At 43.9% G+C, this 144,179-nt stretch overlaps 1 protein-coding gene across 18 annotated transcripts; it reads right to left on the bottom strand.

Annotated features, from left to right (window-relative positions):
* Positions 1-55,419: 55,419 nt before the first annotated feature.
* LOC115102835 (supervillin-like) lies at positions 55,420-132,043 on the bottom strand. 18 transcript variants are annotated; one of them, XM_065005623.1, is made up of 42 exons: positions 131,553-132,039; positions 131,335-131,418; positions 107,993-110,038; positions 107,738-107,795; positions 107,083-107,237; positions 105,813-106,677; positions 91,001-92,221; positions 90,335-90,514; positions 89,794-89,831; positions 89,355-89,419; positions 88,978-89,111; positions 88,567-88,662; positions 83,357-83,524; positions 82,823-82,976; positions 82,219-82,287; positions 79,148-79,353; positions 78,406-79,007; positions 76,722-77,322; positions 74,695-74,839; positions 73,246-73,302; positions 71,681-71,794; positions 70,257-70,410; positions 67,819-67,908; positions 67,457-67,543; positions 67,089-67,266; positions 66,450-66,622; positions 66,184-66,345; positions 64,990-65,126; positions 63,958-64,105; positions 63,573-63,718; positions 62,593-62,771; positions 62,282-62,429; positions 61,862-62,058; positions 61,406-61,640; positions 61,038-61,143; positions 60,457-60,664; positions 60,028-60,161; positions 59,758-59,913; positions 59,361-59,504; positions 58,897-59,018; positions 58,597-58,752; positions 55,420-56,785 (listed from the first exon to the last, which is right to left on the bottom strand). In XM_065005623.1, the coding sequence occupies exons 4-42, from the start codon at positions 107,743-107,745 to the stop codon at positions 56,699-56,701; spliced, it is 8,025 nt and encodes a 2,674-aa protein (XP_064861695.1). In that variant the 5' UTR covers positions 107,746-107,795; positions 107,993-110,038; positions 131,335-131,418; positions 131,553-132,039; the 3' UTR covers positions 55,420-56,698. The 18 variants fall into 18 exon arrangements, with proteins under 18 accessions (XP_064861695.1, XP_064861696.1, XP_064861694.1 ...); XM_065005624.1 differs by having other exon boundaries at positions 131,335-131,413; XM_065005622.1 differs by having other exon boundaries at positions 131,335-132,039.
* Between the last annotated feature and the right edge of the window lie 12,136 nt (positions 132,044-144,179).

The raw sequence follows: 144,179 nt of genomic DNA, 5'->3' as shown, positions 1-144,179 counted from the left end.
AAGCAAAGAACGTTACAGTCTCTGATGTCCCTCTGGAATGCTACCCTTGCTCGGATTTCATCAACCTTGTTGTCAAGAGACTGGTGCACGATGTGCCCGTCTCCGGAGTCTGAACAGAAGGGTGCGTTCATGGACATTTTTGGTAGAGGTTGATACATTTTTCATAAGGGGAAACCAAGTCTGAAATTTCAAAGTGGAAATTACAAACCTTAAAAGCCTTTCTATAAGTATTTTTTAAAGCCTTTTTTAAGCCTCTAAACGTTATAGATGTGTGTGTTGCAGGAAAGTTCTCATGCAACAAGGTGATCAAATTAGATTCAACATCTGTATTCCCTATTCCCCTAAGGTTTTAGTCAAAAGTAGTGCTCCATATAGGGAATATGGGAACATTTAGGAAGGTATGGATTCAGTCCTTGCTAGCATCCTGTGATGTAATTATGATGGAGCTTTCTCCAGGGATCATTGAGGTTGATATCTGAACTCTGAGTGAGGGAGGGCTAGGATCAGGGCTCCACTGTGGCCAGCCATCTGGATTACATCTGGACATGAAGGGTGGCTGGCCACATTGTCTCAAATGGCACCCTTTTCCCTATATAGTGCACTACTTTTGACCAGAGCTCTATGGGCCCTGGTCAAAAGTAGTGCGCTACAAACGGAATAAGGTGGTGGCTACTTTGAAGAATCTCAAATAGTATATCTATTTTGATTTGTTTTACACTTTTTTGGTTACTATATGATACATATGTCTTATTTCATAGTTTTGAAGTCTTCAATATTATTCTACAATGTATAAAATAGTAAAAATAAAGAAAAACCATTGAAAACCAATATGTGTGTCCAAACTTTTGACAGGTACTGTATATATACACTACCGGTTAAATTTTTTAGAACACCTACTCATTGAAGGGTTTTCCTTTATTTTTTACTATTTTCTACATTGTAGAATAATAGTAAAGACATCAGAACTATGAAATAACACATATGGTAGTAATCAAAAACGTGTTAATTAAACAAATATTTTTTATTTGAGATTTTTCAAATAGCCACCCTTTGCCTTGACGACAGCTTTGCACACTCTTGGCATTCTCTCAACCAGCTTCACCTGGAATGCTATTCCAACAGTCTTGAAGAAGTTTCCGCTTACGTTGAGCACTTGCGGGCTGCTTTTCCTTCACTCTGCAGTCCAACTCATCCCAAACAATCTCAATTGGGTTGAGGTTGGGTGATTGTGGAGGCCAGGTCATCTGATGCAGTACTCCATCACCCTCCTTCTTGGTAAAATAGTCCTTACACAGCCTGGAGGTGTGTTGGGTCATTGTCCTGTTGAAAAACAAATGATAGTCCCACTAAGCCCAAACCAGATGGGATGGCATATCGCTGCAGAATGCTGTGGTAGCCATGCTGGTTAAGTGTGCCTTGAATTCTAAATAAATCACAGACAGTGTCACTAGCAAAGCACCCCCCCACCATAACACCTCCTCCTCAATGCTTTACGTGGGAAACACACATGAGGAGATCATCCGTTCACCCTCACCGCATCTCACAAAGACACGACGGTTGGAACCAAAAATCTCCAATTTGGACTTTTCACCGGTCTAATGCTCATTGCTCGTGTTTCTTTGCACAAGCAAGTCTCTTATTATTATTATTTGTGTCTTTTAGTGGTGGTTTCTTTGCAGCAATTCAACCATGAAGGCCTGATTCACACAGTCTCCTCTGAACAGTTGATATTGAGATGTGTCTGTAACTTTCACCCTGTGAAGCATTTATTTGGGCTGCAATTTCTGAGACCTGTAACTCTTTTTTTTTTGTTTTTCCCTGTTTTTCTCCCAGATTTCATGTTATCCTTTTGGTAGTTAGTCTTGTCTCATTGCTGCAACTCCCGTACAGACTCGGGAGAGGCAAAGGTCGAGAGCTGTGCGTCCTCCAAAACATAACCCAACCAAGCCACATTGCTTCTTGACACAATGCCTACTTAACTGGGAAGCCAGCCACACCAATGTTTTGGAGGAAACACTGTGCATCTGGCAACCGTGTCAGCGTGCACTGCACCCGGCCCGCCACAGGAGTTGCTAGTGTGCAATGGGACAAGGACATATCTGCCGGCCAAATCTTCCCCTATCCCGGACGATGCTGGGCCAATTGTGCATCGCACATGGGTCTCCCGGGTCGCAGCCGGCTGCAACAGAGCCTGGACTCGAACCCAGAATCTCTAGTGGCACAGCTAGCACTGCGATGCAGTGCCTTAGACCACTGCGCCACTCAGGAGGCCTGAGGCTGGTAACTCTAATGAACTTATCCTCTGCAGCAGAGGTAACTCTGGGTCTTTCTTTCCTGTGGCGGTCCTCATGAGAGCCAGTTTCATCATAGCGCTTGATGGTTTTTGCGACTGCACTTGAAGAAACGTTCAAAGTTCTTGACATTTCCCGTATTGACTGACCGTCATGTCTTAAAGTAATGATGGACTGTCGTTTCTATTTGCCTATATGAGCTGTTGTTGCCATAATATGGACTTGGTATTTTACCAAATAGGGCTATCTTCTGTATACCACCCCTACCTTGTCACAACACAACTGAACAAACAAATTATAAGAAGGAAAGAAATTCCACAAATTAACTTTTAAGAAGTTAATTTAAATGCATTCCAGGTGCCTGGTTGAGAGAATGCCAAGAGTGTGAAAAGCTGTTATCAAGTCAAAGGGTGGCTATTTGAAGAATCACAAATATAAAATACATTTTGATAGGTTTAAAACTTTTTTGGTTACTACATGATTCCATATGTGTTATTTCATAGTTTTGATGTCTTCACTATTATTCTACAATGTAGAAAATACAAAAAATTAAGAAAAACCCTTGAATGAGTAGGCGTTCTAAAACTTTTAACCGGTAGTGTATATATAATGTATAAGTCCAAAAATGGATGTAGCAACTACAGATTGCCCCTTTTAAGTCTATCAAAAGTTTGCAGGTTTGAGCATGTGTCAATTTTTTTATCAGCATGAATTAGATTGAGCAATAAAAGCCCCACTTTTATTACATAGTCCTGGATCCACACTGTGCAGCTGTTGCAAGAGCACATTTTTCAAAAACAATGATTGATAGATTGATTGATAGGCAACCCAATAATGGTTGAATTCAACCATTATTGGGTTCAAATACACATTTAGATTTGTGAACAGCCATCCAAAACAACCACAATCTGTAAGGCGCAAATTGTTAAATGAGAGAGCAGCAGTGTGATTCACATCAATGCTCTATGTAGATATCAATAATAAGTGATATCCGTATTGCCGTAGACTACACCACTGCTGTCATCCTTACCTCCAAGCGTTTATTTAAATGGGATAATCTGTGGATGCCGACAACAGTCGCACCATTGAAAGCCATAGCTTGGACTGTAGCCTGCAAAGCCTATTCCTGCTCTTTTCCCGGATATATCAAACACATTTGGCGTGTCATCATAGTGGTCTCTGACTTGTGGTCAGACTCACTCAGGCTGATATTTTCAATGCTGATTTGAATGTCATTGAGAAAACAGAAAAGTGTCATTTTTTTTGCAAGCATCCTTTCTGAATTTAAAAGTAATCCTAGAAGTAATCATCTAACTTTTCAGAAGTATCTGTAATCTGATTACAATATTTATGCTGGTAACAGAACGGATTAAAGTTACCGGTTTTTGTAATCCCTTACATGTTACTCCCCAACCCTGCCTCCTGTGGCCCGTGACGCGTGCGTGTGTGTGAACCATTCATTATTTACCTGAACACTTCACTCCTGCTGAAGACACCCGTCCGGCAGAGATGCTGCCTCTCCTTGTGTCTCAAAGTGGGCATTCTGTTGAAATATCAGGATTGTTGTCTGTGCGAGAACAAGAACCAAAGACAGCATTGTGATTAGGAATAGAACACTCAATCTCAATGTTAATCTTTCTGTCTCTCTATGTCTTAAGGTTAGGGCTATGGTTTAGGTTAGGGTTAGGGGAAGGCTAGGGGTTAAATGTAGGGATTTCCCAAGGGTTCCGAATAGTGCTAACTGAGGGTCATTGGGGAGGTCCATGAGACGCTGCCTGAGCCCAGGAGGGTTTGGTCGGCAACTACAATTGACAGCAGAGACCGGGGACTGGCAGTACGGTCCGAAAGACTTACTGACTTTTACTGTAACACTCCGACCCTGGCGTTGTGTGATCTCAGTGTCAAAGTGAGGAACCTTAAAAACTGAAAGGCAGTGAGGAAGCATCAAAGGCAAAGGGTACCAGGAGCTCGACAGGGTACCAGGAGCTCGACAAGCTCCCAGGGCTGAAAAGGACAGGAGACCTCCAGTGAAGGGTGGTTCGTGTGGCCCTGGCCAGAAATAGCTGGTTGGCTCGGTTTGACCCGGGGGTCTGGGAGGGGTGTCCGTCTTGTGTATCAACTGAAACTGTTCTGCATGCTTTTTTCCTGTGTGTACGAGGGTGATGCCGGTATTGTCTCTGTTGGACTGCCTGTGTATAAGGTTGGGGGTGGTGTTTTCTGTGGGGATGTTTGTTTTGGCCCACAGTTATTTTAACAGTGAAAATAAATTATGTTTGGGCAGGCCAAGTTGGCCATATAGCTAACGAGAAGAAACCGGATCAGAGGTAGGGGGCAACTGACCCTGTGTTATTATTTAAAGGGATGGTCTCTGTGCGCCTTAGTGTTGAATAATGTGGAGATGTTTCAGGAGGTATGGGGGTTTAGGGGGGCTGTCTGTATTTCTGACATGTATTTTTGTAGTGTGGTGCTGAATTGGATTGTGCTGGGTTGTGTAATGTGATCTTGTTGAAGTAGTGGTGGTATGTATGTTTTTTTTTGGGGGGGGGGGGTAATGTGGTGTTTTTAGTATAATGAGGATGTCACAAAGTAAGACAAAAAAATCAATCTCTCTCTCTGTTTTTCTTACACAGCGCATTGGTGCATGACTTCTGAGGGTTGAATGTTCAAGTACTGGAGAGTCCAATACAAGGGATTTTACCATTCAAATGTTCTCTCTCTCTCCCTCTCCATCTGTGATGTTGTTATGATAACTCTGTGTGTAGTTGAGTATGGGGGGTCTGGTGTTCCTGTCTGCCATCTAGTGCTCCATAGAGACCTAACATCTCTGTGTCTCCCAGGCTAACAATTGACAGATACATTAGGGCTCAAAACAAAAACAAAACATTTTGCAATGGAAGATGAACATGGTAGACCCTCCCTGTTTTCTTTGGTTTGGTGCCTAGCGAATACGATCCTGCTATCACAGACACAGACAGCATGTGACAGGCAGGTATGTAAAAAATGTGCTCTGATAAGCAGCACAAAGAGGTGGAGCAAGCGTGGTAGCCAACTGACTGCAGCCAAGAGTCCAAGCATGACCTAAATGTGTGTGTGCCTAAATGATAACATCCAGCTTAGGAGAATGTATTGAACCAGATCTAAATTGCATCCCAAATGTCATTGTATTTCCTATATAGCACTATATGGGGGAATAGCGTGCCATTTGGGACCCTGATATAGTGATAAAGCATTTTCAGAATTCTGAGTCTACGAAAAACAATGCTTTTAGCCCCCTGTAGTGGTGCAGTTTAGAGAGTATGGGTGTATGGGTGTATGTGGGAGAATGAAGCATTGAACAAGCAGATGAAAAGGGTGGATGAGGAAGGAAGCCAAGCCATCCTTTCCCAACTCACAGCTTGGTCTATGGGGGTTTCCCAAATGGCACCCTGTTCCCTACATAAAGCACTACTTTTGAACAGGGCCCACAGGGCTCTGGTCAAAAGTAGTGCACTATAGGGAAATAGAGTGCTATTTGGGAAGCAGTCTGTAATTACCACGTTTTCTCTCTTCTGCTACCGCTCTCATAGAGTGTGTTACACCCCGTTCCCATTTCCGTCTCAGGCTTGATGGTTAAATGCAAATGAGGCTTGCAGCTGGAGGAATTACACTGTGGCCCTGTGTAAGTGAACGGCTGAACTGTAATTAAACGCCCTCTTCTTTCTCTCATGCTCCTTCTAGACACAGCAAATGGGCCAAAGGGACTACCTGAACGTGTCCTTTAAGAAATGCTTAAAGGGATCTTCGTGTGGAGGTTCACTAACATGAACACGCGTACAGACTGTCCATAAGGGCATCATTGATGCAGGCACCTGGATGCCTTTAGGCCTACCATACCTACGCTTTACCCTGACCAGGCATTCTGGACACACACTCAGCCAAGTAGGCCCTAAGCCAGCCAGCCACAACCACCGAGCAGAGTGAAATACAGTTGCTGCCAGTTAATGGAATTGATTCCCAATGTCTCTCTTTCCCCTTTTCCATTACAGGTTTAACCCTTCTCTTATGTTCGATTCGGCCTACATCATTTATATTCTCGGATCAATTTGAGCAATACAGTTAGTACAAAATATATTATAAATATATTTTCCAGCAGCTGAGATTGTATTCTTTTGTATATTTTTTCCCCTGAGTTGATAGACCAACTGCTAAAAATGTTGAGCCAAGTGTTTGATTACTGTACCAAAGTCTTTTGCCGAACTTAAGGTCATTGTTCCTCGGCCTCTGAACATCACAAGGAGAACATACTTCTTTCCTTTTAGACGGGGTGGCTTTAATCCTGGATGCTGATTGGTTAAAACCACATTTCAGGCGGTGTCTATTCCACAAATTACCACCGGCTAAGGCTATGACATTGAAATGCCTATTCACTGTTCAATTTCAGTGCGCAATCCAATGTCTCATCAGCCCAACTACGCAATTCATAAACTTCATCTCCACTGTAAAAAAAGCTATGGAAGCCCAGAGAGGATATATGCAGAAGCGGAGCCAGAGGGGTTTCCGGGGTGGGTGCCACCCCAAACTGCCATTCGCTACTGGTAGTTTGATGCTCATTTCACCTCTTATTGAAAGAAGCATTTATGTTGACGCTCGGTGGAGCATTTTTCAAATCGAGGATGAGGAGGAGAGAATATTAACGTTAGTTGCAAGATACAGAAGAATAAGAAGAATATAAAGAAGAAGAGAGAATATTTCCACAGCTCCACAAGCTCTTTTCACGATTGGGGAAAGCATTATATTTGAAGTAAGTTTTAACATTCAGCAATTTGAAATCCATTATTAACTCAGTTAGGTTTTCGAACTTAAACTCAAAACGAACAATTGTTATTATCAAAAGATTACCACAATTGGCTATCATAAAGGTGTAAAAAATTATAGCTAGCTAAGTTAGTTACTGCAGAGTAGGGCTAGTCATGATCTAACTCTCATTCCAGACTCATATTAAACCTAGAATCGGCTTCCTATTTCGCAACAAAGCCTCCTTCACTCATGCTGCCAAACATACACTCGTAAAACTGACGATCCTCGACTTCGGCGATGTCATTTACAAAATAGCCTCCAACACTCTACTCAGCAAATTGGATGAAGTCTATCACAGTGTGTAAAGAATTGCTATTTCTTATGCAGGTGACCAACCTACTGCTAAATACATGGCTACAACTCACAGTAAAGCCTGTGGGGTCCCCTACAGGATAGCTCCCGCATTACACACTTACTGCCAAACTAGCGCACACACATAATCTCCTCTCTAGCCGAACATTGTGGAGGATTCCACGATGACGGACAGACAACTGAGCCAATGGCGGAAGACTACAGACTACACCCAGCCTGAACCAATCCAAAGATCCGATCTTCTAGAATCAACCTACTTTCTGTGCCATATATTAGGGCTGTGCTGATTGTTAACGGCCTCTTTTCCTGCTGTTCTGTGCGAGCTAACGGGAGAGCCGTAATTACGCTGTACTAGATATCTTCACTCTGAATAAACTGTCGCTTGTCATACAATTTACCACTTTGTCTGAATCGATCCTTGACCGGCTCACCCATCTACATATCTAATTACTAACAAGTGCCATCCATTTTGTCACCAAAGCTCCATATACTACCCACCACTGCGACCTGTATGCTCTCGTTGCCAAACCCACTGGCTCCAGGTCATCTATAAGCCTTTGCTAGGTAAATCCCCGCCTTATCTCAGCTCACTGGTCACAATAGCAACACCCACCCGTAGCACGCACTCCAGCAGGTATATTTCACTGGCCACCCCCAAAGCCATCACCTCATTTGGCCGCCTTTCCTTACAGTTCTCTGCTGCCAATGACTGGAACGAATTGCAAAAATCACGGAAGCTAGAGATGAAAGGTACTGGGTGTCGTGAGTGGGAAGTCAGGCGCAGGAAAACAGAGAGTTCAATATAGTGCTCCTTTAATGCACACACGGTGAACCACGGCCACCCCACTAAACACTGGGTGCTCAAAACAAAATGCCCCAGACACGGGGAACGAAACAGTCCAGCACTATACACAAACATAAACCAACATGTTCGACAATAACAAACACCAGGGTTACAAAAGTCAATCCCGCACAAAGAAACGGGCGGGCCGGCTGACTAATAAAGCCCAACTAATTACAACAAACTAAAACAGGTGATACCAATAAACACATAAGGAGGGGGAGGAAAGAAAACAGTGGCAGCTAGTAGGCCGGTGACGACGAACGCCGAGCGCCACCCGAACAGGAAGGGGAGCCACCTTCGGTCGGACTCGTGACATAACCCCCCTCCCTGACGCGCGGCTCCAGAAGCGCGCCGACACCGGCCTCGAGGTTGACCCGGAGGACGAGGCGCAGGGCGATCCGGATGGAGGCGATGGAACATAAACCCTAACGTCCCTAGCCAAGGTGGGCCACCAATACCTCCCCCGAAGGCTCCCCACTGTCCTCGCCACCCAGGGTGACCCGAGGAGGGTAGGATGTGAGCCCACCGAATCAGTTGGTCCCGGACACCAAGCGGCACGTACTTCCGCCCCGCCGGACACTGAGGAGGCGCGGGTTCCGCCCGTAACACCCGCTCGATGTCCGAGGCCACCTCCCATACTACTGGTGCTATCAGCCTCGAGGAGGGAAGGATGGGAGTAGGTTCGGTGGACCGATCCACCGTGTCGTAAAGGCGGGATAGTGCGTCAGCCTTTACATTCTGGGAGCCCGGTCTATATGATAACATAAACCGGAATCGGGTGAAGAACATGGCCCACCTTGCCTGACGTGGGTTCAGTCTCCTAGCTGCCTGAATATACTCCAGATTCTGGTGGTCGGTCCAAATGAGAAAGGGGTGCTTAGCCCCCTCAAGCCAGTGCCTCCACACCTTCAGAGCCCTGACCACCGCTAACAACTCCCGGTCCCCCACATCATAGTTACGCTCCGCTGGGCTGAGCTTCCTTGAGAAGAAAGCGCAGGGGCGGAGTTGGTGGCGTACCCGAGCGCCGTGATAGCACGGCACCCACCCCAGCCTCGGATGCGTCCACCTCCACTATGAATGCTAGAGAGGGGTCCGGATGCGCCAACACGGGTGCATCCGTGAATAGCGCCTTCAAAATGTTGAAAGCTCCCTCCGCCTCTGCTGACGACTGTAACCGCACTGGGCCCCCCTTCAGCAGTGAGGTAATGGGAGCCGCTACCTGGCCAAAACCCCGGATAAACCTCCGGTAGTAGTTGGCAAAACCCCAAAACCGCTGCAACTCTTTTACTATGGTCTGAGTTGGCCAATTACGCACGGCCTTAATGCGGTCACCATCCATCACCACCCCCGAGGTGGAAATGCCATAACTCAGAAAGGAGACGGCTCATTTGGAGAACACACACTTCTCAGCCTTGACGTATAGGTCATGCTCCAGCAGTCTACCAAGCACCTTGCGTACCAGAGACACATGCGCGGCGTGAGTGGCTGAGTAGATCAGTATGTCATCGATATAAGCAACCACTCCCTGCCCGTGCAGGTCCCTGAGAATCTTGTCTACAAAGGATTGGAAAACGGCTAGAGCATTCTTTAACCCATATGGCATGACGCGGTACTCATAGTGGCCCGATGTGGTACTAAATGCGGTTTTCCGCTCGTCTCCCTTCCGAATATGCACCAGACTATACGTGCTCCTGAGATCCAGTTTTGTGAAGAACTGCGCTCCGTGAAATGATTCCACCGCCGTAGCGATGAGGGGTAGTGGGTAACTAAACCCCACTGTGATGGCGTTTAGACCTCTATAATCAATACACGGACACAAACCTCACTCCTTTTTCTTCACAAAAAAGAAACTCGAGGACACGGGTGATGCGGAGGGCCGAATGTACCTCTGTCCCAGAGTCTCCGTGACATATGTCTCTATAGCCAACGTCTCCTCTTGGGATAATGGGTACACGTGACTCTTGGGAAGCGCAGCGTTTACCTGGAGATCTATCGCACAATCCCTTCCCGGTCGATGAGGTGGTAATTTAGTCACTTTCCTTTTACTGAAAGTGATTGCCAAATCGGCATACTCGTGGCGAATGCACACCGTGGAACCCTGGTCTGGACTCTCCACCGACGTGGCACTGATGGAACCTTCCAGAACACTCCTCTGACCACCCCTGGAGAACCCCGTCTCCACGAAATTTTAGGATTGTGCCCGGCCAGCCAGGGAATCCCTAGCACCACTGGAAACGCAGGCGAATCAATAATATAAAGACTGATATGCTCCCTATGATTCCCCTGCGTCACCGTGGTCTCCCTGACCACCCCTGACCCTAATGGCCGGCTATCTAGGAAGTGCACGGGAAAGGGAGAATCTATCGGCACAAGAGGAACACCTAACTTAAGGGCGAGTCCGCGATCCATAAATTTCCCAGCTGCGCCTGAATCGACTATCGCCCTATGCTGGGAAGAGGAAAAAAATCAAGACAAACATGTGACCAACAGGGGGGTTCTGGGTGAGTTTGGTGCTGACTCACCTGGGGTGATCGAGAAGTGTTCCGCCTGCCATCTCGACTCCCAGATGGACCCCCCCAGCACCGATCGGCCGTGTGTTCTCTCCGACCACAGCTGGTGCAGGGGGGGCCTTCTCCTCCGGTACCCCTCGGCACGGCCCCTCCCAACTCCATCGGATTGGGAGCGGAGGTTCTGGGTGGTTGAAGGCACAGGACCCTCTCCGAACGCCCGCGGGCAGCCAGCAGATTGTCCAGTCGGATGGACATGTCAAACAGCTCATCCAGGGAAAGAGCGGTGTCCCGACACGCTAGCTCCCTACTGACGTCCTCCCGGAGACTACACCGGTAGTGGTCGATAAGGGCCCTGTCGTTCCACCCAGATCCTGCTGCCAAGGTCCGGATCTCCAGCGCGTAATCCTGGGCGCTCCTCTTCTCCTGCCTGAGATGGAATAGTCGTTGTCCCGCCGCTCGGCCCTCTGGAGGCTGGTCAAACATGGCACGAAAATGGCGGGTAAACTCTGGGTAGTGCTCCTTCGCTGAGTCTGGGCCATTCCAGACTGCGTTCGCCCACTCCAGAGCACGACCCGTGAGGCAGGAGATGAGGACACTCACCCTCTCCGCTCCCGAGGGAGTGGGTCTGACGGTGGCCAGGTACAGTTCCAGTTGGAGTAAGAACCCCTGGCACCCCGCCGCCACTCCATCATAATCCCTCGGGAGCGTAAGACGGAGAGCGCTGGAGCCGGGGGATGGAGAGTCCTGAGCTGGGGGATGGAGAGTCCTGAGCTGGGGGAGCCGAAGGTGGACCATCGGTCCATTCTCTCCATAGACGATTTTGATGATTTTGTAAGATTAAACCTTACTTTAAAATGTTGGCTGTTGATTCATGTGTACTTGTTTTGATGGCTGCAGCATTTTTATTGTGATTATGGTTCTTGTGTTATTTTAATGTAATAGATGTCTCAAGGGATGACACAGAGACCTCTGGCTCTGAGCAAGACAGTGAGTCAGAGCTGCCAGGAGATGTCGTGGAGCCCCTCCCAACTGTATCAAGGGATGACACAGAGACCTCTGGCTCTGAGCAAGACAGTGAGTCAGAGCTGCCAGGAGATGTCATGGAGCCCCTCCCAACTGTATCAAGGGATGACACAGAGACCTCTGGCTCTGAGCAGGACAGTGAGTCAGAGCTGCCAGAAGATGTCATGGAGCCCATCCCTACTGCATCAAGGGATGACACAGAGACCTCTGGCTCTGAGCAGGACAGTGAGTCAGAGCTGCCAGAAGATGTCATGGAGCCCCTCCCAACTGTATCAAGGGATGACACAGAGACCTCTGGCTCTGAGCAGGACAGTGAGTCAGAGCTGCCAGAAGATGTCATGGAGCCCCTCCCAACTGTATCAAGGGATGACACAGAGACCTATGGCTCTGAGCAGGACAGTGAGTCAGAGCTGTCAGAAGATGTCATGGAGCCCCTCCCAACTGTATCAAGGGATGACACAGAGACCTCTGGCTCTGAGCAGGACAGTGAGTCAGAGCTGCCAGAAGATGTCATGGAGCCCCTCCCAACTGTATCAAGGGATGACACAGAGACCTCTGGCTCTGAGCAGGACAGTGAGTCAGAGCTGCCAGGAGATGTCGTGGAGCCCCTCCCAACTGTATCAAGGGATGACACAGAGACCTCTGACTCTGAGCAGGACAGTGAGTCAGAGCTGCCAGAAGATGTCATGGAGCCCCTCCCAACTGTATCAAGGGATGACACAGAGACCTCTGGCTCTGAGCAGGACAGTGAGTCAGAGCTGCCAGAAGATGTCATGGAGCCCGTCCCTACTGCATCAAGCACCAGATATGCTGTTCCAAAAGGACCCAATGGTAGGCCAGGCCTATACTTTAAACTACACCCAATGGTAGGCGAGGCCTATACTTTAAACTACACCCAATGGTAGGCCAGGCCTATACTTTAAACTACACCCAATGGTAGGCCAGGCCTATACTTTAAACTACACATTTTAGTTAGCAGTTGTTAGTATCTAATCTTGTGGATCCCTTAATTATACATTTCCTTGGAGATATGACACATTATTTAACGTATATTTTAGACATTTCAAGATCCAGAGAAGAGGGTCCTGTACAGACGTGTTTGAAAACATTGCCCAGAACTCAGTATGGTACCAGGAAAGGGGCTTTCAACAGCTCCTGGTATAAGGACAATTCATGGCTTGAATATTATGTAAGTCAAAATTTGACTTATTGTTTCGCCTGTAGGCATTTTTCTCTGCCCAATACACCTGAATCTGCCTTCACATCACAGTAATTTTTCTCTGCCCAATACACCTGAATCTGCCTTCACATCACAGTCATGTTTCTCTGCCCAATACACCTGAATCTGCCTTTTACATCACAGTCATGTTTCTCTGCCCAATACACCTGAATCTGCCTTCACATCACAGTCATGTTTCTCTGCCCAATACACCTGAATCTGCCTTCACATCACAGTCATGTTTCTCTGCCCAATACACCTGAATCTGCCTTCACATCACAGTCATGTTTCTCTGCCCAATACACCTGAATCTGCCTTCACATCACAGTCATGTTTCTCTGCCCAATACACCTGAATCTGCCTTCACATCACAGTCAGGTTTTTGTAACTGGAAAAGGCGGCGTTAAAGATTCTGGGTTTAAGCTCCATTCGAAGGCAGAGCATCATATCAATGCTGAGGAATCAGCATAAAAGGGCTATTGACAGCAACTCATCACTTTTAGATGTCATAAATGAGGATCGGGAAAAAGAAAGTGAGGGAAAACTATACTTACATTAAAACAATTACAGATGTGCTCCTATTAACTGCCACTCAAAATACAGCGCAGAGAGGTCATCAAGAGTCTGACTCTCACAACAAGGGTAATCTTTTGACAATCTTAGAAGAAATAGCAAGCATGACCCTCTCAAAGAGAAAAGGATGAATGCATGTGACAATGCTAAGTACACAAGCCACCAAATCCAGAACAAAGTTCTTGAGGCCTTAGTACAACGTGAAATAATAAGAAATAATAAAAGAAATTGAAGTTTTTAGTGTAATTGCAGATGAAACCAAAGATTGAAAAAAACAAATGTCTTTAGTTGTGAGGTACTATAACAACGGGGCCATCCACGAAAGCTTTTTACACTTTCAGTCAGCTGAAAGCTTAGATGCAGCAGGCCTCAAAAATGATAATTGAATGCTACAGGATATCACACTTGAAAATAGTGGTGATAGATCAGTGGAGGTAAGGGGCCTTTTTACCTTTTATAAAGTGCTTGGCGATGCCAAATGTCTTTCTGACATGCTCCAATCAAGTTCTCTTGACCTAGCAAGGGCTGTGGATCTAGTAGGTGCCCTTACAGACATATTACAGGACTACAGAAGTGAGGGTTACTTTGGAGAACTATGGAAATAGGTTGAAGAGATTGCAGAGCACTGCAAAATAAGTGCACAAGCAGTGTATAAAAGACTGTGATTTCACGACTTATTGATGATGAGCACTGTAGGACAGAAAAATTGTTACCAAAGTGATGGTGAGAGCTTCCAAAGAACTATCTTTTATCAGGTGCTTGACAGTCTCACAGCTGAGCTGCAGAGGCGTTTCCAAAGAAGAATTGCAAGATAATGTGAGGGGTCCAGTCTCTCAACCCAAAGAGTACAACATTCTTGAATGAGGAGCCTCTGTTTTCCTTTGCTCAGACCTTTGAGTCAGATTTAGAGGACCTCAAACATGAGGTTCATCAAACCAAGCGGCTTCTTGATAGGAGAAAAGTGGAAGGGACAGACCGTCTACTCTCCTTGACTTTGTTGTGTTTCTAGAACCTTATAAAGAGGTCTCCCATGATCTATTTCAACTTTGTAAGATTTCTGTTGTTACACCAGTCAGCAGTGCTTCTTGCGAGAAAAGCTTCTCAGCTTAAAACCTGACCCACCTTAGGACAACATTGGTTGATGACAGGTTAAGTCAAGGAGGGCACGCTCCCTCAAAATGGATGAGTTTGTGAAACATTTAGCCAGTTCTCACCAGAACCACAGAATTATGCTGTTTTAAATCTACCTAGGATCATTTGTCACTTAGGTGGTCCCTCTGGTCATGGTGAAAACCTGCACTGTGTACTAGCTACTAGCTAGCTACACTGACATTCTAAAATGATAAATCCTGTCACAACGCCTGTAGTGGTGGGTGCGGAGTCAAGCGCAGAGAGCAGAGGATACTGGGGAAACCGGACTTGATTTCGGCCTCCAATATTAACGCCCAAAAAAACAGGCGAATAATCAAAATTGTCCAACCCAACACAGGGCACAAACAGACAGGAACACTACACACAACAACCTCGACTGACAGAAAACAAGCCCGCACAAAAACAGGCGGGCCTAACAGGCTTAAATAGTCCTGAATCAAAACAAAATAAGAGACAGGTGCAAACAGAAAAGACATAAGACATAACAAACAGAAAAGGAAAAGGGGATCGGTGGCGGCTAGTAGACCGGCGACGACGAGCGCCGTCGCCCGAACAGGCAGGGGAGCCACCTTCGGTGCGAGTCGTGACAAATCCAAAGGGTATCATGTCACACAGATTTTATTTGGTCTTGATAAGGCCAATTCCCAAACTTTTCTTTGCTATTAGTTAACATAATATAACATATGAGCGTAAATATGATACTGTAAGTTTTCAATATTGACGGGCACCATAATTATTTTTATTATTTTTATTTTCCAAGTCCATTTCTGCTTTATACCTGGTATGTCAAAATGCAGTGTCTTTTTTTGTAAATAAACTATGCAATTTATGTAACACACAAATGCCATCTTATCTCCTTCGTGCTTGAGCTTTATTATATTTTGGATGTTCAACACTTATCAACCCAGATTATATATTCATGAAAACAGAGTGACCCAAGTCTCTCCAGTATGTGAGTACATTACAGTGTGTGTGTGTGTGTGAGAGAGAGAAAGAAAGAAATTGAGCTGCAGTTCCGAGGTAGAGACACTGACTATTCATAGTATGTTAAAACATTCTAGTGAAGTAACCCTTTTGGACCACACTGTCACATTGAATTCTAGTGAAGTAACCCTTTTGGACCACACTGTCACATTGAATTCTAGTGAAGTAACCCTTTTGGACAACACTGTCACATTGAATTCTAGTGAAGTAACCCTTTTGGACCACACTGTCACATTGAATTCTAGTGTAGTAACCCTTTTGGACCACACTGTCACATTGAATTCTAGTGAAGTAACCCTTTTGGACCACACTGTCACATTGAATTCTAGTGAAGTAACCCTTTTGGACCACACTGTCACATTGAATTCTAGTGAAGTAACCCTTTTGGACCACACTGTCACATTGAATTCTAGTGAAGTAACCCTTTTGGACCACACTGTCACATTGAATTCTAGTGAAGTAACACTGTCCTTTTCTAGGACCACACTGTCACATTGAATTCTAGTGAAGTAACCCTTTGGACCACACTATCTGTCACATTGAATTCTAGTGTAGTAACCCTTTTGGACCACACTACATTGATTCTGTGAAGTAACACCACACTGTCACATTGAATTCTAGTGAAGTAACCCTTTTGGACCACACTCTGTCACATTGAATTCTAGTGAAGTAACCCTTTTGGACCACACTATCTGTCACATGTCACATTGAATTCTAGTGAAGTAACCCTTTTGGACCACACTATCACATTGAATTCTAGTGATAACCCTTTTGGACCACACTATCTGTCACATTGAATTCTAGTGAAGTAACCCTTTTGGACCACACTGTCACATTGAATTCTAGTGTAGTAACCCTTTGGACCACACTGTCACATTGAATTCTAGTGTAGTAACCCTTTTGGACCACACTGTCACATTGAATTCTAGTGAAGTAACCCTTTTGGACCACACTGTCACATTGAATTCTAATGTAACCCTTTTGGACCACACTAGTAACCCTTTTGGACCACACTGTCACATTGAATTCTAGTGAAGTAACCCTTTTGGACCTCACTATCTGTCACATTGAATTCTAGTGAAGTAACCCTTTGGACCTCACTATCTGTCACATTGAATTCTAGTGAAGTAACCCTTTGGACCACACTGTCACATTGAATTCTAGTGAAGTAACCCTTTTGGACCACACTGTCACATTGAATTCTAGTGAAGTAACCCTTTTGGATCACACTCTCACATTGAATTCTAGTGAAGTTACCCTTTTGGACCTCACTATCTGTCACATTGAATTCTAGTGAAGTAACCCTTTTGGACCACACTGTCACATTGAATTCTAGTGAAGTAACCCTTTTGGACCTCACTATCTGTCACATTGAATTCTAGTGAAGTAACCCTTTTGGACCACACTATCTGTCACATTGAATTCTAGTGAAGTAACCCTTTTGGACCACACTATCTGTCACATTGAATTCTAGTGAAGTAACCCTTTTGGACCACACTATCTGTCACATTGAATTCTAGTGAAGTAACCCTTTTGGACCACACTATTTGTCACATTGAATTCTAGTGAAGTAACCCTTTTGGACCACACTGTCACATTAGATTCTAGTGTAGTAACCCTTTTGGACCACACTGTCACATTGAATTCTAGTGTAGTAACCCTTTTGGACCACACTGTCACATTGAATTCTAGTGTAGTGACCACACTGTCACATTGAATTCTAGTGAAGTAACCCTTTTGGACCTCACTATCTGTCACATTGAATTCTAGTGAAGTAACCCTTTTGGACCTCACTATCTGTCACATTGAATTCTAGTGAAGTAACCCTTTTGGACCAGACTGTCACATTGAATTCTAGTGAAGTAACCCTTTTGGACCTCACTATCTGTCACATTGAATTCTAGTGAAGTAACCCTTTTGGACCACACTGTCACATTGAATTCTAGTGAAGTAACCCTTATGGACCACACTATCTGTCATATTGAATTCTAGTGAAGTAACCCTTTTGGACCTCACTATCTGTCACATTGAATTCTAGTGAAGTAACCCTTTTGGACCACACTGTCACATTGAATTCTAGTGAAGTAACCCTTTTGGACCAGACTGTCACATTGAATTCTAGTGAAGTAACCATTTTGGACCACACTGTCACATTGAATTCTAGTGAAGTAACCATTTTGGACCACACTGTCACATTGAATTCTAGTGAAGTAACCCTTTTGGACCACACTATTTGTCACATTGAATTCTAGTGAAGTAACCCTTTTGGACCACACTGTCACATTAGATTCTAGTGTAGTAACCCTTTTGGACCACACTGTCACATTGAATTCTAGTGTAGTAACCCTTTTGGACCACACTGTCACATTGAATTCTAGTGTAGTAACCCTTTTGGACCACACTGTCACATTGAATTCTAGTGAAGTAACCCTTTTGGACCACACTATCTGTCACATTGAATTCTAGTGAAGTAACCCTTTTGGACCACACTATCTGTCACATTGAATTCTAGTGAAGTAACCCTTTTGGACCTCACTATCTGTCACATTGAATTCTAGTGAAGTAACCCTTTTGGACCACACTGTCACATTGAATTCTAGTGAAGTAACCCTTTTGGACCACACTGTCACATTGAATTCTAGTGAAGTAACCCTTATGGACCTCACTATCTGTCACATTGAATTCTAGTGAAGTAACCCTTTTGGACCACACTGTCACATTGAATTCTAGTGAAGTAACCCTTTTGGACCACACTATCTGTCACATTGAATTCTAGTTAAGTAACCCTTTTGGACCACACTATCTGTCACATTGAATTCTAGTGAAGTAACCCTTTTGGACCACACTGTCACATTGAATTCTAGTGAAGTAACCCTTTTGGACCACACTGTCACATTGAATTCTAGTGAAGTAACCCTTTTGGACCACACTGTCACATTAGATTCTAGTGTAGTAACCCTTTTGGACCACACTGTCACATTGAATTCTAGTGTAGTAACCCTTTTGGACCACACTGTCACATTGAATTCTAATGTAGTAACCCTTTTGGACCACACTGTCACATTGAATTCTAGTGAAGTAACCCTTTTGGACCTCACTATCTGTCACATTGAATTCTAGTGAAGTAACCCTTTTGGACCTCACTATCCGTCACATTGAATTCTAGTGAAGTAACCCTTTTGGACCACACTGTCACATTGAATTCTAGTGAAGTAACCCTTTTGGACCACACTGTCACATTGAATTCTAGTGAAGTAACCCTTTTGGATCACACTCTCACATTGAATTCTAGTGAAGTTACCCTTTTGGACCTCACTATCTGTCACATTGAATTCTAGTGAAGTAACCCTTTTGGACCACACTGTCACATTGAATTCTAGTGAAGTAACCCTTTTGGACCTCACTATCTGTCACATTGAATTCTAGTGAAGTAACCCTTTTGGACCACACTATCTGTCACATTGAATTCTAGTGAAGTAACCCTTTTGGACCACACTATCTGTCACATTGAATTCTAGTGAAGTAACCCTTTTGGACCACACTATCTGTCACATTGAATTCTAGTGAAGTAACCCTTTTGGACCACACTATCTGTCACATTGAATTATAGTGAAGTAACCCTTTTGGACCACACTATTTGTCACATTGAATTCTAGTGAAGTAACCCTTTTGGACCACACTGTCACATTAGATTCTAGTGTAGTAACCCTTTTGGACCACACTGTCACATTGAATTCTAGTGTAGTAACCCTTTTGGACCACACTGTCACATTGAATTCTAGTGAAGTAACCCTTTTGGACCTCACTATCTGTCACATTGAATTCTAGTGAAGTAACCCTTTTGGACCTCACTATCTGTCACATTGAATTCTAGTGAAGTAACCCTTTTGGACCAGACTGTCACATTGAATTCTAGTGAAGTAACCCTTTTGGACCTCACTATCTGTCACATTGAATTCTAGTGAAGTAACCCTTTTGGACCACACTGTCACATTGAATTCTACTGAAGTAACCCTTATGGACCACACTATCTGTCATATTGAATTCTAGTGAAGTAACCCTTTTGGACCTCACTATCTGTCACATTGAATTCTAGTGAAGTAACCCTTTTGGACCACACTGTCACATTGAATTCTAGTGAAGTAACCCTTTTGGACCAGACTGTCACATTGAATTCTAGTGAAGTAACCATTTTGGACCACACTGTCACATTGAATTCTAGTGTAGTAACCCTTTTGGACCACACTGTCACATTGAATTCTAGTGTAGTAACCCTTTTGGACCTCACTATCTGTCACATTGAATTCTAGTGAAGTAACCCTTTTGGACCTCACTATCTGTCACATTGAATTCTAGTGAAGTAACCCTTTTGGACCTCACTATCTGTCACATTGAATTCTAGTGAAGTAACCCTTTTGGACCAGACTGTCACATTGAATTCTAGTGAAGTAACCCTTTTGGACCACACTGTCACATTGAATTCTAGTGAAGTAACCCTTTTGGACCACACTGTCACATTGAATTCTAGTGAAGTAACCCTTTTGGACCTCACTATCTGTCACATTGAATTCTAGTGAAGTAACCCTTTTGGACCACACTGTCACATTGAATTCTAGTGAAGTAACCCTTTTGGACCTCACTATCTGTCACATTGAATTCTAGTGAAGTAACCCTTTTGGACCACACTATCTGCCACATTGAATTCTAGTGAAGTAACCCTTTTGGACCAGACTGTCACATTGAATTCTAGTGAAGTAACCCTTTTGGACCACACTGTCACATTGAATTCTAGTGAAGTAACCCTTTTGGACCACACTGTCACATTGAATTCTAGTGAAGTAACCCCTTTGGACCTCACTATCTGTCACATTGAATTCTAGTGAAGTAACCCTTTTGGACCACACTGTCACATTGAATTCTAGTGAAGTAACCCTTATGGACCACACTATCTGTCATATTGAATTCTAGTGAAGTAACCCTTTTGGACCTCACTATCTGTCACATTGAATTCTAGTGAAGTAACCCTTTTGGACCACACTATCTGCCACATTGAATTCTAGTGAAGTAACCCTTTTGGACCACACTGTCACATTGAATTCTAGTGAAGTAACCCTTTTGGACCACACTATCTGCCACATTGAATTCTAGTGAAGTAACCCTTTTGGACCACACTGTCACATTGAATTCTAGTGTAGTAACCCTTTTGGACCACACTGTCACATTGAATTCTAGTGAAGTAACCCTTTTGGACCACACTGTCACATTGAATTCTAGTGTAGTAACCCTTTTGGACCACACTGTCACATTGAATTCTAGTGAAGTAACCCTTTTGGACCACACTGTCTGCCACATTGAAGAACTCCTGGATAAGTGAATTATCACTTCTACCTCTAATCAACAATCATAGGATTCATTCATGCTCCTTAGATGGTTAGGGTTACACACTAATTTTCTGTCATTGTAGTAACTACAATGTTTTCAGTTTTCTCCTAAGTAAACTCAGCACCTGCAAGTTCCCGGACATTTCTGGGGGGAATGGCCTTTAGCCCTCAACCTCCGATGCAACTGGTCCCAGACGTGCTCAATGGGATTGAGATCCGGGCTCTTCGCTGGCCATGGCAGAACACTGACATTCCTGTCTTGCAGGAAATCACACACAGAACGAGCAGTATGGCTGGTGGCATTGTCATGCTGGAGGGTGATGTCAGGATGAGCCTGCAGGAAGGGTACCACATGAGGGAGGAGGATGTCTTTCCTGTAACGCACAGCATTGAGATTGCCTGCAATGACAACAAGCTCAGTCCGATGACGCTCTGACACATCGCCCCAGACCATGACGGACCCTCTACCTCCAAATCGATCCCGCTCCAGAGTACAGGCCTCATCCCTTCAATGACAAACGCGAATCTGACTATCACCGATGGTGAGTCAAAACCACGACTCATCAGTGAAGAGCACTTTTTTCCAGTCCTGTTTGACACAGTAACAGTGGGTTTGTGCCCATAGGCGACATTGTTGCCGGTGATGTCTGGTGAGGACTTGCCTTACAACAGGCCTACAAGCGCTCTCTCTCAGCTTATTGCGGACAGTCAGCACTGTTGGAAGGATTGTGTGGTCCTGGTGTAACTCAGGCAGTTGTTGTTGCCATCCTGTACCTGTCTCCCTGTAGCGCTGTCTCACAGTACAGACAATTTATTGCCCTGGCCACATCTGCAGTCATGCCTCCTTGAAGCATGCCTAAGGCACGTTCACGCAGATGGGCAGGGACCCTGGGCATATTTATTTTGGTGTTTTTCAGAGTCAGTAGAAATGCCTCTTCAGTGTCCTAAGTTTTCAGAATTGTGACCTTAATTGCCTACCGTCTGTAAGCTGTTAGTGTCTTAACGACCATTCCACAGGTGCATGTTCATTAATTGTTTATGTTTCATTGAACAAGCACGGGAAACAGTGTTTAAACCCTTTACAATGAAGATCTGTGAAGTTATTTGGATTTTTACAAATTATCTTTGAAAGACCGTGTCCTGAAAAAGGGGTGTTTCTTTTTTTTGCTGAGTTTACTAACCTAATTGACAGAGTGAAAAGGAAATCTTTACAGAATACAAATATTCCAAAACATGTATCCTGTTTCCACCAAAAATGTCAAAGCAATTCCCTTTTTTGTCCTGAATACAAAGTGTTATGTTTGGGGCAAATCCAATACAACACATTATTCAGTACCACTCTCCATATTTTCAAGCATAGTGGTGGCTGCATCATGTTATGGGTATGCTTGTCATCGTTAAGGACTGGAGAGTGTTTCAGGATTTTAAAAAATGAGCATAATGGAACTAAGAAAAGGCAAAATCTTAGAGGAAAACTGGTTCAGTCTTCTTTCCACCAGACACTGGGAAATGAATTCACCTTTCAGCAGGACAATAACCTAAAACACAAGGCCAAATCTACACTGGAGTTGCTCACCAAGAAGACGATGAATGTTCCAGAGTGGCCGAGGTACAGTTTTGACTTAAATCTATTCGAAAATCTATGGCAAGACCTGAAAAGGGTTGACAACCAATTAGACAGAGCTTGAAGAATTTAAAAAAATAATAATGGGCAAATGTTGCACAATCCAGGTGTGGAAAGTTCTTAGAGACTTACCCAGAAAGACTCAGAGCTGCAATTGCTGCCATTGACTCAGGGGTGTGAGGATTTACACTACCGTTCTAAAGGTTGGTTCCATCCCCAGGCGTTATTGTTTCTGTTCCTGTGTCATGTCTGTGACTATTGTAGCTGAAAACGGCTGATTTTGAATGGAATATCTACATGGGCATGTTGTGTTAGTATTCAGACCCTTTACTCAGTACTTTGTTGAAGCATCTTTGGCAGGGATTACATCCTCAAGTCTTCTTGGATGTGAAGCTACACGCTTGGTACAGCTGTATTTGGGGAGTTTCTCCCATTCTTCCCTGCAGATCCACTCAAACTCTGTCAGATTGGATAGGGAGCGTCGCTGCACAGCTATTTTCAGGTCTCTCCAGGGATGTTAGATCGGGTTTAAGTCCTGGGTCTTGTTGGGCCACTCAAGGACATTCAGAGACTTTTCCCAAAGTGTTGTCTTGGCTGTGTGCTTAGGGTCATTGTGCTGTTGGAAGGTGAACCTTCGCCCCAGTCTGAGGTCCTGAGCGCTCTGGAGCAGGCTTTCATCAAGGATCTCTCTATACTTTGCTCCATTCATCTTTCCCTCGATCCTGACTAGTCTCCCAGTTCCTGCCGCTGAAAAACATTGCCACAGCATGATGCTACCATCACCATATGGATGGTGCCAGGTTTCCGTAGGGATGGTGCTATCTGTTTCAGGGTTAGGACTTGAAAATGAGCCAGAGCTGAGAGGATCACCAAAACTAAAGGTATTTTGGTTTCAGTGAATTCTCTTAAAAATAAATGCATACTGTGTCATAAAATTACTAATTGTGTACTAAAAATGTGAATGTATTTTTGCAGAGCATACAACCATGCCGACTACCATCCGTGGAGATCAGTGGTTAAAGTGGTAGACAACGGGCCGCACCCAAAAAACGCATGGTTCCCAAGAAAGCGGTTAATTGTGCTAGATTCTTAAAATGGGCATAAAATGAGTATAACATAACTCATATGGCAGGCGAACACCTGAGAAAAATCCAACGAGGAAGTGGGAATTCTGAGGTGTGTAGTTTAAGTGAATGCCTATCGAATATCTAGTGTCTGTGGGGTCAGATTGCACTTCCTAAGGCTTCCAGTAGATGTCAACAGTCTTTAGAAGTTGTTTCAGGCTTCTATTGTGAAACGGGAGCGAATAAGAGCACTCAGAGTAAGTGGCTCAACTGAAAGCCATGAGTTGTTTATCGCGCGTAGCCCTTTCTAATGAAAACAGTATTGAATGTTTATGACTTAAAAAAACACTCTAAGGATTGATTAGAAACATCGTTTGACATGTTTCTAGAAACATTTCGTCTGGACTTTGTGCCCACGCTTTGGCATTTTGGATTACTGAACTAAACGCGCAAACAAAAAGGAGGTATTTAACTTTATCGAACAAAACAAACATTTATTGTCTAACATGGAGACCTGGGAGTGACATCAGATGAAGATCATCAAAGGTAAGTGATTAATTTTAATGCTATTTCTGACTTTTGTGACACCTCTCCTTGGCTGGAAAATGGCTATATGTTTTTTTGTGGCTAGGCGCTGACCTAACATAATTGCATTGGTGTGCTTTCGCCGTAAAACCTTTTTGAAATCGGACACAGCGGCTGGATTAACAAGAAGTTTATCTTTAATCCTATGTATATCTCTTGTAACTTTCATCAATGTTTATGATGAGTATTTCTATAATTTGATGTGGCTCTCTGCAATTTCACTGGATGTTTGTTTGAGACAATACATTTCTGAACATAATGCGCCAATTTCAAATAAGGTTTTTGGAGATAAGGATTAACGTTATCGAATAAAACAAACATTTATTGTGTAGTATGGAGTCCTACCAGATGAAGATCATCAAAGGTTAGTGATTCATTTTAACGCTATTTCTGACTTTTGTGACACCTCTCCGTGGCTAGGCGCTGTCCTAACATAATCGCATGGTGTGATTTCGCCATAAAGCCTTTTTGAAATCGGACACTGTGGTTGGTTTAACAAGAAGTTTATGTTTAAAATGGTGTATAATACTTGTATGTTTGAGGAATATTCATTTTAATTATGAAAATTGTAGACCTCCACAAGTCTGGATCATCCTTGGGGCAATTTCCAAATGCCTGAAGGTACCACGTTCATCTGTACAACCAATAGCAAGTATAAACACCATGGGACCACGTAGCCGTCATACCGCTCAGGAAGCAGACACATACTGTATCCTAGAGATGAACGTACTTTGGTGCAAAAAGTGCAAATCAATCCCAGAACAACAGCAAATGACCTTGTGAAGATGTTGGAGGAAACAGGTACAAAAGTATCTATATCCACAGTAAAACGAGTCCTATATTGACATAACCTGAAAGGCCGCTCAGCAAGGAAGAAGCCACTGCTCAAAACCACCATAAAAAAGCCAGACTACGGTTTGCAACTGCACATGGGGACAAAGATCATAGTTTTTGGAGAAATGTTCTCTGGTCTGATGAAACAAAAATAGAACTGTTTTGCCATAATTACCTCTTTTTTTGAGGGTGGATCAGCTTAATATTGCGGAAAGAATGTTGCTTCCAATGTAATTGTCTGCATCATTTCCAATCCCCCATATTTTTTTGGTAAATATATATATCCATACACGCATGCATATATATATACATACATAGACATACATACTTTTTTAAAAGAATATACCTTTATTATTATTCCCCGCAAACCCTACCACCGATCCCCCAATTGGAGTTAACTAATAAACACTTCTGCTTCTACCTTCAATCCATACATCTTATACACACTCTACAGACACAGTCTACTTTACAATAGTTCTCTCTTGTTTCCTTCCTCTATTTCTGATGTCCATCCAGTTTGATTTCTATTTTTAACTATGCTATTTCACAAAAGCTCCGAACCTATATACATTCTACAGATCCGGTATGCTTTACATTGTTTATCTTGTTATTAGCCCCACCCTTCAGCTCCATTCAATCCTTCCCATCTGTCTCTCAACATCATCCATTTCGGATTTCTACTTGCCATATATTTTTCAACTGTGCTGTGATGCTTCACAATGGAATTGAACCTTCCTATTCTCATAGCTTCTATAGATTAAAAATAAACATTTTTTGCTAAAATAATTATTAAATTATTGATTGATTGACTATGGCTTTTCAAATCACCCAGTATTGCTATTTGCAGCGTTAGTTCTAGGCAAATGTTGCAATTCTTCAGCCATTCCTGGACCTGTGACCAGAAATGAGCTACATATGGACAATACCAAAATAATTGATCTAATGACTCTGCCTCCTCACAGCAGAATCTGTATATATCCCACATATATACTGTATAACATTCTATTAGTTGCAAGATTTTTGTATAGTAATTTATATTGAAAAATGTGAAGTGTTGAATCCGGCGTTGTTTTGCGTATCAATTCATAAACCATGTGACATGGAATGGGTACATCGAAAATCTCTTCCCAACTATTTTGCAATTTATATGGCACAGCTGTCAGTTTTTTGGTCCTTAAATTAAATTGGTATATGTTTTTATTTATCACACTTTTCTTTAACCATTTATGTTCTTTACTACAGGGCCGACATACAAGTTCCTTACTTTTTTCCCCTTCTACTTGCCTCTTCCATTTTTGTGGTAATGCTGCAATTAATTGGTTGTAATTTTGGGTAGAGCAGACATTTCCATATGTCTGTGTTAGCTGCATGTGTGACATAACTCCACCAGTCCTATTTATGATATCATTCACTAAAATTATACCTTTTTTAAACATTTCTTCAATAAATACAGTTTTTTTAATCAATTAGTATATTTGAATTGAACCACAATATTTGTTGTACTATTTGTTCTGTCCTTTCAGGTGGATTAAACTGAAATTGCAACCAACTTTCTAAGGCTTGTTTAAAAAATAAAGATATTTTGGAGATGATTTCCTTTTCAAACAACCGAAAGTGAGCAGGTGTAATCTGAATAAAGGGGAAAAGTCCCTTCCTGAATATAGGATGAGACATTCGTACCAATTGACTAGAGAACCAGTTTGGATTGAAGTATAACTTTTGTATGACTGATGCCTTTAGTGAGAGGTCTAATGCTTTAATATTTTATCATTTCTGCCCACCGAATTCATATTCGTTATATAAATAGGCCCTTTTAATTTGATCTGGTTTGCCGTTCCAAATCAAATTGAATATTTGTTGTTCATATCATTTAAAAAGCAGGTCACTAGGTGTAGGCAAAACCATAAGCAAATAGGTCACCTGTGATATAACTAAGGAGTTAATCAGGGTGATTTTTCCACAAATAGACAGGTATTTTCCTTTCCATGGTAGCAAGATCTTATCTATTTTTGCTAACTTTCTATAAAAATGTATTGTAGTGAGATCATTTCTTTCCTTTGGGATTTGTATACCGAGTATGTCTACATCTCCGTCAGACCATTTACTTGGTAAACTACATGGTAATGTAAAATGTGAATTTTTTTGTGATCCAATACGTAATAAGGTACATTTATCATCATTTTATTGCTATCTAACTGTACCGTTAGTCCTTCAATTTCCTTTGTTAATATGGACTCTTTTGATCTAAATTGCTTTTGTTTTATAGATGAGTACTGAATTGCATTGCCTCTAAAGGCACATTTAAAAGTGTCCCATACAATAAGGGGATTTGCTGTACCTATGTTATGTCTGAAAAAGTCAGTTATAAATTATTCTGTCCTAGTTCTAAACAATTTATCATCTAGTAGGTTTTGATTACATTTCCAATATCCTTGCCCACGTAGAAATTCTGTAAGAGTAATATATATGCCAATTATCTGATGATCCGACCACATTCTGTCCCCTATCAACACTTTTAAAACTTTTGGTGAGAATGGTATAAGAAAGTAGTCAAGGCGATTTGCTTGATTAAGCCTCCGCCATGTATATCTCACTAGATCAGGGTATTTAAGTCTCCATATATCCACTAATTCCAATATATCATGACATTCATGATTTCCTTAAATGCCTGAGGGTGATAGTTTGTAGTGTGATTTCCTTTCCGGTCCATAGAGGTATTTAAGACCGTATTGAAATCTCCCACCATAATAATAGAGTCTAGTGTTGCTTGTAGAGTTGATATATTCTTATATATATTTTCAAAGAAGCCTGGATCATCATTATTCGGACCGTATAGGTTAATAAGCCATATCTGTTTATTGTCCAATAACATATTTAAAATAATCCATCTACCTTGAGGATCTGTTTGGACAATTTGCACATTTGGATCAAAATGATTGTTAATTAAAACCATCACCCCTTTTGTATTTCTTTGCCCCCTGGGAGAAGTATATTTCGCCCCCCCGAGTTCATTTTCCACAAAACTTCATCTAAAACTGTTGAATGGGTTTCCTGTAAACAATATATATTATATTCCTTCTCTTTTAGCCAGGTAAATACTGATTATTTTCTTATTATCTGCTAGGCCATTAATTGTAACTGGCTATACTTATTTCACCACCTATCATAATGAGACACAACTTTCAATTATTTTTATCAAAATATATGTTTGTAAACGTACCATTAAAAAGTAACATGATGATTGAGTGTCCATATAGCTGTACCATGATCTTTACCTTTCTATTAAGTAAACCTCCAATTGGTCCCTACTATTCCACCCGCTAAAATCCCTCCTCATCCCGAAAATTAAGAGATTTTATTTACCATTGTCACATCCTAGATGATGGAGGTCAAATGTCCACCTCTACCCTGAAAGCCCCACATAATGACCATCTGTATGTTTGTTGGAAAAAGGGAGAGGCTTGCAAGCCGAAGGACACCATCCCAACCGTGAAGCACGGGGGTGGCAGCATCATGTTGTGGGGGTGCTTTGTTGCAGGAGGGACTGGTGCACTTCACAAAATAGATGGCATCATGAGGAAAGAAAATTATGTGGCTATATTGAAGCAACATCTAAAGACATCAGTCGGGAAGTTAAAGCTTGGTCGCAAATGGGTCTTCCAAATGGACAATGACCCCAAGCATACTTCCAGTTGTGGCAAAATGGCTTAAGGACAACAAAGTCAAGGCATTGGAGTGGCCATCACAAAGCCCTGACCTTAATCCTATAGAAAAGATGTGGGCAGAACTGAAAAAGCGCATCTGAGTAAGGAGGCCTACAAACCTGACTCAGTTACACCAGCTCTGTAAGGAGGGCCAAAATTCACCCAACGTATTGTGGAAAGGTTGTGGAAGGCTACCTGAAGCTACCTGTGATGAAAGAAACAAATCATTCTCTCTAATATTATTCTGACATTTCACATTCACCTCATAAGGATGTTGCGAATTTTCTTAGCTTTTTGTTAAAAATCGCGCAACATTTCAGCGCCCTGCTATTCATGCCAGGAATATAGTACATGCATATGGATAGTATCTGTGGATAGAAAACACTCAGAGGTTTCCAAAACTGGTTAAATCGTGTCTGTGGCTATAACACAACGTGTTTAGCAGTAAAAATCCCTCGAAAAACTGTTCTCCAAAAACACAAAAAATATATTACTACGCCAGTCAATGTATTGTTAAAGACGAACGGAAATATATCCAGCCGTAATGTAAACGCCTACAACTTTCACACGATGTCGCCAGTGCTGGCGTTTTGAGCAGACTTAATCCTTTGTTCTATTACGTTTTAGCCTTTCCGGTTTCAGTTTGTCAACAGGAAGTTATTAAAATGACGAAGATGGCCGTTCATTTCCAGACTAGCTCCTATCGAATACAAATCGCCCCGTGATGAATTGTATAGCTAATTAACGTTTATTAATACCTAAAGTTGGGTTAGAAAAGTAATTTGAAGTGTTTTGTAAAAGTATATAGGCACCTTTTGTCATTTTAAAAAGTGACGTTGCGTCTTGGAAAACAGAATATTCCTGCATCAGACCGGTCTTCAGAAAATGACATTTTGGCTATAAAACGGATTTAATCGGGAAAAAGACCCAACTGGGATGTTTATGGGATATATAGGAGTGCCAAGAAAGAAGCTCGTCAACGGTAATGAATGTTTTATATTTTATTCCAGCGTTTTGGGTAGCGACAGATAACGCAAAATCTGTCGTTTTAGGTGAAGTTGCTGTATTTGAGGGTGCATGGTATCAGATAAAAACCTCTCATGCTTTCCCCGACTTGGTTGATAGATTCACAACGAGTGTAGCTTTAATTCAGTACGTTGTATGTGTGTATTAATGAAAGTTTGAGTTTTATCAAAAACTATACGTGGCGCACTTGAAATTTCCGCTGATTTGATCCCCAAAAGCGGGACCACTTCTAATAAAGTGGTGATCCTAACTGACCTAAGACGGGGAATTTTTGCTAGGATTAAATGTCAGCAATTGTGAAACTGAGTTTAAATGTGTTTGGCCAAGGTGTATGTAAACTTCCGACTTCAACTGTATGTTGACTATGACGTTAGCTAATATGGTGACAACTATGTAGGCTGTGTGTAGTGGTTACGGTTCGGCTTGGAGAGGTTTTTTCGCCTGGTCACAGACATCAGTGCACAACACAACAGAAGTCCACAAGCCAAAAGAAAAAGGTGAGAGGGGGAGCGCGTAGATACGAGAAGGAATTATACAATTAAAGTGACAATGCTGTTTGTATGTGGCTGCAATGAACGTGAACTTTATATGCCGGTGGTCAGGGGTGTATTCATTCCACATATTCTGCTGAAAAACGCTTCTTAAATAGAAGCAAACGGAATGAAATGGGGATGGACCTACCTGAATTTGTCCAATGGAAACTTTTGTTATGTTGTGATCATGAGATAAATAAGCTGTGATCTTGACACAACAATGTTTAAAAAAAATGTTATCGTACATCCTCTCTGGACTTCCATAAATCATCTAGACATTTTCTCCTATTTATGTTAGAGCTGCAATTGTCTTTCAATAGCGGATATTTGTATAAACCTTGCTGTCTGTCTCTATGACATTTGCAACATTCTTTCAGTATTGAAATTCTATCTCCAGCTCTCACATAGTAATGAACTTATAAGAGTCGGGATGAGACAGACAGGAAGGCAGCTTTTCTCAGTCAGTCAGAATCATGAATCAGCATAATTTATATATACACAACAGATATATACAAAAAAATGTTAATAGAAAACATGTCAAATTAAAAAGTGCAGCTAGTTTGCAGGCTTTCCAGCTTCAGTTTGAAGCAATTGTGTCAGCTGTGTTGTTGGCTAGCTCCTCTGAACAACAGAACAGTGTCCTGATGAGAGAGCACATTTTCTATGCCAGGTTAAATCGCGCATCATTAGCTCATTATTATGGATATATCCAAATAAATGTCACTAGAAAACAGCTTAAACTGTTGGAAGGATGAAATGGCACGAATAAATCAACCAAAATAACGTTTTTAAGGAAAACATGTAAATCATTATTAGAATATGTCGGTAACCCATTGTTTAAAAGTGATAATGCCTTCGAAGCCAGTGTTTGGTGGATATATTGGCACGGTTTGCTTCGTCTCGGGCCTAACAACAACCGTGCCAATATATCCTCCGAACACCGGCTTCTCGGGCATTATCACTTAAATAATCTACTCCTATAACTCTTTTCACGTAGACAAATACTGTAGTTGGTCATTTTGGGACCATTTTACACTAGTGCTGACTAGCATTATGTTTCCAGGGGGGATGAGAGAGAGAAGAGGCCTGACAATTATAGTAGGCCTGACTCAAATACTGTAGTTGGTCATTTTGGGACCATTTTACACTAGTGCTGCCTAGCATTATGTTTCCAGGGGGGGATAAGGGTGTGAGAGAGAGAGAAGAGGCCTGACAATTATAGTAGGCCTGACTCAAATACTGTAGTTGGTCATTTTGGGACCATTTTACACTAGTGCTGCCTAGCATTATGTTTCCAGGGGGGATAAGGGTGTGAGAGAGAGAGAAGAGGCCTGACTCAACAAGGACCGAGTCTAAATGTGGGCTAATAACTCCAGCGTTATAGTTACAGTGCCATCCAGCATGGAGGCAGTAGGGAAGTCTTTTTCTCTCATGAATCATCTACAGTGTGGCCTTTCCGAAGGAAAGGATCTGTATTGCAGTGTATTTCACACGGAGGAGAAACATCAAGCATAGTACACTATTGTATATAGGGATTAGGGTGCCATTAGGGACACAGACCATGTGATCAAGAAGAAGGGAACTGTATCAGAGGACAATTAGAGATACAAGAAAGTAGCCAGACATGCAGCATGTTAGCATCGGCCAGCTATATTGATGATGTGTTTGGTTCTGTACAGAAGAGCATATGGCATGTGTCACAGGACTGATGATTATTGATGTCTTTGTCATGACTTGTTATGGAATGCAATTATGCTCATCAATCAACTCCCCCAGGTATCCAACATTAAAAACATGTTCAGAAACATAGGAGGAGTGCACAATTTAGTAATAGGAAAATGTAATTAAGAACCAGTATCTTGCAAATTTCCCCCAAATAAGTTGAACACATCCCACATCCCACCACACTGGTTGAATGAACATTGTTTCCATGTCATGTCAATGAAAGTATGTTGAACCAATGTGGAATAGATGTTGAATTGACGTCTGTGCCAGTGCGATCAAGCCTACCACTGTTGTGTCGTCCGCAAACTTGATGATTGAGTTGGAGGCGTGCGTGGCCCCTTCAGGGAGTACAGGAGAGGGCTCAGAACGCACCCTTGGGGGCCCCAGTCTTGAGGATCAGCGGGGTGGAGATGTTGTTGCCTACCTTCACCACCTGGGGCGGCCCGTCAGGAAGTCCAGTACCCAGTTGCACAGGGCGGGGTGAGACCCAGGGTCACGAGCTTGGAGGGTACTGTGGTGTTAAATGCCGAGCTGTAGTCGATGAACAGCACTCTCACATAGTTATTCCTCTTGTCCAGATGGGTTAGCGCAGTGTGCAGTGAGGTTGAGATTGCATCATCTGTGGACCTATTTGGGCGGTAAGCAAATTGGAGTGGGTCTAGGGTGTCAGGTAGGGTGGAGGTGATATGGTCCTTGACTAGTCTCTCAAAGCACTTCATGATGACGGAAGTGAGTGCTACGGGGCGGTAGTCGTTTAGCTCAGTTACCTTAGCCTTCTTGGGAACAGGAACAATGGTGGCCCTCTTGAAGTATGTGGGAACAGCAGACTGGGATAGGGATTGATTGAATATGTCCGTAAACACACCAGCCAGCTGGTCTGCGCATGCTCTGAGGGCGCAGCTGGGGATGCCGTCTGGGCCTGCAGCCTAAATGTTTTCCTCACGTCGGCTGGAGTGAAGGAGAGTCCGCATGTTTTGGTTGCGGGCCGTGTCAGTGGCACTGTATTGTCCTCAAAGCGGGCAAAAAAGTTATTTAGTCTGCCTGGGAGCAAGACATCCTGGTCCGTGACTGGGCTGGTTTTCTTTTTGTAATCCGTGATTGACTGTAGACCCTGCCACATACCTCTTGTGTCTGAGCCGTTGAATTGCGATTCTACTTTGTCTCTATACTGACGCTTAGCTTGTTTGATTGCCTTGCGGAGGGAATAGCTACACTGTTTGTTTTCGGTCATGTTTCCGGTCACCTCGCCCTGATTAAAAGCAGTGGTTCGCGCTTTCAGTTTCACGCGAATGCTGCCATCAATCCACGGTTTCTGGTTTGGGAATGTTTTAATCGTTGCTATGGGAACGACATCTTCAACGCACGTTCTAATGAACTCGCTCACCGAATCAGCGTGTTGTTGTTTGACGCAATACGAAACATATCCCAGTCCACGTGATGGAAGCAGTCTTGGAGTGTGGAATCAGATTGGTCAGACCAGCGTTGAACAGACCTCAGCACGGGAGCTTCTTGTTTTAGTTTCTGTCTGTACGCAGGGAGCAACAAAATGGAGTCGTGGTCAGCTTTTCCGAAAGGAGAGCGGGGGAGGGCCTTATATGCGTCGCAGAAGTTAGAATAGCAATGATCCACGGTTTTGCCAGCCCTGGTTGCGCAATCGATATGCTGATGCAATTTACGGAGTCTTGTTTTCAGATTAGCCTTGTTAAAATCCCCAGCTACAATGAATGCAGCCTCAGGATATATGGATTCCAGTTTGCAAAGAGTCAAATAAAGTTCGTTCAGAGCCATCGATGTGTCTGCTTGGGGGGGGAATATATACGGCTGTGATTATAATCGAGGAGAATTCCCTTGGTAGATAATGTGGTCGACATTTGATTGTGAGGAATTCTAAATCAGGTGAACAGAAGGACTTGAGTTCCTGTATGTTGTGACCACACCACGTCTCGTTAACCATGAAGCATACGCCCCCGCCCCTCTTCTTACCAGAAAGATGTTTGTTTCTGTCGGCGTGATGCGTGGAGAAACCAGCTGGCTGCACCGACTCCGATAGCGTCTCTCCAGTGAGCCATGTTTCCGTGAAGCAAAGAACGTTACAGTCTCTGATGTCCCTCTGGAATGCTACCCTTGCTCGGATTTCATCAACCTTGTTGTCAAGAGACTGGACATTGGCGAGAAGTATTCTAGGGAGTGGTGCACGATGTGCCCGTCTCCGGAGTCTGACCAGAAGACCGTTTCGTTTCCCTCTTTTACGAAGTCGTTTTTTTGGGTCGCCGGCTGGGATCCATTCCGTTGTCCTGGGTGAAAGGCAGAACACAGGATCCGCTTCGCGAAAGTCATATTCTTGGTCGTACTGATGGTGAGTTGAAGCAGCTCTTATATTCAGTAGTTCTTCTCGACTGTATGTAATGAAACCTAAGATGACCTGGGGTACCAATGTAAGAAATAACACGTAAAAAAAACAAAAAACCGCATAGTTTCCTAGGAATGCGAAGCGAGGCGGCCATCTCTGTCGGCGCCGGAAGGTAGCTGATGCTTAAAGTTAGTGAGGGAGATTTTAGTCTTCAACTTCAGCGATTTTTGCAATCCGTTCCAGTCATTGGCAGCAGAGAACTGGAAGGCGGCCAAAGTGTGTGTTGGCTTTGGGAATGACCAGTGAAATATACCTGCTGGAGTGCGTGCTACAGGTGGGTGTTGCTATCGTGACCAGTGAGCTGGGATAAGGCGGAGCTTTACCTAGCAAAGACATATAGATGACCTGGAGCCAGTGGGTCTGGCGACGAATATAATGCGAGGGCCAGCCGACGAGAGCATACAGGTTGCAGTGGTGGGTGGTATATCAAATGTATTTTTATCAATAAAGCCCTTCTTACATCAGCTGATCTCTTCTTACATCAGCTGATATCTTACACCCAGGCTAAAACCCCAAACAGCAAGCAATGCAGGTGTTGAAGCATGGGGCTTTGGTTACAAAATGGATGGCACTGTGATAGACTGCATCCAGTTTGCTGAGTAGAGTGTTGGAGGCTATTTTGTAAATGACATCGCAGAAGTCGAGAATCGGTAGGATAGTCAGTTTTACGAGGGTATGTTTGGCAGCATGAGTGAATGATTCTTTGTTGCAAAATAGGAAGCCGATTCTAGATTTAATTTTGGATTGGTTTGTGAGTCTGGAAGGAGAGTTTGCAGTCTAGCCAGACACCTAGGTATTTGTAGTTGTCCACATATCCTAAGTCAGAACCGTCCAGAGTAGTGATGCTAGTCGGGCGGGCAGGTGCGGGTAGCGATCGGTTGAAGAGCATGCATTTAGTTTTACTAGCGTTTAAGAGCAGTTGGAGACCACGGAAGGAGTGTTGTATGTCATTGAAGCTTGTTTGGAGGTTTGTTAACACAGTGTCCAAAGAGGGGCCAGATGTATACAGAATGGTGTCGTCTGCATAGAGGTGGATCAAGGAATCATCAGCAGCAAGAGCGACATCATTGATATATACAGACAAGAGAGTCGGCCCAAGAATTGAACCCTGTGGCACCCCCATAGAGACTGCCAGAGGTCCGGACAACAGGCCATCCGATTTGACACACTGAGAAGTAGTTGGAGAACCAGGCGAGGCAGTCATTTGAGAAACCAAGGCTATTGAGTCTAGTTTAATTTAGACCCCCCCAGCAGACAAGCCCCCCCCAGCAGCTATTTTTGAAATATTTATTTTCTTTGTGCTTCTTGAGCATGCACTTTGTAGCCTATAGGATATGAATAATTTGATTGAGACCACACAAAATAGCCTATAGGCGCACTTGATATTGCACGCCCAGCGGGAAATCAGAAATTCACAACATTGGGTCAGAAATGAGGGACGGCATCAGGCACACATCGATATATATATATATATATATGCCTAATAAGCAGCCAATTCTAAAACACTGAAAAATATTGACATTTCATCAATTACAAATTACATGACCCTCCCTTGGACTACATTTAAAAAAATACGAAACCCTCCGCTTGACTGAATTGAAAAAGCACGACCCTCCCCCATTTTCTTCCAGATACCCATTATGTACATTTCAATCAATCCCTTACTCCGTCCCAATGTTGTGAATCTTCCAACCAGGATTTCTGGAAAACCTGGGAAAGTTACCAGAATTTTGCAACCGTACTCAGGAGCAGGGTCAGAGTGGTGCACTGTGACCAACACCTCAACCGAGTCAATCCCCTTAGGCAATCCAATCCTCTCCACACAGCTATTTGTCGGTATGACATTTTATTCTCATACATAATTCACTTACACTCACTCTCACTCGGGCGTGGTGGGGTCTTTGAGAAAACGCTGGCTGCATTTCCTCATTTCTCTCCATCACTTTGCTTGCAAATGACTCCAGTGTGGCGGTAAGATCTTTGGCAGCTGTAATGGAATAGACTCCCGGTTGCGTCACAAATGGCACCCTATTCCCTACATAATGCACGACTTTTGACCAGAGCCCTATGGGCCCTTGTCAAAAGTAGGCAGCATCCCAGAGAGCATCCTTCTAGGCAGCATCCCAGAGAGCATCCCAGAGAGCATCCTTCTAGGCAGCATCCCAGAGAGGGTGGAAAGCTTCAAGTTCTCGGAGTACACATCACTAACAATCTGAAATGGTCCACCAACACAGACAATGTGGTGAAGAAGGCACAACAGCGCCTCTTCAACCCCAGGAGGCAGAAGAAGTTCAGCTTGGCCCCTAAGATCCTCACAAACCTTTACAGATGCACAATTGAGAGCATCCTGTCGGGCTGTATCACTGCCTGGTACGGCGACTGCACCACCCACAACCGCAGGGCTTTCCAGAGGGAGGTGCGGTCTGCTCAACGCATCACCGGGTGCACACTGCCTGCCCTCCAGGACACCTACGGCACCCGATGTCACAAGAAGGCCATAAAGATCATCATGGACATCAACCAGCCGAGCCACGGTCTGTTCACCCCGCTACCACCCATAAGGCAAGATCAGTACAGGTGCATCAAAAGCTTGGACGGAGAGACTGAAAAACAAGTCCATCAGACTGTTAAATAGCCATCACTAGCCGGCTACCGCCCGGTTACTCAACCCTGCACCTTAGAAGCTGCTGCCCTATATACATAGACATTGAATGATGGAATAATAATGGAACACTAGTCACTTTAATAATGTTTACATATTATTTTACTAATTTCATGTATATGCTGTATTCTATTCTACTGTATTTTAGTAAATGCCACTCCGACATTGCTCGTTCAAATATTTATATATTCCATTCTTTTACTTTTAGATGTGTGTATTGTTGTGAATTGTTAAATACTACTGCACTGTTGGAGATAGGAACACAAGCATTTCGCTACATCTGCAATAACATGTGACCAATACAATTTGATTTGATTTGACATTTGAAGATGATTCCTGGGCTTTGATGGACAGTAAAAGGGTTGCAGAGGAGGTGAAGCTTAATAAGCATGGTGCACAAAGATCACTATCTCACAGTCAATCCATAGCCAACCATAAAAAAATCACAGACAGCAAGTGTCACCATCCTAAAGTGACTCTTCCCGTATAACAAAATACTATGGCGTATACTATGGTAGGAAAACTATAATTTTCACTGTAGTGTTTTTGTCGACATTACAGTGAGTACTTTAGAATTGACTATATTATTTACAGTTTACTATAATATAAATACTGTAGCAAAAAAAGAGTAGTATAGTAATTACTGTAGTGTTTTTGAGGACTGTAGCATACTGTAGTATTTTCTGTAGTGTTTTGATATATGGGGGAGAGGAATGGGCAGGGTATATACAAATTAAGTACTGTAGTAAAAAAGGTTTTTGCAGACTGTAGTGTTTTTGCAGATATTTACTACAGTGGTTTTTGTGAGGATAATACTGTGGTATTTACTATAGTAGTACAACACATGATCGAGGGACACTACAGTGTGTAGTATAGTATACTACATTTTACTTCAGACTTCTACAATAAGTATCTAGATAAACAGAATTGATATAAATCAAATCAAATCCAATTCAAATTTTATTTGTCACATACACATGGTTAGCATATGTTAATGCAAGTGTAGCGAAATGCTTGTGCTTCTAGTTCCGACAATGCAGTAATAACCAACAAGTAATCTAACTAACAATTCCAAAACTACTGTCTTATACACAATGTAAGGGGATAAAGAATATGTACATAAGGATATATGAATGAGTGATGGTACAGAGCAGCATAGGCAAGATACAGTAGATGGTATCGAGTACAGTATATACATATGAGATGAGTATGTAAACAAAGTGGCATAGTTAAAGTGGCTAGTGATACATGTATTACATAAGGATGCAGTCGATGATATAGAGTACAGTATATACGTATGCATATGAGATGAAAAATGTAGGGTAAGTAACATTATATAAGGTAGCATTGTTTAAAGTGGCTAGTGATATATTTACATCATTTCCCATCAATTCCCATTATTAAAGTGGCTGGAGTTGAGTCAGTGTCAGTGTGTTGGCAGCAGCCACTCAATGTTAGTGGTGGCTGTTTAACAGTCTGATGGCCTTGAGATAGAAGCTGTTTTTCAGTCTCTCGGTCCCAGCTTTGATGCACCTGTACTGACCTCGCCTTCTGGATGATAGCGGGGTGAACAGGCAGTGGCTCGGGTGGTTGATGTCCTTGATGATCTTTATGGCCTTCCTGTAACATCGGGTGGTGTAGGTGTCCTGGAGGGCAGGTAGTTTGCCCCCCGGTGATGCGTTGTGCAGACCTCACTACCCTCTGGAAAGCCTTACGGTTGAGGGCGGAGCAGTTGCCGTACCAGGCGGTGATACAGCCCGCCAGGATGCTCTCGATTGTGCATCTGTAGAAGTTTGAGTGCTTTTGGTGACAAGCCGAATTTCTTCAGCCTCCTGAGGTTGAAGAGGCGCTGCTGCGCCTTCTTCACGATGCCGTCTGTGTGAGTGGACCAATTCAGTTTGTCTGTGATGTGTATGCCGAGGAACTTAAAACTTGCTACCCTCTCCACTACTGTTCCATTGATGTGGATAGGGGGGTGTTCCCTCTGCTGTTTCCTGAAGTCCACAATCATCTCCTTAGTTTTGTTGACGTTGAGTGTGAGGTTATTTTCCTAACACCACACTCAGAGGGCCCTCACCTCCTCCCTGTAGGCCGTCTCGTCGTTGTTGGTAATCAAGCCTACCACTGTTGTGTCGTCCGCAAACTTGATGATTGAGTTGGAGGCGTGCGTGGCCACGCAGTCGTGGGTGAACAGGGAGTACAGGAGAGGGCTCAGAACGCACCCTTGTGGGGCCCCAGTGTTGAGGATCAGCGGGGAGGAGATGTTGTTGCCTACCCTCACCACCTGGGGGTGGCCCGTCAGGAAGTCCAGTACCCAGTTGCACAGGGCGGGGTCGAGACCCAGGGTCTCGAGCTTGATGACGAGCTTGGAGGGTACTATGGTGTTGAATGCCGAGCTGTAGTCGATGAACAGCATTCTCACATGGGTATTCCTCTTGTCCAGATGGGTTAGGGCAGTGTGCAGTGTGGATGAGATTGCATCGTCTGTGGACCTATTTGGGCGGTAAGCAAATTGGAGTGGGTCTAGGGTGTCAGGTAGGGTGGAGGTGATATGGTCCTTGACTAGTCTCTCAAAGCACTTCATGATGACGGAAGTGAGTGCTACGGGGCGGTAGTTGTTTAGCTCAGTTACCTTAGCTTTCTTGGGAACAGGAACAATGGTGGCCCTCTTGAAGCATGTGGGAACAGCAGACTGGTATAGGGATTGATTGAATATGTCCGTAAACACACCGGCCAGCTGGGGATGCCGTCTGGGCCTGCAGCCTTGCGAGGGTTAACACGTTTAAATGTCTTACTCACCTCGGCTGCAGTGAAGGAGAGACCGCATGTTTCCGTTGCAGGCCGTGTCAGTGGCACTGTATTGTCCTCAAAGCGGGCAAAAAGTTATTTAGTCTGCCTGGGAGCAAGACATCCTGGTCCGTGACTGGGCTGGATTTCTTCCTGTAGTCCGTGATTGACTGTAGACCCTGCCACATGCCTCTTGTGTCTGAGCCGTTGAATTGAGATTCTACTTTGTCTCTGTACTGACGCTTAGCTTGTTTGATAGCCTTGCGGAGGGAGTAGCTGCACTGTTTGTATTCGGTCATGTTACCAGACACCTTGCCCTGATTAAAAGCAGTGGTTCGCTTTCAGTTTCACGCGAATGCTGCCATCAATCCACGGTTTCTGGTTAGGGAATGTTTTAATCGTTGCTATGGGAACGACATCTTCAACGCACGTTCTAATGAACTCGCACACCGAATCAGCATATTCGTCAATATTGTTATCTGACGCAATACGAAACATATCCCAGTCCACGTGATGGAAGCAGTCTTGGAGTGTGGAGTCAGCTTGGTCGGACCAGCGTTGGACAGACCTCAGCGTGGGAGCCTGTTGTTTTAGTTTCTGTCTGTAGGCAGGGATCAACAAAATGGAGTCGTGGTCAGCTTTTCCGAAAGGGGGACGTGGTTACAATGTTCTCAGGATATACAACATTCTAGACACGTTTTACGTTGCAAGAACATTTGTGTCTAGTTTTCTAAGAGTTAATCCATAAAAGTCTGTTGAATGGAAGTATGGAGGTAGTTTTGTGGCAACAAAAATAAGGGGTTAAATATTATATGTATCCAAAAAACTAAAATATTTCCTATATCTCCTAGATATCGGACAGCAACTTCAAAACGTTATTCCTTATAATTATTATTTTTTACTGTATTTCTCACCATTCATGAATGTGTTTCTATGGGATATAGTAATAAAGGCAAAATTGCATATTTGATCAAATCATTTTTGGGGGGGGGGGGTACCTAAAGGGTCCTAAAATTACAAATCAAATAGCTAAATGATCCATGGTCTGACCATCTTAAAACAATTCCATATGTTAAGGTCAGTAGAACCACTTCGACTTTTAGAGGTTTAACACATGTTCTCAACTTAGATAGTAGACACACTTGATTACATTTTGCATGTTAATTTATACAGTAATTATTAGTCAACATGTCCTTACCTGGGATATAATCTCACAACCTCTTGGTTCACAACATTCAGATCTTCCTGCTATGCCACCATGTCTGCATCAGTTATTTAATTTGATTAACTTATTTAAACAATTTAAGGGCTTTCTGTATAGTTATCTGTTGGTGGGGCATATTAACCTATATTAATCTGTTCAACCTATGGGGGCGCTATGTCATTATTGGATAAAAAGACGTGCCCGTTTTAAGCGCAATATTTTGTCACGAAAAGATGCTCGACTATGCATGGAATTGACAGCCTTGGAAAGACAAAACTCTGACGTCTCCAAAACTGCAAAGATATTATCTGTGAGTGCCCCAGAACTAACGCAACAGGCGAAACCAAGATGAAGTTTCATACAGGAAATGCCCCAGAATTCTGAAGGCGCTGTGTTCCAATGTCTCCTTATATGGCTGTGAATGCGCCAGGAATGAGCCTGCGGTTTCTGTCTATTCCCCGAGGTGTCTGCAGCATTGTGAGGTGTTTGTAGGCATAGCATTGGAAGATTGACCATAAGAGACTACATTTACCTGGTGTCCCGCCCGGTGTCCTGTGTGCGTAATCTGTAGGTCCATGCGCGTTCCATTTCTTCAGAAGAGAAAGTAAAATGCCACGATGGATTTTATCGTCGATAGATATGTGAAAAACACCTTGAGGATTGATTCTAAACATCGGTTTGCCATTTTTCTGTCGATATTATGGAGTTAATTTGGAAAAAAGTTTGCGTTTTAATGACTTAATATATATATTTTTTTTTTTCCCCTCCCCAAATGTGATGAACAAAACGGAGCGATTAGTCGACACAAATAATATTTTTTGTAAAAACGGAACATTTGCTATCTAATGATACTCTTGAATCACCATGATCAATAAAAACAATTATTGAGTGTACTTTTAATAGAGCTGAGCTTTACATCAAAATCCATTTACCCTGTTCTTACACTTTTCAGATCTACACAAGTAGGGAGGAGGTGTCACGTCCTGACCTTAGTTCCTTTTTTATGTCTCTATTTTAGTTTGGCCAGGGCGTGAGTTGGGGTGGGCATTCTATGAGTTGTTCTATGGTTTTGTATTTCTGTGTTTGGCCTGGTATGCTTCCCAATCAGAGGCAGCTGTTTATCGTTGTCTCTGATTGAGAACCATAGTTAGGCAGCTTGGTTTCCCACTATGATTTGTGGGTATTTGTTTTCTGTCTTTGTATTAGTTACCAGACGGAACTGTTTTGGTTGGTCTTGTTTGTTTACTTTGTATTGTAGTGTTAAATTTAATAAAATGACGAACACTTACCACGCTGCATATTGGTCCGATCCTTCCTACTCCTCCTCAGAAGAGGAGGAAAACCGTTACAGGAGGGGTTAGGGTTTCTTCTGGACAGGTCCGTACTATACTGGGCCAACAAGCAAACAGTATTCCCTAGAGATATCCCTTATTGGCACAGTGGTTAGGGTGTTTGACATTGGTGCTGGTAGCCTGGGTTAAAGACCCGCTAGCTAGTCTCACATTCTTAGGAAAAAATGTCAATGTCATTATTTGGTAACAGTTACAAGACACCAACAATATCTGATCTAATTCAAATGAGTTTCTCATTAAAAGATGGGAATCGATAGAATTCTAGATAGCTGAGCATCTGAAAGCGAATTCTCTATCCTTTAGTTTTTTTATTCACACTACATACCATGTAGAACAAACGTGTCTCTGATTAGGAATCCCGTCAGCTCTCGTTATTGTATTATCTAACATTTGTTGCCAAAACTTGGCCCAGGTGGTAGTGTTGCTTCTTGGATGCCATATTCTCATGTGTATATTTACAGTAGCATTTCTGTGCTTTCTCACATTTGCCATTTAAGCAAAGTTAATGCCAGTTACACCTACACAACACGGAATTCCATCTCCAAGTTTTAATGTGGAAAAAGACATTTGGGACAAATCCCAAATATGTTAAAGGGGCTAGGAGGGGTTCTGAAAGACACTCATTGGGGTTTCCACTGAAAGTTGATCAGCAACAAGAAACTGGGACCTAAAAGACACCCACCATGAACACCCACTACATTTGCCCAAGAGGCAAACAGAAAAACCCATATCAAACTTAAAGACAGGAAGCAAACCAAAAAGTGGAGCAAAACAAAAACAGGGAAGATCAGACAAAGGCTTGTTTTTCAGAAATCTAAAGGTGTTAACCCTCCACATCTCTCAAGCCAAATGGAACACTGGGCCAACCACTCTTAAATATCACCTGTGACAGCACAGGTGAAACACCTTCTGACTAACGAGATGACAAGCCAGCACAATATAAACATGGTGTCTACTGGCTGTCAACAATTAAATACTAGACAGAATGGCACATTTTTAAAATAATGTATATATTATGTATCCTTGTAAAAATAATAATTTTTACAATCTTTTTCTTGTTTTTCCCTTTTTTTGTACATAGTTTTCTTTCAATTGCTGCCTAAAACTGACGTTTTGAGAAACGGGTAAAATGAAGTATGTTTCTATAACTCTCATCCTCTTGGAACGAGCACAACCAAAACAAAACTCATCTCGAATAGAGCAAAACTTGCAGTCAAAACAAAATTTGTGCCAGGGCTACACACAGGCTTAACGCTACACACAGGCTTGACTGTCCACCTTTGAACGACAATCAGTAACCAAGTTGTCCTTACCACGGACATGTCTGATTTCAAGGGGAAACTCCTACAAAATGAGACTCCAGCAAAGGAGTCAGTGATTTGTGGAACGCGTCTTTTGCAGGACAACGAGGGGGTTATGATCAGTATAGACCACCAGAGGAGTAGAGTGCTGAAGAGCCAGCACCAAAGCAAGTCTCCTTCTCGATAATCGAGTAGGGTTTTTGAGGCCAATATCTGTGAAAAGTATCCCACAGAGTGCTCAACATGGTTATCGTCTTTCTGTAGGAGCACGGCCCCTGCTCCTACATCGCTGGCATCGGTGTACAAGCAAATGGATGACGGAAAGCCGGAGCAGCTAGCACCAGTGCAGAGACCAAAAGGGCCTGAGAATTTCGTAACCTGAACGGAAACAGATTATAGTCAGGAGTTACAAAAGCAGGCAACTCATTGGCGTGCTCAGTTAGAGGGATCTGCCAATATCCCTTCAGTAGATTGAACTTGCTAACTTTACATAGCGGCGCCAACGCGGTCCACACAATTGTCGACCCTTGGTAAAGGGTACGACTCCGACTTAGTAACGCCATTGAGTTTTTGAAAATCGGAAACAAACCGCAGAGACCCATCCGCCTTAGGTACTAATACACTGGGTGAACTCCACTGACATTTGCCATGTTGTGCAATGCTGTGCTCAAGCATGAACGCCACCTCACAACCGCGTTTCTTTGGGTTTTCAGGGTTCACTCAATAGGCATGTTTGAGTCCACAATGTCAATGTCATGCTCTAGTACATTTCTCTGAGTTGGCACATCTGAGAATAAACCCTGATATTCTAAAAGCAGAAATGTTTCCTTTTTCCTCTGGAGATAAGCGTGTCAAAAATACTTGAAGGTTTTCTAGAATCTTTGAGTTACTCAGCCGTCCCACAGGCACAGGGAGTATTGGGCTTCTTTGCTTTCTTGAGGAAGACCATAGACAATGGTGACAGCAGTGGATACAGGCAGAACGTCACCACAGGTTTCCACTGACTTCTTCTTCGCTAGCGGGTGAAGTGTGGTTTCAACATGTTGACATGACATAGCTGGGTTTCTTGCGCTCCGGTGTAATCTAGATGACACATTTTTTTTCCTTATGGGGTAAAGGCTTGAAAAGCGAGCTTGCAACGGTGACCCCAGAATGGGCAAAACAAAACAGGACGTGGTCACCCACATCAAAAGTGCGGCTTCGGGTTTATCGATTGTGCCACACATTTTTGTTTGCGCCTTCTCCAGATTCTTACTGGCAAACTCACAGGCTCGGTGCAATCTGTATCGAAAAGTGCTAACGTGCTCCAACAAATTTGTTTTGGTGTTGAACGTTGTGACGGCACAGAATTTTACTGAACCGTCTCAGTGCTTCTCCTTCCAATAGGGTGTTTTCCCTTTAATTCCCAATTAAATAGCCAGCATCAGCTGCGCAAAACTGGGGTTGTGATGGAGACGTGAATGAGGATGTGTTCAACCCTCAGTTCCCGACGCTTCTCTATTCCGTTGTTTTGTAGCCTAATAGAGTTTAAAACCTGTTAAGGATAGGGCTGACTACTGCCCCCTTTGGAGGAATTGCGTGCCCATAGTAAACAGAAAAGAAATCTGTCCAAAATTGCTAATATATGCATATAATAATTATTATTGAATAGAAAACACTCTAAAGCTTCTAAAACCGTTCAAATTATGTCTGTATGTAAAGCAGAACTCTCAGGGCAGCCATTCTCCCAAACTCTCTCTTGTCATCAGAAAAGTTGGCCCAACTTTGACGTCATCGCCCCCACCCTTCCCAAGCAGCTACAGACCTGGGAACAGTTTCTATGTCTTCAGCGCGATGTCTGCTTTCAATGGGGCTTACCATTGTGAGAATCACGCACCCACGAGACTTTTGGCTGGCTGAAACCTTCGGGTCACGTGAAAAAACAAGTACTTTCATGCGCGCGTTGGCTCCAGAGCTCTCTTTCTTCCAGGATTGACCAAATGATGTCGGTGTTTCTGTTCGTGCTAAGGATTGTTTTCCACGTTTATAACATGCTAAAGCTTAATTCTGCACTTAGTTTGACCAGTTTAGTCGACATATAATATGTAATTTTGAAGTTTTGGTGCGCATCCACTAGAATTTTGGCTGCATTTCGACCGGAATTTGTCGCGTTTGATAACCTAAAGACACAGACTTCAAAACCAAACGATGTTTTTGGTAAGTATAATTCCTTCCAGGTCTTCTGATGGAAGAACATCAAAGGTAAGGGAATATTTATGTGGTAAATTTGGGTTTCTGTGGACTCAAAGATAGAGGAGACATAATGCTAATTTCTGAGCGCCGTATGTAACACAGCGGTTGTATTAAGAAGAAGTGTATCTTTCTATCTATGTGTAGAACATGTATATTTAGTTAAAGTTTATGATGTGTATTGCTTGTTATCTGACTTTATCTGATGGAGTTATCATCATTTCTCCGGACATTTGAGTAGCATTTTTTGAACATGGCGTCATTGTAAAAGATTTATGGATATAAATTGCATATTATTGAAAAAAACATAAATGTACTGTGTAACATGTTATATTACTGTCATCTGATGAAGATTTTCAAAAGGTTAGTGAATTATTTTTCTTTTAATCCTGCGTTTGTTGATTGCATATTTTGTTCAACTTGGCTATTCAAATTAGCTGTGTCTTTGGTGGTGGTTTGACATAAATATGTGCTATGTTTTCGCCGTAAAACATTTTAGAAATCTGACTTGCTGGGTAGATGAACAAGGTGTTTATCTTTCATTTGAGCTATTGGACTTGTTAATGTGTGGAGGTTAAATATTTCTAAGAATATTTTTGCGTTCCATTGCGCCACGTTCCAGCTGAGGATCCACTCTTTGCCTCCGTGGACTACACCTCTCCGTTCTTCATGGCCTTTCTCTGCTGGAGATCTATTGGCGGATTGGATTGTCTGACTGACCGACTGACTACAACCTTTTTGTATACGGTATTTCATTTGTTTTGATGTCATGTATACGGTGATGATTTATGTAGTTAGTTGTAGTTGAGGACTTAGTAAGAGTTGATATGCTTTAAAGTTCTGTGGTAAAATTATTGTTATATTGATTGTATGTTTAATACTGGGTTTACGCTACACGGAATGAACGGACAACCGGGCTGGACTCTTGCTACACGGAATGAACGGACAACCGGGCTGGACTCTTTTTAGGCGCCCGAGGTACAGGACATTTCTGGAGGAACTAGAACTCATTGTGTTATATTATTATATGTGTGTGTAATCATTGATGTTGCTAATACAACCCACGCAAAATAATATAGTTGTTTTTGAAGTTCTTTCCAATGTTTTAAGGGTTTATGAAAAGTTTATTTCCATCCTGACTTTTACATAAGTCCTTTGTATTGGTGTAGACTTGACGGACCAGATGGGACTCATTCCCTCCCAAACCAAAAGGAGAAACCAATGTTTTCTCTGGTAGGCACGACCTACCTGGCACCCCTATAAATAATAACCTCAAGTCAAAACCGTTACAACATGTCGCCCTGCAACAACCTCCTTCTCAGCAAGCTCAAAGGACCTCTAACATGATGTCCAAACACAAGCTAATTCAGACAAAAACCCAAGAGATTCCTGAACAACCTCCTTCTCAGCAAGCTCAAAGGACCTCTAACATGATGTCCAAACACAAGCTAATTCAGACAAAAACCCAAGAGATTCCTGAACAACCTCCTTCTCAGCAAGCTCAAAGGACCTCTAACATGATGTTCAAACACAAGCTAATTCGGACAAAAACCAGAGAGATTCCTGAACAACCTCCTGCACTGCAAACATCAAAAGAGGAACCCCTTCATCTCAATCTTTATAAAACTCAAAGCAGTAAGCTCTCAACATAGACTCTGGGTGGTAGGCACTAGAGGCAATGGGTAACACCCAACTTTAGCAGCAATTACTGAAATTCAAAACTTGGTCTGATTGCACTACTCACAGATGCCCAAACATTAACAATAATTTCACAAGGGCCTTAACAATACTGGGAGCTGTGATTTTCCTCAGTGGAATGGCCTCAGGGAAACGAGTGGCAGAACACATGGTTGATGGTTAAGAGAAACTGGTTAACACTTTTATTTGGGCAAAGGAAAAACACAATCCACCAGAACCCTGCTGAAAGGTTAATCAAAAGCAGGAATAGACTTCAAAAGGTGCAACCAGTACAGCTTGGTTTGGTTTACCCGTCCTCTGTCACAACGCAACAGGATTTAAAGCCACAGCATCCTATTTCAGACCAGAAGTTACTCAACATACGGTCAGACATCTTGATGACTCCAAGATGGCTGGCCATACTACCATTGTGAGCCACCCTCAGTATCTCTTGTTGAAGTTTAACTGGGACAACAATTTGAGACACACTGGGCCAATCGTCTTGCCCAGAAGTGGTGCGAGAATGCCATTTCCTCATCAGGACACCATCTCTGTCAAAGTAACCCGTGCAAACTTCACCAAACTCCTCCTCTGGATGTATTACATCAAAAAGAGGGGAGAGGGAAAAATCTTTACTCTGTTCAGCAATCACCTGCTGCTTCCTAGACATCAAAGTGTCGACTATAGGAACCCTCTCTTTCTTCACTGGTCATATTTACTCACTCACCTTTTAGTTTTTTAAAGGAGAGGTCAACTCAGTAGGTTTACCAAAATCAGGATCATAAATGTCTCAGATAGATCGAATATGGTGGGATCGCTGACATCCTCAACACTAGACTTGCTCTCTGCGACTTTCTTAGACATAGCACGTGTTACGGTACAAGCTGTGAACACTCTAGGGTACTTTTCTGATAACCCACCAGGTTCCTCTTCTCTGGGTTCCCAAAATCGTTTCCCAAAATGAATGAGACCCCCTTCACCAGTAGGCTAGGCCTCACTCCAACGGAACCAGAAATAAGATCAGGCTGGAGTTCCACATTATACAAAGGAACTTCCATGCAAGACACAAACCCGTCTAATACAAAGGGTTGATACATATCTGATCCAAAATCAACCAGAAACATAATAGGCTGGAGTGGAAATGGCTTCTTCTACTCATTTTTTTCTGTTTTAATATAGGACACAGAGGCAATGTGTCCTTTCTCACGGTATTTTTCTGCAGATCCTTATCTGTTGGCACTGTAGAAAAAGACAAACCTCATAGTACAGGTGTAGGTAACTTCTCAGGATTGCTTTTCACATTAGTACTTTACCGAACAATTGTCTGTAGGCATCTGGGACCAAATCATAAACCCAAAGGATAGGAGCTCTAAGTGTCATAATCTGAAATCATAAAGCGGCTTATACTTTGAGCTTTTTCCACAAGAACACTTTGGAGGAGCAATAACCAAATATTTAGTGGCCATTTTAGGGATGTGGCAATCCGCTCAGAGTAAAATATACGGCCACCTCTTTTTCGTTGAAAGGTCAGTACAAGTTTGCTGTTCTGACCAAGATCAAACTATGTTGAGGGGTGCAGGATGGCCTGACTGGATTCAGTGTTTCCAGATCCAGCTCTCAATCAAACGGCATGCTTACATTCCTGTTCTTGTCTATCTGCATGTTCTCTTTCCCTTTCCTTGTGCTCAAGCTCTAATTTCTGTTCCCATTTCACCTTTAGTTTTACCTCTCACAGTTGTAAATCTATGGGGCGGGGCGTACTCTACACACTGTAGGGCACATTGTACCATACTCCTTCTCTGGGAGGATTTCTTCCTCCAACAAAGCAGTATAGACTGACTACTGCTTTCGAATAGTCATGTGCAAATTTGATGTCATTAAGCTTAGTAATGATGAACAGATTCACCTTCGTACATATATCTAGGGTTTTCCACAAATGCTTCCAACTTAAATGATTCCAACAATCTTATAACCCCTTCGGGTGGAAGTCAGTGACAAACTAACACAACTACGTATTTTGAAAACTCATAACTGGGCACAGCAGAGCTTCAGAGTAGGTGATTAGAGCGACTGCCATACTCATGGGAAACAATATCCCAGACGAGACCCCCTTTTGTTACAAAAACAGGGAAGAGGATTGTTTTCCCCCAGAAATCAAATAGGGAGTTAGCCCTCCACATCTCTCCAGCCAACTAGAGCACTGGGCCAGCCAGTGTTAAATATCACCTTTGACAGCACAGGTGAAACACCTTCTGACTAACGAGATGACAAGCCAGCACAGGTGTAACACATACTAACTAACGAGGTGACGCCAATCAGTGCGCCCAACGTGCTAACTTCAACCTCAAAATATATTTGAAAAAACAAAGCCTGTAACAATCTAAAACAACTTGATAGGTGTAAGCAAAAGGGTGAATGGACTTTAAAGTAAATCTCAGCTCTGTTAAAAGTACACTCAAGAAAATATTTGATTGATCATAGTATCATTAAAACCGGTTAATATGCTCCACCAACATTAGATAACCATACAGGAAGCTCTTAAATGGCTGAAATCCATACCTAAAATCAATGATGAGTGGATAGTCAGATTAACTGGTGGCATAGCAGGAAGATCAGGGTACTGTGAACCAAGAGGTTGTGACTTCGAATATTAACTGATGGCATAGCAGGAAGATCGGAGTACTGTGAACCAAGAGGTTGTGACTTCGAATATTAACTGATGGCATATTAACTTGATGGCATAGCAGGAAGATCGGAGTACTGTGAACCAAGAGGTTGTGACTTCGAATATTAACTGATGGCATAGCAGGAAGATCGGAGTACTGTGAACCAAGAGGTTGTGACTTCGAATATTAACTGATGGCATAGCAGGAAGATCGGAGTACTGTGAACCAAGAGGTTGTGACTTCGAATATTAACTGATGGCATAGCAGGAAGATCGGAGTACTGTGAACCAAGAGGTTGTGACTTCGAATATTAACTGATGGCATAGCAGGAAGATCGGAGTACTGTGAACCAAGAGGTTGTGACTTTGAATATTAACTGATGGCATAGCAGGAAGATCGGAGTACTGTGAACCAAGAGGTTGTGACTTCTGAATATTAACTGATGGCATAGCAGGAAGATCGGAGTACTGTGAACCAAGAGGTTGTGACTTGAATATTAACTGATGGCATAGCAGGAAGATCGGAGTACTGTGAACTGATGGCAAGAGGAAGATTGTGACTTGTGACTTCGAATATTAACTGATGGCATAGATGGCATAGCAGGAAGATCGGAGTACTGTGAACCAAGAGGTTGTGACTTCGAATATTAACTGATGGCATAGCAGGAAGATCGGAGTACTGTGAACCAAGAGGTTGTGACTTCGAATATTAACTGATGGCATAGCAGGAAGATCGGAGTACTGTGAACCAAGAGGTTGTGACTTCGAATATTAACTGATGGCATAGCAGGAAGATCGGAGTACTGTGAACCAAGAGGTTGTGACTTCGAATCCCAGGTGAGGAATGTGGAATAATAATTCCTGATTAATTGAACATTCACAATGTAATCATATGTCAAATATGTCAACACTGTGTTCCCATGTGTTTGATGCCATACCTCTTGCTTAGTACCGGCCGTTATTATGAGCTGTCCTCCCCCAGCAGCCTTCACTGGTGTAATAGTATTGGGACACACATTTTTCAAAGTTCCCATTAAACGTGTCTAGAGCATTAAAATTGTATGTTTTGAGAACATGGCAACCATGTAATGTGTATATTTGGTGGGATGTTGATGGAATATTTTCCTAAACCACATTCCTTGCACATAACAGGAACATTCCAATGAAAACGTTAGTTAAAGACCTAATGAGACTCTTAAGGGAACGATCACTAAAGTTGTGGGAACGTTAATTGTTAGCTGGGTCTACAGCCATGCACCAACTCAACTATTTCCTGCTCTCTCCCAACAATTAAGCAACATAAATACAGCATATTAGTTGCTAGGTAGATGATGAATGAACACTTGTACAATTCACAACAACTAGTTCTCCATACCACTACACAGCAGTCACTAAGAAAACAAATCTCTCGTACAATCTTAATATGCTTGGCAAATGTATACATGACACACAGAACTGGAAACGGTTCAGCACTTAAAAGGCCAGTGCAGTCACAACGTGATTTTCGTGTAAAAAAAATGTATATTTCCACACTACGAGGATGAAATAACACTCTGAAATTGTGAAAGTGATGATAATGGCCTTTTGGTGTAAGAGATGAAAAAAAAAAAAACCTTGGAAGTTCTGGTGTGTTGGAGTTTTTGGCCCATAGCATGACATCACAATCTGAATATTCTGGCCAGTCATCTTTTACTTGCACATGTATCCTCCTACTTTGAAGGGGTAAGCAGGGTAGGCTCTAGACTAGACGATCTTATTCGCCAATCAGGGCTGTGTAAGCAGAAATTTGCTTCCTGCAACACTAACTCTAAAAAGTTCTGGGACACTGTAAAGTCCATGGAGAATAAGAACACCTCCTCCCAGCTGCCCACTGCACTGAAGATAGGAAACACTGTCACCACTGATAAATCCACCATAATTGAGAATTTCAATAAGCATTTTTCTACGGCTGGCCATGCTTTCCACCTGGCAACTCCTACCCCGGTCAACAGCACTGCACCCCCAACAGCAACTCGCCCAAGCCTTCCCCATTTCTCCTTCTCCCAAATCCATTCAGCTGAAGTTCTGAAAGAGCTGAAAAATCTGGACCCCTACAAATCAGCCGGGCTAGACAATCTGGACCCTTTCTTTCTAAAATTATCTGCCGAAATTGTTGCCACCCCTATTACTAGCCTGTTCAACCTCTCTTTCGTGTCATCTGAGATTCCCAAAGATTGGAAAGCAGCTGCGGTCATCCCCCTCTTCAAAGGGGGGACACTCTTGACCCAAACTGCTACAGACCTATATCTATCCTACCATGCCTTTCTAAGGTCTTGAAAGCCAAGTCAACAAACAGATTACCGACCATTTCGAATCTCACCATACCTTCTCTGCTATGCAATCTGGTTTCAGAGCTGGTCATGGGTGCACCTCAGCCACGCTCAAGGTCCTAAACGATATCTTAACCGCCATCGATAAGAAACATTACTGTGCAGCCGTATTCATTGATCTGGCCAAGGCTTTCGACTCTGTCAACCACCACATCCTCATCGGCAGACTCGACAGCCTTGGTTTCTCAAATGATTGCCTCACCTGGTTCACCAACTACTTCTCTGATAGAGTTCAGTGTGTCAAATCGGAGGGTCTGCTGTCCGGACCTCTGGCAGTCTCTATGGGGTGCCACAGGGTTCAATTCTTGGACCGACTCTCTTCTCTGTATACATCAATGAGGTCGCTCTTGCTGCTGGTGAGTCTCTGATCCACCTCTACGCAGACGACACCATTCTGTATACTTCCGGCCCTTCTTTGGACACTGTGTTAACAACCCTCCAGGCAAGCTTCAATGCCATACAACTCTCCTTCCGTGGCCTCCAATTGCTCTTAAATACAAGTAAAACTAAATGCATGCTCTTCAACCGATCGCTACCTGCACCTGCCCGCCTGTCCAACATCACTACTCTGGACGGCTCTGACTTAGAATACGTGGACAACTACAAATACTTAGGTGTCTGGTTAGACTGTAAACTCTCCTTCCAGACCCATATCAAACATCTCCAATCCAAAGTTAAATCTAGAATTGGCTTCCTATTTCGCAACAAAGCATCCTTCACTCATGCTGCCAAACATACCCTTGTAAAATTGACCATCCTACCAATCCTCGACTTTGGCGATGTCATTTACAAAATAGCCTCCAATACCCTACTCAACAAATTGGATGCAGTCTATCACAGTGCTATCCGTTTTGTCACCAAAGCCCCATATACTACCCACCATTGCGACCTGTACGCTCTCGTTGGCTGGCCCTCGCTTCATACTCGTCGCCAAACCCACTGGCTCCATGTCATCTACAAGACCCTGCTAGGTAAAGTCCCCCTTATCTCAGCTCGCTGGTCACCATAGCATCTCCCACCTGTAGCACACGCTCCAGCAGGTATATCTCTCTAGTCACCCCCAAAACCAATTCTTTCTTTGGCCGCCTCTCCTTCCAGTTCTCTGCTGCCAATGACTGGAACGAACTACAAAAATCTCTTAAATTGGAAACACTTATCTCCCTCACTAGCTTTAAGCACCAACTGTCAGAGCATCTTACAGATTACTGCACCTGTACATAGCCCACCTATAATTTAGCCCAACAACTACCTCTTTCCAAACTGTATTTAATTTATTTATTTATTTTGCTCCTTTGCACCCCATTATTTTTATTTCTACTTTGCACATTTTTCCATTGCAAAACTACCATTCCAGTGTTTTACTTGCTATATTGTATTTACTTTGCCACCATGGCCTTTTTTGCCTTTACCTCCCTTCTCACCTAATTTGCTCACATTGTATATAGACTTGTTTTTTTTTTTTTTTTTTACTGTATTATTGACTGTATGTTTGTTTTACTCCATGTGTAACTCTGTGTCGTTGTATGTGTCGAACTGCTTTGCTTTATCTTGGCCAGGTCGCAATTGTAAATGAGAACTTGTTCTCAACTTGCTTACCTGGTTAAATAAAGGTGAAATAAATAAATAAAATAAATGTAAATATATTTCAATTTCTATCAACACGCCCACACGATCAGGCTGTGCATTTATTTCAATGGCAAAAGGAGGCTCAGGGAAATAAATTATAAAAAATATATTTGTAGTTATTTTCATAAAATAAACATACACAGGGATTTATTAGACATGCAGAGATCATTTAAAAATAAGACTGCATGGGACTTTAAGGGATGTTAGGACAAAGAGCACCATCTGCTGGGCATAAAACAAACCGCTACAAAGTCAAGCAAGTTTTAGAGTGAATCTCAATTGTATTTCCTAGGGAGAATCTGTTGGTTTTCCTCCAGAGGTGGCGAGGAGAGGGAACATGGAAACAGAAAAATGAGACTCTTGCATATCATCAGGCAAATTATGTTTACAAGGTTGGAATCCCAAAATAAAAGTGTAACGTGTTAGCTAGTTGTGCGAGACATTTTATATAAAAAAATGTTTTTAAATGTGTGCATGCTTTCCTCTTCTGAGAAAAAACAGCTGATTCAAAGGGGATGTGGTGGATTTTACTTCACTTCTGCGCTAGGTCCTGGTAGGATTATTCTGTGCATCCTCTGCTGAACTAGGTAATAGAGGAGGGAAGCATACTCTCCTGTTCACCTACTAATGAATTGACACTCTCCCCTACCACTCGACCACATCGGTTTCCGGGTCACAGAGGAGAGGACGACGGAAGAGTCGAGGAGAGGACCGACTGTTTCCCCAATTGAGAATCTCCCCTAGATTCCTTGCGTCCTCTCTTCGTCTCATCCTCCAATGTCTTTTCAGGAAAAGGTCAGAGCGGAGGAACCACAGATCTTCTACTCAAATGTGATTTTGAAAAAGTGGAGGGAGAATGTGTGTATTCAAGAAAATGCAATTGAGATTCACTCAAATGAATACAAACTAACAATCTATTTGGATTTGGGGATTTGTTGTTTATTTACTATTTATTTTATCACAAAGAAAGTCTTTGAAATGCAGACTAGAATTTCTGTATATAAACTGTACACAAAAGCAAGGCACTATACATTCAACATTCAAGTGTTTTTCACAAAGAATTCCATGCCTTTAAAAATACAACTGTTTGTCATTTCTCAGGTACCTGTAAAGGTTAGATGTCATTATGACAGCCCCAGGCAGGTACCATATTTGAGAACGCAAAACAAAAAAAGGTACATACTTGGCATGTTTACACCTTTTGACAAGAAACAAAACCCCACTCCTACTGACAGATATTACACAGTACTTTCAAGTTGAATACATTGTCCTTCTACCAGATTTTTTTTTGTTTTACATAAATACAAATTCTTCTAAATACTTCACAAACACACACACACAACAGTTAAAACATCACACCCAGAGACCACATCAGTGTGTATGTCCATGGTATGAAACTCTGCCCTCCATTGTTCTTTTATCTGTTAAACCCTGATGAAGGCTACCAACCAATTTAAACCTGTTGGTTTATTTCAACAATAAACCAGCCTTTTTATCAACTTCCACTGTCCTCGAAGAGTTGCTGAATTTCCTCGTCACTTCATATGGCATGAGCGGTGTCATAAGTGGAGACTTGTAGTACAGTTTAAAGCAGAGAGAGAAAGGGAGTGAGTGCAGGTCCTGCGTTGTACAGTACCTGATATAAAGCCACTCGCATACAATGTGCTTAGCAGAATTTTCATTTTCCTACATAGTTACATAACTGAAAGGTAAAAATAATATGCTACATGACGCTAGCACACCTCTGCAGATCCTCCACCCCAGCCCCCCCACCTCTCCTGTGACCCACTCAAAGAAGCTGTCCCTGAGAGTGTGTTCAGCAGAGGAAACGGGTGAGGGGTGGATATCTCATAATAATGACTGGAATTGTAACAAACACTTGGAAACCATGAGTTTGATACCTTTCCAATGATTCCATTCAATTGAAATTATGAGCCCATCCACTGATTTTAAAGTACCACCAGCCACTACTGGGGTTCAGTCACACCGCTGGGAAGGAAGTGCTGAGGGGGACAGCTTGGTGGCCTCCATGTCAACAGTCTCTGTGTCCTCTCTCTCTCCACAACCAACCTGATGAAGGCTAGGAGCCAAAAACACGTTGGTTATAACAAAGCAGCATTTTTATCAACTTCCACTGTCGTCCAAGACTTGCTGAATTTAATTTCTCTCCACACTCCTCATCAGCTTAGCTTTACACTAAAACAGTCCTTTGGCTTTCTTTAAGTTCACTTGCTTCCACCCTGGTAATCCTTCGTACTCCTCTCTCTTCATGTCCAATGCTTTCTGCATAGGGGAAAGAAACAGCTCCAATTATTACACTGAGTGAGAGAGGAAGAAACTCAATACGTCACCCGGGGTGATCAATATATAGTCACATTGGCTGAATTCAAAACAATGTAATGTCAAATAATGAACCATCATTGATTATCATGCTCTGGCCTCAGCAAAGTTCATAGTCAAATACGTTTTACAGAGAAGTACACACTTAGAAAAAAAAGGATCTATTAGAAGTTACTAAAAGGGTTCTTCGGCTGTCCCCAAAAGGAAAACCCTTTTTAGTTCCAGCTAGATCCCTTTTGGGTTCCATGCAAAACCCTTTCCACAGAGGGTTCTACATGGAATCGAAAAGAGTTCCATCTGGAACAAAAAAGGGTTCTCCTATGGGGACAATCGAAAAACCATTTTGGAACCCTTTTTTCCCAATACTGTAGTAAACCGCCTGAGCCCATGCTACAAAGACGTGAAGTGATTCACTGTTCTCCACCTTGCTGTGGAGAAAGAAAGAAAAGACAGGTGGAGTGGAGGGGTGCAGGTGGAGAAGGCAAGCAGGACAGCCCAGAGGAAGAGGGAAAAGAAGAGTGAACAAGCGTGGTCAGAGGTTATTACAGTGAGTGAAGATGCCGTGTGCTTGAAGACAAGTATAATCACCAGTGCTCATTCATCATAGTCTGCGACATAAATAACTCACCTTACCTGAATCCCCTAGAACCCAGCCTGAAAGGTGAAAGGAGAAGTTAGCCTGGACTAAGAGTTTATTACAGCGCTATTAGACATGAAAGTAATGACTGTAAGATATTCACAAATTACATCAGTAGGTATCAACCATCTCAGGGTAGGAGTGCTGATCTAGGATCTCTGTCCATGTAATCTCATTCATTGTGATCTAAAAGGCTAAACTGATCCTAGATCACCCCTCTGAAATGCTTGGTATCTGTGCCATTGGCATGCTACAGACCAAATACCAAGCATCTCTCCGGGCCCTCTGTCCTCATTGTAACCATGGTCACACTATTTGAGGAGGGGAGTTGACGCCCAAGGAGAGCGAGAACTCATTTCCTGAGTACACAGAGTGAGCTCCGACACTGCAACCACTCTGTCGTCCTCCGGTGTGTGTGTGTTGAATTCTGTAAATAGAGATAAACACAAACGGAGAGGGCCTCTCTCTTGTTGAATGGTGGGAGGGAAGAGGAGTGCACCCAGATTGAGGTAATGTGTGAAATGGAGGGTGACTGACTGGGCCAATGGCATCCTAGTCCCTCTATGGTTCACTACTTTAGGCCAGATACAGCTCTTATTCCAAGCCGCAGCTAGGAAGCAAGGTGCTGCTTCTCACATGTTCTGCTTTTGTGTTGAGCTTCTTATCTGTGGAAATCCCTTTGACCTTTTCATCCATCACACAGCGGGGATCACACACACCTCACACCAACGCACACACACACACACACTCTGGTTTATGTTTAACATGGACATAATGCATGCATCAGATATCAACATGACTACAATGCATTGATTTCAACAAAACAACATTTTAGAAATATTTCCCAGACAAAGATTTAGCCTAGTCCTGGACAAAAAGCTTTCCCAATTAAGATGAGTTTAGGCCTACACCTTTGTCTGGGAAACCAGCCCATTTAGTCTTAAATCAAGGTTTACTTTTCTCACAGGGTGTGTTGGTGCTGAATGGGGAGACGGGTGGTCTCACCACATTGTGTATTTAATACAAACTGCAGCTGGACTCCTTTAATCTGTTAATATCAACTATTTCAGAGAGAGTTTGCAGTTAGATAAATAAAAAACATTGAACTTAAACTCACTTCAAAGTCCTGGTCTGATAGGTAGATCTCCAGGCGGAGGGGGTCGACGCCCCCAGGTAGGGGACGTGCCAGCAGCTCAGCCAGGGGATAGGTGTTCTGGCACAGCCTGGCCAGCACATCTTCCACCAGGATGATCTGGTTACACACCTCCGCCTCCTGAGACACACACACACACACTGTTATGGTCCCAAGAAAAAGGACATAAGAGCACTGCACACGTGTGTGTGTGTGTATGGCCAGAGTATGTGTGTGTAATATACAAGGGGGCTGTCAGATCACTGTGTGTGGCGTATAACCCACCCTCTCAGTGATCTCTGCGATGTCCTCTCTGTGCTCCCAGCTGGGAAACATGTTGGTAAATGTGAGAGGCTCCAGACCAGCATGGATCAGGTACGACTTCTGAGGCTTCTTCTCATTCTTCTCTATAGGTGGAAGTCAACCCATTTAGGATGCGGCCCCAATGGCACCCTATTCCCTATATAGTGTACTACTTTTGACCATAGCCCCGAGGACATCAAAACTAGGGCACTATTTACGGAATGGGATGCAATTTGGGACACACTTCGGTAACAAATCGTAACTAGAGAGACATGTCCTTAGTGAAAAGCTTTGCACGTTAACAGTACAACGAATGGTCTTGAAAGATAAACACCATGTATGCCCTTCTTTAAATTTAACCAAGAGATACCAGAGGTCAGAGATGACATCGTATTTAAAGTGTAATATCACACTGATGTCAAACAGATGACGTCATCACATTCTACCTCTGCAGTACCGCAGCACCGTTTCCATGGCGCACTTCCTGTCCATGTCCCATCGTATCCTGGCGGAGCCGGGGCTCTCGCTGTCCTGGGGCCACCAGCCCTGCCACAGGTACACCTCATGGAAGTTATCCACCAGGAACAACGCTACAGGAAGAGGAAGTCATTTTAGATCAGCTATTTCCAATAGTAAGGCCACAGTGAGAGCAGAGGGACGGTTGATTTCTCAAGTTGAATGTGGACCTAACTTTACAGTACTACTGGTGGGAACAATCAAACAAACGGGCTCTGACATTTGATTGCAAGTAAATCAACCTTAAACAGACCTAATCCCCTTCCAAGGCTGATATACAGCATTTGTGTTGTGTTGTATGGTACTGTATTGTATTGTAGGACTCACCAGGCTGGGAGGCTTGGTACAGGTCCTCCTGAAGGAAGGGCAGAGAGCTGACCAAGTCTGGAACTCTGGAGGGGTGGTAGAACTCTGTGGCTACAAACTCCCCTGAAGAACTGCTCAGCTGGAACAGCCGAGGGGTGAAGTTAAATTTACCCGGATCTGAAACAAACAAATAATAAGAGTAAGTCAGAGGTATGATGAATAACTGGAGCGCTCTTGTGAATGAGGAATTTCACTGCAATTGTGTGTGTGTGTAACAGTACTATACTGTACCTTGCAACATACAGTCGTAGGCCTTCCTGTCTTTCCTACCGACCGCATCCCAGAATCCAGTGGGCTCTGATCCCTCGTCACACTCGGTGATGGTCACCTTACTGCTGCTATGGAGCCCCGCCTCCAACGGACATCTAACAGACAACACGCGGTTCATATCCTCCACATACAATATACAGGTTGTCCCCCAAATTGCACTCTATTCCCCATATAAGTGCCCTATGGGCCCTTGTCAAAAGTAGTACACTATATTGGGCGTAGGGTGCCATTTGGGACGCAAGCATCCCATCTTACACATTTCATGACTAGGGACAAGAGTTTTTCCTGGTCAACTACTTGGCATAGTAAATTATCAAGAAAAAGAATAGGACCTGGGCAGAAGTAGTGCACTATTTTGGCAATATGGTGCCATTTGAGGCGGAGACTCACTGTTCTTTGACCCTCTGTGCGGTGGTGAGGCCCACCAGGCGAGTGCGTTGCTGGGCCTTGCAGCCGTGCCACAGGTAAATGAGGGCCTTGTTGACATTCAGGAGGATCATGGAGCTCCTGGAGCGCAGGCTGCTGCAGTGACACACTACCTCCAGGAGGTGGCCCTCTACAGGGACATCCCCTCGCACGCAGTACAGACGCCACTCAGCTGGAATAAATTAGAATAACAGTCAGGAGACCTCCCCTCTCACACAGTACAGACGCCAATCAGCTGGTAACAGACGGACACACACGGTCAGTATGATACATACACCGGTACTACTGCTCCTGATCACAGACACACAGGTACACAGTCAGAAGCCCCTCTAACATGGCACACATCCACAAATATGGTTGCACAATTCCTGTAACTTTCCAACCAGGATTTCTTGGAAACCTGGGAATTTGGGGAAAGTTCCTGGAATTGTGTAACTCCATTCACACCACAGCGCTCCTACTAATACAGTAGAGCTGCATCTAACTGCTTAACCAACTCTTCTGAGGGCTATGACGTCATACTGCTAACCAGAAGAGATCCCTACTCTGTGTGTTCTCCTCTTCCTCCTCTCTCTTCCCACAGTGTATGATCATCCCCCCGTTGAAACACTGGAGGAAACAAGGGAGCTCCTTCCCCTGCTGTACCTGGACCTGTTGGGGGAGAGACAGAGGGACAACGCTCACCCAGGTCATATGCATCTAGGGCTGCTCTCAGATCAGTGAAAGTAGATACATGTATGCATGGATTTAGGCTCCATCCAAAATGACACCCTTTTCCCTATATAGTGCACTACAAAAGTGTATTTTCTACATAGTGCTCTCTGGTCTGGGGGCTTAGTTTAAAAGGAGTGCAGTATATAGGGAATAGGGTGCCATTTGAGATGCAGCCTGAGTATTTACAGGTTGACAGTACCTGTGCCCCTCTCTCCTCATCCAACTCCACTGTCATCAGTGCCGACGTTCCTTTCTCGCTCACGGTGGAGTTCCGTCCCTGCCAGAAGAAGTAGCAGCACTTTTCTTTGCCAGGGCCCGCGCTCCTCAGCTCCGGGTTCTGCCTCCTCCCAACTGCTGCGCTCACCATGTACTTCCACTTCACAACGTACGCGTCCCCCTCATGGAACTGGCCTATACTCTGCTTGGGTAGCCGGCTGAAATAAGAAGAATATCGATTTGATTTATGTAGCATTTTCCCACTGTGCATTGCACTTTAAATAGTAAGGACAACAATAGAAATTGTGGTAGACTTTATTGTGCTTTTAATCCTGGATCATTTTAATGTGCGTATTGTTGTACTCTAATGGCCGAGGTAGCTCTATACGTCATTTAAAATATGTCAAATCAAGTTCATTGATTTTTGGGGGAAACTGACCTGTAGTCAAACTCCAGGATGTGCCAGACATCCACCGACACCGTGCTGATCTCTAGAGTCCTCATCCTGTCCTCTCCTTCTATAGAGCCGTGGCCTCGGCCCACGTTCATCCCATCCAGCACAGTGCTGACTGCTGTCTGGAGTACAGGCAGCATCAATGCTGCATCATACGGCCTGCACTCCCGCCCCGGCGTCTCCTGAGAGAGAAGGAGATAGGAAGGGGTGTAGAGAGAGAGAGAGAGAGAGAGTGTGTCATTCAGAAAACTCTTGGCACATGGGGTCTGATGAAAACAGATAGCGAAAGAAGTATGAAAGGGATAGAGAGAGAAGGCAGAGAGAAAGAAGGGTAGACAGAGCGAAAGAGAGAGAGAGAGAAAGATCAGGAATGAGAGAGAGAAGGAGAGAGTCAGGAGGACATACCTTCTGCTCACTGACTTGCTCGTTGGTGTTCTTTGGTTGTGGTTTCTTAGTGTCTGCCCAGTCCAGGAACTTCTCTTTGAACAGGGTAGTCTCATTGTGCTCGGTCAGCCTGCCGAATATGGCCCAGTCAGGACGCCCCTGGCCCTTCCTGTAGACACACACACACGCACGCACAGAACAAGAGAGTGAGAGCACAGGCTTTAGCCTATACTAAAGAAAATCTAGGACAAACAGTCCCTGAGGTGATGATTTGTGTGTGTGAGAGTGTGTGTGTGTGAGAGAGCCTGCGCGTTTGTGTGTTGGTTGCCTGCCTGGGTATGAGTGTATTGCATCCTCCAGGGTCTAGAGGGTTGATGTCACAGCAGGTGTAGTCAAAGGTTCCATTCCACAGGTGTTTAGCCAGCTGGAAGGCTACTTTCCTCTGGGCCAGAGTCACCTCCTTACCGTGCCACACATACACCTCACTGCCAAAGTCAAACACCAACACCTGCTGGGGGCACAAAAACAACAGTGTGGCATCGGAATGGGCACAGAGCAACAGCTAGGGCACAATGATGGCCATTCCGGTAAACATTTGGTTGCAATAATATAAAGTTCATTGATAGCAGAGGAGGCTGGTGGGAGGAGCTATAGGAGGACGGGCTCATTGTAATGGCTGGAATGGAATTAATGGAACGGAGTCAAATTACGTCCAACACACGGAAACCAGAGCCATATATTTAGAGAGTTAGGACCATAGAATTGGGAATTAATTTAATAGGATCTCCATGGTTAGGACCATAGATTTAGGAATTAGAATACTAGCATGGACATTAACCTTCTTATGATGGGATAAAGGTCAGCCATTTTGGTCAGGGCGTTGGTCAACCATGGTTTGCCAGTGCTGTGATAAGATAATGTCTAAAATAATGAAGTTGAATCATTTATCTGCACTGTATGTTTGTTATCTAGCTAGCCAGCCAGTTTTAGAGGAAGGATTCCCTTAATTAAAACAATGCAGTCAATCCACAGCCATACACTGGCTGAAATCAGCTGATGACGGGACTTAGACAAGTTGTACATGCAACAAGTAGTGATGTTGTATCATACAAGAGCACTCACAGCTTTCCAAGGAAACTCAAACTAAAACATGTCAGTTTACATATATTTTAGAGGCTATTTATACAGAAAATGTGTATAAAACCCATATACACTATTTTCTAATTATCAGACAATATTTTCGGTTGACGATCATTCGATGACATCATTTCTGATATATCACATGCCTTACTTGACCAGTCCAATCACGTACCTCTTTGGACTCCAGCAGTGTGATGTGAGGAACCTTCCCCCACTGGTCGTCATCAGGAACCAGTTTGTCATCCAGCAGACGGAAGATGCAGTTTGTCTCCACTATGGCACTCTCAAACAGCTCATCCTCCTCCGGTGGCCCGGCAGCTGTAGGAGGACACACACACACACACATTACATATCAAGATAAAGGCATCTGATTACTTGTAGCTACATCTTTTCAATGAACTTAGGACCCAATTCTCCACCCTTTCCCAAAGTGTGCAACTTGCACACTTCCCATCATGGTAGAAACTCCATGTGCTTTTCAAATCAAAGTGTGCAAGTACACATTTTTGGAGGTGGAGAATTGTGACACGGCCATGGCCTCGGATGCTGTTGCTTACACTGGTAGGTTTGCTCTCCTCTCAGGATCTTCCAGAACTCTGTGGCCGCAGGGCTCTGGGGGTTGACCCCCTCGTCGATGGTCTGGATCTGGCTCGCTCTGCAGCCCAGATCCTTCTTAGTCTGGATGAACAATGCCAGCTCAGAAGCCTACGGTACGAGAGAGATACACACAACAACAGAGAAAATGTCACTAACGGAAATACATACACTGTACATGTCAATACTGTACACACAGTACAATACCAACCCTGTCAGCCCTGAAAGGGGCTTAGGTCAGCATTAGATTTACCTGCAAAGGCCAATGTCAGAGCCTGCTAGTTTTGTCCTACGAGTAGTATTTTATGTTATAATGATGAGGCATTGTTCGTCTTGAGAGATCAAGGGTCTCCATGCTCTAACTGTGGGCGCACTGTAGTTCGATGTCTGACTAATGATACCCAACTTCATATCAGTTCAAAATACTGTAGCTAGTATAATAAATATCAGGGTTGAAAAAAACTATGTAGCCTAGGGGAATCAAGCTAAAGTCACTGTGTGTTTGAAACGGTCTACTATACACAAACAGGACACTTTCCTTGGGGGATGGGAGCTGCTGTAGGAACAGATGGGGCAGCTCTCGCTTCTACAATGAGAGAACAGCACAAATGAACGGTGTGGCTGTGGCTGAATCCCAAAGGGGACCCTATTTCCATTGAACTGCACTACTTTTGACCAGGGCCAATAGGATATCACAGAACATATGTCTACTTCAACAGAAAAACACGACACATCACCAGCTGTTGCCTGTGTGGGAGACATGAAAGGCCATCCACATTGGCCTGCACCCTAAAATAACCCCCAAGCTTTTAAATCACAAATTATAGCTAACCAAACCCTAGAGGACCGGGATTAACACACACGACATTTCCCTAATCCTGGAAGTCGTTTTTCAACACTGACACAGTTGGAGAGACGAGGACTCACTTTGGCTTTCTCGCCCATCTCACACAGTCACACACAGACATACGCATAGTCAGGAAACAGGGACTCACTTTGGCTTTCTCGATGACATTAGCAAACTCTCCCATCCAAACAAAGCAGTGTTGAGGAGTAACCAGGAGGAAGCAGTCGCCACTGTTCAGGGTCGAGGCTCTGGGCTCCACTAGTCTGGTCTGGACGTGACGGCGGCCTGGGTAGATCAGAGAGAGGGTGAGATTGTGTCTGAAATGGCACCCTATTCCCAATATACAGTAGTGCACTACATGGCACCATATTCCCTGACAAAAGCTTCAAGGGAATTAAGGGCCCATAGGGCTCTGATCAAAAGTAGTGCACTACACTATATAGGGAATAGGGTAAAAAAAAATCAACCAACCTGAGGCTCAGAATACAATTCTTTCTCTGTCATGATCCGAGCAACTCTGCTATTCTGGGCTTGATTATTTTAGTCTAGAAAGTGGACACGGTCACATCTGCACAGGAAATCACATTCTTGATTTGGTGTGAGAGTGTGTGTGCAACCACATGTTTAACTATCCCAACATGACCCTCTCTTTCCAACTCTAATCCATTTCCTCCTTATCTTTCCCCTTTGCATGACTGGCCCTAATATTTGTGCTCTCTAGCAGGTTGAACACACACACACACACACACACACACACAGAGAGGTTAGCAGACAACACAGGACCCTGTCTGTGTCTCAAATGGCATCCTATTTCCTAAAAGTGCACTACTTTTGACCAGAGCCATATAGTCCGTGGTAAAAAGAACTGAACTATGAAGGGAATAGGGTGCCGTTTTGGTGCAACATGCTACTTCAATGACGCAGAGTTCTCCAGGAACAACTTAATTTGTTCTCTTTACCTGTCCTCACCTGTCTTCATTCAGAAACTACCTGGCTGTGGAATATTCTCTGTCCTGTTCATATTTTCCTATGACATTGGTCAATGTCAAAATAAATGCTGGTCTTGAATTGATACAGCTCACCTCAAAACCAAAGTTTGTCAGACGTTTTAAGACGTTATAATGTGGGATGCGATGAGAATATATCCCATGCTATCTGTACTGTGGATCAAGCTATATGCCTCAATCCCAAAATGAAAGGGAAAGATACTAAAGTCACATCTAGGTCATATTCATTAGGAATGAAACGAAAGAAAACTGACAGAAACAGGGAGTTACTGTATCTACATTTTGAAGCAATGTGCACTAATGAATAAAGCTCAGTAACGCAGTAGGCATCTCACCTTTGACCTGCATCAGCATGACGTTCTTGTACGGCACAGCGCTGTTGTTGGACATCTGCTCTGAGATGTTGACGCTCCTCAGACTCACATTGCTGAAGTTCTCCTTACTGGCCAGTCCAGCTAGGGCCGCGTCCGAGTACTCCGATGTCTTATTCACTACAACTCACAGGACAAGGAGCGTGTGAGGGCTAGACACTCTGTGTGAAACACACACACACACACACACACACACACACACACACACACACACACACTCACTCTCACACTCTTCTCATCCTTGATCCTCTTGCTCTCTATGAGGCCGATGTTGAGTCTCTGCTCAGTGTACTCGTGTCTGATGTCCTCCCTGGCCGCCAGCATCTTCAGAGGGTTCTTAGACGACTGGACGTTCCTAGACGGTCTCACTGCTCGTTTGTGCTGCGCTATGGCTGAGGTCAACCTGCATAGGGAGGGACAGAGGGCAGGAAGAGAGAGGGCGAGGGAGAAAGGGACAGGAAGAGAGAGGGCGAGGGAGAAAGGGACAGGAAGAGAGGGAGCGAGGGAGAAAGGGACAGGAAGAGAGGGGGCGAGGGAGAAAGGGACAGGAAGAGAGAGGGCGAGGGAGAAAGGGACAGGAAGAGAGAGGGCGAGGGAGAAAGGGACAGGAAGAGAGGGGCGAGGGAGAAAGGGACAGGAAGAGGGGCAGAGAGGACATGTAGATGTAGTGAAACTCCATGCAATGGAGCTACACCCAATGCCACATGTCTGCTCCAACCAAAGTAGGCTTGGAGAAATCCTGTAACTCCAGAATTCCTCCTGATTCCAGGAATATTCCAACCAGGATTTCTGGAAAATGTTTGGGAAAGTTAACAGAATGTTGCAACCCTAGAGCAAAGACATCATTATTTGGTAAATGATTTGCTTACTTGGGCGCCTGAGTGCCGAAGATGGCATCAAAGTCCTCGTCGATCTCGATCCTGCTGGGCATGCGTGGGAAATCAGCCACGTGACGGTAGAACTTGGAGAAGATCTCATCGTCCATCCTCATCACCTCCTTCACAGCCTTCTCTGTCACGGTCAGAGTGGTCTCCTGAAGACCTGCCACTAGGGGGAAACACAGTAAAAGTCCAATCACTACTGTAAATGACTACTGTAACAGACTTTACGATGCTTAATTAACAGAATAGCTTCCTTCTTCACAAGCCCACACCCTTGAAACATCTTTAGCCAGTTACGCCATTGAAAAGCATTTGATGGCATGGGTAGAGGCAACTGATAAACTATTAGCACCAACCTTTACTGTTCAGACGTCCCAAAAATGTCTCCAATTTATCCAGCTTTTTATCCGACTCCAAGTTCATCTCTGGTCTGGCTTCAATTTCTGGTGGATAAAACATCAGATCAGACAACAGAGTTACAAATATTCCATGACCGATATCGTATGGTCATGTTGTGATTGTATGTTTTCATAGGATTGTGATTAGGGTTAAACAATTCTGGTAACGTTCTCCAAATCTCGGTTGGAAGATTCCTTTAATCGGGAAGAAATAAGCAGGAAATCCATGTATCCTCCGACCAGAACTTCAGAACAATTTGGGGAAAGTAATTGGAATTCTGCAATCCTACATTGCATCTGTCATTAAGTGTATGACTGACCCTCCTGCGGTTTGATGACAGGCACGTTGCTCTTGAGTTTGGTGGAGACAGGAGACAGGATGGGGCTGATGGCTGAGGAGGCTGCCAGACCTGCAAACACAACCACACACACACTCTGAGAGGAAAGAAAATCATACTATCCTCTAGGGTCCAGAAACCTTTCTTGTGATTTCACTTGCTTTTATAATCTTACTCCAAACAGCGAATCACTTTCTCATCCTTGTTGTGCAATATGGGGGCCCTGAAAAAACACAAAAAAACACCCTATACATCTTTTTAGAAATAGCAAAGATCTCAGCATAGTGATGCAGGTCTTTAGATGTTGTACAAATGAAGTTGTGTCATTCTGAACTTTATCCGCAACGTTATATTCACTACTTTTGTGCGACTCGGGCAGTTACCCCTATCCAGCTGTGCCATTCTCCGTGTAGCCTGCTGCTACAGGTAACTGCCAAAATAAAGGAAACACCAACATAAAGTGTCTTAATAGGGCTTTGGGGCACCACGAGCCAGAACAGCTTCAATGCGCCTTGGCATATATTGTACAAATGTCTGAAACTTCCCGTGTGGAAGCACCTGCTTTCGATATTCTTTGAATCCCTAATTTTCTCAAGTTTTCCTTTATTTTGGCAGTTACCTGTAGAATGGACAGAGAGGTATCACTCGAGTTTCAACAAAATTGAATAGAACCTTGCGGATAAAGTTAGAAATGGCACAATTTCATGTGTACAACATTTAAAGATCTGCATCACTAATACTGAGAGATTTGCCATTTCTAAAAGTAATGTTTTTGGAGCCTTTGATCATGTTTTTTCAGTGGCCCAATACTGCACAACGAGGATGAGAAAAGTGGGAAAAAAAGGTGTCTGAACCCTTCTAGAACATGCCATTTACATCAAAAATAGAGATTTGGTTTTCTAAAAGAAAACGTCTTGTTTTAATATCTATTGGTGTGTAGTTGTTGTGATCATCTCGTACGTTGTTATGTATGGTGTTTATATATCTGCCATCCTGCCTATTAATTCCCCTTGTGAAATAAATCGTTTTGATATTGATATTATCATTTTAAAAAATGGATGTAGTTGGGTAGCCTCAGTGGACTTGCACATGCTTTGGTTTGGCTGGCTCCTAGCCGAACTCCACTAGGCAAAACAAACAGGTGTGCTCGTGTAACAGTATAACTTTAGTCCGTCCCCTCGCCCCTCGAATCAGGGACCCTCTGCACACATTAACAGTCACCCACGAAGCATCGTTACCCATCGCTCCACAAATGCCGCGGACCTTGAAGAGCAAGGGGAACCACTACTTCAAGGTCTCAAAGCGAGTGACGTCACCGCTTGAAACGCTATTAGCGCGCACCACCGCTAACTAGCTAGCCATGTCACATCGGTTACACTAGCATAAATTCGACCTTCACTTGAAAAACGAGAAAAAAGCTGCAATAGTACTGTTTGTCCACCTTGAGACACCATAGCCAGTATAAACTTCCTCAAAATACACAGCTTTAATCTAAGATAACTCCAGAAATCTGTCATTAATTTAGACGTTTTTGCCCAGGAGATCTTAGACGTGCAATTTTACATCTAACTAGGATGTTTGGTGCAGTATTTCTCAAGTGAAAAACATTACATGAAAACGAGTCGTCTATCGTTGACAATGACAACCTACACTTAATTGAATAATTCCTACTGTTGCCCAATCACCGACAAAGGTGTGTAGACTTTGGTTTACGAACTTCGGCTTGCCTCAAGAACATATTTTGTGTGCACGAACAGCTGACCATCAGTGGGCCGTGCTCTGACCTTTCTTGACCATGCGTGCAGCCACAGTGTACTAACCTTTCTTGACCATGCATGCAGCCACGGTGTACTAACCTTTCTTGACCATGCATGCAGCCACAGTGTACTAACCTTTCTTGACCATGCGTGCAGCCACGGTGTACTAACCTTTCTTGACCACAGTGTACTAACCTTTCTTGACCATGCGTGCAGCCACGGTGTACTAACCTTTCTTGACCATGCTTGCAGCCACAGTGTACTAACCTTTCTTGACCATGCATGCAGCCACAGTGTACTAACCTTTCTTGACCATGCATGCAGCCACAGTGTACTAACCTTTCTTGACCATGCATGCAGCCACAGTGTAATAACCTTTCTTGACCATGCGTGCAGCCACAGTGTACTAACCTTTCTTGACCATGCATGCAGCCACAGTGTACTAACCTTTCTTGACCATGCATGCAGCCACAGTGTACTAACCTTTCTTGACCATGCATGCAGCCACGGTGTACTAACCTTTCTTGACCATGCGTGCAGCCACAGTGTACTAACCTTTCTTGACCATGCGTGCAGCCACAGTGTACTAACCTTTCTTGACCATGCGTGCAGCCACGGTGTACTAACCTTTCTTGACCATGCGTGCAGCCACAGTGTACTAACCTTTCTTGACCATGCGTGCAGCCACGGTGTACTGGGTGGAGTCGTTGGCCACCCCCTTGCCTTTAGACACCCAGGACTCCTCTCGTGTTGAGATCATCTGCTTCCTCTCCTCTATGGACATCTGAGCCTGGTTCTCCATCTCCTCTCCCATCCTCTGAACACACACAGTTACACACTGTTACCTACTGGTTAGTACAGGGTTTCACATAGTGTTACATGCTGTACAGTAAGGTCACCAGTGATGTGTTAGTATAACGTTGATCACAGTTCGTTGTGACTAAAGTAATGCTCCCTATACTTTAAATGCATTTTTTCAGCAAAAGGTGGGTAAATGCTCACGCAAACTAAAAAAGGTGCGTAAACAGTGTTTACCCTCCACTACACCACTGAAGTTCACTGTACCACTCTGATAATATGAGAACCAAAACAAAAAAAGTAGAAATCAGTAGTGGCTGGTGAACGGAGGATGAGTCATAGCCATTAGGCTGGAATTGTATCAAACACGTAAAAACCATTCCGTTCCAGCCATTACAATGAGTCCATCCTCCGACTTAAAGTGACACCAGCCACAACTGCTCTGATTATATGAGGACAGAACCACAAAGCCTTGGAAATGATAGCAACAAAGTACAGTAGCTTTGTCTTTGCGTAATACTACTCATACACACCAAACAAAGAGACAGAGTACAGTAAGATAAGTAGCAATGGGGGGGAGGGGTTCAAATCATTAACGTAACCAAATGAGATTTTAGTGGACAGGGAAAAGACAGACCTTTCAATGACATGCATGCAGAGATAATGGGAGACCACCGGCTGAGTCTTAAATGACACCCTAATCCCTATATAATGCCCTACTTTCGAGCAGGCCCCATAGGATTCTGGTCAAAAGTAGTTCCCTAAATATGGGATAGGTGACCAGAGCCCTATTATGTGCCCTGGTCAAAAGTAGTGCACTACATAAGAATGGGGTGCAATTTGAGACACATCCCCAAGCTTCCAGTACAGGCAGAACAGTGAAACATGGCAGGTCCGGTGCGTGTTCTTACCTGACTATGAAGGTCAATAACTTGGCACTTATGGCCAAGGGAGATTGGAGGAAAATATGTGGAGGAAAAGACAGGCTCCTAAGGACAGAGGTGATTGGATACGTGGATAAGAGGAGAAGAGATGGAGAGGGATAGGGAAGAAAGTTACAATCAAGTAGACATATACAGAGGAATGCTAGAGAGTAGGGTTGGGCTACCAGGTATATGATCATACCGTATACCGGGGTATTTTTTGAAGGTATGTAAATCTGGATACCGCCCCAAAGCTACTGGAGAAAGGATGCAAAGGAGAGAGACCATACCATTCCAAACCAGAAATTATAATTGTGACAAAGAGACCCAGAGCGAGATACTGAGAGCCACTGTGGGACAACTCACAGAGATTATTTTGGATAAATCAAGTCTGAAGTCATGATGATGTTTCCATGGCTGAAGCAGGCTGAGCCGGCGTTCCCCAGTCAAACTTTTATCTGGTTCACAGTGTATTTTCCCCTTTAAAGAGAAACAACATCTCCAGAGCACCATCGCCTGAGCCCCTCACATCCATACACTTCACATGTAATGCAAAGACATGCAACAGAGGAGTCTGGTGAGGGGAGGACGGCTCATAGCAATGGCTGGAATGGAAAACATGGAACAGTATCCAACTCATGGCAACAATGTCTTTGATGTGTTTGATACCGTTCCATATCTTCCCTTCCATCCATTACTATGAGCCCGTCCTCTGATTCAAAGTCCCACCAGCCACCACTGGCGTGCAAGTGTTAAGTGTTTAATCATGAACATATACAGAGGTGCTTGAATACGAATTAATCGGTAACTGGCCATGCATATTGCAGCTGCTGTAGCTAATACCCATCACGCAGCTGATTCAAATAACCAACTCATCATGCTTTGATTATTTGAATCAGCTGTGGGGTGCTAGGGCAAAAAACGAAACGTAGACACAGGCGGGACCCCAGAACCGAATAAGGGAAACGCTGGTCTAGACAAGCCAGCGACAACTGTCTCAGTGACACAACCATGAAGAGAGGCCAATTGTTCTGTCACTACTGACTTACAGTGGTCCTTCCTTTACAAGTTGTGGCGTACTGCAGCACAGCCTGCGGGGTGCCGCAGAGTTCTATGGCACGTTATTGTTCTGTCACTCCTGACTTACAGTGGTCCTTCCTTTACAAGTTGTGGCGTACTGCAGCACAGCCTGCGGGGTGCCGCAGAGTTCTATGGCACGTTATTGAAGAGTCAGCCATAGTTGCCGGAATGTCTCAATTTACCACAAACGGTTGCGGCATAACCTCAAAACGTTGAAAGGAAGAACCACTGTATGTAATAAATATTCATTTATTTTTTTGATGAATGGCTCTCTCCATCACTACTATGCAGTGTGCAGTTCAAAAGGCAAACAACAACAAGCAGTGACTGGCAGCAACGTCGCAACAAACGCAGCGCGTCTCTGAACACTGTAGCGTGAGCTAGCTAGATTGACTTCAAACCAAGCAAAAGTGCAAGAAGTTCAATCGAAAGCTTAGAAAAAGAAGCAGAGTCAAGTCCATCACCAGCATCCCTTTACACAGCCACAAACCACCAGAGGTAGGATAGCATCCGACCACAGCAACTGAAGAGTAGTGAACAGCAACACTGACGAGCAGTGAACAACAACACTGAAGAGTAGTGAACAACTAGAGTAGCACATTTCTGGTAATTTGCCCAAAATGTCCAGGTTTTCCAAGGAGGGAATAAGTAGGAAAACCTGGGAATTCTTCAGTTGGGATTTCTGGAAAACCTGGGAATTTGGGGAACGTTCAGCCCTCATCAGACCACAGCAACACTGAACAGCAGTGAACAACAGAACAGAACAGACGGGTCAAAGAAGCAGCAGGTCACACACAGAGCTCAGTGGACCACCGTTGGCACTGGGGCACAGCACCGTCGTCAGGCCTTACCCACAGCTGGTCAGACACAGTGACAGCAGCGAACTCCTCAATAACCTTCCCTTCCTCCTGAAGACAGGGGAAACACAGAACACGTTCAAAGGGAGAAGGCTAGTTCTAGGCTATAGCCTAGTCGAAAATGTGCCAAACAAGACAGAACTGTTGTCTTATCAAATATTGCGTGACATGTATTTAGGGAATCTTGGCTGGTAGAATGTCACCTTGGCTAGTAGAAATTGTGGTCTGCTAGCCAAACTGGCCAGTGCCCAAAATCTTTCAATTACAACCCTAGCCTCAACCCATTACTGCTGCTACTGTAACATGAGGCTTAGAAGAAGTGTGATCAACGGGAGGATTTAACATGAAGTATTAAGTACACAAACAGACAGGATTTGACCCAGATTACAGCACAATGGGGGTGCATCATTAACAGAAAGGAGGGGCGATTCAATTATTACAAGAACTCTGTTTTCGATATAATCTGAACTGAATATGCTCAGTTAAGTGAAGTGAAGTGTATAAATATATATAATCACATGCCATTCTGTAACCATATTGTCAAATTACATATTGGTGGCATTAGCACTAGTTTAAGTGAAACTCAATCTTCAATCAGAGTGAGCAATTTTGACTTGCTCTTGTCCCCGTGTAAAGTAGAAAAGAGATTTCTCCAAGGCCCCAGATTGCTAATTCCACAGGGAGACTGGCCCATATGTTCCATGCAGGGCTGTGTTGGCCCCAGGCACTGGTCCCAAATAGCACCCTATTCCCTATATAGTGCACTTCTTTTGATCAAGGCCCATAGGGCTGTGGTCAAACTATGGTCAAAAGAAGGGCACAATAGGGAGCCAATTGGGATAAAGGGGGCACCAGCCCACTAAGCTGAGCTGATCTCTCACTGGAGCACAGATGGGGCTGATGAATGGCAAGGGGGAAATGAAAGGCACCCCATCACATAAAGACCACGAGAGGCCCCTTTAAAATGGCAACCAGGAAGAGTGCCCTAATGAGACTACTAAAAATTGTAAGCACAACAAATGTGTAGCATGTCACGAAACGGATGACGTTGTGCACAAAAAACAGGGACCACTTTTGGAAGGTGAGCATCACTTTCATGAACAAAAAGTTTGAGAGTGCATCTTTAACTTAACAAAAACAATGAGCACACGAACGGTTTACGTGAATGCATCTAAATCCACCTCATTTAGTACTGCATGGGTAACGGGTTGAGTAATGATGGTTCAGTATGACAACGTCTGGGTTGTTGAAACACATTTCATTCATTATCATATGATCTCAATAGACATTTTGTGAGGTGTGGGGATGCTGCTTGTTGTACTGTTGTAGTTATAGTGCAGTACAGTGAATCTCCACCGAGTGTTTTGTTTGTATCTCTTTGAGCCCAAAATGTGGCTTCTCTTTCAAGATTCAATTTGGAGGTCCAGCTGTGTGTAGTCTCACCTTCTTCTTGTAGGTCTGCTCTGCCTCCCATCCCTGTCCTTGTACTGTGGAGTGTCTCTCAGTCACAGCCACCTTTACCACTTCCTGCTTCTTATTGATCCTGTTCCTCCAGTCCTCTTCACCACTCTTCTTCAACAGGGCCAGCCTGGGAGAGAGAAGGAAAGGAAGGAAGAGAGAGAGAGAGGTTAACCTCTCCACCACTCTTCTTCAGCAGGGCCAGCCTGGGAGAGAGAAGGAAAGAAAGGAAGAGAGAGAGAGAGGTTAACCTCTTCACCACTCTTCTTCAACAGGGCCAGCCTGGGAGAGAGAAGGAAAGAAAGGAAGAGAGAGAGAGAGGTTAACCTCCTCACCACTCTTCTTCAGCAGGGCCAGCCTGGGAGAGAGAAGGAAAGAAAGGAAGAGAGAGAGAGAGGTTAACCTCTTCACCACTCTTCTTCAACAGGGCCAGCCTGGGAGAGAGCAGGAAAGAAAGGAAGAGAGAGAGAGAGGTTAACCTCTTCACCACTCTTCTTCAGCAGGGCCAGCCTGGGAGAGAGAAGGAAAAAGAAAGGAAGAGAGGGCCAGCCTGGGAGAGAGAAGGAAAGAAAGGTTAACCTCTTCACCACTCTTCTTCAACAGGGCCAGCCTGGGAGAGAGAAGGAAAGAAAGGAAGAGAGAGAGAGAGGTTAACCTCCTCACCACTCTTCTTCAGCAGGGCCAGCCTGGGAGAGAGAAGGAAAGAAAGGAAGTGAGAGAGAGAGGTTAACCTCTTCACCACTCTTCTTCAGCAGGGCCAGCCTGGGATAGAGAAGGAAAGAAAGGAAGAGAGAGAGAGAGGTTAACCTCTTCACCACTCTTCTTCAGCAGGGCCGGCAGAGACAGGACAGAGACAGGACACATAGGTACATGAAATGTTAAGCTAAAAAGTACATTTTGCATGAACTACATCATCATGCACTTCTATACACAACAAGTCTGTTTGGTGGAAACACACCACTGGTGGGAAAATGCAGATTTTCTTTTTGCGGTTTTTAGAATATTCACATGAAAATCTGTTGCCAATTGCATGGAAACCGAGCTACTGAACAGTAGCTAAATCTACTGAAACAGCTTTTAATCTCCAAGGATGCACCCCAAATGGCACCCTATTCCATTTATAGTTCACTACTTTTTTGGGGGGGTAGGGGGTTGGCAGAGTGGGATTTGGGATGCAGTCAGGTCATAAGTAGTGCAATATATAGGGAACAGGACACGGGTGCCATTTGGGACACTGGGACACAACCTAAGGATGTCTACAGACTGCAGCCTGATCTCCGTCTCCTACCTTACATTTACATTACATTTAAGTCATTTAGCAGACGCTCTTATCCAGAGCGACTTACAAATTGGTGCATTCACCTTATGACATCCAGTGGAACAGTAGTGCATCTAAATCTTTTAAGGGGGGGTGAGAGGGATTACTTTATCCTACCTCTCCTCTCTCCAGGAACAAAGAGGGAAAATGCACAGTGGCCAGAAATAAATCACTTTCACCTCAAAGAGAGTCAGAAACTTAGATCCCACAAGGACACAGGGGGACTCTGAGGGTGCCCCAAATGGCTGCCTATTCCCTATATGGTGCCCTGCTTTTCACCAGAGCCGTATGAAACTAGTGCACTATGTAGGGAATAGACTACCATTTGGGATGCAGGCAGGGGCTCATTCACCACCGCCTCATTCTGTCTCATATTCTTTACATCGTCACGTTTTTTACACAGACAACAAGGCGAATCAAGTTGAAATCTTTGGCAAGCCACTATGTCGCCTGAATAATACCTGCATCTTTCACAACAGAGAGCCCGTTCAGACAATTACAAAATTTCCCATAAGTATAGAAATGATGGTTGGAAGATTCCCGGCATCAGAAGGGAATAAGCAGGACATTTGGAATCCTCCAACCAGTATTTCTGGAAGTGTACGTACAGTACAACATCCTGCCATGTAACCACCCCCATTTGAACTACAGTTGGAATTGTTACCCAATCACAGAAACCCAGGCACAGACTAACCTTTCTTTGATGGACATCTGTTTGGAGGACATCTCTGAGAGTTCTGTTTCGCTGGGGGAGAGGAGGTCGGAGACACTGTGTCCTGTGATGTGGCCACTGTGGTCCAGAGGCAGGGACTGAGACTTGACCAGCGGCTGAGGGAAGGACGTGGGCTTGGGCAGAGTCTGGGGGGCGGTCTGGGGAGGAGGAGGCTGGGATAAGGACTGGGGTCTGGGTTGAGTGTGAGGGATTAGCTGAGAGTAAGGCTTGGGTAGTGGCTGGGTGAAGCTCCTCTCCCTTTCCTGGGGCTTGGGCTGGGATTGGGCTGGAGGTTCCTGGGTGAAGCTCCTCTCCCTTTCCTGGGGCTTGAGCTGGGATTGGGCTGGAAGTTCCTGGGTGAAGTGTTGGTGAGGTTTGGAGTATGGCTGGGGCTCAGTTTGTGGGGGAGACTGGGTGAAGTGCTGGTGAGGTTTGAAGTATGGCTGGGGCTCAGTTTGTAGGGGAGACTGGGTGAAAGACTGGATCTGCTGCTGTTTCCGCTGGTTACTGGAGGTTTGAGAGACACTCCTGGCCGCTGCCTCTGTTGTCACAGTTCTCAATGACACACTGGTGTGCTCGGTGTCTGTAGACATATAGACAGACACATACACGCACACACAAATTGCATTGTAATAAATCCACAGTGTAATCAATACTCACACAGGGGGAGAAGCAGACCCCAATGGCAGCCCCTCATAGCACACATGCACGCATACGCACGTGCGCACACCGCGTACAGACACACATTGGCGACTGCCAAGATCCTGCATACAATCGTCATGATCGGTGTTCAGTTCACACGGTCTCTGATGCTCAGCCTTCGTCTCAAATGTCCGTGCTCATTCATGCACGGACAATTGTTCTCCGTTCCTTTTAGGGTTCCTTTCCATTGTTCTCTACGAGTGTTCTCTCTCTCTCTCTCATGCTTGAAGAAAAGACGACCCCGCATCCTCTGGACACAATGTTTGCTGACGGTCATCCAGACACACAGACGGATGGGCCAGCCGTGTTACACTGTCTATCTGCACTGTCTATCTGCACTGTCTATCTGCACTGTCTATCTGCACTGTCTATCTGCCCTACCGACATGGCGGAGCACAATGCCACAATGCGTAAACCAAAGCCTGCAACACTGACATCCATCCATTGACATCCACAAAAACATATCCACACCTCAATCATACTTGATTTCCACTTGGAATCACAATCACAGACAACCTTGTCAGTCAGAGTGGTCCTACATTTGCAGACAAAGGGAGCCGCGGGGACAAATGTATGTGCAAATATGCTAATTAGATTCAGCTGAAGCCGTGTCTCTAGTCTTCCTGTCTGTCAGATAGTGTCTGTGATGTGATGAGCATTAGGCGTTAAGACAAATCAAACCGCAGACGGAGGCAGTGTGTAGCCAATGGAAAGAGTCGTGCAATTAACATGCTGCATAATCCAGGAGACAATAAGATATTTCCCTTGTCCTCATCCCAAATGGTGCCATATTCCCTCTTCTGAATTGAAAAAAACGTCTTCAGTGCATCAACCGTCCGTATAATGAATGCATATAAATATTCCTCTAATCTACATGCATGTTTGTTCAGCATTGGTCAAAGTAGTGTGCTACGTAGGGAATATGGTGCCTTTTGGGAGGTATACAATGGTCTGTGTTTCCTACCTGAGAGGAGTTCCCTGCTCCTGCTGCTCCGTGTGCTCTCTCTGTCTGCTGTGTGCTGCAGCTCTGTGTGTCTCTCTGAGCTGTGTGTCTCTCCCAGGTAGCTCCCGTGCTCTTCCCTCTCCAGGGTGATGCTGCTGCTACTGCCGTATTTATCTCTGTCTCTGTGCTGCCTGGGCTCCACCAGCAACTCACCCCTCCCGTGCCTCAAAGAGGGAAGCTCGATGGACTCCCGCTGGCTACTGTTGGTGTGCCGCGGCTGGGGCTCTGGGGCTGGGGGCTGATAGTGCTGCTGTCTGCTGTCCCTGTCGGGGGAGTGGAACCTTCCCTTACTGCTGCTGCCTCCAGCACCACTACTAGCACAGCTCTCCCTCTCCTCTCTGCTGGCCCCTCCTTCCCACACATCCTCCTCCTCCTCTCTCTCTCTGTGGCCAGTGGAGGAGCGACTGGCTCCAGGAGCTCCGCCACGGTCTCCTCCTCTCTCTCCGGCTCCTCTACTGTGAGCCTGCTGCTGCGGTTGCTGCTCTGAAAGGGGAGGGCCAGGGGAGAACAGATCTGGTTCAGGGAAACCGGAGGAGTCACCGCCCTTGGTCAGGCTGAAGTACCTGAGAGAGGGGGGGGGGGGGGGACACAGAGAGAGAGAGAGAGAAACACACAGACAGACACACACAGACAGACAGAGAGACAATTCATGGTTTCAATACCAGTGAAGGCTGAATTATTTGACACATGAGGAAACACACACCTCACCCCTCCCCTTTCCGGGGTGGTGGTGGCGGTGGTGGGGGGGTTGTAGGGAACGGCCGTAGATTTTCCAAGGTGGATGTTGCTGCTGCTGGAAGTCGCCGTGGTTACCGTGGCGACCGAGACCTGGGAGGTGACGGCTGCCACGGAGCGGACCAAAGAGGCAGACAGCGGCTCCAGCTTGACCCCTCCTCCTCCGTTCTGCAGCTGCAGGAAGCGAGAGGAGGGATGAATAAATGAATGAATGGACGGATGAATGGCGGGGGACATGGAGGGATAAAGGGATGGAGGGATGAAGGGATGAGGGGATAAAGGGATGGGGGATAAAGGGATGGGGGGGATAAAGGGATGGGGGGATAAAGGGACGAGGGATAAAGGGACGGAGGGATAAAGGGACGGAGGGATAAAGGGATAAAGGGATGGGGATAAAGGGACGGAGGGATAAAGGGATGGGGGATAAAGGGATGGGGGATAGAGGGATGGGGGGATAAAGGGATGGGGAATAAAGGGATGGGGGATAAAGGGATGGAGGGATAAAGGGATGGGGGATAAAGGGACGGAGGGATAAAGGGATGGGGGATAAAGGGATGGGGGATAGAGGGATGGAGGGATAAAAGGATAAAGGGATGGAGGGATAAAAGGATGGAGGGATAAAGGGATGGAGGGATAAAGGGATGGAGGGATAAAGGGATGGAGGGATAGAGGGATGGAGGGATAAAGGGATGGAGGGACGGGGGGATAAAGGGACGGAGGGATAAAGGGATAAAGGGATGGGGGATAGAGGGATGGAGGGATAAAGGGATGGAGGGATAAAGGGATGGAGGGATAAAGGGATGGAGGGATAAAGGGATGGAGGGATAAAGGGATGGAGGGATAAAGGGATAAAGGGACGGAGGGATAAAGGGACGGAGGGATAAAGGGATGAGGGATAAAGGGATGGAGGGATAAAGGGATGAGGGATAAAGGGATGGGGGATAAAGGGATGGAGGGATAAAGGGATGGGGGATAAAGGGATGAGGGATAAAGGGACGGAGGGATAAAGGGATGAGGGATAAAGGGATGGAGGGATAAAGGGATAAAGGGATGGAGGGATAAAGGGATGGAGGGATAAAGGGATAAAGGGATGGGGAAAGGACAACATGCAGTCAGAACAGATACCATAAGTGGTGAAACCGATCAAGTAGCTCTTCACATTTGGTCATACAAAAACACTATTGCCAAATCTAAACAAAACATGCCTTAGTCAAGGCAGGCCTGGGCAGTGGTGTAAAGTACTTAAGTAAAAATAATTTAAAGTACTACTTAAGTAGTTTTTGGGGGTATCTGGTTTGGGGTATCTGGTTTGCTTAATATAAGGAATTTGAAATAATGTATACTTTTACTTTTGATACTTAAGTATATTTTAAAACAAATACTTTTACTCAAGTAGAATTTTACTGAGTGATTTTTACTTTTACTTGAGTGATTTTCTATCAAGGTATCTTTACTTTTACTCAAGTATGACAACATATACCTGTCATACAAATAATACCACAATTCGCAAGTCATTGCCTCTGACCATATCCCATTTACCGCATTCATAATAAATTACAAATGGAAAGCATTCTTTAGTAGTGCATAATCATAGCATTAAAATGTCATGCATTATAATTCATCCTGCTTTTTAGGAGTGATTATCTTCTATGATGTTCACCTGAAAGTGAGCACTTACCCTTTCCCATTCTTAAAATGACCGTGTCCTTCAGTGCAACCTTAGAACCTGGCAGCGTGCATGAACACAACTTCCCTACGATCTTTGACGATGGGTCGAAATGTGACGCCCTCCATCGACCTAATCAACATTAATTCAACCGATAACATTCCAGCCAAATCTGTATGTATTCACCTTCACTGTACACTCGGTTTTCAAGACAAGGCAGCATTTGCACAAGAACCAACCTTGCATGCATCGGAGTCAAATACATTCCTAGAAATAGTATGGCTGAAGTGTTCATGCTTATTCAGCCACTGGAGTCAAATACATTCCTAGAAATAGTATGACTGAAGTGTTCATACTTATTCAGCCACTGGAGTCAAATACATTCCTAGAAATAGTATGACTGAAGTATTCATGCTTATTTAGCCACTGGAGTCAAATACATTCCTAGAAATAGTATGACTGAAGTGTTCATACTTATTCAGCCACTGGAGTCAAATACATTCCTAGAAATAGTATGACTGAAGTGTTCATGCTTATTCAGCCACTGGAGTCAAATACATTCCTAGAAATAGTATGACTGAAGTGTTCATACTTATTCAGCCACTGGAGTCAAATACATTCCTAGAAATAGTATGACTGAAGTGTTCATGCTTATTCAGCCACTGGAGTCAAATACATTCCTAGAAATAGTATGACTGAAGTGTTCATACTTATTCAGCCACTGGAGTCAAATACATTCCTAGAAATAGTATGACTGAAGTGTTCATACTTATTCAGCCACTGGAGTCAAATACATTCCTAGAAATAGTATGACTGAAGTGTTCATACTTATTCAGCCACTGGAGTCAAATACATTCCTAGAAATAGTATGACTGAAGTGTTCATACTTATTCAGCCACTGGAGTCAAATACATTCCTAGAAATAGTATGACTGAAGTGTTCATACTTATTCAGCCACTGGACAAGCATTTTAGAAGAGCAGAACTCTCTTGCTAACACGATACCAAAGCATCTTGTGGCAGAATATCGTTGTAGTCACTAAACACTACGGCGCTTCCATGCCAAAGTCTTCTGTAAGCCAGCACAACGTAGCAGCATGATGTCACGGCGTACTGTAGTCCCTAAATGACTATATGAATGACGCACTGTGTGGTTACGTCACATCTTCAAAGTGAATGCCTGAATGAAAACCGTGGACTCTGTGAGGGCTGAGCATTTCAACATCTTCATTAACCTAGCCGTAAACACCAAGCCATACTGTTAATGGGCATCAAGGCTGGCCAAACGAACGCACACAAGCTTTTAGGATACTATGAGCAAGGGCACTACCAGTCAGCAGCAATGTTTAGGCAGGTTGCTAGGCAGGCTCCTACTTGTTCTCTCTTAGTCAACGGAGGAGGAGGTGGAGGAGGAGGAAGAGAGGTAACCATAGGATCTATCTCCTGTACGGGCACAGCATTAGTTCACTTAGAGGGTCGTTTTATACTAGGTCACATGAATGTTTCAGTTCAATATTAGGCTGCTTTTCTTGAATATTTTCTTGAGACTCAGATCACTTACAAAGGGCGTGATTGTGTAAGTTCTTTAGTGTTTACACGGAGTGATCAACCTGTAGTTGTATCAGGGCAAAGAGAAACTAGTTTCCAAAAATAAGGAGAATCTCCATGGGTGGCGTTTTAGTCCAGGACGAGGCTTAATTTGGGTCAGGGAAACTGGACCTCGGTGTAAGGCTTGACACTTAGAGGCTACAGTTTTGAAAAGCAAGAGAAAGGAAGCCCAACATTTTGTGGTCCCGATTCTCCACCGTTATCCCGAGGTGTGCACTTGCACACTATCTCGCATGGATTTAACAACGGTGGAACCTCCCTACAGCCACTGCTTAAATCATCCCTATGCTTTCAAATCCAGTTGCACACTTCTGGACAAGGGTTGATAAGTGAAACATGTCCATTGTCTATCTGGGTTGAGACTCTATACCTGATCCACCTCTCCCTGGGTAATAGGCTGGGTCTGGAAGCGGCTGTTGGCTCTGCGCTGACGGGTGTCGCCCCTGGAGGCCCCGGCCCCCTCTGCAGCAGGCTTTGAGGGCTGCTTGGACAGCTGGTTGAACAGGGCCATCTTCTCTGCAAGGCTGTGAGGGGAAAGGTAACATACTGTATGTCAGTGTGTGGTCTGTCACTAGGGTCTATGTCCCCATCACTTCCATTGAATGTTAGCTAGCGGTAAGTCAAGTTAGCTGAAGTTTTTAGTGGCTATTTAAAGGAAAATGGATTACAGTTTCTCCTGACCCATAGACTTCTTTCAGGGTGTGGACCCATCTCAAATCAAGTTGTACAATTTAAGACATGTTGCCATGAGTTCAAAGAGAATTAAAATCAAGCTTCAATTGCAACTTATGAAGTGAATGCTGGCTTTTTGCTATTTTTTTCAATGTGATCTATTTTTGCTTCCAAACACCCTTTAATGTGTTTACATAAGAGGATAAGAGTTGAGCACATTCTCTCTTTTTACCTGAGAGTTGAAAGGTCGGGCTCATCTGGACCCAGGTCCTCCATTATCTCGTCAGGCCCAGGGCCTGTTCCATCTCCTTTGGGCTGGGCCTCCCTCTCCCTTTCTTTCTCCCCGTCCTGCTCTCCAATGCGCCGCACCATAGAGCCGTGCTGCGATGCCTCCTGCAGGCTGGGAGAAGGAAGCGCACACACACACACACACACACGTGACACTGTATTATAATGTACCATACTGTACAATTGACGGACAGTATCTAGCAAGAGCATGTCAACATGCTAGATAATCAATTAGGTAATCAAAACACATTCTGTGAAGTAGCAATACTACATTGTTAATAGTCAGACAAATCTGAAGTTTGCACTGAGCTCAACCACATGAACACAATAATGCTTAAGCCCTGGTGATACTTATGATCAAACTTACTACTCATCTGCATAAAGCATGTACAGTATCCTGTGAATAGCATCAAGTTCAGTCATTGGTATTCCTGATCAGAACATGATACCAAAACGTTGCAGTCCGATTCTCCACCCTTCTCTGAAAGAGTGCAATTGTACACTCCCTGTCGTGGATTTAAAAGCATAGGAGAGTGGAGCACTCAGGATGGTGGATAAGGGTAGTAAGCATTGGCAAGTGCATACTTTGGAGAAGGGTGGAGAATCAAGATGTAGCCATTGGGCGGCAACAGGAGTTATAAGTAGATGTGTGAGGCCTGCACTGAGATAATCATGGTGCGCATGCAGTCGGCCATCTGTACTAGAGGATATGGACGGTTGGTTCTCTCAGCATGTTAAGTTTAACCTCAGTCGGTAAACAAACGGTAAACAAACCGGGTGCTACACGCTCGCCCGACACGTGAACCTGACACACTGAGCTTTAACCGGCTTTACCTTTGACCTTTTCCCCCCTCAGTCATAGCTTTAGAAGACGTGTGACACATTTCCACATAGGAACTTAAAGGGATAGTTCTCACCCGCATGACAAAATGACATGGCTAGGTAAACAAAAGCCAAAATATAACCAAAACCAAAGACAGCATGGATTGCTGTTTTATCTTGTCCACGGACTGTTTACAAGGAATCCCATTATGCCATTTTGTAATTTAGGTGAACTATCCCTTAAAGAGTACAAACAACACTGAAAGCAGTAGGGGAGAGTGGGGTATGTTGAGCCACCCTTTCTTTCTAGGAAACCATACACAAAACGAATCATATTCAGGAAGAGGTCATCATTTCATTGTTTCCACTAGATAGCCCAAACACAAAGTCAAAATTGGCGATTGTAAAAAGTCATGAAAACAATAATGTGCTTTTTGGTCATAAATTAAAGCTAGCATTAAGCATAAGGTTAGCAGTGTGGTTAAGGTTATGGTTAAGGTGTGAGTTATGCTTAAAATTGGATTTTAAGAGGACAAATTGTAGAAGCAGGCAGGGTTTATGACTTTGTGACCGCGTTAATTAGTGACAACCTCATTTCATGGAGTCTGTGAAGGAAGAAACAACATGGGGAAAGTATTTATTTAGATGTATTTGTTTAATGTCATTTTTATTCCGTGTGTTATAGGTTTCATGATGCTTGTATCGAAACCAAAGTAGATCGTTGTAAGATTTGTAAGAGTCTCTATAAACTACAATATGAGGTCCTAAACCTAACATGAAAGTGCATCCTTGTAAGTGTGTGGGCTAATATAGTCAGAATGTTTGCCTTAGGGGTAAACTGAGCCAATAGCCATGGGGTAAACTGAGCCAATGGCCATGGGGTAAACTGAGCCAATGGCCATGGGGTAAACTGAGCCAATGGCCATGGGGTAAACTGAGCCAATGGCCATGGGGTAAACTGAGCCAATGGCCATGGGGTAAACTGAGCCAATGGCCACCATACTCCATACAAATGATGATTCCATTTTGTGCATAATGGGGGGAATTCAGATCTGAGTTACGTGTGCATCAATTAAACTGATTCCCCTTTTTGTGCACCCTTCTCTCATACTGATCTTGAACTTAAGTATTGGCAAATGCATCTGTCCGCCAGGTATTCGTTTGAAGATCACAGAAATGGAGGTGTGTCTACAGATATGCTATATTTTGACCTGGACTTAATTCCCTCATAATTCCACCATGCGCAAGGAGACCTTGAATAAAGTCGAGCAACATGCCAGATCCGATAGAATGATCTCTTATAAATTGATAAGAGCTAATCCGTTTGGATAAGTGGATTGTAAATATAAACGACAAATGTTTTAGACCAAGTTTACCTTATGATCGCTGGATGTAATTGTGAAAGCAGTCCTATTTCAGCAAACGGAAAAGCATGTCAACTTGACAGGTATTTTGGCCTCTTTTCAAGTCTGCCCGAACTTTTCGGTTATTTTGAACCATTTCTCTCATATGAATACTAGCCACTATTGGTAGCCACCGTCAGTAATACCCACATACATAACTGTCACTTGGGTGAAATGACGGTTAGTTTCCTTCAATTTGTAGCCTACATTTTGCATCATACCATTACATCGTTAGTTTACCTTTCTTTCCACTGTCACATCTGTGTGGTTGGTCCTGATGGTCGCTACAAATAGTGGATCAGATTAGGATAAAGTATTACAAGTTGTGCAATAACTTGGGACGTGTAGCTTATTTGAATCATTATGGAACGCAGACCATACCTAGCAGGTTAAACCTGGCGCCTGGCGCACGTTGCACGACAAACTGGACCTTTTGTCATCACAGTTCTGTGATTAGTGAAGATTAGAGTAGACTTATAGGACTACTGTTCACTTCTCACCTTCCAATAGGTCATGGACCTTTTGTCATCACAGTTCTGTGATTAGTGAAGATTAGAGTAGACTTATAGGACTACTGTTCACTTCTCACCTTCCAATAGATCATGGACCTTTTGTCATCACAGTTCTGTGATTAGTGAAGATTAGAGTAGACTTATAGGACTACTGTTCACTTCTCACCTTCCAATAGGTCATGGATTGAACCATTTTAATATGGCAACTTTCAGGATACATGAAACCACTGTATGTTTCATATATTTTGTGTGCAAAGGCTGTCCCACTCTGTTTATGTATGGTTCATAAATACTTCCCATACCCTAAATAAAGATCAGAATATTTTTTTTATCTACCAATTGGTGCTGAAAAGGAGACGAATATCCAGGTATTTAGATGGCTTTCTGTCATTGATCCCTATTCTGAACATGTCTCTCGATAAACAGTATATTCTACTGAGACTGTCGAGATTTTTTTTTAAATTAATGGTACACCATATTTAAAGGGAAGGCTTTACATAAATGTACTGAAAACCCTATTGAATAAAAACTCCACAAGAGGGTTTTCACTAGTTTAATTGTATTTATTAAAGTGTGCGCTAGGGAGCCACTCCTGAAAAACCCATTACGCACCTGCATACGGTAAGTCTGAATACCAATTAGTGCTTAAATCAAAACATGTAAAAAGATTATAGATTTCCTAAGTCTGAATACCAACTAGTGCTTAAATCAAAACGTGTAAAAAGATTATAGATTTCCTAAGTCTGAATACCAACTAGTGCTTAAATCAAAACGTGTTAAAAAGATTATATATTTCCTAAGTCTGAATACCAACTAGGGCTTAAATCAAAACGTGTAAAAAGATTATAGATTTCCTAAGTCTGAATACCAACTAGTGCTTAAATCAAAACGTGTTAAAAAGATTATATATTTCCTAAGTCTGAATACCAACTAGTGCTTAAATCAAAACGTGTTAAAAAGATTATAGATTTCCTAAGTCTGAATCGGGACCAGTATGCATAGTAATTTGCCGTGTGTCATGCATATGAACTCAGGATAGCCGTTTGTATTGTTACAGAGCAGACATCATCATGCCCCGTGTATACAAATGTCAAACAGGCAGGGGTCTAGCTCCCCTTGAGGTTCTTGAGAAAGCAGCCAAGGAAGTTTTGGATGGAAAAAAATAGACTGAATGACACTGAAGAGTTAGAATGACAAAAAAAGAACACAAACATGTACCGGTACGAATGAGAGGCTTTGATAAAGTATCAGAGGCAGACAAGGTCTTATCTGACCACACGGATTCCGAACTTGCTAATCAAGAATATTGCGGACCAGTTGCATGGACCTCAAATGCAGAGAACTTGCCTACAAATTGTCACTTCGAAACAGCATCCATGTCCCAGACAACTGGTCAATAAATGGAAGGGTAAGTAATATTTAACAGACAAATCTATATCTGAATATACCATACATATTATTTAAGATATACAATATACCAAACCCCCATTCCATGAAAACTTTGACCTAACCAGCACCATCACCCACTTACCCCAAGGTGGCTCAACATACCCTGCACCTACGCTCAACTTACCCCATACCAGGGGTAAGTTGTGCCAAGTTGTGCTTCTTTTAAAATAACAATTGGTTATGTTTACATGAATTCTGATTATTTTCAGGGATACACAAAATCCTGAAATATATGTAGAGTTCTTTGTTAGAAAGAAAACTATATTTCCCTGGATGTAAAAAAGGGCTAAACTTACCCCACTCTCCCCTAATGCTTCTCCCCTAATGCTTGCTTGAGTTGAAATTAACTAAAGAATCTATTGTGTTAAAACAAGTTTATTCCCCCGATAAGGTTCAACTTCACACAGCTATTCCGAGAAAACAGGCAAGCAGCATGTGAGTGGGCACTATGAACACTATAAACAGCAGAAGGCACTGTAGAGCAGATGTCTGCCTGCCTAGTACATTCCACCTGTAGCTCTAGACAACAACTACAGATTTTCTTTATTTTACCTTTATTTAACTAGGCAAGTCAGTTAAGAACAAATTCTTATTTTCAATGACGGCCTAGGAACAGTGGGTTAACTATCAGATTAATTAATAAAGTTTCAAAATGATGGTAACTTTCCCCAGATTCACATGTTTTCCAGGAATCCCAGTTGGAAGATTCCTTGAATCGCAGGGAATAAGAAGGACATCCAACTAGGATTTCAGAAATGTACTGACATTTTTGGAAACACTATGAATGAATCAATAATAACTTAATATCCATGCATTGCCACTCAAGAAAATGCAAAGCTAAATGGAAGATGAAAAACATCAGTCTTGCATGGAGTAAGAGAAGAGAGGAGGCATGCAAGGTTTAATTGCATTTCAATTAGGTAAACCCATGGTAAGCCCATGTCGAGCACACACACACACACACACACCTGTAACTGGTCATGGTGGTGCTGACTACAGTGGGGCTGGGGATACGTGCTACTGTGGTGTGGACCGTCACCGATTGTGAGGACAGAGCAGAGGCACTTTATATGTGCAAAAAAAGTGCCCCACATCGACAGGGACAGTCACATAGGGAAAGGAGCCACAGAGAGATAGAAAGAGAGATAACGAGAGAGAGAAAGAAAGAGAGATAAAGCGAGAGAAGTCACAAAGCAGCAGAATCAGAGAGAAAAAAAAGAAGTAGACAGGGGAAAAGAGTCAAACAAGAACATCACAAGAAGAGAGATTGGAAAGAACATCTTTACTTTGACCAAGTGTTGTCATTTTTTTACCCTTCCATTGTAAATTAAACGACGGCAAGGCAGCACTTAGTAATGATCAGAGGGTGTCAGACGTACGTGTGAGCGATGTCCACTTCCTCGTTGGTGATAGGCTGTGTGCGCGCACGGTCCTGGACTCGTCTCAGGCGCCTCTCCACGGCAGGGTTACGGGACCGCGGTTTGGGGACGCTATCTGTGGTCTTCTCCAGCTCCTGTGGAGTGGAACGAAGAGACACATGCCTATAGTAAATCTCTGCTCGTCAACAACATGCGTCAAACCATGGGAATATGCTATTTGCGACGGTTCCCCGACACAGATTAAGTCTAGTCCTGGACTGAAAGCGTGCTCAATGGAGAATGTCAATTGAAATCTTTTTCGTTCAGGACTAGGCTTAATGTGTGTCTGGGAAACCGGCCCTCAATGTAAACAACTACACACAAGGCAGATACTGTACCCTAAATAGTGACCTCTTAGCAGCCACACTCATCTTAGCTCTCTCATCAAGCTTCTCTTCGTCAGCTGAAAAGGGGAAGGGGTGAACAATTGTCAGTCCACAACACATCCACAATACTAAACCCACTGAGGAGTGCAATTCATGGGTTGAATTGTATTCATTTCAGAAATTACAAATTGACCCCAACCCTGGTGTGAATGTATTTCCTTGACCTCAAACACATGTAACCTAAAATCACCCTGCCAGACACAGTAAATGAATCTAGAGGAGGATTATTCTTCGTTCAACACCATTCTAATCTTTGTTAACCTCAACACATCCCTCAGACACGTCCATCCATTGGGTTGTCAGGTGGTGAGCATTCTGGCTAATGAATAGTTATTCAACTAAGAGTGGTGTTGGTAACTAAATAAAGCAAATCATCTCCACTGATACTTGCCTTCTGGGTTCTGTAGCTCGGTTGGACTCAGACGAGACCTGAGGGAGAAAACAAAACAAGACATTGATCCAAATAGACTCAAGAATGGTCTTTTTCTATAGGGCACAAGAGACACATTTATTGAGAGCATAAAATCCCCATGGTCTGCACCATGTATCCCACAAACTCCAGGGGAAGAAAGAAAAGCCACTGTCCACAGTGCACCCACTGGTGATCTTAGCAAATGTATTCTGTGTACCTTTTCTGAGAGACCTGGCCCTCAGGGCCTTCAATACCTATCAGACTCTGCAGAGGTTACGGGCAGAGTCCTAAACCTCTCACCTATCAGACTCCAGCCGCTCTGCAGAGGTTATGGGCAGAGTCCTAAACCTCTCACCTATCAGACTCCAGCCGCTCTGCAGAGGTTATGGGCAGAGTCCTAAACCTCTCACCTATCAGACTCCAGCCGCTCTGCAGAGGTTATGGGCAGAGTCCTAAACCTCTTACCTATCAGACTCTAGCCGCTCTGCAGAGGTTACGGGCAGAGTCCTAAACCTCTTACCTATCAGACTCTAGCCGCTCGGCAGTGGTTATGGGCTGCGTCCTAAATCTCTCAGAGGACTTGCGGATGTCTCCAGGGGTGATGTAGCGCCGCGGCCTCCTCGCTGTGCCACGCTCCCGATCAGCGCTCCCAGCAGCCGGATCTACTTCCATGGCAGTAAGCTCTACTTTAGTTGGCTCCCTTTGTAGGGTCACGTGTTGGGATGGAGAGAGCGACGAAGGCAACAGAAAAGGAGGACAATAGTGAGAGAACGAACGGCAAGGTCAGTTTTCTTCCACAGCAATCCAGACATCCAGGTTAGAGGTGAAGTCACGCACAAGACGATCACACCGCAAAAATGAACTGTCCCCAAAATGAGGGATTTTGTCACCAGCCCAATTGTGTCCGAATCCACACACAGCACAACATGCAGCAACAGACCCCTCAAGTTGGCCCAACACGTTGACAATAACAGAATATGTCCAAGCAGCTGGCTAAACAAATAATAAGTTATCCCCCCATACTGGCTTAGAAGATCTCTTGATATCACGTTTGATTATTCAATATACTGCACTCAAAAAACACACAAGCAGAAACATCTCAAGCCTCGTGTTAGGATGAGAGTCTATATTAGTGTTAGACAAAGCAAACTGATTAAAGAGTCAGTAAACATGCTGTTCCACCTACAGCTCCGGCTTCCTGTTGGCGTTCTCCAGATATGAGTGTCGGAGCTGGGCCACGGAGACCCTGGTATCCAAGGTCCCCACCTCCCCATTGGGCAGTACCCCCACTGCCACCCCTCCCTCCCTGGTCAGGTGGGCTGCCATGGTAGCCTCTCTGCTGGCGGCTGCACTCTCCATGCTCCTATAGGCAGCCGAGCGCTGACTTACGCCGATGTCGGACATGGAGCGCGTGCGGACCTTGAGCTTGGGGGGCCCAGCCTGCCCGGCTGGCTCCATGCTCCTGTGTCTGGCCTGGGGGAGGTAGGCACCCCTCTGGAGGTAGACGGCCGAGTCACCCTGCTGCTGGTCCTGCAGGCCGTGTTGACCCTGGAGGTCCTGCTGACTCTGGGGGTGCGGATGCTGCTGGAGAGGCTCAGGAGCCTGTTGCTGCTGGCTGGGCTGGAAGTGGGAGGTCTCCATGCGACTGACTGGACCTGTCTCCTTTGTGTCCTGGCTGTGGCTGGACCAGTGCTGCTGCTGCTCCCTGGGCCTAGTCTCCCACTCCTCCGAGTCCGCCCGACTCGTTCTCCTCCCCCCAGACCTATAGCTCTCATACTCCATGGCGGTTGAGGTGGTGGAGTCGTCCTGGCGGCTGACTGGCCCCAGGTGGGGCTCCCCTCTCTGGGGGTCGTCCACACTCTTCTCCCTACGGCGGATCTCTGAGGGCAGCACGGCCTTCCGGCTCTTCAGCAGCCCCTCGGTGTGAACCTCCTCTCTCAGCGCCTGCCTGCCCTCCCTGTGGGTCTCCCTCTGGGTCGTGTAGATGTGGTCAGTGCTCACCCTCCTCCTTGGAGTATCCACCTCCACCACAGGGGCTCCAGGGAGCTTGGTGGCCACAGGGGCCGGCATGGCTAGGTAAGGCTGAGGGTCCATGTGGGTCCCCTGGTGACTCCCCAGATGGGTACCCTGGTGGCCCATGGTGGGGCCTGATGTGTGTGTTCGTGGTGCTGAGGCGTGGGGGTATGGGACGTGGGCGAAGGCAGGTTGGGAGGGCTGAGACGAGGGGCCAGTCCTTTTGTAGGTGGCAGGGTCAGAGCTGTGGCCACGTTGGGGCATGTAGTGAGCTGTGGTGGTGTGAGCACGATCTCGGTGTCTCTTCACTGGGGGCTCTGGAGCTGGACCCCGCTCTGCAGGGGCCCTTTGGACGCCGCTCTCGTCTTTCGATACTCTCTCTCTTACTCTGATTCTTAAAGGGGGAAGAACCGATTAACCAACCATAGCACTCATTTTCAAATTGAAGACAATCAATGAGACACCCAAATAAAGTACCACAGTGCCCTTGTCAAATTGATGACGTAGTGATTTGAAATGTGTCATTAAAACTGTGTCCAAAATATAGTGCCTGGTCAAAAGTAGTGCACTATTTCGGGAATAGGGTGCCATTTGGGATGCAGATTGAAATGCACACCAAGTCGACTATAAATGTCAAGTCACTCTGGACAAAGTGTCTGCTTAAATAACTAATATGTAAATGTATGTTCCATGTTGTGCTTCAAGACTAATCCTTGCTATATCATCTCTAGCTGACTCAAATTTCTCTATGCCAAAATGTGAGCGAGCCTAAACTATTTTTATCTATGACCCCTTGCTCTTAGCAGCCAAAGGTCACGTTAGGTTGCGTCCCAAATGGCAGGCCTCTGGTCAAAAGTAATGCACCAAATAGGCAATAGGGTGCCATTTATGACGCAGCCCACGCTAATCTCCTTGTACACCACTAAGCCACCCCTAATTGACGGGCTGGCGCTTCATTTGACATGGCATGGAAGGAGTTTAAACAGTATAAACACGCTCCATAGAGACAACAGCACATCTCCATTGTGATCTAACACTTCACTTATTGTTACTAGGCAGACAAGGTCACACGTAACCTGAGTGCCAATCTGTTTGTGCTACCGTGCCAAGTCCTTGTCACTCATGTTGGGCTACGACAATGACAGCAATGGAGTTGGCAAAAGCACAAACAGATCTGGGATCAGGCTAGGCCACACAGGCTGCACTGCAGATCCTATGTTTGTTGGAGTGATTGCCACTTATATACCTGTTGGAAAGTTAAACATAGCTAGAACCTCTTTGCAAATTAACTGCTGTGTCTGTCGAACAAGAGAGGCTATTAAAATGAACCAGATAGCATTGTCTGCTAATAAATACAAGGGAACAGCCAAGCTTTACAATCCACCCGAGGTGTGTGTCCAAAATGCCACCCTATTCCCTATATAGTCTACTACTTTTGACCAGGGCTCCGGTCAAAATGTGTGCATTACAGTATCTAGGGAATAGGACACCATTTGGAACACAACCCAGACCATGTTTCTACTGGCTTGGTGCAGGGCCTCAGTGGGGTGTGCTCAGTAGACCCACACTCACCTGTCCATACTCCTCAAAGTAAGGTTGGCCTGGCCATGGGCCCAGCACCTCTCACACTACAGACCTGCCTTCAGCTGGCCGGTCATGCAGAGGATCTGGGACAAACTCCGCTCCAAAAATATACCCCACTAGCCAAGCGAACACTTTCCTCACGGTCGTAAGACCGGCCAAGCCTAGACAACCCTACACTATCACTCTAGTGATATCCACTGTGTAGCCTACGTGTCTAGACAGAAAGTTAAGAAGGCACTAATTGTAATTCTAAATAAAACATGATTTATCATAGAAAACGGGTTAGGAGAAATGCGCAATCTGATTAGCTGAAATGCCGAAAGCAGCCATTCACAATTCCCCAATATCCAGCTGACTCTTGTCAACATGAATAATAAGGGTTTGTTTTCAGACTTACACAATCAGGTAATTTCACGGTAATTTTGACTGTGACTCAGTGAGTGGGCAACCTATATGAGTGCAGACATACTTACTCAGCTGGCATTTTCTGACTCAGTGGACAAGGCCACAAAGGCTGAGTTAGACCGAGCCTCTGACTAATGTTCACACCCCCAACACCTACAATACTCAGTACTCACTCACATACAGCCCAACTCCTCTGCCTATCAAACTCAGGGCACACATAATGGCACCCTATGGCACCCTATTCCCAATATAGTGCATTACTTTTGACCAGAGCCCTTTGGTCCTGGTCTAAAATAGTACACTATATAGGGAATAGGGTGCCATTTCAGACACAGGTAGAATCTGCTTGAACTGTGTCACACTGTCATTATGAATTGAATATATGTACATAGATAAATATGTACAACATAGTACATACAGAGAATTCCCCTGAGGGTTCAGGGAACAGAGCCGAAAATGTAATTATTTGAGGTACGTAACCCGAACCGAAAACAAAAGTCATCTATACGGTTCCGGAACAGAACCGTTATTTTAAAAGCATGGGAAATGGTGAATAATGATATTTCACAATCCAGGCATTTTTTTGGGGGGGTGCTACAAAAATCGCAACAAAGCATTTATGCAAAGTTCTCTTACTCTGTCACTCTGAAACTTATTCCAGCATCTGCCTGCCAGCTGTAAATATTTGCCAGTGGGTGTGTGTGGGGTCTACAGAGTCTGTGAGCGGAGCAGAGCTGGAGTGGAGTGAGGAGCAGAGCGTGCCCAATTTGACTGGAGCTTGGAGCAAGATTCCCTAAGGCTGGAGCGTTGGTCTTCTCGCCCACCCAGTATCGTTCCAGTAGCGCTCCAGTAGTGCTGACTTCACAAGCTCAGGGCACGCCCGGCCCAGCATGCATTTGTGTGTGCTGCTATAGCCCCTTGCTTTAGCTACTGTCATGGAGTTTGCTAAATATTTTCATAAAGAAACGGATAAAACACACAAGGTGACATACAAGGCAAGATCAAGGTGACTTACAAAGATGACCAAGAGCAAGAGAGGGAGTGTTGTGATGTAATGTTTCATAACTAAAGAATCATTGTGGAATCTGAAAAGACACGTATCCCAAAAGCATGATGGTGTAACCTACTTATTATGTGCACATGCTAAAAGAAAGGAACGAGGTGGGTGGATAACTGTGTCATTGTAGCAAAGTATTTATAAACTAAAAAAATGATCTCTTAAACTTTTTGTTCATTTTTGTTCTATTACCTATACAACAGGCCATAATTGACTTTGGCCCTATAGGTCTGGCATGTTCCCACGTTCAAGGAGCTTTCTGTTTTGATTGGGTTATTTTGCCTAAAAACCATTAGACCTACCTATAGAAAATAAAAAAACAACTCTGCATCTCTGCCCAGCCTGGCAAGAGTGGCCAAAATTATGTTTAACATCCCCAGTGGCTCTGCAGGTGTGGAGAGGATTTCTCTGCTGCTGGCCGGCGTTGTGCCGAAAAGCTCCCCCCTGACAGAATTCCCCTTCCCGTGAACGAGCACACACTCAATTCTTCATTGCTGCGACTTGCTTGCTAGTTGAGATTTCTGATCACATTAGGCCACATTTCATAACATTTTTTTTATGGAGGTTTGATCACGGGGGGGAGGCACTAGTAATGTCTGCAGTTTTCAGTTTGGCTATTTGTTTCAAGTATATTAGTCTATAAATACATCTCTTTGCCAAAATTCATCATCTCTCCCATGTCTTATTCGATTAGTAGTTGTTCTGAAATGTTTATTGCTTGCCTACATTTTACTCCCTCCTCTATGTTTAATATAACACACATACATTAATTATTCATTTTGGTTGCCTATCCTGACGTGGAGTTTGTTCTATAGAGAGTATTTGACTCAGATGTGTGCCACAGAAAGTATCTGACTCTAGCCACAAAATTAAGGAAATTAGAGGGGGTGTAGTATTTCGGCAAGGCTATTTCCTTGCCTCCCTCCCTTCAATCTTGGGACTGCAAGGCCTGGCACACTTCTGAATAATTGTTGGTGACCTATCATGTCCTCTGATGTGTGGAAGTATTAGACTCTCGTCACAAAAGGAAGTGGTTATTTCAGCAATAATAGTTTTCAGAGCCCTCTACTGTTCTCTCTATCCATCCCTCAATCCCCCATCCCATCGTGCTTTTCCCTCATGGCTTTTCCTGCATTTTTTCACACTTTTCTTTTATAGTTTATAATATTGTAGGTACAGTAGTAATAATAAAATAATAATAACAATAATAAATCAAAAATGTGTACACTGGGCGAAAAATAAAGTTCAAATATATAAGTCAACATGAGTGCATATCCATAATCACAGTAAACGGTTATAGTAATCGAAAAAAATAAGAAAGAAAGAAATGTAGAATAATATAATAAACCAGCACCTTCCACCATCCCCATCAACCCTCAATAGGACAGCCCCAGCACCTCCACCATTCCACCATCCCCATCAACCCTCAATAGGACAGCCCCAGCACCTCCACCATCCCCATCAACCCTCAATAGGACAGCCCCAGCACCTCCACCATCCAATCCCCATCAAATAGGACAGCCCCACACCTCCACCATTCCACCATCCCCATCAACCCTCAATAGGACAGCCCCAGCACCTCCACCATTCCACCATCCCCATCAACCCTCAATAGGACAGCCCCAGCACCTCCACCATTCCACCATCCCCATCAACCCTCAATAGGACACCCCCAGCACCTCCACCATCCCCATCAACCCTCAATAGGACACCCCAGCACCTCCACCATCCCCATCAACCCTCAATAGGACAGCCCCAGCACCTCCACCATCCCCATCAACCTCCCCCACCCCTCAACCACAAAACACAATAATGATAATAATAATATAAATTAAAATGTAAAAAAAATATATACCAAGATATATATACACACACGTACAGTACATGTACAGTGGGGCAAAAAAGTATTTAGTCAGCCACCAATTGTGCAAGTTCTCCCACTTAAAAAGATGAGGCCTGTAATTTCCATCATAGGTACACTTAAACTATGACAGACAAAATGAGAAAAAAATCCAGAAAATCACATTGTAGGATTTTTAATGAATTTAATGAAATTATGGTAGAAAATAAGTATTTGGTCACCGACAAACAAGCAAGATTTCTGGCTCTCACAGACCTGTAACTTCTTCTTTAAGAGGCTCCTCTGTCCTCCACTCGTTACCCGCATTAATGGCACCTGTTTGAACTTGTTATCAGTATAAAAGACACCTGTCCACAACCTCAAACAGTCACACTCCAAACTTCACTATGGCCAAGACCAAAGAGCTGTTAAAGGACACCAGAAACAAAATTGTAGACCTGCACCAGGCTGGGAAGACTGAATCTGCAATAGGTAAGCAACTTGGTTTGAAGAAATCAACTGTGGGAGCAATTATTAGGAAATGGAAGACATACAAGACCACTGATAATCTCCCTCGATCTGGGGCTCCACGCAAGATCTCACCCCGTAGGGTCAAAATGATCACAAGAACGGTGAGCAAAAATCCCAGAACCACACGGGGGGACCTAGTGAATGACCTGCAGAGAGCTGGGACCAAAGTAACAAAGCCTACCATCAGTAACACACTACGCCGCCAGGGACTCAAATCCTGCAGTGCCAGACATGTCCCCCTGCTTAAGCCAGTACATGTCCAGGCCCGTCTGAAGTTTGCTAGAGAGCATTTGGATGATCCAGAAGAAGATTGGGAGAATGTCATATGGTCAGATGAAACGAAAATATAACTTTTTGGTAAAAACTCAACTCGTCGTGTTTGGAGGACAAAGAATGCTGAGTTGCATCCAAAGAACACCATACCTACTGTGAAGCATGGGGGTGGAAACATCATGCTTTGGGGCTGTTTTTCTGCAAAGGGACCAGGACGACTGATCCGTGTAAAGAAAATAATGAATGGGGCCATGTATCGTGAGATTTTGAGTGAAAACCTCCTTCCATCAGCAAGGGCATTGAAGATGAAACGTGGCTGGGTCTTTCAGCATGACAATGATCCCAAACACACCGCCCGGGCAACAACGGAGTGGCTAAGAAGCATTTCAAGGTCCTGGAGTGGCCTAGCCAGTCTCCAGATCTCAACCCCATAGAAAATCTTTGGAGGGAGTTGAAAGTCCGTGTTGCCCAGCAACAGCCCCAAAACATCACTGCTCTAGAGAAGATCTGCATGGAGGAATGGGCCAAAATACCAGCAACAGTGTGTGAAAACCTTGTGAAGACTTACAGAAAACATTTGACCTCTGTCATTGCCAACAAAGGGTATATAACAAAGTATTGAGAAACTTTTGTTATTGACCAAATACTTATTTTCCACCATAATTTGCAAATAAATTCATTAAAAATCCCACATTGATTTTCAGGAATGATTTTTTCTCATTTTGTCTGTCATAGTTGAAGTGTACCTACGATGAAAATGTACAGGCCTCTCTCATCTTTTTAAGTGGGAGAACTTGCACAATTGGTGGCTGACTAAATACTTTTTTGCCCCACTGTACATAAACATCTTCACAGGACACTCAACTTATCTCTTATCTCTTTTTCTACATCAGATATGCAGGTGACATTTCGACCTGGATGACAGCATATAATCAGCAAGACGGAGATACTCTTCATCCGAGGGAATGCCTGCCCACTCTGAGATGTTAGATAATCCCAGATGATCACTTCAACTCACACCTGCTGGAATCATTGCATTCTCAGATTCCCCTCTGTTATTAATCTCTATATTGTAATCAATAAAGTGTTTCAAAATGCTGTACTTTTATTAACATATATGTTCAGATCATTCCTGAGAGAGAAGGGGTGTAATATATCCAGATGGACATGTGGTACCCTTCCTCACCCATGCCAACAAGATGTTACTTCTTGTGGGGTCTTTGCCTTGAAAGTAAGTGTACATGTACAATTAACCTACTGAAAGTATACTGACTAAAAGGCAAAGCAGAACTGTCAAATTATATTATAGCTATGTCGTTGTATACTTGCGAATTATAATCTTAAATGTAATATCATTTTGTTGGGGAAAACTGAAATGCCCATCAAATTTCTTTCCAAGGTTTGCTGAATGTGTTCTGAAGGAGGAGTCAATTGTCTTTTCAAATACGGACAAAGATGTTAACATCATGAGAGAAGAAATGGAAGTCACTCTCCTCAATTTCTACATTGGGATCGGTGTCCCTTCCATGGGACGGTTGAGCTAACGTAGGCTAATGCGATTATCATGAGGTTGTAAATAACAAGACAATTTCCCAGGACATAGACATCTGATATTGGCAGAAAGCTTAAACTCTTGTTAATCTAACTGCACTGTCCAGTTTACAGTAGCTATTACAGTGACATAATACCATGCTATTGTTTGAACATGTGCACAATTTTGAACATGTAATGGTTATTAATAAACAAATTAGGCACATTTGGGTAGTCTTAACACAACATTTTGAACAGAAATGCAATGGTTCATTGGATCAGTCTAAAACGTTGCACATACACTGATGCAATCTAGTGGCCAAAATCAAAATTGCACCTGGGCTGGAATAATACATTATGGCCTTTCTCTTGCATTTCAAAGAGAGTACAAACAAATACAAAATAACCATTTTTTTTTTCTTTGTATTATCTTTTATACTCTACCACATTCCTTTCACATTTCCATAAACTTCAAAGTGTATCCTTTCAAATGTTACTAAGAATATGTATATCTTTGCATATCCATATACATGTAAAGATGTATAGACTACTTGACATTATGTTTTGCTAGATGACACGAGCCAACTGTGCCACTTCTGTGGGGAGATGGACATTAATGAGGAAGACACTAACTGGGTAATTGCTTGTTCACTTCTAAAGGAACATTTTTAGGAGTACAAATTTGTGTAAGCAGCAACCAAATTAATGTGTGTTATATTAAACATAGAGGAGGGAGTAAAATGTAGGCAAGCAATAAACATTTCAGAACAACTACCAATCGAATAAGACATGGGAGAGATGATGAATAATTTTGGCGAAGAGATTTATTTATAGACTAATACACTTGAAACAAGTAGCTAAACCGAAAACTGCAGAAATTACTAGTGCCTCCCCCACTATCAAACCGACATAAACAATTAAATTAAATGCAGCCGAACGTGATCAGAAATCTCAATTCGCAAGCAAGTCGCAGCAATGAAGCATTGAGTGCGTCCACGCAAGGGGGGGGGGGGGGTTCTGTCAGGGGAGAGCTTTTCGGCACAACACCTGTTCTCCAGGCACCATCGCATGAGCCTGAAGCAGAAGGCTGGCAAAACTTGTGTTTATAAAAATGAATTCAAAGGCACTAATAAGTCCTTTTTCATTTAATTTGTATTGAATTCTAAGTAAGTTACAGCCTATATGCGCAATTTATAGACTCTAATGATTTAATACAACAAAATGTTGTTTAAATGCTGAGCCCTTTATTTATTTTTATTTATTTTATTTCACCTTTATTTAACCAGGTAGGCCAGTTGAGAACAAGTTCTCATTTACAACTGCGACATGGCCAAGATAAAGCAAAGCAGTGCGACAAAAAAACAACACAGAGTTATACGTGGGATAAACAAACGTACAGTCAATAACACAATAGAAAATCTGTATACAGTGTGTGCAATGAAGTAAGGAGGTAAGGCAATAAATAGGCCATAGTGGCAAACTAATTACAATTTAGCATTAACACTGGAGTGATAGATGAGCAGATGAGGATGTGCAAGTAGAAATACTGGTGTGCAAAAGAGCAGAGTTTTTTTTTAATTATAAATATGGGGATGAGGTAGGTAGTTGGTTGGATGGGCTATTTACAGATGGGCTGTGTACAGCTGCAGCGATCGGTAAACTGCTCTGACAGCCGATGCTTGAAGTTAGTGAGGGAGATATAAGTCTCCAACTTCAGTGATTTTTGCAATTCGTTCCAGTCATTGGCAGCAGAGAACTGGAAGGAAAGGCGGCCAAAGTAAGTGTTGGCTTTGGGGATGACCAGTGAAATATACCTGCTGGAGCTCGTGCTACGGGTGGGTGCTGCTATGGTGACCAGTGAGCTGAGATAAGGCGAGGCTTTACCTAGCAAAGACTTATAGATGACCTGGAGCCAGTGGGTTTGGTGACGAATAGGTAGTGAGGGCCAGCCAACGAGAGCATACAGGTTGCAGTGGTGGGCACTGTGATAGACTACATCCAATTTGCTGAGTAGAGTGTTGGGAGGCTGTTTTGTAAATTACATCGCCGAAGTCAAGGATCGGCAGGATAGTCAGTTTTACGAGGGTATGTTTGGCAGCATGAGTGAAGGAAGCTTTGTTGCGAAATAGGAAGCCAATTTAGATTTAAATTTGGATTAGAGTGCTTAATATGATGCTTTATGTCCCTACCAGCCTATTGTCTCATACTTGTAAATGTATTTCTTTGTAGGTTATAGCCTTGAAATAATAGAAATAATATAGCTAAAATAATACACTTCTTAGGCTCCCTGTCTGGCTCCTGACCTTTTTAGAGTGCTTATATCTGACTATTTGAAATGATGTTAGCTTCTTACATTCACCTTTTCACGTTTATTCAAATACTTTTAATTCCAATCCTTACGTGTTGGTTTCAATACTTAAAACCCAATTGGTTGGTCCAGGTAGTCACAAAAATAGATGGGTGTTTGGTTCAATTGTGATTTTAATGAATGGAGCGAATTTGGAGCAGCAGTTTTTTTTATTGTGAGCTCAGAATGATTTTTTTTTTGCAAAGCTGTAGGAAAGGACATGGCCACAGTAGCAGTGTGCAACCGCTCCATGAGCGATGAGCAGGACTCCACTCACATGGGCTACCTGCTAAGCGTCAGTATAGAGACAAAGTAGAGTCGCAATTCAACGGCTCAGACACAAGAGGTATGTGGCAGGCTCTACAGTCAATCACGGATTACAAAAAGAAAACCAGCCCAGTCACGGACCAGGATGTCTTGCTCCCAGACAGACTAAGTAACTTTTTTGCTCGCTTTGAGGACAATACAGTGCCACTGACACGGCCCGCTACCAAAACCTGCGGACTCTCCTTCACTGCAGCCGACGTGAGGAAAACATTTAAACGTGTTAACCCTCGCAAGGCTGCAGGCCCAGACGGCATCCCCAGCCGCGTCCTCAGAGCATGCGCAGACCAGCTGGCTGGTGTGTTTACGGACATATTCAATCAATCCCTATCCCAGTCTGCTGTTCCCACAAGCTTCAAGAGGGCCACCATTGTTCCTGTTCCCAAGAAAGCTAAGGTAACTGAGCTAAACGACTACCGCCCCGTAGCACTCACTTCCGTCATCATGAAGTGCTTTGAGAGACGAGTCAAGGACCATATCACCTCCACCCTACCTGACACCCTAGACCCACTCCAATTTGCTTACCACAGACGACGCAATCGCAACCACACTGCCTAACCGATCTGGACAGGAGGAATACCTATGTGAGAATGCTGTTCATCGACTACTGCTCAGCATTTAACACCATAGTACCCTCCAAACTCGTCATCAAGCTCGAGACCCTGGGTCTCGACCCCGCCCTGTGCAACTGGGTACTGGACTTCCTGACGGGCCGCCCTCAGGTTGTGAGGGTAGGTAACAACATCTCCACCCCAATGATCCTTAACACTGGGGCCCCACAATGGTGCGTTCTGAGCCCTCTCCTGTACTCCCTGTTCACCCACGACTCAAACTCAATCATCAAGTTTGCGGACGACACTACAGTGGTAGGCTTGATTACCAACAACGACGAGACGGCCTACAGGGAGGAGGTCAGGGCCCTCGGAGTGTGGTGACAGGAAAACAACCTCACACTCAACATCAAGAAAACAAAGGAGATGATTGTGGACTTCAGGAAACAGCAGAGGGAGCACCCCCCTATCCACATCGACGGGACAGTAGTGAAGAGGGTAGTAAGTTTTTAGTTCCTCGGCGTACACATCACGGACAAACTGTATTGGTCTACCCACACAGACAGCGTTGTGAAGAAGGCGCAGCAGCGCCTCTTCAACCTCAGGAGGCTGAAGAAATTCGGCTTGTCACCAAAAGCACTCACAAACTGCTACAGATGCACAATCGAGAGCATCCTGTTGGGCTGTATCACCGCCTGGTACGGCAACTGCTCCGCCCACAACCGTAAGGCTCTCCAGAGGGTAGTGAGGTCTGCACAACGCATCACCGGGGGCAAACTACCTGCCCTCCAGGACACCTAATCACCCGATGTCACAGGAAGGCCATAAAGATCATCAAGGACAACAACCACCCGAGCCACTGCCTGTTCACCCCGCTATCATCCAGAAGGCGAGGTCAGTACAGGTGCATCAAAGCAGGGACCGAGAGACTGAAAAACAGCTTCTATCTCAAGGCCATCAGACTGTTAAACAGCCACCACTAACATTGAGTGGCTGCTGCCAACATACTGACTCAACTCCAGCCACTTTAATTATGGAAATCGATGGGAATTGATGTAAAAATGTATCACTAGCCACTTTAAACAATGCCACTTAATATAATGTTTACATACCCTACATTACTCATCTCATATGTATATGTATATACTGTACTCGATACCATCTACTGCATCTTGCCATCTTTATGTAATACATGCATCACTAGCCACTTTAAACTATGCCACTTTATGTTTATGTTACCCTACATTACTCATCTCATATGTACATACTGTACTCTATACCATCTACTGCATCTTGCCTATGTCGTTCTATACCATCACTCATTCATATATCTTTATGTACATATTCTTTATCCCTTTACACTTGTGTGTATATGGTAGTAGTTGTGGAATTGTTAGATTAAATTACTCGTTGGTTACTACTGCATTGTCGGAACTAGAAGCACAAGCAGTTCGCTCCACTCGCATTAACATCTGCTAACCATGTGTATGTGACCAATAACATTTGATTTGATTTGCCCCTCCCCTCTGAAGCATAGGTTACTTTTACCTACTGACCACGTCACAAGTGTAATTCAGAAATGTGGGAGAGATATTCTGTGGGCCTAATTCAGATAACGCATGTCATGGCAAGATGCCTAGCGCTTTAAGGCAAGCTTCCTCCATCCTTTCTCACTCTCTCACACTCAACATGCCAGTTGCATCTAGCACCCTACACTGTGACTGGAAGTGCTTGTCCTACGACTGTATACTACATATCTGACCAATCACTAACGTGTGACCAAAGCATTCACTTCTATTACTTGTGTGCATTCAGGTTTCCATCTGATTCCCTGATGAGGACGCTTGATGGCATTTGAGAGATAACATCCTTAGAATTTTTAAGGATCATTCAAATGGATGAGAAGACCAAACGTTAATTTGAAAAATGAGGGGGTTGGGAAAGAGAGTTAAAGAACTGCAATCCAAACCTCACACTGAGAACTAGAAAACACCAGAACTTGGAGATGACAAAGGGAAATGATTACTATGATTATATAGTAATATATAATACAGGATATATTATCATATAAATGATATAGGTTGTCTATCTGTTGGGAGGATGTGTTAGGTAGATGTTTTGGGGTCTACACACACACACGCACACATACGGTACACAGACCTGGGTTCAAATACCATTAGACATAATTTCAAATATGTGCTTGAGTGAACTTGCCTGTTGCAATAGAACCAATAATAAAGTCTCTAAATGACAAACCCCACCGACCTGCAGGCTAAAGCAAATGCGGAAAGCATTTGAACCCAGGTCTGGCCCTACAGTATGTTCCTACCACAGTACCTGGAAGGCCAACTGATGACAGACTGAGTGCCAGCAGCATCATCTTCTGAGTCTGTCTGGAGAGACCAGTCGCTCTGAGACAACACTGCCAGGCTACAGGACCAATGTGGTGAAGATGACGACATAGCTTAGAATGGTGCTGGGTCATTAGGACTACTATAATACTGTGGTTATGTCCCAAATTGCACCCTATTCCCTATATAGTGCACTACTTTTGACCAGGGCCCAGAGGGCTCTGGTCAAAAGCAGTGCACTATTTCGGAAATATCAATATTAATCAATGCTACAAGAAGACATTTAGACCCTGTCCACTCGCTCTCTCTGGTCTGGCCAAAGATGGTGGATACATGAAGATGTCTTACTCAGGCAGTTTACCATTGGAAACATTTTTCAAGGTTCCTGTCTTTGTAAGTGGGCGTTCCCTCTCTCGCGTGAGCATGCTTTCCTGCATGAGCTCACGATTCCTCTCCATAATCTCTGGCATGTTCATGCGAGAGAGTTAAGGCCCACTTACACAGAAAGCATTTATTTTCAATGAGAAACTGCCCAATAACAGCTGGCACTGGTATAATTATTGTCACCTCCCTGCTCGCATCACCTGACAAGAAAGGATTAGCCAGTGAGATGTCTCGCTTTCTCTACCATCTCTGCTCTGGCCATAGAGTTGGATAGAGAGCACACTTGGCACAAAGCCTGTTTTAAGAGGCAAAGATGAGCACTCTATCTAACTCTATGGGTCTGCCCTTACAGGGCAAGCTGTGAAACCCAACCAAGTTAACAAATCCCCCATCATAGATGGCCCCCTTACCCCCACAAAACCCACCCTGTAGCCCCTCTGCAGCTCCTGATGAGATACCCAAGCAGGCAGAGTACCTCCTCCATGAAACCAGAACAGTCCACAGTCCAGATATACAACCCCCACTGGCACCACAAAAACACTGTTACCAACAACAGCACAAGTGCAACAAAATACTGCAACTACTAATTAAAGTGATCAGTCAATGGTAAAAGCAACCTGTTTTTTACCTAAGCCACTCCGCCCCCCTCGGAGACAGTGGGAGCATTCATCACTGTGCCAATATCTTTACATTCTTTTTTTTTGTACTCAGCACCTGCACCTATTTCATACTGAAAGCAACCTGAGCACAGAGATCAAACTCATTGGAGACAGAGTGCAGTATGACATCAAATCTGATCTGAACTCACCCCTGTCTGCTGAGGATGGCCTGAGCTTGCTGCTCGATGAACAGGTCCCCGGGGGAGATGCCGTAGCGTGTGGAGGGCAGGGAGGCCCGGCGGGCCGTACGAGGGGAGCTGGGGATGGCCGCCACGCTGCAGGATTCTCTGGAGGAGGCCCTGGATAGAGGAGGGCTGAGCTGCTGGATGGAGGGTGCCTGGGCATGATCATGGGGCCTGTTACTGGCTCCTCTGAGGCCCCCTGGCATTGTCCTCTCCTGGGCCCGCCGGTAGTTCTCCAGGTTCATCATCCTCTCCCGCTCTGAGAAGGTGCCGGCCCTCTCCCGGGTGGGCAGAGGGGCTTGAGTATGGGTAGGGCCTGCATGGGCTGGACCGTGACCTGAGGCAGGAGCGTGGCCAGGAGAAGGCTCAGTGGGGTGAGCCTGCATGTAGATCCTGCCCACTCCAGAGCTGTTGGGAGTTCTGCGGGAACTCTCCCGCCCTCCTCCTCCTTCCTCCACCTCCTGTCTTTCTCTATCTCTGTCTCTCCTACGCTCTGTGACTGCTGGGGCCACTCTATCCAAGGCATCAGACTCTCTACGTGAGCACGAGTAGCGAGGACTGTAGTCCATGTCTATCTCCTGATCCAAGAGGATGCCGTAACGCTCAGAGAGCTGGCGCCGGCGCTCTGCTTTGTAGCGGGCGATCCGCTCGGCCTTGGAACTGAGGCTGGCTGGGTCCACTGGGCCACCGGAAGGGGATAGGACAGGCTCTGCATGGGGGTGGGCGGCCGGTCCAGGATGGTCACCCGGTCTGCCCCGGGTCCTAGACTGTCTGTCTGGGGAGGACACCGGCATCTGTGGGGCCTCCACCTGCTCTCTGCTGTAACGTCTCACTGTGGAACGAGGAGGGAGACAAGCACACTGTAAGGATGTGTCCCAAATGGCACTCTGTTCCCTTTACAGTTCACCACTTTTGATATAGGGGACAACGATGTCTCAAACATGGCATGGTCTCACTGTGGAACCAGGAGTTACCCAGACACACAGTTAAACATACATGCAGACCTACCATGCCTCTCTCCCAAATATAATCTTTCTCCATCCCAAAATAATCAGCACCTAACAACCCATGCTCTGAATAAGGTTCTAGGTGTCATATGCATTCCCCCTCACTAGCATACATTATGAGGCTTCACCTTTTCTTTACGAGGAGCTTAAAAATCTAAGTACAGTAGGCCAAGCCTACAGTATATGTTTCATACAGGGCTTGCATTGCCTTGTGTGGTCAGTATACGTACCCATGATTGGCTCACAGGGGTCTGAGGCCCGGGTGTATCGTGGCGGGTCCTCCTCCAGCATGCGGTTGGCCACCAGGCCGGCACAGCTAGGTATCAGGGCAAGAGGAGCCTCACTCTCGATACCCTCCAGGCGCCTGGCTATCCTTTCCTTCCTGCTTCATACCAGGCAGAGACAGACAGGGGGATATAGATATATATGATAATATCATATATTGCCATTTTTAATTATGATTTTTTAAAGTCTCTTTTGCAAGGGCGCCCTGCTTCTCAACAAGTACACAACAATTGCACAATCAAGGCAGCATAGGAGCATAGGAAATATACCAACAAAATATAACATAATCATGAAAAACAACCATATTCCTCAGTAAAGAGGTTCTCAACAGTGACTCCTGTTTATACAGGAGAGGTTTACAAAATTCCAGGTTTTCCTAAAAATCTCAGTTGGAACATTCCCAGAATTAGAATGGAGTAAGCAAGACATAAGGAAAACCTGGGAATGTTGGGAAATTCCCAGAATTTTGCAGCCCTACACAATAACAACATGAAACGGTCTGAGGTAACTAGGAGAGTTGATGAAAACTGAAGGATGTGTGGAAAGGAGGGACAGAGGGAGTGTTGTCAGGGGTTACGATTTCGACATATGCAAACATACCTGTTCATTTCTAAATCACTCGAGACAACGCTTTCAAAATGTTTCTTTAATTCTGAAACTGGGAAAAAATATATGTAAAATATTACAAAACATGGCACGACAGTAATCTGTTAGTTAGTTCATTACTCCTATCGCAATAACTATGTGTGCGTCCCAAAATCCCCTACACATAGTTTACTACATGTGAAAACTAGTGCACTGTATATAGAATAGGGTGCCATTTGGGATGCTGTCTGTGTTTGGGAAGAAGCTCACCCTTGGGTAGGACTGACAGAAGATTGGCATCGAAATCAGTGGCACTCTTGACCAGCTCGGTCTTGTCCCCGAAGGAAAAGTCGTTCTGAAAGCTGGAAGTAAAAGACTTCCAAATAATCTAGCATCTTATCATGAGACTATTGCTATTGAAGATGTACTGTATATAAATTGTATACCAGTCTTCAGTAAGGTGCCACACAAATTCGTACTGGATATATCATCTCACATATTGGTCAAATGACTAAAAGAAATGATACTATCTCATGTTTCTGTAGCGTGAGGCAGCTTGATGTACAAGTACACCCCCTGGACAGCACACTAGTCTCTCGCAGGCCCCTAATCCAACTCCTTAACGCTGAGTGCCAAGCATAGGGTTCCATTTTTAGAGTCTTTGGTATGACCCGAGCTGGGATCGAACCTCCAATCTTCCAATCTCAGAGCTGACACTAACCACAAGGCCACTAAGTTGCTGGCGTTGATAAACCATTTTAAGATTGTGAAGACACCGTCATGTCTACTACTATTACTGCCTTTAAGTGGATAAACATACTGTCAGTCCCCAGGGTCAGTTCGGGTAATTTTGTACTGTGCTTCGACTTCCGTGAGGGAAGAGGGATCTAGCTAAGAACTAGGTTAACCCCTAACCCTAACATGGCACACCTCCAGGAAACGATCAGGATCATGTCCTAGTGGTTTTATCCAGACCAATCAAAAGGACACATAGCCAGGCAAGTATCTTCTAAACATCTCTGCCGTCACAACGAAAACATTCTGACCCACTTAGGTGTCAATCAAAAGATCTCTCATAATGGTCCGATGTGAAACAGTACAACTCTATGAAACATTCATGAATGGCCACATGACCATAGAAATCCTATAATTCACAAATTAAATGAATTATAGTAGCTCTACTTTATGTATCTGATTCTCTACTCCAACCTGGCCTCAGAGCAAAACGGATTATATTTTACTAAAATCCGTGCCACTCCATTTATTATGTTACTTTACATTTGCCTACCAATGTAAGAGCGGTCATACAATATAATAGGAATTATAGGGCGTATAGTATCCTACGTCTTGATCGCAACAGGTTGCTCTGACCCGTTCAGTATGATATATTACGTTCGACTTCTTTAGTATGATATATGTAATGACATTAGATTGGTGTGAGCATTGGTAGAAAGGAATGTTTAACACTGTTAAATCCATTTCAGGAAGTGTGCAAGTGCACAATTTTGGAAAAGGGTGGAGAATATTGACATATAGACTAGCTTTGAATGGGTACAGAAAATGAGCTGTCAGTTACAGAAGTACACTAATTCCATCAGGATAGGAGGGAGGGACTCCTGAATGTAGGTATTACAGTTCTTCTGTTCTGCCATTTGAACAAAGTATCTTAGGATAAGCTGCTCCAAGCATGTCAGCTTTTAATGCTTACTGGGATAATTTTGCCCAGTAAGCATTAAAAGCTGGAGTATTTTGTGGCCCTTGTGCTGTTGTTGGTAACGGTGTTTTTGTGGTGCCAGTGGGGGTTGTATCCGGACTGTTCTGGTTTCATAGAGGAGGTACTCTGCCTGCCTGGGTATCTCATCAGGAGCCTAGTCTTAAACCAGTCTGAATTCATCTTAAACCAGTCTGAATTAATCTTAAACCAGTCTGAATTAATCTTAAACCAGTCTGAAGAACCTACCCTTATCCTTGTCTATCCCCATCTTGATGATGTAGCAGATAGAACATGCTATCGGCCTCATGTTGCTCTTCAGGATTACAATGTGTAACGTTTACTATAACAACCTGATCAAAGTACCTTACATTTGTTAACGTTCATCTGAAGTTTCATGTTGGCTCAATCACTTTCTTTGATAAAAAACACTCTCTTTCTGACGCATAATTGTGCGTGCCACAACACGACTGTGAAATGGGTCTACTGTATATGTTAGAATATGACAAGTGAAAAGTGCATACAAAATGGTTTCCTCCACCTTAGAGTTTCTGTTGGCAATGGGGTTGAAGTGCAGAGTTTGACTGGAGCCTCAGTTCCAAAGCCTGGAGAAACAGACAGAGAAAATATGTTAGAAAAATATGTCCTACTTCTGTGTATGTTAATTGGTTAGATTTTTCCTGTCACACGGTGTGGTGAAACAGTGTGGTGAAACTCGCCAAATGACTTAACTGATAAAAAGGACTGATTACATAAATATTACAAAGACATATCAAGAATGTGTCAGAGTGGACCAAAAACAGGAATCCACCACATTTTACAATGACTCAATCTTCCATTGCAATCTGACGATAAAGCATATTACGTCATCATCATAACCTAAATGGAAACATGATGGAATTACACACTGTAGATAACCAGCACATGCCTGCTACGGTGACTAACTCCAGACTCCAGCCTAAATAAGGCATTCACTTCTTCAATATCAGACTGCCTCGCCTGGTTCACCAACTACTTTGCAGACAGAGTTCAGTGTGTCAAATCGGATGACATGTTGTCCGGACCTCTGGCAGTCTCTATGGGGGTACCACAGGGTTCAATTCTCGGGACGACTCTTTTCTCTGTATATATCAATGATGTCGCTCTTGCTGCGGGCGATTCCCTGATCCACCTCTATGAGGACGACACTATTCTGTATACTTCTGGCCCTTCCTTGGACACTGTGCTAACTAACCTCCAAACGAGCTTCAATGCCATGCAACACTACTTCCGTGGCCTCCAACTGCTCTTAAACGCTAGTAAAACCAAATGCATGCTTTTCAACAGTTCGCTGCCTGCACCCGCCCGCCCGACTAGCATCACCACCCTGGACGGTTCCGACCTAGAATATGTGGACATCTATAAACACCTAGGTGTCTGGCTAGACTGTAAACTCTCCTTCCAGACTCATATTAAACATCTCCAATCGGCTTTCTATTTCGCAACAAAGCCTCCTTTACTCACGCCGCCAAACTTACCCTAGTAAAACTGACTATCCTAACGATCCTCGACTTCGGCGATGTCATCTACAAAATAGCCTCCAACACTCTACTCAGCAAACTGGATGCAGTCTATCACAGTGCCATCCATTTTGTTACCAAATCACCTTATGCCACCCACCACTGCGACCTGTATGCTCTAGTCTGCTGGACCTCGCTACATAATCGTCGCCAAACCCACTGGCTCCAGGTCATCTATAAGTCTATGCTAGGTAAAGCTCCGCCTTATCTCAGTTCACTGGTCACGATAACAACACCCAGCAGGTATATCAGCAGGTATATCTCACTAATCATCCCCAAAGCCAACACCTCATTTGGCTGCCTTTCCTTCCAGTTCTCTGCTGCCAGTGACTGGAACAAATTGCAAAAATCGCTGAAGTTGGAGACTTTTATTTCCCTCACCAACTTTAAACATCAACTATCTGAGCAGCTAACCGATCACTGCAGCTGTACATAGTCCATCTGTAAATAGCCCACCCAATCTACCTACCTCATCCCCATACTGTTTTTATTTTATTTACTTTTCTGCTCTTTTGCACACCAGTATCTCTACTTGCACATCATCATCTGCTCATTTATCACTCCAGTGTTAATCTGCTAAATTGTAATTATTTGCTCCTATGGCCTATTTATTGTCTACCTCTTCATGCCTTTTGCACACACTGTATATAGACTTTCTTTTTTCTACTGTGTAATTGACTTGTTTATTGTGTTATTGGCTTGTTTATTGTTTACTCCATGTGTAACTCTGTGTTGTTGTCCAAGTCGCAGTTGTAAATGAGAACTTGATCTCAACTAGCCTACCTGGGTAAATAAAGGTGAAATCAATAAATACAATAAAAATCAATCGATAACCATTGGAAAATGAGAACGAAACAACAGCTTTTTTAATAGAATTGAATTTAAGATTTAAGATTTAATAATACTGCCGCTACCTTGCTCTCCAACCAAGGTCCATGAATTGAAGAATAATTTTTATCAACCTCCACTGTTATCTAAAATGTTTTGCTGTGAGGTGGGGGTGGGGGGGTTTGAAGTAATGTTTTCATCTAATTACAAAACTGGTTTAAACAATGAAATTGTTGTGGAAAATCAGCTTTGTTTACATAGTGGGGGATGAAAATAACGTAATTTAGACTGTAATGATCTCCAAAAATCGACGCATTAGGTCATTGCACCATTGATATAGCAACGGACGCTAATAGTGCATGCGCGGGGGGGGGGGGGGGGGGGGTTGGCAAGGGGATGCTATTTTGCATGACATGCCTCCAAAAAGCTAGAGCCGGCCATGGGTGGTGGCCTGGGAGCGAATGTGTCAATCAGGTCATCTAAATCAGAGACAGGTCAGTCGTCCAACAATGACAATGTCCAGTTGGTTCGTGGGCAGCCGTGCGAAAAGGACATGCCAAAGATGAGCTTAGGAGACTGTCTGTCAAAAGTGAGCTCAGTGGAGAAAGGGGATTTCTATAAATACACAGGGAGAAGCACAAGGTGAAAAATAGACCCTGTTAAACAAACTGCACCTCGTCTCAAGGCAGGCAGGAATCACAGGAGCGAATAGACTTACCATGTGTCCTTCCTCAGTTAAAGTCATGGAAACCATCCTCTCTATCAGCCTTCATAGTCTGATAGGAGAGAGTAGGAGGGTTGATCCACGATCAGGTCCCCCCTCTCCATTCCTTAGAACAGATCCTAGCGGAAATCTCAATGGATCAGCACCCCTAAGACGCTTAATACATACAAGCCCTGAAGTACATGGATGAGAGGGGTATAACGATCTGCAGCAATACAGTAATAAAGTACCAAGGATAAAGCACCTGTTTACTACTAGGGAAGTTTTTATCAGATGAGAAGAAAGTCATAAAGAAACAGCATCAGGTACACTTCTTCAGTCCACATGCACAAAGAGATACTTGATTCATTATTCAATGGTGCTACTGCAGCTGTAGCAGCCCTTACACACACACACACACACACACACACACACACACACACACACACACACACACACACACACAGCCAGTTGAGTCCCTGAGAAAGCATGTACCAAATCAAAGTAAGTCAAATCAAAGTAACTCATGTCCTTGGAATCTCTCACTCAGTGCACAGCACAAGGACAGTTCCTTACTATGAATGGTCAATAAGTTCTAGCTACTAAGTCAAAGCCTAGCACACACACACTCCAGAGTCCCCTCCTCCTCCTTGCCCTTACCTTGCCCACTGACACTGTATTTGACATGGCTCAGATAATTAGTGGTCCGTGGGTTCCGGAACATGTTTGTAGGGAGGCTGAAGACTGACAGAACATATGCTGCTGACAGGCTCCCTGTTGTCCCAGGTTGTCCCAGAACTAGTGGTGCTTACAGTCACAGCAACAGTGATGCAGACAGACTGACAGACTGTGGCAGTGAGGTACTACACAGACAAACACACACACAGCGAGGCAAGTAGCATTAAGGCCTGCCCCCACTGAGTGGATCGCCAGCTCAGACCAGCGGCCTGAAAGACAGACAGACACTGTATGTGTGTGTGTGCGTGGGTGTGTGTGTGAGCTCAGCCAGGGAGATCAGCGCCGATAGAGAGACAGACAAAGAGAGAAGAGAGAGTAAGAGGGAGAGCAAGAGGAGAGAGAGAGAGAGAGAGAGAGAGAGACAGGTGTAAGCAAGAGAGAGAGAGAGGGGAAGAGATAGGAGGAAAGAGAGAGAGAGATGAGAGGCAGGAGGCAGCATGCTAAAGCTGCTCAGAGCCCCTAATCAGATTACTGACAGAAATTAGCCGTGATGATAAAAACGCTGAAAATTGATTGGAGGGCGGTTCCAGGAGGACTGAGGAGTGTAGCAGGAAAGAGATGTAAACGCACGCACACGCACACGCACAGACACAGACACACAGAGCACGATACATACAACCACTCCCGCATAGACTTGTGGGAAACCTGAACAGGTTTCAATAATGCAGCACAATGGTGAAGAGGCAGAGAGAGAGGCATAGAGAGGGGCAGAGAGAGAGGCAGAGAGAGAGGCAGAGAGAGAGGCAGAGAGAGAGGCATAGAGAGAGGCAGAGAGAGGCAGAGAGAGGCAGAGAGAGAGGCATAGAGAGAGGCATAGAGAGAGGTAGAGAGAGAGGCAGAGAGAGAGGCAGAGAGAGAGGCAGAGAGAGGCATAGAGAGAGGCAGAGAGAGAGGCAGAGAGAGGGGCATAGAGAGAGGCATAGAGAGAGGTAGAGAGAGAGGCAGAGAGAGAGGCAGAGAGAGAGAGAGGCATAGAGAGAGAGGCAGAGAGAGAGGCAGAGAGAGAGGCAGAGAGAGGGGCATAGAGAGAGGCATAGAGAGAGGCAGAGAGAGCATGGAGAGAAAGAGATAGTGTGTGTGAGAGTGAGAGAGAGAGAGAGAGAGGCACACAAAACTTCCACAAAGCTGTGAACAAGCTGAGAGACAAGGCAAGAAGGGCCTTCTATGCCATATAAAATGAACATAAAATTTGACATACCAATTAGGATCTGGCAAAAAATAATTGAATCAGTTATAGAACCCATTGCCCTTTATGGTTGTGAGGTTTGGGGTCCGCTCACCAACCAATAATTCACAAAATGGGACAAACACCAAATTGAGACTCTGCACGCAGAATTCTGCTAAAATATCCTCCATGTACGGCGCAAAACACTAAATAATGCAGAGCAGAATTGGGCCGATACCAGCTAATGATCCAAATCCAGAAAAGAGCAGTTCAATTCTACAACCACCTGAAAGGAAGCAATGTCATGGTTCCTCCTGGCACCACAGGGCGGCAGAGACAGCCCTAGGGGCTATTATCACACTCAGGTGTTTCTATTTCCTGTTTCTATTTCCTCATTATTCCTCATTTCCCTTTAAAAGAGGTGTGTTTGCTGTTCACTTTGCAGAAGCGTGATTTTGGCTGCCCTGTGTGTGTTTGTCGAGTGAGTGAGTGTCTTTGTTGTTTTCCAAATGGACCACATAAAGGTTGAGGCGGTCGCCGATTGGCCCCATCCCACCTCACTCACCCTACAGGCGTTTTATATGGAGCTCAACGGACATACCACCTCTGACCCATCCTCGTTCATCCTGATCCTTCTCATTCCTTTGTGGTAGAGCAGGGACGGTTCTTTCACACGGAACGAGGAAGGCAAGAAACTGCACCCATTCACCTTTCTCACCATGGCGGTTCACGCCAGCGGAACGCAACAACGATGTAGGCAACCGGGAGCTCTTGGCAGTTAATGTCACGCCCTGACCTTAGATTCCGTTTATCGTTGTCTCTGATTGGGGATCATATTTAGGTAGCCATTTTCCCCATTGTTAGTTGTGGGATCTTGTCTATGTTTAGTTGCCTGTCAGCACTAGTTTGTATAGCTTCACGTTTCGTTTGGTTGTTTGTTGTTATGTACGCATACCACGCTGCGCCTTGGTCCGATCCTTATGACGAACGTACCTGCCTTGAGGGGTGGAGATACGCGTTGGAGGGCGCACCTTATCCTTTCGTAATCTAGACAGACCATAAGAACTTGGTCTCCATTCAAGAAGCCAAGAGGTTGAACGCTCACCAGGCTAGGTGGGCTCTGTTTTTATAAACAGGTTCAATTACACACTAGCTTATCGCCCGGGATCCACGAATCAGAAGGCAGACGCCAACATGATGTCTCCAATGAGGAGAGGGACCCCGAGCCCATCATCCCCAGCTCACGCATCTACTTCCATCTTTAAAACATCAAACAGGGCAGGGACTCGGGAGGAATGATATGACTAATATTACATAGTGTAACCATCATCTGTGTACATTTTGTTTATGTATTAGCCTTTCTTTTTATAATCATATTTTAGGTAATTAAATGTGTCGACTGAAGATTCCACAATACAACAGCAGTAGTGTTGTACCTGTATACATGACTATATGCACTTATTATTATCCCTACTGAAATGAACTGCATTTCATTATCCTCATTGCATTGTACTGTATTTACTGAAATGAACTGCATTTCATTATCCTCATTGCATTGTACTGTATTTACTGAAATGAACTGCATTTCATTATCCTCATTGCATTGTACTGTATTTACTGAAATGAACTGCATTTCATTATCCTCATTGCATTGTACTGTATTTACTGAAATGAACTGCATTTCATTATCCTCATTGCATTGTACTGTATTTACTGAAATGCTTTCCCACTACTGCTCTGGCAATATCTACTGTCTGTTTCCAAAGCAGTTAGAATCTGGAGCGTCAACTACTAACACCATAACTTATACACAGACATAGGCAGCCCTACCAAACAGTAGGCCTGCGTCCCAAATGCCACCCTATTCCCTATATAGGGAATATACAAAACATTAGGAACCCTTGCTCTTTCCATGACCTAGACAGACCATCCCGGTGAAAGCTATGATCCCTTGTTGATGTCACTTGTTCATTCCACTTCAATCAGTGTAGATGAAGGGGAGGAGACAGGTTAAAAAATGATTTTTAACCCTTGGGACAATTGAGACATGGATTGTGTATGTGTGCCGTTCAGAGGGCGAATGGGCAAGACAAGTTATTTAAGTGCCTTTGGTAGTAGTAGTAGTAGTAGTAGTAGTAGTAGTAGTAGTAGTAGTAGTAGGTGCCAGGCACACAGGTTTGTGTGTCAAGAACTGCAACACTGCTGAGTTTTTAATGCTGAACAGTTTCCCGTGTGTGTGAAGAATAGTCCACCACACTAAAAGGACATCCAGCCAACTTGTCACAACTGTGGGAAGCATTGGAGTCAACATGGGCCAGCATCCCTGTGGAACGCTTTCGCCACCTTGTAGAGTCCATGCCCAGACGAAATGAAGCTGTTGAGGGAAAAACAGGGTGCAACTCAATATTAGGAAGGTATTCCTAATGTTTTATACACTCAGTGTACAGAGAATATATTCTGTATATTCCCATAGGGGCCTGGTCAAAAGTAGTGCACTACATAGGGAATAGGGTGCCATTTGAGAAGCAGCCTTTGTTCCTGAATTAGCAGAGATGTACAGTATACCAGAGGGTCGATGCCTGGCAAATTAGAGCTAGCCTATTGTGGTACCCACTGAGAGTTAATGGAGACTGGACTCACTGCAGAGAACAACACTGTACTGAGGCACAGTGAACATGAAAATAGAACCAAAGTGTAGCAACACACACACGCACACTCTTTTTGGATATTGGAAATGCTTTGCATTTATAAAGACAACATGATTTGTCTCTCTTGAATGGCACCACGTGGGCTTAGTTGACAATGTTTACAAGTTTAACTCTGCCTCACCCTTGCCCCTCCCGAGTCCACCTGCCTCCCTCCACTCCCAGTAGTCAACCCAAATAAGGCAACGTGTTAGCTGAGTGGCTGCCTGATGGAGGGAGAGAGAGAGTCACCCAGTGTTTACCACCAGTGTTTGTGTGTGTGTGTGTGTGCTCGCTTTCCCTCTCCTTCCTCTCCTCACCCACCTTCCTGGCAGCCATCACGGCAACAAACATGATCCCTGTGAGTCCCCCACCCCCACCCCACCCCGTCAACCCCCACCACCCCCCCACCCCCAGGCACATCTGGCTGTCTCTTTTCCCGAAAGGCCACAACACCCATCACACAAACGCACAATCCAAAACAGACCCCAGTCCCCACAGCACACAGGGGCTTCTTCTTCAAAAGAAATCACTGAATGTAACCTCTAGCACAGGCTATGATGTTTCCTCTCACAAGACCACAGTGCTGCTTAGGCACCAAAATTAACTAGGGCACACGTGAAGGACAGGCTGACATATGAACACTGCAGGTCCATAATTACGAACATTAGAAAAAGTATACGTTTAACCTGAACTTCCGTCTCAAAATGCTCATCAACCAATTACAATCGTCGACATAAACTCAGCAAAAAAATAAACGTCCTCTCTCTGTCAGCTGTGTTTATTTTCAGCAATCTTAACATGTGTAAATATTTGTATGAACATAACAAGATTCAACAACTGAGACATAAACTGATCAAGTTCCACAGACATGTGACCAAAATAATTGGAATAATGTGTCCCTGAACAAAGGGGGGGTCAAAATCAAAAGTAACAGTCAGTATCTGGTGTGGCCACCAGCTGCATTAAGTACTGCAGTGCATCTCCTTCTCATAGACTGCACCAGATTTGCCAGTTCTTGCTTTTCCACCAAGGCACCTGCAAGTGCCTAGGCATTTCTGGGGGGAATGGCCCTCGCCCTCACCCTCCGATCCAACAGGTCCCAGATGTGCTCAATGGGATTGAGATCCGGGCTCTTCGCTGGCCATGGCAGCACACTGACATTCCTGTCTTGTAGGAAATCACACACAGAATGAGCAGTATGGCTGGTGGCATTGTCATGCTGGAGGGTCATGTCAGGATGAGCCTGCAGGAAGGGTACCACATGAGGGAGGAGGATGTCTTCCCTGTAATGCACAGTGTTGAGATTTCTTGCAATGACAACAAGCACAGTCCGATGATGCTGTGACACACCACTGCAGACAATGATGGACCCTCCACCTCCAAACCGATCCCACTCCAGAGTACAGGCCTCGGTGTAAAGCTCATTCATTAGACGATAAACGCAAATACAACCATCACCCCTGGGGAGACAAAACCGCGACTCGTCAGTGAACCTTTTGACAGTCCTGTCTGGTCCAGCGACGTTGGGTTTGTGCCCATAGGCAACATTGTTGCCGGTGATGTCTGGTGAGGACCTGCCTTACAACAGGCCTACAAGCCCTCAGTCCAGCCTCTCTCAGCCTATTGCGGACAGTCTGAGCACTGATGGAGGGATTGTGCGTTCCTGGTGTAACTCGGGCAGTTGTTGCCATCCTGTACTTGTCCCGCAGGTGTGGCGTACGGATGTACCGATCCTGTGCAGGTGTTGTTACACGTGGTCTGCCACTGCGAGGACAATCAGCTGTCCGTCCTGTCTCCCTGTAGCACTGTCTTAGGCGTCTCACAGTACGGACGTTGCAATTTTTTGTCCTGGCCACATCTGCAGTCCTCATGCCTCCTTGCAGCATGCCTAAGGCACGTTCACGCAGATGAGCAGGGACCCTGAGCATCTTTCTTTTTGTGTTTTTTAGAGTCAGTAGAAATGCCTCTTTAGTGTCCTAAGTTTTCATAACAGTGACCTTAATTGTCAAGCTGTTAGTGTCTTAACGACCGTTCCACAGGTGCATGTTCATGAATTGTTTATGGTTCATTGAACAAGCCTGGGAAACAGTGTTAAAACTCTTTACGATGAAGATCTGTGAAGTTATTTGGATTTTTTACAAATTATCTTTGAAAGACAGTGTCCTGAAAAAGTGGCGTTTCTTTTTTGCTGAGTTTAGTTGCACGTGAAAGAACGCTACATTGTATTTGGTCCCATCAGATAACCTGACACAAGTTAATCCTATACTAACCTCACCAGCTGACAGTGATTATTACCTGTAACAAATTCTGCATCAGCCAATCAAAGATATTAGACTTTATATCCACTAAACAATTGCTTTTCTTAAAATAGGTCAACTTGGAAGGATATTTTAAACCTCCAAATTGAAGGTGTATGTCTGTTCCGCTTGCTCTGTCTCGAGTGTAGAGTGCCAATATTGCATGATGGTGTATCTTAACTTGGCTACTAGCTACTAACATTACATACAACTTAAAACATTTTTGCATAAATGACAAAATCCCATGTTTTTGCTAATCAGTTTCACACAAATATACATGTGCTTTTACCAAAAAAAAGATAAAGGAGGTTTATACAACAAGTTGTAAAACAAACAAGTTTTACATTGTAAAACAGAAAAAAGATAATGGAGGTCTATACAATAAGTTTATTGAACATTGTAAAACTAAAAAAAGTCAAAGAGCCTTATTGACTTGTCAGAAAGCTGTCATGAACTTAGAATTGTATCCTAGTGGTAGACACTGTTAATAGTGGTTGATTCTAGAATGACAGTGCACATTAACCGTGCTTTTGAGCCCCCCTCGTGTCAGGATATATATATATATATATTTATTTTTTTACCCCCTTTTCTCCCTAATTTTGTGGTATCCAATTGTTTTTAGTAGCTACTATCTTGTCTCATCACTACAACTCCCGTACGTGCTGGAGAGACGAAGGTTGAAAGTCATGCGTCCTCCGATACACAACCCAAGCAAGCCGCACTGCTTCTTTACACAGCGCGCATCCAACCCGGAAGCCAGCCGCACCAATGTGTCGGAGGAAACACTGTGCACCTGGCGACCTTGGTTAGCGCGCACTGCACCCGGCCTGCCACAGGAGTCGCTGGTGAGCGATGAGACAAGGACATCCCTACCTGCCAAACCCTCCCTAACCCGGACGACGCTAGGCCAATTGTGTGTCGCCCCACGGACCTCCCGGTCGCGGCCGGTTACGACAGAGCCTGGGCGCGAACCCAGAGTCTCTGATGGCACAGCTGGCGCTGCAGTACAGCACCCTTAACCACTACGCCACCCGGGAGGCCCCTGTCAGAATATTTTTGGGGATAACACTGTTCACTGCTGGTCCGCGAAACTCGATTTTAAAAAAAAATGCATATGTGACGAAGTAGATGATTATAATAATGTATACAAAACGTTGTACATGAACAGCCTCCAGTATTTATGCTGCAGTAGTTTATGTGTCGGGGGGCTGGGGTCAGTTTGTTATATCTGGAGTACTTCTCCTGTCCTATTCGGTGTCCTGTGTGAATCTAAGTGTGCGTTCTCTAATTCTCTCCTTCTCTCTTTCTTTCTCTCTCTCGGAGGACCTGAGCCCTAGGACCATGCCCCAGGACTACCTGACATGATGACTCCTTGCTGTCCCCAGTCCACCTGGCCATGCTGCTGTTCCAGTTTCAACTGACCTGAGCCCTAGGACCATGCCCCAGGACTACCTGACATGATGACTCCTTGCTGTCCCCAGTCCACCTGGCCATGCTGCTGCTCCAGTTTCAACTTCCACCTGACTGTGCTGCTGCTCCAGTTTCAACTGTTCTGCCTTATTATTATTCGACCATGCTGGTCATTTATGAACATTTGAACATCTTGGCCATGTTCTGTTATAATCTCCACCCGGCACAGCCAGAAGAGGACTGGCCACCCCACATAGCCTGGTTCCTCTCTAGGACAGCGGAGTCAATCACCACCTTCCGGAGACACCTGAAACCCCACCTCTTTAAGGAATACCTAGGATAGGATAAAGTAATCCTTCTCCCCCTCCCTCCCTCCCCCCCTTAAAAGACCTAGATGCACTATTGTAAAGTGGCTGTTCCACTGGATGTCATAAGGTGAAAGCACCAATTTGTAAGTCGCTCTGGATAAGAGCGTCTGCTAAATGACTTAAATGTAATGTAAATGTAGGTTTCTTCCTAGGTTTTGGCCTTTCTAGGGAGTTTTTCCTAGCCACCGTGCTTCTACACCTGCATTGCTTGCTGTTTGGGGTTTTAGGCTGGGTTTCTGTACAGCACATTGAGATATCAGCTGATGTACGAAGGGCTATATAAATACATTTGATTTGATTTGATTTGAGTACCAGTCAAAAGTTTGGATACTCCTACTCATTCAAGGGTTTTTCTTTATTTTTACTATTTTCTACATTGTATAATAGTAGTGAAGACATCAAAACTATGAAATAACACATGGAATCATGTAGTAAGCAAAAAAGTGTTCAAAATATAACAAATTATTTGAGATTTGAGATTCCTCAAAGTAGCCAACCTTTGTCTTGATGACAGCTTTGCACACTGTTGGCATTCACCTGTGTCAGTTTAGTATAGGTACAACTTTCCCAGAGTCCCGGTCAGAGGACAGGTAATGACCAGCAGGAGACAGGGGTACAATTCACACTTTTTTTCACACCCAAGACAGACACACACAACTTTACAAAGGATGGAACTAGTGGTAGTAAATAGTGTATAGTGTATAGTGGTTGTACGGTCAGTGACACACTAACGCACGGTCTGCAAGTCCAGGGTGGAGGCTTATCCTAGTAAGGGTCCAGTGGTGGAGTGTGTTGTAGTGCTGACGTTTTTCTAACCTGTTGTCTCTCTGCAGCCATGTCCAACTGTTCCCTGGCAGCCAGGGCCCTAACACAAAGGTGTGAAGTGGCCTCTGCCACTAAACCACAGGATCAGGCTGAGGCAGGGGAAGGTAGTCAACCTCAGCAGTAAAAGGCTTCAAAGTTGGTCTTTTCAGTCACAGAGCCAGGGAGAGAGTTTGAATGGTTAGTGTCTGAGTGTTTAAGGGTTTTGTATAAGAAGGTGGCCCTCTGACCCCGCCCTCTCAGCCCAGCCCTTTTCTGTCCTGGCACCCCAATGGTGGAACCAGTTGAAGCTAGGACAGCAACGTCCCAGGCATCTTCCAGAAACATCTGAAGCCCTTCAAATATGATCTTAAATAATCCTCCTTCTAACCTCGACCCCCCCCCCCTCCTACCTCTGACAACTCTCTATGCCTGTGATATGTATGTTGCCCCACCTAGCTATCTTAAGATGAATGCACTAAGTCCATTTTGGATAAGAGAATCTGCTACATGACAAGAAATGTGAAATGGAAATGTGTTTAAGTTAGGCTACTTAGACAGCCGTCAGCAGATCAGCCGTGTGTGTATGGGTTTACATGCTGTCTCTACGAGTTGGCCTCAAGGAGCCTGTTGCACAACTTCTAACCTGTGTAGGTCTCAAAGGCAGTATTTATTCATTTTTGGAACAGGACAGATATGGTCAGTAAATCTAAATTGACTTAGTCAGATGATATATTTACACTGTGTGTGTGTGTGTGTGTGTGTGTGTGTGTGTGTGTCACAATGCTGTATCATCCATCATGACTAAACACATTTTAAAGACAGCAGCTTCCCTGAACACATCACCCCCCTCTGCTCCGAAAGTCTGTCCTCTCTGTTGATGTTCCACAGAACTCAGTGAGTCTCTCCACCTCTTCAACTCAATCCTCCGCTCATCGATACCCATATAAGACCAGGGAGAATTCTGCACTGACGCCCCGAAAATGTCAGCTCCAATGACACAAGCCAGGAATGAACGCAGGAACGTGGCTCTCATGTGGAAGCCAGAGTAAACGTTCTGAAGGAGCAGGATGGGCTTCTATCTGGCCCTGGCCAGGCTCAGCTCAGAGCAGCACATTGCTAACCTAAACACACAGCCTGCCTGCCACTGTCTCCTAATAAAGGCAGGATGGAGAGACAGCGGGGTAGGGCAGGGTAGGGGTTGGGCTACTTCTGCGGCTGCACCGAGGGGGGGGGTCGTTACAGGTAAGGTAGCTACTTAAAAAGATAAGAGAGCTTTAAGGAGAGTCTTGGGTTGCCCGTAAAAGTAGTGCAGTACAGGGAATAGAGTGGCATGTGGAACAGTATCTTGTTGACTGGGATTGTGGAAGACATTCCTCACACACTAGGTCCACCTGAGGCTCAAAGAGCATTCTGCTACTATAGGCGTACAGTTTGCTCTATATCAAGAAACCACGGCACGTTTGTGGACCACATTTACAACGCCTCGTCATCCTGTGGGTGGTTCAAATCAAATCAAATGTTGCGTCACATGAGCCGAAAACAACAGGGGTAGACCTCACCGTGAAATGCTTACTTACGGTTGCCGTGTACTGCTGAACAAGTACTCAGTACAACAGAGCATCTCACACACACACACACACTGAACATCAGATCAATTGATGGTTGTACCATGGTGTTGGTTTTACAGAGTTCAATGTACTGTAGGGCCTAGGCTATGTGAAGTATTTCCCCCAATTGTTATCCACTGTTTATGACCTAGTATCAATTTTAAATAAATATGCATCTGTGTTGGTAACTTTTGTAATATGAGCTTTAACAAATCATGAACTCCGGATGCCCTTGTAGTGAAGAGTATGGGTATAAAGCATATCTGATGTACGGAAGCATAGTACCGGGAGTGTGTGTTTTGTACAGAGGGAGAGAGTTTCATGGAGAATAGCAGTAAACCTGTCTGTTTATTGTGATGGAGGTGACAGGTGTGAGAAAGGGACACTAAACAGCTGCAATATCCAGACTTAGTTCCTTCCAGCAGGCCCTCCCTTACACACACACAATATGGGAAACTGAAGGCTGGACCCACTGGACAGCATTGAAAACACACACAGACAGGAACAACAAACTGTAAGTCTTTGTCACTGTTAGTCTTTGTCTATAAGTCTTTGTCACATTCCTATCAGCCTCATTCAAGTCAGTTGAAATCAAAACCAATAGTGTTTTCTGGGAGGAAAGCAAAAAGGGGGCACACACAGACACACACACAGACACACACACAGACACAGACACACACACACACACACACACACACAGACACACACACACACACACAGACACACACACACACACACACACACACAGACACACACAGACACACACACACACACACACACACACACACACACACACACACAGACACACAGACACACAGACACACACACACACACACAAACAAAAGAGAGTAAATATACCCACTGACTACTTCCAGTCAAACTATCTAATACGTAGGGATGTAACCAATTCGGTCCCCGATTCAAATGTTAAAGATACTACTGCGTCGTTCCACGGACCCTAAACCGATCCAAATGTAGAAAGCATCGTTCAGAAAATTCAAACGTTACGAATCTGAAATTCACGATATTTGGTTATTGCTCATATTATTATATTTCTACTTTCCAAAAATGGAAAGTGTCAAACTAAACATTTGACCTCTGTCATTGCCAACAAAGGGTGTATAACAAAGTATTGAGATAAACTTTTGTTATTGACCAAATACTTATTTTCCACCATAATTTGCAAATAAATTCATTATAAATCTTGTGATTTTCTGGATTTTTTTTCTGATTTTGTCTGTCATAGTTGAAGTGTACCTATGATGAAAATTACAGGCCTCTCTCATCTTTTTAAGTGGGAGAACTTGCACAATTGGTGGCTGACTAAATACTTTGTTGCCCCACTGTACCTAGGTTTCTGGTTAGACTGTAAACTCTCCATCCAGACTCACATTAAGCATCTCCAATCCAAAATTAAATCTAGAATCGACTTCCTATTCCGCACCAAAGCTCTACTCAGCAAATTGGATGTAGTCTATCACAGTGACATCCATTTGGTCACCAAAGTCCCATATACTACCCACCACTGCGACCTGTATGCCCTCGTTGGCTGGCCATCGCTTCATATTCGTCGCCAAACCCACTGGCTCCAGGTCATCTATAAGTCTTTGCTAGGTAAATCCCCGCCTTATCTCAGCTCACTGGTCACCATAGCAGCACCCACCCATAGCACGCGCTCCAGCAGGTATACTTCACTGGTCATGCCCAAAGCCAACTCCTTCTCTGGCCGCCTTTCCTTCCAGTTCTCTGCTGCCAATGACTGGAACGAATTGCAAAAATCACTGAAGCTGGATTCTTATATCTCCCTCACTAACTTTAAGCATCAGCTGCTAGAGCAGCTTACCGATCATTGCACCTGTACATAGCCCATCTGTAAATAGCCCATCGAATCTACCTCATCCCCATATTGTTATTTATTTTTTTGCTCCTTTGCACCCCAGTATTTCTACTTGCACATTCATCTTCTGCACATCTATCACTCCAGTGTTAATGCTAAATTGTAATTATTTCGCCTCCATGGCCTATTTATTGCCTTACCTCCTTACTCTTCTACATTTGCACACACTGTATATACATTTTTATATTGTGTTATTGACTGTACGTTTGTTTATGTGTAACTCTGTGTTGTTTTTTGTCGCACTGCTTTGCTTTATCTTGGCCAGGTCGCAGTTGTAAATGAGAACTTGTTCTCAACTGGCCTACCTGGTTAAATAAAGGTGAAATTATTTATTTATTTTTTAAATGTGAGGTATGCGGCCTGTTACTGTAAGTTTTGACCAGAAGTGATGCCTCCTTCTCTTCGCTCCAAAAGACTGGCTACTTCGTGGGCGTAGGCATGAACCTATTCAAGTAAGTAAATACATTTAGAAAATGTTAAAAAACAACGTATTATTAGCTATCTAGTTAGCTACAGCAGGCCACTGTGTGTAGGATAATGAGCTGCTTGTTAGCTAACCAGCTAACTTGACATACTATAGCTCAGTGAAATATCATCAGCTAGTTAACTTATCTTGATGTAGGCCTTTTTAAGATTGTAGATTAAAAAATCACGCTCCATATGCATTTGTAAATAACAGCAATGTTATTCTTCTCCAGCTGTCACAAAAGGGACTAGGTGTACTAGCTAGATACTGCAGGTTGTGGGATGACATTTTGAAAATATTTCTCCAGTTTGATACCTAGAGAGGAAAACTATGAAGACAGACAGAAAGATAATAGTCAGGTCTGTCTAAATGTAATATAATGAAGTCTGTGTCTTTGTGATGTCTGTCCTCAGATATGGAAAGCTGTGAAAGCCTGTCTGCAGATGAAGAGGTCTCAGTGAATGTCCCAAGTGACTGCTGGCACATCATTGTATGCCATGGGTTGTACTTAAGTTAGGAAATGTTGTATACAACATTACACTTAAAAGCCACAAACAATATAGGCTACAAATGTATATTACAACTGTAGCAGGCCAATCCTTCTCCTAGAGGTATGCTGGGTGTGCAGGCTTCTGTTCCAGCCCAGCACTAACACACCTGATTCAACTTGTAAAACTTAAATTGATATTAATGTGCATTACTGCTGGGCTGTAATTGAAGTCTGCTCATTCAGTAGATCAGGGAGTGGCGCAAGTTGGCCACCTCTGGTATGAACTTTTTTGTTCACCCGAAAGTATGCTTTAGTAATAATAGCCTACTTACTAAAGATGTATTACAATTACAAACAAGTTATATTATTTGTACATTTTGAAATGATATGCTGATTAATTCAATGTTGATTCATTGAAGTGAAGTGTTTAAAGTTGTGTTAACTGTTAACTTTAAAACGTTTTTCAAGATGAACTAGTGTCAATGTTCATTCATCACAGATCACAATTCTGCAATAAAAAGGTGTGAAGGGGATCTGTCTGTAATTTGCCTGTGTTTCTGTGTTGCTTTCTCAAATGAACATCAGCTTTTTGTCCAGTTGTGAGCTCTCCAAACGGTTTTATTCGATTGTCACTCTGTCTCAGGATATCAGCCATGTGAACACATTTAGCAGCTTGTCATAATGGCATGCATCCCCAATGCAGCCATAGGCCTACAGTATGATGGCGTAACTGTCGTATACAGTACCAGACAAGAGTTTGGACACAAATACTCATTCCAGGGTTTCTTTATTTTTACTATTTTCTACATTGTAGAATAATAGTGAAAACATCAAAACTATGAAATAACAAATATGGAATCATGTAGTAACCAAAAAAAAGTGTTAAACAAATCAAAATATATTTTATATTTGAGATTCTTCAAAGTAGCCACCCTAGAGCCTTGATTACAGCTTTTCACACTTTTGGCATTCTCTCAACCAGCTTCACCTGGAATGCTTTTCCAACAGTCTTGAAGGAGTTCCCACATATGCTGAGCACTTGTTGGCTGCTTTTCCTTCCCTCTGCGGTCCAACTCATCCAAAACCATTTCACCTGAGGTCGGGTGATTGTGGAGGCCAGGTCATCTGATGCAGAACTTCATCACGCTCCTTCTTGGTCCAATAGCCCTTACACAGCCTGGAGGTGTGTTGGGACATTGTCCTGTTGAAAAACAAATAACAGTCCCACTAAGCGCAAACCAGATGGGATGGTGTATCGCTGCAGAATGCTGTGGTAGCCATGCTGGTTAAGTGTGTTGAAATCTAAATAAATCACCAGCAAAGCACCCCCACACCATAACACCCTCCTCCATGCTTCACGGTGGAAACCTCCATGCTTCGCGGTGGGAACCACACACGCAGAGATCATCCGTTGACCTACTCTGCGTCTCACAAAGACATGGGGGTTGGAACCAAAAATCTCAAATTTGGTCTCATCAGACTGAAGGACAGATTTCCACCAGTCTAATGTCCATTGCTCAGGTTTCTTGGCCCAATCAAGTCTCTTCTTCTTATTGGTGTCCTTTAGTGGTGGTTTCTTTGCAGCAAATCGACCATGAAGGCCTGATTCACGCAGTCTCCTCTGAACAGTTGATGTTGAGATGTGTCTGTTACTTGAACTCTGTGAAACCTTTATTTGGGCTGCAATTTCTGAGGCTGGTAACTCTAATTAACTTATCCTCTGCAGCAGAGGTAACTCTGGGTCTTCCTTTCCTGTGGCGGTCCTCATGAGAGCCAGTATCATCACATCGCTTTTTACTACTGTACTTGAAGAAACTTTCGAAGTTCTTGAAATTTTCCCAGATTGATTGACCTTCATGTCTTAAAGTAATGGTGGACTGTCGTTTCTCTTTGCTTATTTGAGCCGTTCTTGCCATAATATGGACTTGGTCTTTTACCAAATAGGGCTACCTTCTGTATACCACCCCTACCTTTTCACAACACAACTGATTGGCTCAAATGCAATAAGAAGGACATAAATTCAACAGATTAACGTTTAACAAGGCACACCTGCTAAGTTAAATGAATTGACTAGCTCGTGAAGCTGGTTGGGAGAATGCCGAGAGTATGCTAAGCTGTCATCGAGGCAAAGGGTGGCTAATTTGAAGAATCTCAAATATATTTGGATGTGTTTAACACTTTTTTGGTTACTACATGTAGGCCTGTCTTCACTATTATTCTACAAGGTAGAAAATATTTTTTAAATAAAAAAAACTGGAATGAGTATGTGTATCCAGTCTTTTGAACGGTTGTGTATGTTCTCAATTTAAAATGATACTATTAGATAATGTATATGAGGCTAACCATAAGGCACATTTTCAACATTATTTTTCTGACATTAAATCGTTTAGTGCATATCCAACCCTTGTACTCTAGGTACATGAAAATAAAGAGCTGGCAACGTGTAGGCTAATTCAAAATATAAAAAAGGAAAGTAATGTGGGGTGGAGAGCATTTTAATTCTACCTTCATTTTCTGAAAATGATTTTAGAATAGAGACCAAATCAGAAGGTCAATGGCATGGGGGCATACAGAGGTGTTGGTGTTGATGAGGGGTAAAGAGAGATTTGCACAACAATGTTTGCAAGTCAACGCCACAATTTCCTTTACCCAAAGTACCCATTCATTTGCATATAGACCTATGAATTAGGCTATAATGATCAATGTCATGACACAAGTATAATTAAAGAGCCATAAGCTATTACATTTCAGAATCATAATGCTAAAATACCAGATAGTAAATTATACACTAAGAATTCATTTTACCATGTTATACTGCGTGTTACTGGTAATGTATATCCTTTGGTAAACAAATTTCACAATTTGGTGGCTTTGATCACAGTTTTTAGGCTGCTTGGCGTTCATAGCTAGCTAGCAGCACAAACAAACAAGCTCTGCAATCCTCTTCCAATGCCATTGACCTTATGATTTTGTCTCTGTATTGTACCAAAGCAAAATCATACAGAATTGGAAAACCAGACACAGCGATGATTGGCTTTCCTCCATATTTTTTGGTTGTCCTTGCCTGGAACTAATGCCAGGCAGAAACTATAGTATGTTCCAATGAAAGGAAGATCTTCAAGCAAACATTTGCTTCTCACCTGATTGGTTAACGGCAGCGGTGGCATAGAGCAGAGCTGAACTTTTTCTACTGCTCCGCTCACGGTCCCACGATCTCCTGCGCATTGCTCCGCGTTCTCCCGTTGAACATGTATGGGGGCGGTACTTCGTCTGGCTAATTCGGGAAGTGGTGGAAATCCTATGTTACTGATCTTGCACATCTACGCGGCACCTTCAGCATTCAAATGCTAAAATGGCTTGCGTGATATTGGGCTTTATTAGTTGAGTGACATCCTATGTAATTTGCTAGGTTATTGTTATCTATGTGCTGTTGAAAATGGTGTTTTAGGGTTAACAGACACATATCTCTTCTGGCTGTACCTGCTGAATGGGGTTTATGGTCAAAACCATTTGATTTTGAGATGGGGGTGAAATCCAAAGTTGGGCTATATAGTCATTGTTTGGGGTGGGGGGGGCAAACCATAGGCTACATTGCCCCCCCCTAATCAGATAGTGATAGTGGGTGGTAGATGCCGAGTCTCCTTTATTCCTCAAATCAGGTGCCTAAATAGTATGCGCCATAGACACACACCATTTACACACACACATAGTACATACACCATAGACATACATCATTTACACACGTCAGCTCAGAGAGGCCCAGCTCGTCAGCACGGAGAGGCCCAGCTCGTCAGCTCAGAGAGGCCCAGCTCATCAGCTCAGAGCGGCCCAGCTCGTCAGCTCAGAGAGGCCCAGCTCGTCAGCTCAGAGAGGCCCAGCTCATCAGCTCAGAGAGGCCCAGCTCATCAGCTCAGAGAGGCCCAGCTCATCAGCTCAGAGAGGCCCAGCTCATCAGCTCAGAGAGGCCCAGCTCATCAGCTCAGAGAGGCCCAGCTCATCAGCTCAGAGAGGCCCAGCTCATCAGCTCAGAGAGGCCCAGCTCGTCAGCTCAGAGGCCCAGCTCGTCAGCTCAGAGAGGCCCAGCTCGTCAGCTCAAAGAGGCCCAGCTCGTCAGCTCAGAGAGGCCCAGCTCGTCAGCTCAGAGAGGCCCAGCTCGTCAGCTCAGAGAGGCCCAGCTCATCAGCTCAGAGAGGCCCAGCTCATCAGCTCAGAGAGGCCCAGCTCATGAGCTCCATCTGATTAAATAATGAATATGTTTATGCAGCAAATGTTAGTGCATTGAATCGTATCGCATCAAACCAAACCGGTTAGTTCTCTAATAAAACCGAATCGCACCGAATTGTTTCAAACTATGACACATCGTTCCTGTATCATATTGGAGCCCATGTATCGAATCACCTTGAAAGGGAAAGATGCAGATCCCCACTAGTACACGACAGCAACAAATAGATTTACAGCAAATCCTGTTTCTGTCTGAGAGTCACAACACACCACAGGCTATATATCTAGACGTAGTCAGGGGATATATTGAGACTATAACCCAGAGATTCAGGTGACTGATGACATGTTAGCCTACATAAAATCTATTTTGATGCCTTCTGAGGTAAGGCATGACTGAGGTAAGGCACGACTCCCCATACAGTGGGTTTGGGGTTTACAGTGGTGTGATCTGCGGTCTGCAGTAGACAGTAGTGTTCCCTTTTCTCTTAACCCCAGGCTAAATGGGAGAGCACTTAAAAATGACAAGATAGCACTTTACTAATCCTACGAATGACTCAATACATATCATACATATTCACATCAACATTGAAAGATGAATAGCACAATGTAAGACTAGCAAGTCTTAAGTAAACAATAAGAGGAAGGAAGTAAATGCACTTACTTTTCCTTGGTTCCAACTACATTCAAACTCTCAGCAGGCGATTGATATGGTGGCGCAACACCACAATAGTGAAGTCCACCTGTCCTGAAAAAAAAAACTAATTCAGGGTTTTGAAGCCAAGGAAGGAAAATATTTTTATTAGTCCTGGGAGGCCAGTAGTCTTATCAGTGGTGAGGAGGCTGGAGGTGGTGCTGGTGTGACAGGGTTAGGGTCCACACCTTCCCAAAGGAGCACCAGGATTCAGCCTCATCCACGATGGAGAAGATAGCTTCAGCAGCCGACAAATATAGAACAGTGCATTCCAGACCGCTCTGGAAAAAGCTGTGCCAAATAAATCAGTCCAAGAAGTAGACACAGCAGAGAAAAGACGAGAGGGGTGAGAGGGGTAAGGAGAGGTGGGCAGGGAATGGGGTTAGGGAGGGAGTGAAAGAGGACGAGAGGAGAGACAGAACATGAACAGGGGTAGTAAAAAATAAGCAATAGTCCACAGGTGGTTCTTCTTAAAACTATTCCAAAAGTTCTCAATTCAAACTTCCTTCGATTCTAATCTAAACTAGTCCAGCAATCCATCAACCGGTCCGCTGTTCCTGCCTGACGGATTTTCAAAATGTCCATTCTAACAACTAACATTAGGCCTCTGACTGTCTCACACTAAGAAGCAGAGAGATGCCGGTCTTGCGCGCTTCACGACTGTGCTGAGGAGGACTGTGTGCCAAAAGCAGCATGGTGGTAACTTCATACAGGAGCAACCATGTATGGGCTGAAGAGAGGAGCTTTGATAGCGGGGAATCTGCCATAAATAGCCAGGGAGAGGCTAGCTCAGAGGGAGAGAGGGATCGAATCAGCTGTTGGAACAACAATCTAGTCTACCACTGCAGCTCCAGCAGTCTACACACACAGGGCTCCACTTCCACCATGCTGGGAAGAGCAGAGCTAACTAACACCATAGATATATAACACAAAGGAGTGCAGCATAGCAGACACATGAGGTGTTTCTTGAATGCAGTCAATTCAGGAAGTAAACGCAATAATTCAATAATTATTTCAATTACTTCTCAACAAACTGAAAAGAAGAAGCTATTTAAGTTTTTCAATTCAAATCACTTCCTAAATTGACTGCCTTCAATTTGAGTTGACCCCAACTCTGTCCTCGGCAGAACAATACAAAGCATAAGCTGACTCACACCCCTTAATAGACACAGAGGTGCTGACCAATGGAAAGGTAAACTTATAACACATTGTAAGTCACTGCCAAAATAAAGGAAACACCAGAGTAAATGAGGGATACAAAGAATACTGAAAGCAGGTGCTCCACATAGGTGTGGTTCCTGAGTTAATTAAGCAATTAACATCCCATAATGCATTTAGCGTGTGCATGTTTTTCTCTTCTGATAAAGCAAAAGCTGATTCAAAGAGGGTGTGGCAGATTTCAAACCTCTTCCATGGTACACATCAATATCCTCGATGAACGGTGGCTATTGAGGAAGGGAGGACACTTCTGTTTGCCTACTAACAAATTGACACACTCCTCGACCACTTATTGGTTTCCGGGTCACAGAGGAGAGAGTACTGAGGACTGAGGACATACTTTTACCTAAACTAGAAAACCCTTTTGATACTTATGTGTATCCTACCGTGGAAGTGTTTTGAAATATGCCACACCCAGAGTGGGTAGCAAGGAATGAGTTAGCCCTAAATATTTCTACAACTAAATGCATTGTATTTGAACAAAACACTCACTAAACCCTAAACCTCAACTAAATCTTGTAATAAATAATGTGGAAATTGAGCAAGTTGAGATGACTAAACTGCTTGGAGTAACCCTAGATTGTAAACTGTCATGGTCAAAACATACTGATGCAGTAGTAGCTAAGATGGGGAGAAGTCTGTCTATACTAAAGCAATGCTCTGCTTTCTTTAGTTCGTTTAGTTTTGTTCATTTTATTTTTACAGGGACAGTGCACATTAATCAACGTTTCAGTAAAAGTGCCGGTTTTAGCCAGCCGGCTAATTTTCAACCGCAGTCCCTGGGCAGGTTATTAAAAACAATTACAATATAGACAATAGCACCATAGAACAAGCAAGACATAGCAACATAGGACAAGCAAGACATAGCATACAGACAGAGCAACATAGAACAAAAAGCAGCAAGACAAAATTCATAAAAGCAACAAAGTGTTTCCACACCTCACAAGCTACAGACAACAGACAACATGAAAAGCGGCAACACACAGCTAGGGACCATGTTCACAAATCTGATTGACCTTCAGCCAGGTCTTCAAGCATTTTGTGAAAGTGTGATATGTGGTGCAGTTATGTGTGTCTGATGGCAGTGTATTCCAGACATGGGAAGCTCTCACAGAGAATGCAGATTTACTAAAGGTGCTTTTCCTTAGGGGAACTATACAGTCACCTCTCATGGCAGACCTTGTGGATCTGCTGCCATATGTCTGGGTTTTCTGTTTAACAAAAATATTGAGTGGAGGGGGAGCCAGGCCATTAAGGATCTTGAATACAAGACATGCGTCGGTGTATTGCACAAGATTTTCCCAACTCAAGAGCTCATGCTTTCTAAGGATTTGACAATGATGATGGCTATTGGGCTTCCTATCAAGCACTTTGAGAGCCTGTTTGTAGACAGACTGAATAGGTTTTAATGTTGTACAGCAAGCTTGGGCCCAACTAGTCAAGCAGTATGTTAAGTGGGGGAGTATCATAGATTTGAAGTACAGTTTTGCTACCTCTGTAGTCAAACAATTTCGTATAAATCGGAAATTAGCTAGATTGAATTTAATAATTTGAATTACCTTTTTCACATGCTTTTTAAAAGAGAGGTTGGAATCAAGTATGATGCCAAGGTACTTAAAATCGGATACCACCTGGAGCTTCTCCCCTGACACATAGACATCTGGCTCAGTAGCATCTGTTGCCCTCTTTGTGAAGAACATGCAAACAGTTTTTTTCACATTGAGATGCAAACACGAGTCACTGAGCCACTTTGTAATCTGGACCATTACAGTAGTGAGTTCTTGTGCAGCTTGTTGTTTGCTCTTTGCATGCACATATATCACTGTATCATCTGCATACATTTGAACTTCAGACCCAGTACAGACAGAAGGCAGATCATTAATGTACAGGCTGAACAGGAGGGGCCCCAGTATTGACCCTTGGGGCACGCCCACATCATAGCTACGAGTGGGCGACAGCTCATTGCTCACTCTGACACACTGAGTTCTGCCTTCAAGGTATGATTTCATCCATCTCAAGGCATCAGGGGAAAAGTTGAACTTGGACAATTTTGTGATGAGAATCTCATGGTTAACAGTATCATGGTTAACAACACCATCAACAAGGCAGGTTTTACGGGTCCTATTTTTGTCGCACCTTGACTACTGTTCAGTCGTGTGGTCATGTGCCACAAAAAAGGACTTAGGAAAATTGCAATTGGCTCAGAACAGGGCAGCACGGCTGGCCCTTGAATGTACACAGAGAGCTAATGTTAATCATATGCATGTCAATCTCTGGATTGACATCATAGCTACTTTTACTTACGAGAGGTATTGACATGTTGAATGCACCGAGCTGTCTGTCTAAACTACTGGCACACAGCTCAGACACCCATGCATACCCCACAAGACAAGCCACAAGAGGTCTCTTCACAGTTCCCAAGTCCAGAACAGACTATGGGAGGCACACAGTACTACATAGATCCATGACTACATGGTACTCTATTCCACATCAAGTAACTCATGCCAGCAGTAAAATTTGATTTAAAAACAGATTTTAAAAAACACCTTATGGAACAGCGGGGTCTGTGAAGCAACACAAACATTGGCACACACACACACACACAATAACATACGCACTATACATACACATGGATTTAGTACTGTAGATATGTGGTAGTAGATTAGGGGCCTGAGGGCACACAGTGTGTTGTGAAATCTGTGAATGTATTGTAATGTTTTTAAAATTGTATAAACTGCCTTAATTTTGCTGGACCCCAGGAAGAATAGCTGCTGTTTTGGCAGCAGCTAATGGGGGTCCATAATAAATACAAATACAAAATATACCCCCTTTGAGTCGGCTTTTTTGTCAGAGGAGAAAAACATGCACAAGTTTTAAAAAACAATATGCTATGTTTTATCTATGAAATGTCTTGCACAACTAACATCACTTTACACATTTATTTTGGCATCCACCCCTGTAAACGTCATTTTCCTAATGACGTGCAGGTGGAGAAGGACCGTCTCATTTCAAGGGCTTTCCCATCCATGTTTACTCTCCTTGCCGATTCTCCTTGATTAACTGTGACCTTTTATAAGAGAGGCAAGAGGACAGAGTAGAGAAGACACCGGAGGTGAGCAAATCTACAGTGCATTCAAAAAGTATTCACACCCCTTGACTTTTTTCACATTTTGTTGTGTTACAGCCTACATTTGAAATGGATTACATCTAGATTTGTTTTGTCACTGGCTTACACACAATACCCCATAATGTCAAAGTGGAATTATGTTTTTAGAAATGTTTACAAATTAATAAAACATTTAAATATGAAATGTGTTGAGTCAATAAGTATTCAACCCCTTTGTTATGGCAAGCCTAAATAAGTTCAGAAGTAAAAATGTGCATAACAAGTCACATACAAAGTTGCATGGACTCACTCTGTGTGCATTAATACTGTTATTATTATTTGTTGAATGACTACCTCATCTCTGTACCACACACAGACATTTATCTGTAAGGTCCCTCAGTCGAGCAATGCATTTCATACACAGATTCAACCACAAAGACCAGGGAGGTTTTCCAATGCCTCACAAAGAAGGGTAGCTATTGGTAGATGGGTAAAAATAAGAAAAAAGCATACATTGAATATCCCTTTAAACATGGTCGTTATTAATTACACTTTGGATGGTGTGTCAATATACGCAGTCACCTTCCTAACTCAGTTGCCGGAGAGGAAGGAAACCACTCAGGGATTTCACCATGAGGCCAATGGTGATTTTAAAAAAGTTACAGAGTTTAATGGCTGTGATGGGAGAAAACTGAGGATGGATCAACAACATTGTAGTTACTCCACAATACTAACCTAATTGACAGAGTGAAAAGAAGGAAGCTTATTTAAAAACATGCATCCTTTTGCAACAAGGCACTAAAGTAATACTGCAAAAAATTAAGCAAAGCAATTCACTTTATGTCCTGTGTCAAGAGCAGTAGGCTAAGGCCCAGTTGTCTGTGACACAGGTCCTGGGTTGTACCACTTGCATACACCCACCCACACACTCATATGTTTCACTTTCACACATGGAGCACAAAGAAGAAGGAACATTAAGAGAGAATTGAAGTTGATTAAAGAGAAGAAGAAAAATATTTTAATTTTTTTATTTTTTATTAAAATAATATTTTAAAGGTGAAATATGCTAAATGTTAGTATACAGGGAGATATTTAAGGGTGATTAAAGTCATTTTAGTAATGGTTAACAATGTTGTTTGCTTTAAGGTACTGTGTGTGTCACGTTCTGACCTTAGTTCCTTTGTTTTGTCTTTTGTTTTAGTATGGTCAGGGCGTGAGTTAGGTGGGTTGTCTTTTGTTTTAGTATGGTCAGGGCGTGAGTTGGGTGGGTTGTCTATATTAGTTTTTCTATGATTTTCTATTTCTGTGTTTGGCCTGATATGGTTCTCAATCAGAGGCAGCTGTCAATCCTTGTCCCTGATTGAGAACCATATTTAGGTAGCCTGTTTTCCTTCATGTTTTGTGGGTGGTTATTTTCAGTCTTTGTCCGTCTGCACCAGATAGAACTGTTTGTTGTTTTGTATTTTTTAAGTGGTCAGTTTCTTATTAAAAAGATGAACACTAACCACGCTGCGCTTTGGTCCGATCCTTCTTCCACCTCTGAATGCCGTTACAGTGTGATGCATATAGACTATGCTTATTAGGCTTCAAGGACAAGGCCTTAGGAGGTTGCTAATGAGATGTTAATGATGAAATGTTATAATGTTGAAGTGTTTAAAATGTTGGATGTTTAGGATGTATTGGGAGTAATAAATTAGGTTGGAGTGAAATTGGAATTGAGTAGAGTAAGAAAGGTTCATGTTTAAAAATAAATGTTTGTGTACTAAGGGTGCTAGCTTGCCCTGGAAATCACCAGGTCAGAGCATCTAGGAGGAGGCATCCTGTCAACGAGAAAATGTGGGGGCTAGTGAGTGCTGAAAAAGCACCTTTTGAGAAATGGCCGCATTAGGTGTCAACCACTGAATGTGTAATCTGGCCAGGTGTTAGCCACGATGAGTTAGCAGAAGATGAGGATTAGGGTATAAAAGAGGCAGGATTTTTGGGAGAGGTGGGACTCTGAGCTGGCTAGAAGAAACTGTCGTCTGCTGAAGGTAGATTGATTTGTGGTTGATTGATTGATCTGGGATTTTTGTATGCCTGTTTATGGAATTAACTTGCTTTATTGTTCTGGAAACATGTGTCATGAAAGAGTCATACAAGCAATGCTCTCTCTAAATTGCATGCGTGCAGCTCCCCCTGGACTGCCACACAGAAAAAGCAGCCCACAGAGCACGAGATCGAACTTCACTCAACTTTCTAGAGCAGTGGTCACCAACAAATATAGCTGCCCCGCGCGCTGGGTAGACAAACTGTTGTCATTTTGAACCATTCCATGTGTCTGAAGGTAAAACCTCTGCCTTCCCGGTGGGCCTAGAGAGCAAATCAAGTGCACTATAGGCTTGCCGCTGGCCAATCGGATGGCTCAGATGACGTGTCTGCTGTAACATAGCAGGCATAAAAGAAAGCTACAGCAAAGTTGATACTGTGACATTTCAAAACGTTCAAAACCATGACTGGAGAGAGACTGTCAACAAATACAGCAAAGAGATGCTTACTCTGCATTGTCAACACTTTGTATTCAACACTTTTATAAGCCATATCTTGACTCAGAAAAGGTTGGTGACAACTGTTTTCCTGTTAACACTATCAACGTTTCCCTTTACTGTGGCAATTGTGATCTAATCAACGCAACATTAGCAACTTTCAATGCAACATGCTGAAACAAAAATAACTATGCATGAGATTTTGTTGTAGGCAGAACGCATCAGAGTAGGATTCTAATGCATTGACACACTACTCAGCCCGTACTCAACACAGACCGGTGAAGCATAAACAATCAGAGCTGAAGTAGATCTATATGCAAATAGACCATTGCCATATATGTATCTGTGCCATTTACTTTGAACTGGACTGTGTTTACAGCATGAGCAGTTGTAAGTAGATGCACTTGTTTTGAGATCAATGCGAGAGTTGCATGTAGCCACATGTGCACATTTTGTTCATATCCTTTGCTAGTTAGTGAGTTATTAGCCCAGTTATAGATATTTTGTAGTCAGCAATAGGGGAGTGATTGCTTCCTACAAGAGCATAAACGTGTACATTTCTAGACATCTTTGAAAAGCGATTCAGGTAAAGAGCTTTTTTTAAATTAAAGGGACAGTGTTCTATTTTGAGACTGGCTTGAATAAGCTAAGTAGCCAATAGGCAGAGGGGAGCATAATTTGTATGATTCTCTGAAATAATGGTATGGGAATAATAATGCAAGTGGAATAAGCAGCAAGACTACATTTTCAGTCACCTTGTCTGGAGGACAAGTGGATAAACAGGTAATGTCAAGCCCTGCGTGTTTTTTTCAAAAGTCTCATGGACTGTAGGCCTAAATTGAACACCACACATTGCCTGCTACTTTACACTATAGTTGAGTTGATAATCTTGCCGGGTTGGTATTTTAGCTTTGACACCTAAATACAAAGTGTTTTGTTTTGGGCAAATTCAATACAACACATTACTGAGTACCACTCTCCATATTTTCAAGCATAGTGGTGGCTGCATCATAATGTATAATGGCGCTGGAGGGGATGGCTGACACTATAAGTGCTCCTAACCAATTGTGCCATTTTGTTTGTTTTTCGCGTTGTTTGTAACTTATCTTTTTACTAATTTTGCACATCATGTTGCTGCTACAGTCTCTTATGACTGAAAAAACTTCTGGACATCAGAACAGTGATTACTCACCTCAAACTGGAAGAATAATTTCTTCAGGATCGGACCCTTTTTTTCAATTTTCACCAAAAATGACATATCTAAATCTAACTGCCTGTAGCTCAGGCATTGAAGCAAGGATATGCATATTCTCGATACCATTTGAAAGGAAACACTTTGAAGTTTGTGGAAATATCAAGTTAATGTAGGAGAACATAACACATTGGATCTGGTAAAATAAAATACAAAGAAAACGTATGTTTATTGTGTTGTTTTTGTACCATCTTTGAAATACAAGAGAAAGGACATAATGTATTATTACAGCCCAGGCGCAAATCAAATTTTGGCCACTAGATGGCAGCAGTGTATGTGAAATGGTTTAGACTGATCCAATGAACCATTGCATTTCTGTTCAAAATTTTGTATCAAGCCTGCCCAAATGTGCCTAATTGGTTTATTAATAACTTTTCAAGTTCATAACAGTGTACTCTCCTCAAACAATAGCATGGTATTATTTCACTGTAATAGCTACTGTAAATTGGACAGTGCAGTTAGATTAACAAGAATTTAAGCTTTATGTCTATGTCCTGGGAAATGTTATTGTTACTTACAACCTCATGCCAATCACATTAGCCTACGTTAGCTCAACCGTCCTGGGGGGGGACCCACCTATCCAACGGGAAGGATATACTGCTTTCCCGGGAACGGGCCCAAATCCCCGTCATTTGAAGAAAAAAATTGAAAAAGGGGGCGGAGGTCGGGCTGCCTTCTGAGAATCGTAGGCGAGCGAGTAAACTCCCACTGCCATCTGTTCTATTGGCCAACGTGCAATCATTGGAAAATAAAATCGATGACGTACGATCAAGATTATCCTACCAACGGGACATTAAAACTGATATATCTTATGTTTAACCGAGTCGTGGCTGAACGACGACACGGATAATATAGAGCTGGCAAAATTTTCCATTCACCAGCAGAACAGAGAAGCTACGTCAGGTAAGACAAGGGTGGGGATGTGTGCCTATTTGTTAATAACAGCTGGTGCTTGATGTCTAATATTAAAGAAGTCTTGATGTACTGCTCACCTGAGGTAGAGTACCTTATGATAAGCTGTAGACCACACTATCAACCAAGAGAGTTCTCATCTATATTATTCATAGCCATCTATTTACCACCACAGACTGATGTTGGCATTAAGACCGCACTCAACCATCTCTATAAGGCCATAAGCAAACAAGAAAATGCTCATCCAGAAGCGACACTCCTAGTGGCCAGGGACTTTTATGCAGGCAAACTTAAATCGGTTTTATCTCATTTCTACCAGCATGTGGCATGTGCAACCAGAGGCAAAGAAAACTCCAGACCACCTTTACTCCACACACAGAGATGCATACAAAGCTCTCCCTCGCCCTCCATTTGGAAAATCTGGCCATAATTATATCCAACTGATTCTTGCTTACAAGAAAAAACTAAGGCAGGAAGTACCAGTGACTCACACAATACGGAAATGGTCAGATGACGTGGATGCTACACTACAGGACTGTTTTGCTAGCACAGACTGGAATATGTTATGGGATTCATCCAATGGCATTGAGGAGTATACCACCACAGTCATCAGCTTCATCAATAAGTGCATCGCCAACATCATCCCCACTGTGACCGCACATACATTTCCCAACCAGAAGCCATGGATTACAGGCAACATCCGCATCGAGCTAAAGGCTAGAGCTGCCGCTTTCAAAGAGCAGGAAACTTATCCTGACACAGAAGAAATCCAGCTATGCCCTCAGACGAACCATCAAACAAGCGAAGCGTAAATACAGGATTAAGATTGAATCCTACTACACCGGCTCTGACACGGATGTGGCAGGGCTTGAAAACTAATATGGACAACAAAGAGAAACCCAGACACGAGCTGCCCAGTGACGCAAGCCTACCAGACGAGCTTAATGCCTTTTATGCTCTCTTCGAGACAAGCAACACTGAAGCATGCACGAGAGCACCAGCAGTTCTGGACAACTGTGTGATAACGCTCTCGATAGCCAATGTGAGCAAGACCTTTAAACAGGTCTACATTCACAAAGCCGTGGGACCAGACGGATTACAAGGACGTGTACTCAAAGCATGCGCAGACCAACTGGCAAGTGTCTTCACTGACATTTTGAACCTATCCCTGACCGAGTCTGTTATACCTACATCTTTCAAGCAGACCACCATAGTCCCTGTGCCCAAGGAAGCAAAGGTAAACTGCCTAAATGATTACAGCCCCATGGCACTCATGTCGGAGGCCATGAAGTGCTTTGAAAGGCTGGTCATGGTTCACATCAACAGCATCCTCCCGGATTACCCTAGACCCACTCCAATTCACATACCGCCCCAACAGATCCACAGATGACGCAATCTCAATTGCACTCCACACTGTCCTTTCCCATCTGGACAAAAGGAACACCTATGTGAGAATGCTGTTCATTGACTACAGCTCAGCATTCAACACCATAGTACCCATGAAGCCCATCACTAAGCTAAGGACCCTGGGACTAAAAACCTCCCTATGCAACTGGATCCTGGACTTCCTGACGGGCCGCCCCCATGTGGTAAGGGTAGGCAACAACACATCTGCCACGACTCTGGTGCCCCTCAGGCGTGTGTACTTAGTCCCCTACTGTACTCACTGTTCACCCACGACTGTGTGGCCAAACACGACTCCAACACCATCATTAAGTTTGCTGACAACACAACAGATCAGGCCTGATCACCAACAACGATGAGACAGCCTATAGGGAGGAGGTCAGAGACTTGGCCGTGTGGTGCCAGGACCACAACCTCTCCCTCAATGTGAGCAAGACAAAGGAGCTGATCGTGGACTACATGGAAAAGGCGGGTTGAACAGGCCCCTATTAACATCGACGGGGCTGTAGTGGAGCGGGTCGAGAGTTTCAAGTTCCTTGGTGGCCACATCACCAACTAACTATCATGGTCCAAACACACCAAGACAATCGTGAAGAGGGCACGACAACACCTTTCCCCCCTCAGGAGACTGAAAAGATTTGGCATGGGTCCCGAGATCCTCAGAAAGTTCTACAGCTAAACCATTGAGAGCATTCTGACCGGTTGCATCACCGCCTGGTATTGCAACTGCTCAGCATCTGACCGTAAGGCACTACTGAGGGTAGTGTGTACGCCCCAGTACATCACTGGGACCAAACTTCCTACCATCCAGGACCTATATAATAGGCAGTGTCAGAGGAAAGCCCATAAAATTGTCAGAGATTCCAGTCACCCAAGTTATAGACTGTTTTCTTTGCTACCGCACGGCAAGCAGTACCGGAGGGCCAAGTCTAGGACCAAAAGGCTCCTTAACAGCTTCTACCCCCAAGCCATAAGACTGCTGAACAATTAATCAAATGGCCACTGGACTATTTACATTGACCCCCCCCCCCATTTGTTTTCTACACTGCTGCTACTCGCTGTTTATTATCTATTTATTATCTACAAATTACCTTGACTAACCTGTACCCCCGCACATTGACTCTGTATTTCGTTGTGTTACTTTTTAGTATTTTGTACTTTAGTTTTAATTGTTAAATATTTTCTTCACTCTTCTTGAACTGCACTATTGGTTAAGGGCTTGTAAGTAAGCATTTCACGGTAAGGTTGTATTCGGCGCATGTGATCGCAAGTGTCAAGTATGTAGTGTATTTGGGGTTGGTCAATTCCTGAAACCTTCCCAAAGTTCACTTTTTTTTCAAAAGAATTATCCCAGAAGCAGGAGGATACCTGGGTTCTTTGGGGGAACTTTCTGCAACTTTAAGTATATTGGTTTATATCTTCCGGGTTGGAGCGAGCCGGTCGCATCCGCGCTTCGGTCTGCAGGTTGTATAACTTTTTCATTACATTTCATTATAGTACAACGGTCTGATTTGTCTAATCTTAGCAATTTCTTCTTAGCTAGCTACATAGTCGTCGTTGTATCAAAGATAATTGCGTAATTATCGTATTTCGTAAATCTCCTATCTGCCCAACACGTTCACCGTCTACCGTAGCACTGTAGTAACTATCACACTCAACTGAACGACTTGATTAGTGTAGTGTTAGCTAGCTACATAGTTGTCTTTGCTGTCTTCGTATCCAAGATAATTGTGTAGTTTAGAGTGTGGAGTCTTAGAGTGATAATTGCGTTATTATCGTATTTCGTCGTCCTCCTATCTGCCTAGCAGCTAGCCAGCTAGCATACGTTCACCGGCTACCGTAGCACTGTAGTAACTATCACACTCACCTGAACGACTTGATTAGTGTAGTATTAGCTAGCTACATAGTTGTCTTTGCTGTCTTCGTATCAAGATAATTGTGTAGTTTAGAGTGTGTAGTCTTAGAGTGATTATCTTAATTCACCGAGGTTAGCTAGCCAGCTATTTTGTCGTCCTTAACGTAGGAGACACTCCTAGCTAGCCAACAGCCAGCCAACGTCTACTGAATAGAACTTTCGCATTCCGGTCGCATTCCGCTTCGCTCCACAGGTAGTATCACATTTTCATTTCATTTCATTACAGTCCCAACGGTGTGATTTGTTTGATCGTAGCTAGCTACATAGCCGTCTTTGTTTCAAAGATAATTGTGTAGTCTAGAGCGATTTTCTAGGTTAGCTAGCCAGCTATTGTCGTTCTCCTAGCATGCGTAACGTAACCAACACTGCTAGCTAGCCAGCTAGCTCCCGAAAAGCAGCATTGTAGAAACTTCACACTCAACGGTAGACTTGATTAGGGTAGTGTCAACAACGCAGCTAGCCTACCCCAGCAGTACTGTATCATTT

The sequence above is a fragment of the Oncorhynchus nerka genome, linkage group LG20 (genome assembly GCF_034236695.1).
Source record: "Oncorhynchus nerka isolate Pitt River linkage group LG20, Oner_Uvic_2.0, whole genome shotgun sequence".
Taxonomy (NCBI): domain Eukaryota; kingdom Metazoa; phylum Chordata; class Actinopteri; order Salmoniformes; family Salmonidae; genus Oncorhynchus; species Oncorhynchus nerka.
Note: the sequence above shows the minus strand (reverse complement) of the source record. Positions and strands in the feature narration are given on the sequence as shown.

What these genes read in the sequence shown, in the direction of transcription:
- LOC115102835 (XM_065005622.1), bottom strand. An exon ending in CGTTGACTAAGAGAGAACAA is followed by an intron (nt 79,354 to 82,218) that starts GTAGGAGCCTGC and finishes CGCTTCCTGCAG; the next exon opens with CTGCAGAACGGAGGAGGAGG. An exon ending in TTCGGCACTCAGGCGCCCAA is followed by an intron (nt 66,623 to 67,088) that starts GTAAGCAAATCA and finishes CTCCCTATGCAG; the next exon opens with GTTGACCTCAGCCATAGCGC.